This window comes from Topomyia yanbarensis, chromosome 1 (genome assembly GCF_030247195.1).
Source record: "Topomyia yanbarensis strain Yona2022 chromosome 1, ASM3024719v1, whole genome shotgun sequence".
NCBI classification, from domain to species: domain Eukaryota; kingdom Metazoa; phylum Arthropoda; class Insecta; order Diptera; family Culicidae; genus Topomyia; species Topomyia yanbarensis.
In genome coordinates, this window is record NC_080670.1 from 7,365,549 (window position 1) to 7,508,465 (window position 142,917).

General features: G+C 39.7%; 1 protein-coding gene across 1 annotated transcript; it reads left to right on the plus strand.

The window, feature by feature from the left end:
• Positions 1–1,929: 1,929 nt before the first annotated feature.
• On the plus strand, positions 1,930–118,641 carry LOC131676755 (uncharacterized). The gene is made up of 4 exons (XM_058956046.1): positions 1,930–2,980; positions 75,772–75,827; positions 113,352–113,895; positions 113,962–118,641. The coding sequence occupies exons 1-4, from the start codon at positions 2,893–2,895 to the stop codon at positions 114,969–114,971; spliced, it is 1,698 nt and encodes a 565-aa protein (XP_058812029.1). The 5' UTR covers positions 1,930–2,892; the 3' UTR covers positions 114,972–118,641.
• Positions 118,642–142,917: the final 24,276 nt, after the last annotated feature.

A 142,917-nucleotide genomic window follows, 5' to 3' on the forward strand; every position in this document is an offset into this window, starting at 1 on the left:
GGAAGCTCGCGGCAGACAGGCCCAAAGATTGCTGACCAAGGCAGTGATGGTGATTGATGAAAATATTGGTGATCCAAAATGATGTATATCAATTTCGAATATTGTCTACTGAACCAATCGTCCTTGCTTATCAGGTCATCCTATTTGTAGTAGGCGATCCAGTTCAAATACATAACGCGCCAAATAAAACTTTTCATTTGTCAATAAATGCTGTACTACGTGTTGTCAGAGGCAACTCAGCATTGAGTATAGATCAGGCCAATATGAATGTTTTCTCATCGCAATCGATAACTTTCGATGATTGATAAATGAATCAAATAGCATTCGTTGCATTTTTTTTGAGCTTAAAAATGAAAATATTTTGGCATTGATAGTTCTAGCCGAGGGTCTAGTTCCATAAGGCCCGTAACTATAGCTTTAAAATGCCTTCTTGAGCATTAGGGCGCCAAAACTGTCTCAATCACTTCGATTGAATGCGGAAAATATTATGCAGCTCGTGCCTCACTACTGAATGGATAAGAATCGAAGATAGTGCAGCATACTCAGATTGAAAAATGATCACGCGGAATGAATGAATAGAAAGAATGCAAACAAGCGAACCTAGTTACGCTTTTCATCGATTCAAATTTGTTTGCAACTTGAAAATAGGTTACTATGGAAGGTTTTCGTCTGTACACATGTTCGTGCATCGAAACCATGGATTACTATCAGGTTTGATTTGGTGATGAGTGTTAATTTTGATGAAAATAGGCTTCACTACCAAGGCAGTCCTATCGACGCATATTATCTCCCACTTCAAATGAAAAACCTTGGCTAACCTCATTCGCAACTGGAGGAGCCAACTCGGTCACCTCTACAAAATCAAGGCAGACCGGAACGATGGACCGACTGTACGCTATATGATGAGGAGTCCCAAACACCGTAGATGTACAGGGCAGAAAGTAGTCCTCATTGCGGACTTTTCGGAACGGAACAAATATTTAAAAGGGCAAATTATGCTTAAGATGGCAAAAATTTACACTCTGCAATTTCACCATGTTAGACATGGTGTCCTAATTATGCTCGAGACCATTACCGAAGTTGACGCATTTGCGATCAATACCGATTGCGTCAGCAACAAAGCAGCAAACGCCGAAGGAGGCTGATACACAATAATAACCCGTAATAACAAGAAACACACGAGAACATCCAATTGTGAACACCAAGAAAGAAGTTATGATAACGCGAAAGAGAAGAAAGACTGACAGATCCCCAAATGGCAATAAAAATGAAGCTAATGCTTCAACGCCAATAAAAAAGACGTAGCAACTAACTGCGCCAACAAGACCTTCCGGGCAGGTATGGGTTTTATTTCACTCTGTCGTCATTTGCTGGTTGGAAATTCTCTAGTTGGAGCGACAGAAAGATGTTCAAATCAGGTCAAATTTGACGTGAGATTTTGACATTTAGTTGAAAACGTGTCCAACCATCCAAATCATGTCTCTGTTCAATATTACTAGATAAAATCTAAGCAGTTCAAAACTCCACCCTTTGAATCCACCCCTGGCTCTGATTTCCTGCAAGCTTTCTCTCTGGGAGACCGACGCATCAGCAAGGCCTACTTCGTCTTTACTCAACTCTCAATCGCTGCACTCACACTGAGAAACTCTGCCGTACGTGGCACCCACCAGGCTCACGCGGGTGTACGTACCCCCGCGAGAGCCACGAGCTGAAAGGGCCAATGCAAGCAAGGAGGGGCAAGGTACCCGTCGGAAGGGAATGTCCTAGAATTTCATTCAGCTTTTACTTCGTGCTGCTCGTCGCGACTCTGCTATTTTAGCTGTGGTTAGAGAGAAAACTGGAGAACCCCTGTTCGGCTTCGGAAAAATCGTAATTGCAGCCTGGTCGATCGTCCCGTCGGGTTGGTCCAATGGTACTCGCCGTCGGATCCGTTCATCAGTTCAGTGCGAACGTGTGATCCGAACGAAAGCTCTTTCTCGAAGCTCTCCATTCCTGGTCGCAGCGACAACTATAAAGAATAGTACTTGTGCAAAACATCACAGCCTACTACTTTGAAGTTTACCAGTTACTAGTGCAGATTTCGAACCGTTTGACCACACCGTTTTTGCGGACGGTTGGTTGGTAGTGAATTCGAATTCCCCCGACGCGGGGCGGAAACGAACGGGACCAGTTGGTGGTGAGTGTGTGTACAGCTCCAACCGTCGCCCTGTTCCGCTAACACCGGTTCGGTGTTTGTATCCGGGGGATCCACCCCGGCGCTGTCGTCGATCTCAGTCGAAACAGTGCTGGCAGCCGGATCGGATTGTTCACTCGGGCGAGTCGGATGCGCACTTGCTGATCCTCCGCCGCAGGAAATTTGAAATTGTAAGGAAAGTTGGCCCCGCGAACTGTGTCCGATTGCAGGACGAAGGAATATATAGGGTCCTGCTCAGCAGAAAAGGTGAAAATACTGAATTTTTTATAACGCTTCCTTCGCTGCGACGGGCAGCATAAAGCAGGCAAAGGATTAACCTAGTAAAAGTTAATTTTCCCCGTGTTTTGGCTTTCCGAGAAGAGGAAAGTATAATAAGCGAACGAAGCGGGGTTTCTTTCTCAACTCGGTAGGTGGTGTGAGCTCTGAAAAGGAAAAGGAAAAATAATCGGAGGAAAATAAGTGCTCAGTGATGTGCTGCTACCGGAAACCGATAACCACCGACAGCGAGAGCGGAAAGGCGAAATTGGCGAAGGAAATTGCCTGCTAAAATTGCGCCGATTTGCGTTGTCAGTGAAATCAGTCAGTGAGTTTTCACGAATTGTTCAAGGTGAACGGAGGAAAAATAAGAGAATAAAAAGCGAGTGGTTCAGTGCTAGCGCCTATAACCCACCCGGTAGTGGTTTTTGAACGATTAAAAAATGAGAAACATCAGCGCCGGCGGGCTTTGCCAGCTGATTTTCCTAGCCAATGTGATTGCCGTTGGCTACTCGCAGGTTGCGGTGAAAGGTGAGTTTTTTCGATTAGAGTTAATGTCAGTGAAGATTGGGAAAATAGTAGGCTGGAATTTGTTTTTTTTTGCTGAAATCTTTGTTTTGAAGTTTTTAAATTTATTCATATTTTTCGATCAACTATTTGAAAAAATTGGAGGAAAATGACTAGCTCAAATAATAAAATAGTATGAGTTGTCATTTAACGTTAATAGCAGTTATATTGTGCTCCTATCAGGGAGGCTACACGCCGAAGCCACCGTAATGCGGTTTCGCTGGGGAACGGGCCATTTGGCGTAACAGACGTTTGACCTGATCATTTCTGTCTTCAGCGAATGGTCCTGCAGCCCGCATCCGCCGTATGATCATTCCAGCACCCTGACTTTCGTCTACACCGCTCTAGTGTTTAAGGACAAAGGATCCGAGACAGGGATAACCGCTAAGGATCTGCCGGATACACAAGTTAACATACAAACGCTTGAGTCGTTCGCGATCATCCACGTACACCTACGCCCGTGATCTCGCAAACCTGATAGCATTCCGGTGAGAAAAATGAACGTTTTAGCACTTATATATTAACAAACGCGGTTTCAAGCCTGAACCAATAAATCCCCGTGTTCGCATGTTCCATGAATCGGTCACGTCTTTACCCTTGGTCTTAGAACCATTCAAAAAATAACGCTCATATTCACTAGATAACACGTCCAATGACGACATGACTGCGAACTTTAGTGAAAGGGGGAAACCCAATCTTTTCTAGCATCTGAATCGCTCACTGAATATTAAGTTACAAAAGCCCACACAATCGAATACGAACGCTCGAGCCTTGCGCGATGATACACGCGATCGCGAAGTCCCTAGGCTCGCATATTTGAACCGTACACTCAATATCATGCTCAGGATCACGGGCTGCTGGAATTGGTCTTGAGCAGCGTTTTAGTAGGTGACATTTCGTTTTCGCGGATAACTTTACCGGTAAGTTGTTGATCTGGCAGGTAATCTGCAACTGGGGCCAGAAGACTTCGATTTTCATGGCAACCAACCAGAAATTGGCGCTCATTTTCACGACAAGAAGTTTATCGCACATCTGTATCTTCCATAGTAGGCATATCGTTCATCAAAGAGAAAATTTCATGCCCTGCAACTAACAATAAAGGCTTGGAGACTTTAAAAATGTAGTACTTTGAAATGCGTGTACTTGTTTAATCTTTCTTTCAATCGAATATTTTTCTGAGGATAAAGCAAAGGTAATAAAATTGTATTATGCGAAAACAGCTGAAACAAATTATTCATCGGTATTTCGAAGTAATACAAGCCCTTTTCTGTTGATGTTGGTTAAAGTTTAATCTGTGTTCTAAGTTTATGGATCAAAGCAGCTGTAATCAACTAAGTTTACAAGGTGGGGTAGGACTCTGCTATTATTAAGTCCATACTAATTTCTAATTTCTAATTGCTAATTTCCAATTTCCACTTTCGTTTACAAGTCCATAAATCACATACATACAGACATTTACTTTTTTATAAATATAGATTATTCAAAATTAAAATTTACTATTTTGTCTTTGCTCCTGTTTTCTATTTTCTATTGTCTTTTTCTTGTCTAATTTTTTTCTCCTTTTTCTCTCTTCTCTTTTCTTTTTTTCTCTTTCCTCTTTCGGCTTTACTATAATCTTTTTCTTATTCCCTTTTCTCTTCTTTCTCATTTTTTGACTTTTTCATACTTTTTTCTCTCTTTTTTTATCTTTTTTCGCTTTTCTTGTCTCTTCACTTTTCTTTTCTCTTTGATTTTCTCTTTTCTCTTATTCTCTTATGTCTATTGTCTTTTCTTTTCTCTTCTCGCTTCTCTATTATCTTTTCTCTTTACTCTAACTTTTTCTCTTTTATTGTTTGTTCTCTTTTCTTTTTCTATTTTCCCCTCTTTCCTCCGTTCTCTTTTCTTTTTTTTCTCATCTCTTTTCTCGCTTTTCTATGCTCTTCTTTCTTCTCTTTTCTCCTTTTTATTTTCTGTTTTCGTCTTCTTTTCTTTACTTTTTTTCTGTTTCCCATTTTCCCTTTTTTCTTTTCTGTTATCGCTTATCTCTATTCTTTTCTGTCTTTTCATTTTTTCTCTTTTTTTCACTCTTTTCTCGTTATTTATTTTGCTTTTTTCTTTCTCTTCTTTTCTTTCTTCTGTTTTCTCTTTCTTCTTTAGCTCTTTGCAAATCTTTTTTCTTTTCTCCTTTTCTCCTTTTTTCATTCTTTTCTTTTTTTCTCTTTTTCGCAGTCTTCGCTTGGTGTATCTCTTTCTGTTTTTCTTTTCCCTTTCCCATTTTCTCCTGCCTCTTTTTTCCTTTTCTTCTTTCTCTTTATTCTTTTGTCCGTTGTCTCTTTTCTTTCTCCTTTTTCTCCATTCTCACTTCTCTTTTTTCTCTTCTCTTTACTCTCCATTTTCCTTTCTCTCTTCTTTTTCCTTTTTTGTTCTCTTTCCTCTATTTTGTTCTCCCTTCTCTTCTCTATTTTTATTCACTTCTTTTCTCTCGCTTTTCTTATGTTTTATCTTTTTACTTCTCTTTTCTTTTTTCTCTGCAAAACATGCCTTTTCTTTTCTCTTGTTTTTCGTTTTCTCTTTTTTATCCATTATCTTCTTTCTCTTGTCGGTTTTTTTCTTTTTTCTGTTTTGTTTTCTCTTTTATATTTTTTTCTTTTCTCGCTTTTCGAGTCTCTTTTGTCTCCTTTTTCTCTTTTCTACTTGTCTTCTCTTTTCACTTCTTTTTTCCATTTTCTCTTTTCTCTAATCGCTTATCTCTTCTTTTTCTCTTTTGTATTTACGCTTTTCTTTTGTTATACGTTTCATGATAGTGCTGCATCGAGCCAATTTTCAAAAGCAGTAAGTCCATTTCTATTTGCTAAAATGTTCCATCTCGCGAACAAAGGGACGATTTTTTTTTTTTAGTTTTGAAATCAATCGCGTGGCATATTTCATTTGTATGACCCTTTGCTTTTAAGTTTTACTTTGATATACAATTACCTTATAAGGTGCATTAGGACTTTTGGAACTTGAAAACTTGTTCAATCATTTATTCCAGAATTTATCTCCTATAAAATGCGCAAGTGCTTTCATGAACCACTATTAGATGTTGCAACTCTAGGTTCCATCCATCACAAGGCGTACAAAAACATTTCAAGTTGATACGAAAAGGCCCAATCGAATATTCCAAAAATAAAATGTATTTTTCTCTAGGGCTTTCACACTGCTCCATGGACGAAAAGCCTGTTGCTTGCCCAGCAATATATTTCCCGAGCAGAAATCAATTCCAATCCATTACAAGCTTCACCAGATCTCATGCAACGTTAATCCAGGTTGATTCCCAAGCTGGCTACCATTAGGAACAGCCTTCCATCGGTTGCCAAGGGCACATTCACGGCCTCCACATACTTTTCCTTTCTTTTCCTCCCCGAACCACCCACACACCAACTTACTCGGATTTGAACGGTTTTGCTCCCGATACACCATATACCAAACTAAATAGACGAAGTCAGCCAAAGTAATTTACCGATTCTTCCAAAGCCTTCCCACCGCGTCTTACGGCGAACGAAACTTTAAGTCGATCTGGTGGGAAACATTACAGCCAACAACCTTGGTCGGAGCCACTATAAATAAGTAATTAATCTCATAGGTTATCCTTCTTCAACGTTGTTCATGAGTGCTTCTTCCAGAGTTCCGGATAATAACGCGATTTGTTCGTTCTTGTCTTCCCCCGTAGTATTATAACGACGATGCCGAGCTTAGCTCGGGATTAATAGTCATTTTCCACACCCCGTCCGTAGTGGCATCTAAACTGATGGGCAATCCGTGGCGACCAGCTGGCACTGATGGGCATTCTCGTTTATCAAATTTTGCAGGAGCTAAACAGTTGGTTCCATTGTCTCTTGGAGGTGGTCGCGATTTTCAGAGTTATGTCAACGATGGTAAAGTAGGCAGAGGTGCTTACTTCTGGTTCCTTTATGAGGGGTGGAAATGGTCTGGTTTGTGCTGCTTAATTTCAGATAACTCACGTTCGGGTTGAAATTTGAGAATTAAAATAGATTGGGTTACAGCCCAGACAACAGCTTCTAGATTATGACAAATGTTGATGGCAATAATTGCTGACCATTTCATACCTTAATGCAGTGCGCTGGGTGATATGTGTGTGTGTAGTCAAACTCCTACTGAGAGACAAGCCTCTGCTCTTCCCGAAGAAAAAAAAACAGTATTTACTTGCACTACGGGTTAAAGGAAAGAATTTTTTATATCTATCCACGTCGTTTTCAACGTTGACGACCACATTTACTACACCACCAGAAATTATTTTCAACAAGTTTTCTTCAACCAACTTCTGCATGAAAATTGTTGACGTATTGCACCATCGACGCCTACTCTAATCTATTCGTGCGCAATTTCACTCGTTCTTACAACTTGACTTGGCGGTCGAAAAAAACGATCACCCGTCGAAGGTTGCGACGATCGAACGCACCTCACGAACCAAAATACAAGTGAATTTGATTTAAATCGCAAAAAATAATTATTCCGCTGTTAAAAAAAACTCAGAAATTCACGGTACTTATGTTGCCGGAAAACTTTGACCGTCGCCATATTGCCGAATCAGTTTGAACTGATACGAACCGGCAATGGAATTTCTTCCCTGCGCTGCTGTCGCCGCTGAGGAAAAACTTTGCTGGCCAACTTTTCCTGTCGGCATTAATCAGCCGCTGGTCTGCAGCTGACAGCGCGCGTATTCGTGGAAATTCAGACCCCTGTCTGCGAGCCAAGCAGCAGTCAAAAAGCCGATTCTGTCTCATTGGCATTATTTTCAAACGAAAAGTTGCTACCTACCATGGGAATGGGTAAGGTTTTACATTGCAACATGATAGTACTAATTTGGCATCGTTCCTTTTTCGTTAGGCTCTTTTCTCCGAGAAGCCCATTGATACCGCGAAGTCTATTTGAGACTGGCAGAATTGTCTATTTTTAGGCGCATTGCAGACAGTCTACATCACAAACAAATTCTATGGCTGCCCGTTCGTCTGCCTATCTGTGAGGAAGCTTTTGGGGGGTTGGCCAGGTGAAAGATGAAAAATCGTGTTGTTTATTCTGCTGCTAGGCCAACTAGAATGTAGGGATATAAGTGCGAGACTAGCTGAAAGTTGCTCCTGAGGCTGTGTGCGTGCACGGAAAATGATTCCACAGCATTCGCACTGATCCCCAGAGTGAAGAGAGATACGCAGAACACGGCGCATCGACTGGCAGTGAAATCGATATTCGTTCGGGACATTACAAACAAAAATACTGTCAACGCTGTGGACTTTCTTGATGCGATTCGGAGGGCCCTTTGGGCACGTCGATACAAGTAGGTCAAATAATTATTTTATTGTTGTGGGTATCCTAATTTGAAACCGAAATTCGTGTCATGGTTACAAATTGCGCTGGATGCGATGCAATGGAGACACCTAATGCTCAATACTGGTGAACAAATGACCAAGCGACGCCTGAATTTCGAATAAAAACAAATAAATTTGGAATGATTGAAACAAGATTTCTTTATTTCAATCTTTATTTAATATTTGTTTAAAAAGGAGTATCCAGTTCAGTGAATTTCCCATTTCGGCCAAACAATATGCCCGGTGATAACAGTTTCTTCAAGTAACACCCACTCACACGCACACACGTCAACTTCAAACGAAATTTATTTTCAATCACATCCCATTGTGAAGGTTCTTTTCAATTGAGTACCTACTATAAAAAATTGTAGGCAAATGAATGGATGCCGTCTGAGAAGCTGGCACGGGAAATGCTTTCACCCGTAGGAGATCCTAGTCATCCTTCTGCACGAGTTTCGATTCCAATCATGGATTGTAATGACTTTTCTGACAGTGCTGGTTTGGTTCATGGTCAAATTGAAGATAGAAGATAGAAGATAGAAGATAGAAGATAGAAGATAGAAGATAGAAGATAGAAGATAGAAGATAGAAGATAGAAGATAGAAGATAGAAGATAGAAGATAGAAGATAGAAGATAGAAGATAGAAGATAGAAGATAGAAGATAGAAGATAGAAGATAGAAGATAGAAGATAGAAGATAGAAGATAGAAGATAGAAGATAGAAGATAGAAGATAGAAGATAGAAGATAGAAGATAGAAGATAGAAGATAGAAGATAGAAGATAGAAGATAGAAGATAGAAGATAGAAGATAGAAGATAGAAGATAGAAGATAGAAGATAGAAGATAGAAGATAGAAGATAGAAGATAGAAGATAGAAGATAGAAGATAGAAGATAGAAGATAGAAGATAGAAGATAGAAGATAGAAGATAGAAGATAGAAGATAGAAGATAGAAGATAGAAGATAGAAGATAGAAGATAGAAGATAGAAGATAGAAGATAGAAGATAGAAGATAGAAGATAGAAGATAGAAGATAGAAGATAGAAGATAGAAGATAGAAGATAGAAGATAGAAGATAGAAGATAGAAGATAGAAGATAGAAGATAGAAGATAGAAGATAGAAGATAGAAGATAGAAGATAGAAGATAGAAGATAGAAGATAGAAGATAGAAGATAGAAGATAGAAGATAGAAGATAGAAGATAGAAGATAGAAGATAGAAGATAGAAGATAGAAGATAGAAGATAGAAGATAGAAGATAGAAGATAGAAGATAGAAGATAGAAGATAGAAGATAGAAGATAGAAGATAGAAGATAGAAGATAGAAGATAGAAGATAGAAGATAGAAGATAGAAGATAGAAGATAGAAGATAGAAGATAGAAGATAGAAGATAGAAGATAGAAGATAGAAGATAGAAGATAGAAGATAGAAGATAGAAGATAGAAGATAGAAGATAGAAGATAGAAGATAGAAGATAGAAGATAGAAGATAGAAGATAGAAGATAGAAGATAGAAGATAGAAGATAGAAGATAGAAGATAGAAGATAGAAGATAGAAGATAGAAGATAGAAGATAGAAGATAGAAGATAGAAGATAGAAGATAGAAGATAGAAGATAGAAGATAGAAGATAGAAGATAGAAGATAGAAGATAGAAGATAGAAGATAGAAGATAGAAGATAGAAGATAGAAGATAGAAGATAGAAGATAGAAGATAGAAGATAGAAGATAGAAGATAGAAGATAGAAGATAGAAGATAGAAGATAGAAGATAGAAGATAGAAGATAGAAGATAGAAGATAGAAGATAGAAGATAGAAGATAGAAGATAGAAGATAGAAGATAGAAGATAGAAGATAGAAGATAGAAGATAGAAGATAGAAGATAGAAGATAGAAGATAGAAGATAGAAGATAGAAGATAGAAGATAGAAGATAGAAGATAGAAGATAGAAGATAGAAGATAGAAGATAGAAGATAGAAGATAGAAGATAGAAGATAGAAGATAGAAGATAGAAGATAGAAGATAGAAGATAGAAGATAGAAGATAGAAGATAGAAGATAGAAGATAGAAGATAGAAGATAGAAGATAGAAGATAGAAGATAGAAGATAGAAGATAGAAGATAGAAGATAGAAGATAGAAGATAGAAGATAGAAGATAGAAGATAGAAGATAGAAGATAGAAGATAGAAGATAGAAGATAGAAGATAGAAGATAGAAGATAGAAGATAGAAGATAGAAGATAGAAGATAGAAGATAGAAGATAGAAGATAGAAGATAGAAGATAGAAGATAGAAGATAGAAGATAGAAGATAGAAGATAGAAGATAGAAGATAGAAGATAGAAGATAGAAGATAGAAGATAGAAGATAGAAGATAGAAGATAGAAGATAGAAGATAGAAGATAGAAGATAGAAGATAGAAGATAGAAGATAGAAGATAGAAGATAGAAGATAGAAGATAGAAGATAGAAGATAGAAGATAGAAGATAGAAGATAGAAGATAGAAGATAGAAGATAGAAGATAGAAGATAGAAGATAGAAGATAGAAGATAGAAGATAGAAGATAGAAGATAGAAAATAGAAAATAGAAGATAGAAGATAGAAGATAGAAGATAGAAAATAGAAAATAGAAAATAGAAAATAGAAGATAGAAGATAGAAGAAAATTTCATAATTGGAAGCTTGGAAATTTGGACAATAGGAAAAATGCAAAATTGAAACATTGGAAAATAAGAAAATTGAAAAATTGGAAGATTTTGAAAATTGGACAAATAGAAAATCAGAAAATGGTAAAAAACATTGGAAAATCGGAAAATTGAGTATTTGGCAGATTGGAAAATCGAAAGATGGGAAAATTGGAAAATTGTGAAATAGTAAAATTGTAAAATTGGAAAGAATTAAAAATTGTGAAATCTGGAAAATTGTAAAATTGGATAATTGAAAAACTGAAAATTGGAAAATTGGAAGTTTAGTAAACAGGAAAACTGAAAAATTGGAAAATGGGAAAATTCGAAAATTGAAAAATAGAAATATTAGAAAATTATGATCTCGGAAAATTTGAAACTTAAAAAATTGAAAAATAGGAAATTTGGAAAATTGGAAAATCCGAAAAATGGAAAATTGGAAATTTAAAATTTTGAAAATTGGAAACTGGAAAATTGAAAATTTCGAAAATTGGAAAATTTGAAAATTGAAAAGTTGGAGGATTGGAAAATTGGAACATTGGAAAATTGGAACATTGGAAAATTGGAACATTGGAACATTGGAAAATTGGAACATTGGAAACTTTGAAAATTGGTGAATTGGAAGATTTGAAAATTGAAAAATATGAAAATTGGCAAATTGGAAAATCGGAAAATTGAGAATTTGGGAGATTGCAAAATTGGACAAATGGGAAATTGGAAACAGGAAATTTGAAAAATTGGAAAATTGAAAAATTGGAGACTTGAAAAATCGCAAAATTGGAGGATTGGAAAATTTTGGACAGTTGGAAATTTGGAAAATTGGATGATTGGAAAACTGGGAAATTGGAAGATTGGAAAATTGGAAAATCGAAAATTTGGAAAATTGGAATATTGGAAAATTAAAAAATAGGAAAATACGAAAATTGGAAAATCTAAAAATCGAAAAATTGAAATATTGGAATATTGGAAAATCAAAGAATTGGTAAATTGGAAAATTGAAAAATCGGAAAATTGGAATATTGGAAAATTGCAAAATCAAATAATTGGAAAATTGGGAAATTAGAAAATTGAAAAATAAAAGAATTAAAAAATTGAGAAATAGAAAAATTGAAAAATTGGAGAATCAGAAAATTGATATATTTGAATATTGGAAAATTTGCAAAATTGAGAAATCGGAAAACTGGATAAATGGAAAATTAAATATTTGGAAGATGAGAAAATTGGAATATTGGAAAGTTGGGAAAATGAAAAATTTAGTTGGGAAATTAAAAATATGAAAAATTGGAATATTTGAAGATTGAAAAATTGGAAACTCGAGAGATTGGAAAATTGAAAGCTGGAAAATTGGATATTTGGAAAATTTATAAACTGAAAGTTGAAGAAAAGAAAACAAAAAATAGTAATTGATAAATAGGAAATTGAAAATAGAACGTGGAAAATGGAACATTTATAAATTACTTAACGCAAAAATTGCTGGAAGTTGAGGCCCCCCTTCCCCATGTAACCAATTGTCAAAAAATTGCTTCTAAAGTGTGTCTCAAACATTTGTATCACCAGTGATTCTGTAATTATAGCAGACAATTGCTGATACAATAATTGTTATTTCTACCGAATGCAGCATAAGAAGGAGGATCATAGTAAGGTTATTACGATATATATATATAGTAAAAATCTTTTATTGTTGGCTAACAAGAACAAGAAGCTAACGCGACTGTGCATGGAGAAGAGCTACTTTGAGTAAAGACAATTCCTAGCAAAAAAGAGTGCCGATGCGAATCCCACTGTCACCCTTTTTATGCAAACTCTTCATGGTAAACTTTGAGAGAAAAATTGATGAAAAATATCTGCTGCCAGAACACTGGTCTGAGATCCGTCGATGACATATTCATATCATATTGGCATTCTCTAACCCGTAGAAACTCGATGTAGCTAAACGTATAGAAACAAAAAACATTGCAACGGATATTGGTGTCTTCTATGATTTTTAACCAAACCGCCGAGACAAGCAACAGAAAACAGGAATATTTCCTTTTTACTGTTAAACATATTAGTTCTTAATAACACACCTAGGTTATTCCATATAAAACTACTGTAACTGCTATTGTTTCCTTCTGAATTGAAGTCGGCAAGACGTCAACCAAATACGTATATATTCAGTTTAACATATACCATCTGTTGGAATTAACAGGAAAACTTTTTCTTACTTTTAATTTTTATTTACCTGAAAATTACCCTTTGCATGACGTATAGTAACCAGTTTGAAAAATCCTTCAACCCAGCTAGTTTACTAGCAACCCACGCCACCAACATACTTCTTTATTCGTACCGACCAACCAATATCAGTCCCAGCCATTTTAATGGCCCATTAGAAACGATGCTGCAAAGTGTCGACGACACCTTCCCCCTACCCACACACACACACACTTTCCCTACCAGGGGCATAACTCTCCAACGGTTAACAGCTCGCAGCACCCCGTCCGTTGGCAGGCAGGCAGTTTGTCTGGTGGTTTCTGTCAGACGGAGAAGCCACATCCATCACTTCGCTTGGTTCGGACTACATTCGTCTCGTCTCTGAAGAAGCAATTTGATAAACACCGGACCGTCACCGTGGTAACGATTGTGCGCTACCGTGACTCGGTGAATCGCAGTTGGCCATGCTCCGTTGCTTTGTATCTGTACAGCATGATGATGATGATTGTTGCCATCATCATCAAGGCGATAATGGTAATAATTAGAGTAAAGTACCGGCACTTGTGGGGGAATTTTCCGAAGTCATGGTAGGTTAAATTACGACCGGCTGGTGCTGGCTATGTTTAGAATATCTTACGCCGTGCACTCAAAAGGAAGATTAATTAATAACAAGTCTGTGGCGTCTTGGGATGTTATAATGTATTACGGGAACAGTTAATATGTAGAGAAGCGAGTCGTTGGTCTTATGTGTACCTTGTGTAATTATAGATATTTAAGGGAAAGCTGAAATCCCTTTCTAGAAACTGTTGCGTATTATATTGTGGGTACACTATCACAGTTTTTTCTCAAGCTTATTTTCTGAAACAAACTCTTCCACTTGTTGCAGACCATTTTTTGTGAAGAGAACTGGACCTAAAGTTTCGAAATTTTGCTGTTTATCATGTCTTGTATTGTATTGTACTTATCGAACTGGCCATGGGGAGAATAGTAGGCACTGAGACGTTTCTGTTGGCTGTCAATATCGCACACTGGTTTTTCCCCTTCAAAACATCTGTTCTGAGAAAAATGTATTCGACTGTAAAATTCCCGTTCACCAAAGTTTATCCCAATTTGCGCGAAAATTCACGGAAAAACATTTGTCTTCGGTCAGCCCAATCAGCCTCAATTACTTTTTTCATCGAACTGTCACCGCAACCGGTTCAAATGGAAAATGCAGGCGCTATTGTCCGTTGGTTAATGACTCGCAGCACATTATAGCAACCGTAAAAATAAATGCACCCACAAATAATCCTCCTTCAATTATCAGTACTTAATTTTCATCTGTTCGGGAGATTTATTTATCGATAAATTACGTTCAATTCAGGTTAACGGTGTGCTTCCCCGTATTCAGTGGTTCAATTGAACGTTACAGTCATGTCTGTTCGTCCGTCAATTTGTCAGGGAACAGTGGAGATGGCCGCAATTTGTTCAACTCGTGCATTCGTGAATAAATAAAGGAAGCTGGTCTGGCGATCCCCACTAAATTGTTGCCTAATTTAATCTAGAAAATATGGAACGATCTCACCATTTATGCTCCTTATCGGAATTTTAGAACTATTTTTGATTGTTTTTCTTCGGAAAGTGAAAACTTATTGGACAGCGTTTTCTGTCACATAGGTTAGCTTTTTTGACAGGTTATTGAACAAATTTGATTTAACGAAATACATACAAAAATAATATAGCATTTTTCTAGGTATCTTTAACCTGATGAACCTTGGCTAAATTGGATGAATAGAGACGCGTCGTCTTTTTTGTGGATCCTTTTGTACGGAACAAAGAGCTTTTTTTTGTTCGATTTCAATTGGGATTGAAGCTATCGTAGAAATAATCAAGGGGGAGAGCAACACATCCACGACAGTCAGAATGGGGCCGTACATCGACCTACTTTCCCAACCGCACTGCTCTGCAGTTGCTGACCTAAATGCCAAAATGGCAGCGATTAAATTATATTGGAACCTACCTACCGACCTGCCAATAGCGTTCTGTCAGCAAATCAAATCTAACATGAGTAAAATTAATATGCAAGCAAACGGAGTACTGCAGTCTAATTCATATTTAATTGGTGTGCGGGTTCACTTATGGTAATTTGTACTGCTAGTATTTGCTGCAATATCATTTCGTTGTTTGTTTGCAATTCGATCATGACTGTTACTGTTGATAGACAAATAAATTATTATTGTCCAAGTAATTATAACGTAGCCTAATATCTGCTTTAGACATGCACATAGGGAATATGGGACATTCCGGCCAACGACCCCGTAAGAGAAGAGGTCGTCCTGAACTTCCTGAAGGAAGCATTTGAGCTGACACTTCACAACCACATCAGCGATGGACCCTCTGTCACATCCCCCGGCGCTGGAGAGATCGCTCATGGCCCAATTTCACACAATGACACAACGATCCAGCAAGCAAATTTCGACCGGTAGCCTCTGTTGAACCTGCCAGTCTTTGGCCTCACCACCCCGATTCTGAAGAGGTCACCCATGGCACAAAACCGATCGGCAAAACAAACTCGTCAACAATCCCAACCCAACGCAGGGGCTTATGACAATAACCCAAATTTGCGGTAGTTGGATTTCAAAATGGCGTTAATCATCGGTTTCCGATGCCTACTGACCAACCCCTGTTAAATGATACCCATATTGATGAGGTTTTGACTGTTTTGTGGTATATAATTTCTAAAACTATTAGGATAAACATGGATAATTTCACTTCTCAGGGCAAAACTGGTATATCTTTATAACCCTTTTAACCCACTCTTGGGCTCATCTTCTAATTTGATTGTCTCTCTTGAAAAAAATTACTGTGGACGGAAATTCTTCCACTAACCCGCACTTAACCTATTAGTGGTAATTTTGAAATCATTATAACAATTTCCTAAAATCAAGAAAATTTTGAAAAATCATTCATGCGCACCGAATCGTTTAAAAAACAGACATTAAATTTTTAACTTTAAATGAATGTGATCATTCAAGATCACACGCGAATGTGCGAATGGCCACACTGTTACACAAATCCAATTTATATATGTACATACAAACGTTCGAACCCCTCGCCATGTTACACAAAGGAGAACATGCAATCGCTATTATCCACGCACAATGACACCCAAGATTGCGAAAAGACAAAAAAGGCCTTCGTGAATTAGTGAACGCTACTGAACTTATAATCTGATTAAAGTGGTTTCAAGCGCGTAAAAATAAACACTCATGCTCATGCGATCGTAAACTCGCTACGACCGCACATCTGAGTCGTACACACAATATTACAATCTGAATCACGGTCTATCTGCCAATCGGCCTTAATCAGTGTTTTAGTCGGTGGCATTTCCCGCCTCGTCTGCAATTGTAGTGAGTGATTCTGACGGGAGCCCCTCCGAGACTCTGGCTCTACAGATGTAGTTGGGTAACTCTAAAAAAAAGTTTATACTTGTTTATGCACTAGTTTGTCATTCTTCTGTTTCTTTGCTTTTTTTTCTTCTATTCATTTACTCTTCTAATTATTCTAGGTAATGAACACAGACTTTCTCAAAAATTGTTAAAACCTTTTTATGAAGTTTAAAAAACTTTCTTGAAATCCTCCGAGTATCGTCAAACATATTTTTCTATTATTTTATAATTCTATTCTTCCGGTCCATTTTTCTGTTTTTCCCATCTTCCATTTTTTTCACATTTTTTCATTTTTCCGTTGTTGTGGTGCTTTTGCTTATATATTGATATTCTTCTATGTTTGTAGTTTTCTGCTCGTCTATTTTCCTAGTCTTCTGTTGCCAAATTCTTCTATTATTTGTATTCTTTTGCTCTAATTATTTATTATTTTCTTTGTTTTATATTCTTCTTTTGCTTTTTTTATTTTTTTATTTCTTTATTTGTTTATTATGCTATCCCTCTATTATACTATTTCATTATTTTTCTATACTTCTATTTCTTGGATTTTTAAATTTGTTTTATTCTTCTATTTTATACTTTTTCAATCCTGTTAGTCTTCTATTGTTCTAATTAATGCATATTAATATTTTTGTATTCTCCTGGCACTCTTTGCTTATTTTCTTTTACTTTTTATCTTTTTTTCTTATTCTTCTACTCTCTTCATATACCATTGTGTCAACCTTGTTTATTTTCCTTCCTTTAATTTGCTATTCATCTTTTCCTCATTCTTGTACTTTTTGTATTATATGATTTTACTAATCATCTAATGTTTTTGTTTTCAATGTTTTATTTCGCTTTTCTTCTATTTTTCTATCCCTCTAGTTTGGATTGTTTTGTGTTTTTTTGTTCTTCTATTTTTTCTTGTTTATATTCTTTTCGACTATTTTGTCCTTTGGCTTTTCCTTTAGTCTTATATTCAACTATTCGTCCATAATGGTATTCTTCTCTTTATTTTTTATTCTCCTCTTTTTCTATTCTTCTAAATTTCTATTTCTGTTTTTTTCTATTCTATATTGTGTTTCTATTTTTCATTTTTCTTATTTTATTATTCTATTCTGTCCTTCTATTTAAAGTATTTTTATTTATTCTTCTAATATTCTTTGGTTATATTCTTTTTCTCTAATTTTCTATTCTTGACATTCAATCGTTTTATTCCTGTCTTCTTCTATTTTATATTGGTTTATATATTCATCTATTCTGCTATTCCTCTATTCTCCTTTTGTGGTATGCTTCTAATAGTATATGTTTGTGTTGTTCGATTGTAGTTTTTCTTTAGGATTTTTTTTCTTTTTTCCATTTTTCTAATATCCATTTGTTCTTCTCTTCTGTTGATCTCCTCTGCTCATATTCTTTGAATCTTTTTATTCTTCTGCTGTTTCGTTTTTATATCATTTGATTTGTCTATTTTTCTAATTTTTATTTTTCTATTCCTCTATTTCTATTCCTCTATTTTTTCTATTGATCTATTTCGATTCTTGATTCCTTCTTTTCTTCTTTCATTCTATTATCCAGTTTATAGCCGCACTTTTCTGTAGTTTTGATATCTTTAGTAGAGTTTCCATAGCTTTACTGGATTTTACTTCACTAAAATTTATAAAATTCCTTTTCTGAAGTTCAACAAATTTTCTTAAAAGAAGTTTCCTACAATATTTTCTTCGATTCCTCTATCATTCTATTCCTCTTTTCTGTTTTTCTATTCCTACATATTTTATTTTGATTTTTTTCGCGTTTTTTATTTTCTATTGTTCTAGTGTTTTTGGTTATTTGTATTTTTTCTATTCATTTGTTTTCTTGGTGTTCTATTGACCCAATCTTCTTATCTTCTATTCTTCGCATTTTTATATTGCTTTGATATTCTTTGCCAAAATTCTTCTATTCTTCTTTTACTTTAATTTTATATTATTTTCTCTTATTTTTCTACTATTTTATTCTTGTTTTCTATTTTACTATCTTGTTTTTTATTCTTATATTCTTTTCTTCTATTCCTCTATTCTTTTTTCTTAGTGTTGTTCCCCTATTTTCTTTTTTTTCATATTTCTGTTGCTTTAAATATTGTGAATTAAGACAGTGAAGACCCGTTGTTGTGTCGCTCTCTTGGTGTATTTTAGGCTGACAAAATGGAGATATTGACAAAATCAGGACATACTCTTTTCTTTCATTTCATAAACCGAAGCTGTTAATATATTCTTCTTTAGTCCCGAGACATAGCCTCATAACGCCTTTTGTTTATTTAGAATATTTTTTCTTTAAGGGGGTCTTCCGGTGCAACAATCAAAAAATAAAAATTCCAGATTGTCATTTTTGCGTATTTTACATATTTAATTTAACAAAAATATGGTCAAAAAGGAGTTACTCAAATTTGACTTGGTTCGTCTCCTAGACCTCATAAAAAAGTTCCTTTGAGGACTACACAATTGGGTCAAAAAGCTAAAAAAATCTACGGCAGACAAAATCGGGGGCTAATAAAATCGAATCTTCACTGCATTTTTGTATTCTTCTGGTTTTCTTTACTTATTTCCTTCTATATTTCTTCTACTCTTCTATTCCCTGTTTTTATTCTACTTTTTCATCTTCTATTCTTCCATTATGTTTTCCCTGTTTATTTTAATTCTTCCATTTTACTTACTATCCTACTTGTTCTCATTCCGTCTATTTTTTGTATTACTTTGTTCTACTATATCTTAAATATTTCTGGTCATATTGTTCTATTACTTCTTTCGCTTTTTTTCTTCTTTTCCTTCAATTCGTTCCGTTATATTCTTTTTTACATTTTTTTCATTTTCCTTATCCTTTGTTTTCTTATATTCTTCTATTCATCTGATCTTCTGTATTACCATTCTTTCATTTCATAAAAAAATTTAGTTATCTGTTCTTCTATTCTCCCAAGCTACTATTTTCTGTTTTTTATTGTTCTGATATCTTTTTGTTCATATTCGTCAATTTTTCCATTTTTTATATTTTAATTTCTCTATTCTTTATTTTTTTTATCCATTTTTATTTTCTTATATTGAAATCTTCCATTTATGATCTTCAATTCTTATTTTGTACTAAGTTTGTAAATTATTTCTCTTTTTTCGTCTTTGGTTCCACTATTATTTTCTCTTGTCCCCCTCTAGTTTGTTTTCTGAGCCTTTATATTTTTTTCTTCTTATCCTTTATTTTTCTATTCTTCGTATTTGAATTATTTTCTTCGTTTCTTATACTATATTATCCCTGTTTTCTTCCATTTTGTTATTCTTCTCTTTTTCACTATACTTTTTTCCTTTTAATCTTTTATTCTTCAATATTATTTTCTTAAATTTAATTATTCTTCTGTGCTTGTATCCTTCTATTTATTGGAATTTTTCATTATTCTTCTGATATGCTTTGTTTATATTGCTATGTTCCTCTTTTTCTCTAAATTTCTGTTCTTTTCTATTCTTTTATTTTTCTCTCCTTCTGTTTTTTTAATTTTATTTTTGTTTATATATTTATGTTTTCTACCACTTTTCCATTTATTTTGAAATTTTGCATTTCATATTATTCCAATATGCTTTGTTTTTATTGTTCAATTCTTATTTCTTCTAGATTTTTGTTTTTCGATTAATTTTGTTTTTCATTTTTATATTATTCGTTTTTTTCTATTCTATTTTTTGTACTATCATTCTACTAGTTTTATATTGATTTATTTTATTCTATTTCTGTATCTCTTTGTCTATGCTTCTATTTTTTGGTATTTTTTTAAATCTTCCAATGTTATTTATCTTATTTGTTATTTTTCTATTCCTTTATTCCTTATTCTCTTCTATTAATCTATTTTTATTCTTCTAATATTCATTTTCTGTTTTCCTATTCTTCTACTCTGTTAGTCGATTTAGCCACATCGACCACCTCCGACGGTGCCAATGTTTTCCTACTAATTGCAGAAACGGAAACCAAATCTCCAAATGAAATGTAATAGCTTCAAATCAAATCTCACCGTCCCTCGAACAAAGAATAAACAAACCCTCATCCTAGCACAGGAAAAACAAGTTTAACGGGCATAAAATATTCAAATCCATCCGGGGGAGAAGAGCGCGCCTGTAAACGAATTGCACTAATCTTCCTTTTCTGAAAACTCGTTACCGTACACAATCTAGGCATCGGCCGGAAATGAGAAAGTCTGGATCCTGTAGCCATCGCGCGGCTGCCGGAAATTCTCGCACCCTACGGCGAATTTGATTTCGAAATCATTTCGTAGATTACAGCAACCTTCGTCGCTGGTGGTAGTACGGGGGTGAGGGGGCCACTTCGGTATGGCCAAAAAGCGTACAAGGTAAAACAATCGCCTAGGGCGCCCTTCGGTTGTTACCATGCAAACGTGGAGCTTCCTCTCTCCCCACACACCGCAATGGGACAGAAAACGAAAACAGTGAGGGATATATTGGATCCATTCGTGGGGCGGCTGGACGGAGCGTGGCAGCAGGCGGTGAGATTTCTGTTGGTATTTTTTGTTCGGTTGTTTCCACCGAATCTGCACCATATCAAGTTGCTCCATTTTATTGCCATTTTATTGCATGCCACATACTAATAAACGAAAACTCCTGGTAAAAGTATTTTTCGGAAAATGGAACTCGAGCGTTTTAGTGCCGAACAGGTAAGAGTAAATTCTCTCTCACTCTCTATGTCACCACCCCGTTTATCGCATTCGGTGTGCGCTGGTGGAGCGGGGTTCATATTCCGGAATGAAGCAAAAACTGAAAAACTCCGAGAAAGTTTCTGCAAAAATGGTCAACTTTCAGACATTCCAATTCAAGGTGCACTTTCATATGGTGTGCTTAATGGAAAAACAATGTACTAACTGTGCTGTTGTTTTGATTCAGTCAGCATTTCATTTTCTATACCAATTCGGCTGGGAAAATACGGAAACAAGTAAACTCACCAGGAAGGTGGACCAGATGGTTTGCTTGACCGCAATGGGACCGTTGCGGGTTAAGCCGGCCAAGGACTCTCCATTGTCAAACAAATATATATATATATATTTTTTCAAATAGCCAATTTGATTTTGTGCTATTTTTCAACTGCTCCCAATCCCACTGACAACTTGGTCTATTCAAATATACGGCAAGGACGAACACCCATCATGATTTTCAAATTGAGCATTGGTTTCGGACACGCGATGCTCAAACTTGGTAGGCCATGAAAATTCACTAGAAAACCTTCACCTAGCAACTGGATTGTCCCAACGGGGCGGAAATTTTAAGAAAGTCAGCATCCAAGCAAGCGGGTTTGCTTTCTTGACTGACCGTGGATTGCGGGGTTGCAGCACAGGAAAACAATCGCGTGGAGCAAAACGATTCCATTTATTATTGATGGGTTCTGGTTAGCGATGTCAAAGCGACAGTGTTTGGAGGAGGCCGTGAGCCAAGGTTGCTATCGTTGGGTCGTCGAGGGAGGCGTTGGAGTGCTGCGTGCACATCGTTTCATGGATCATGGATCAATTTTTTAAAGGCAGACAGGAGTTTATGTGCGTGCTCGGTAACTGTTTACCTTCGAGTTACCTGTTCGGAATAGCTTCTAAACATTTGTATAGCAACGAAGATAACGGAAACATCATTTCTGATACATTTGTCACTTGAAACGATGAGAATTGAAATTATGGAAAATTTAGATGGAGCCAAACTGCAACTCTAATGTCAACTCCTAAATTCAAAACTAACTAACGGTAGTGTCAAATCAAAACTGAAAGTGGATATTCTCTTCATCAGCTAACAGTTTAAAAGAGAACTGCTTATGACTTTATTTTCCACCTCATTGCCAAGGTAATCATCCGAAGCCCAAGTCAACCAAGTGCTACACACCAGACCACCATCATCACCACTTTGGGTGACAGTTAATTAAATTTGAAGCAGAGAGCGAAAAATACAAGACTGGTCGAATCATTGCTCCAAGGAGGCCTGAAGGGCGGGAAGGTCGAAACGTAGATTGGATTATCTTTTAATTATTATCCTTTGTTGAACGATGGGTGTGGGTATCTGCTGACGATCACCGGCAGTAGGCTGTGAACACATACAGCAGCTAGGAGCACCAGCAACAACATAGTACGTGACTATCGAAGAAAAACTTTTTTCTGTCCGCTTCTTCGAGTGATATTTTTACACTCTGTCGGTGTCCGAGATTAAACGGGTGAGAGAAGGGAAAAAAGGAGAGGGAAAGTGGAAGTCTCCTGTCGAGCGAGGAAATAGTTGAACATCACGGCTACTTTGGTGCTTAATTTTTAATTAAGCTCGAAAGCGAGCTGACTAAGTTATGACCGTCACGTCCGAGCTATTTCCGAACTGATAGCAATTTCTGGGCAAATAGAAGTGCTCTTGTGAGTTAGTATTAGCTCGGACATTGGAAAGAAAATTTTAGTCGTTGGAACTACACTTGAGTTGAGATTTGTCTGATAATAATTAGTCAGCTGGCGAATATCCAAATTCAAAAGGCTTTTTAACATAGATTTCATCATTCACCTTTATCTTCTAAGAGAGATGTTATCGTTAAAATATTTTTTCCGTGTATTTCCACATGTTTTCTTTCATTTTTGTTTGGTAATAATTTGGAAATAAGAAATGTAATCTTTCTAATAGTGAAAATTGATTTCAAATGGTTTAACACTAAACTGACATCACGACCAGTTCGTTACCAGATGGTACAAACAGCAACTCACCTAAGTTACCTCCTTGTGGCACATCGAAATAAATATTTGAAATGACCATTATAGCGCTTCGGAATTCTGCAATAAAACTGCACGTAAGCTGATAATGGAATTTATGACTGACCCCTTGTTCGCCAAAATAGAGCCTTCCCAATCAGTAAAGTAAATTACCACCCCCACCATCGGTCGAAGAATAGTACAACCATTTTCGAACATGATCTCTATTTGTCACATTTTACGAGGGGCCACTCGTTGTAAGTAGCCCTCTTTTGCGGTTATAAATCAACTGGGAATCCCACGTTCACATACTCACACATACATATCCACTCGCAGAGCAAACGCATCGCGGTCGTCATGAATTATACGAAAATATGAACACTGTCAAATCCCAAAACGAGAACAAATATGACCCAGATTCTCTGAACCAATGTAGTGTTTCAGCCGAGCTGCGGATAGAACAGTTGGGGATGGGTTAATGGCTGTGTGGTGTGAAAAGCAATAAAAATACGTTATTCTGAATGAAATGGCATTGTGTGGCTACTTGAAAGCACACGTGTAGACGAAGCTACAATGGGAATTGGATAGCGAGTTCAAAAACATTATCCGCCCTTGCAGTCTGTGCAGGGAAAGATGAATAACCTCATCGAGTGAGTGCAAATTATCTCTGTATTACATTTGTTGTTTTTAGTTTGTGTTCAGTGAATTGTACCATTTTAATTGGAAAGTTTTCCATTGTCACACACAGACATGAAATTGAGTTTTAATTATGATAAAATGGTCGTCATTTAAATTATCCACCTAGTTTCACCGCGTTACATTTGGCTACCAGTGCATCGCAGGGAAGCACTCTCTGCCGTCTGATTTGCATACTGTTTGTGAACAATTCGTTCAGTTGCTGGATTTCCCTACACGACCATACGAATCATATGAAATCATTAAAATCCACTCGGTGACGCTAACCTAACCAAGCTAGCAGCAGACTGTTTTCCCCTTGTACCAAAACAATAGACTAAATAATTCAAATTTAATCGTTTCTTATTTAATTTGCATACTCCCCCATCCAGTGAGACCACGAATTCCATACGCTCACACATCCTTCGCACATGTTACCAACTTGGAGAAAAGGTTTTTGTTTTATCTAATGAGTGTAATATGTATGAATTGTTCCTCGAAAGCATTCAAATTACTGTTTTTATTATCATTGGTATAACGCTGTTAATAAAAGCCTGTCAAAGTGGCAAGCTTTCTCGTGCACTCATCCCACACACACAGTCATGTGAGCTATGCGTGAAAATGTGAATCGGTGGCAATCGTCGGGACTTGGCATTTTTTGGGCAGATATAAATTTCAGGGAACGGAGCATACGAATGAATTAAAATTTTACCCTGCGAGGCCTAGAAGCCGGAAGGAGACGGTTGCGCATGGAATGAGAAAACGGGAGGGAGGTAGTTCTCTGGTTTTGTTATACGTTTTACGGGGATGCTTGTTGCAACTTTCTGCACCAACGACGAAACTGAACGGGATCCGAATTTGTTCGATATGGGTACAGCTTGATCTGAAATGAATGTGTACATCTGTGTAATTGGACTGAAATAGTGACTGACGTTGCAAAAGAAGTTTCAAACGTCTATTAAATCTTTTCGGTGTAACTCTAAACTTGCAGCCAGTTACATCGATACTTCTTTATTTTATGTTAAATGATTTTTTCTTTTGCTTGCTTTTCACGTTTTTGATGTTTTTCATATTTTTTGTGTTTTCATGTTTTTTAAGTTTATGTTTTTCATGTTTGCGCGTTTTTCATGTTTGTAATGTTTTTCATGTATCTCATGTTGTTTTGTTTTTCATGTTTTTGATGTTTTCGTGTACTTCAGGTTTTTTTGTTTTCTATGTTTTTCGTGGTTTTCAGTTTTTTTATTTCGATTATAGAGGTTTTAACCTTAAGGTCATTTGCCTCTTCAGTATAGAAAAATCTCTTATGACAAAATTTCTAACCCTATGTGCGGGGTCGGGACTCGAACCCAGGTGCGCTGCGTACAAGGAAAGCGATTTACCACTACGCTACGCCTACTACCTCCGTTTTCAGTTTGTTTTGTTTTGTTTTCTTATATTTTTTTTTGTTTTTCATGTTTTTCATAATATGAATGTTTGTCATGTTTTTGTTTTCCATGTTCTTCGTGTTTTTACGTTTTTCGTTTTTAATGTTTTCACGTTTTTTTGTGGTTTAATGTTTTTTTTTATGTTTTCATATTTTTGATGTTTTTTATGTTTTTCATGGTTTTTATGTTTGCATGCTCTTTATGTCTCTCATGTTTTTCATGTCTTTCTCGTTTTTCATGTTTTCCATGTGTTCTACGTTTTTTGTTTCCCTGTTTTTCATCGTATTCATCTCTTTTGTGTTTTTCATGTGTTTTACTGTTTTCACTTTTTTCAAGTTTTTATATGTTTTATCTTTTCATCTTCCATGTTCGTCATATTTTTCATCTCTCATCTTTTACATCCTTTCATGCTTTTCATATTTTTCACCTTTCATGCTATTTATCTTTTTCATCTCTTTGATGTTTTTAAGGTTTTTAATGTTTTTTACGTTTTTCAAGTTTTTTTCGTTTTTCTTGTCTTTCAAATTTTTTGTTTTTCATCTATTATGTTGACATGTTTTTCATCTTTTTCATCTTCTTTATGTTTTTCATATTTTTCATCTTTTTATGTTCTTGAAGCTTTTTATAGTTTTAATGTTTGTCATGTTTTTCATTTTTATGTTGTGACGGCGCCGGTGGTTGAGTGGTAAGCGTTGGTCTGGGTTCAATCCCAGCCGAGATCGCTGAAATTTTTCTGAGGTGATAAAATTTGTGGTCACGCCGTTGGTCCCCGGTCCATGAATGAGTTGAAGCGGCCGATATCTAGTCCAGATAGTGGCGTTACCTCTCTGGTGTCGGTCTTTGGCTTCATAGCGGAAGTAAACTGACCCCTATACTTACTAACACATAAGTTCCTCCCGTGATACTTGTGGAGTTCGCAGTAGTATATAGGGCCTCTAGCAAAAGCAAATGTCGGACTAACATTCCGCGATCTAGGTTCTGGCGTGACCGGTGCCGGTATTGATCAATAAACACTTTAGGATTACCAGGAGTTGCACATTGAAAGATGTTTTGCTACATCCAAGCTTAACCCATTCATGCCCATGTTGTTTGTGGACAAAAACGTTGTTAAACAGCTATAACTTTTGATTGAGGCAAGATTTGCTCGCAAAAACAAGTAATACTATGTTCACACTACGAGTTAAAACGTGTTTTAACGCTATCTTGATGACATTTTTCTTGTTGCTAATTATTATAACATGTTTTAACTCTGTAGTGTGAACGTAGTATAAGGCTAATAAATGTGACTATTGCCTTTCATTTGAGCATTAACAGTTACAAGGATCAGCTTTAGAACTGAAGTTATTTCAAATAGTCTGATTGGATTCCGATCGAGCAGTGCTGCCAGGAACAGTTTACGTTGACAATGAAAAATGAATTTTTCATATATCTTCATATATATTTTTGAAAACTAATAAAACTTATCAATTTAGACTGTCTTTGGCTACGTTTTCCATGCAATTGAACTATTGAACTATTTGTAGGAGAATTGTATTGAGCATAGGAAAGTAAAAATTGAGTAGCTTCTAGCGCTGCAAGGGAAGCACCTATCTTTATGAAAAAAAGACTTTTCGTGTATCTTGATCTCACCGTTTTCAAGGAAAAATAGTTTTGAGACCCTACATTCACTGGAAAAAAGTTGGGCATGAAAGGGTTAATTATCTACTGATTCCCTGTGCAATTTCATCTAGTGCAGGTTGACAACGGAGTGCCAGCCAGCGGGTGGTCGCACAAGCTCAAGCTAAGGCTCATCCTTTTCATATTTTATGTTTGTAATGTTTTTTATGCGTTACATGGGTTTCATGTGTTTTATTTTAAACATGTTATCCACGTTTTTCACATTTTTCATGTGCTTGATGTTTTATTTTTCATTTCATCTTTTTCATGTTTTATGTTTTATGTGTTTATGTTTTATGTTTTATGTTTTATGTTTTATGTTTTATGTTTTATGTTTTATGTTTTATGTTTTATGTTTTATGTTTTATGTTTTATGTTTTATGTTTTATGTTTTATGTTTTATGTTTTATGTTTTATGTTTTATGTTTTATGTTTTATGTTTTATGTTTTATGTTTTATGTTTTATGTTTTATGTTTTATGTTTTATGTTTTATGTTTTATGTTTTATGTTTTATGTTTTATGTTTTATGTTTTATGTTTTATGTTTTATGTTTTATGTTTTATGTTTTATGTTTTATGTTTTATGTTTTATGTTTTATGTTTTATGTTTTATGTTTTATGTTTTATGTTTTATGTTTTATGTTTTATGTTTTATGTTTTATGTTTTATGTTTTATGTTTTATGTTTTATGTTTTATGTTTTATGTTTTATGTTTTATGTTTTATGTTTTATGTTTTATGTTTTATGTTTTATGTTTTATGTTTTATGTTTTATGTTTTATGTTTTATGTTTTATGTTTTATGTTTTATGTTTTATGTTTTATGTTTTATGTTTTATGTTTTATGTTTTATGTTTTATGTTTTATGTTTTATGTTTTATGTTTTATGTTTTATGTTTTATGTTTTATGTTTTATGTTTTATGTTTTATGTTTTATGTTTTATGTTTTATGTTTTATGTTTTATGTTTTATGTTTTATGTTTTATGTTTTATGTTTTATGTTTTATGTTTTATGTTTTATGTTTTATGTTTTATGTTTTATGTTTTATGTTTTATGTTTTATGTTTTATGTTTTATGTTTTATGTTTTATGTTTTATGTTTTATGTTTTATGTTTTATGTTTTATGTTTTATGTTTTATGTTTTATGTTTTATGTTTTATGTTTTATGTTTTATGTTTTATGTTTTATGTTTTATGTTTTATGTTTTATGTTTTATGTTTTATGTTTTGTTCTTTGTTACTTTTTATGATGAAAAATTATGTTAAATAAAATTCTAATCATTTTTATTTACAACTGTATGGATACATTAATTTCTCCAGTTAGTCATATCTTTTGAACAGTTTTCCTGCCCCTAATAAACGGAGGCCGTCATGTTATTACTCTGGTTTAATTGGGTACCATTCTACCATTCTTTCTAATTTGACAGGGTTTGCTTTCGAAACCTTGCCTTCATCATCTTCCACATTTTTTGCGCATTAATCAATTGAGTGGATTCGCTTTTAGCATATTGATCAGTGGAAAAAAGTAACGAAGAAAGAAAAAAAAAACGGTAAGTGTAACAGGTACTTTTTCGCTGACTCTCCTCGGTGAAAAAAAAAATGAACAGACTACACAATCTCGTACAGCACAAGAAGACGAAAACTCGCCTGGGAAGCAACAAATGTTGTGATATCTCGAAGAGGGATCCGTTGTTTGGGTCGAGTGTCGGTCCGGATAGTTGAAAACAAGCTGTACAAAGCGTCGTTAATGATTTCGACGAAAACGCTATTTTCGCCTTTATGGCCATTCGCTTTCCCATGACGGAGAAGCGACGAACTTTCCTTTTTCGATTCGCTTTGTTGTTGTTTTAATTTGTACTGGCTGGGACTGCTATCTACAGGTAAACTTCGATATAACGTACATCTCGGTTTAAAAATTGTACGTTATATCGAATTGTACGTTATATCGAAGCATGCAAAATGTTCAAAGAATTGTTGTTCGTGGTACTTTATTTTGTAGAATGTTGATAACGCGTAACTAATTTTGAAAATCTTACCTACCTAGCAGTGCGAAACAACTTTTCTAATAAGAAAATTATAGTGGATCCATAAAAAAGATGCCATAATCATTTTTTTAGCTTATATGAATTAAATTTTTTGAAAATATTTTTTTTTATTTTGATTTTAGAGGTTTTAACTTTAGGGTCATTCGCCTCTTTGTTGGGTTAGAGAAATCTCTTTAGAAAAATCTCTAACACTATGTGCGGGGTTGGTAATTGAACCCAGGTGAGCTGCGTACAAGGCAATCGAGTTACCAACTACGCTATCTCTACCTCCGAAAATATTCTCTATTCTGACTCCTTTCCTAATTATTAAATCATTAATTATTATTTTGTCTGGGCTTGTAAAGTGTTTTTAATATTCCCACCGTCTGCGCCTCATACAATAAAAGCAATTTATGAACTTTAATCATTAGAATAGAGTATAAAGATCCACTTGTATCCACGATTCAAAAATTTCTGAAGATATATTTCAGTCCGCTAACCGATTTCCTAAATACCCCAAACCGGTCGTGAAGCGTGCACAGTTGTTCGTGTAACTACAAATATGATCTCTCATTCTTTTTGTGGCATAGCATGCCGTGGAAATTAATCGTATTAGTACTTAGGGGAGACCGGGGCTAGTTGGCTGTGTTTTCAGTTTTCATTTTTTACCGTTTTGATGTACCTAGATTTTGCAAAATAGAACACGTGGCATGGAAGGGCAGACTGTTGGCAACATCCCTGAATTTTATTGAAATATTTGATGCATTGTCTCTATTTTTAGAGACAAAAATATGTGACGCGGAAAAACCGCCAACTTACCCCGGCCGCGGAGTAAGTTGGCGGTATGTATGGATACACCATAAAATAAGCAATCAAATAGAGAATCAAACACTTCATGGGTCTTTTTGGAACGTGCTGAATGTCTTTTCAAGAAAACTGTATATTAATCGACATTTGCTATTATATTTCAGTCTCAATATCCCGGAATATTGACATTGACGCGTACACCATATTCAATAGCAAATTTTCGAAATTCTTCAGGTGACTAGCCGAAGTAAATGTTTCCTGCATTGACAAGATACACAAGAAAAAGATTTTCTTACTTTGGAGTGAATTCCAGAAATAAATTTTTTGATGACTATTTTTGCATCGTAAATAGACCGCAAACTTGCCCCGCGAGCAGCACCGCCATCACCCTAAATAACACAAAGTGTTTAAAATTTAGGAAATTTACTAGGTATGCTCGAAAACACAATATCGCCCAGAACTTCCATACAAAATGTTTTGCAACCAAAACACATTGGATAATGGGTTTCACATAACTTGAGGTACATGACGAGAGGCAGTGCTATATGTCTAATAGAAACGGAGAAAAAGGGATTCCGCCAACTTACCCCAACCGCCAACTAGCCTCGGGCTCCCCTGCTGATATTGGGTTATTTATTGAGATAAATGGTTGGTTTTATTAAATCACGATCATACGCAAATGAAATTGAAAAAAAAAATCGCTCTCGTAACCTTCAATGAAGTAGCCAATTCCTAACATGCTCATTAGAAGCCCAATTAGTACGTTTTAAGATTGTGTGTGTGACATACTGAATTCTTAAAATACGGAATACATGCGCAATTGAAGATAAATTTGGACCTGAAAAATAAATTAAAAAATATGTACGTTATATCGAGGAAAAATGTACGTTATATCGAATGACGCTATATCGAGGGTACGTTATATCGAGGGTACGTTGTATCGAAGATTACCTGTATAGATTGTTATAACAATATCCCTTGGTGCGTCCAGTCCTTGAGCAAGGCAGCATCTTCTGCGAACCAAGGAGAGCAAAATGATCCTCTTTGGGTATTAAAAGGGAGAAAATAATTAATCTTTATCAAAGCCCACCCACTCGATGGGGTGTTTTTTTTCTCTATTCGTTACTTGATTCGAACTTTTTTGGACTCTGAAGAACATATCGTAAAACGGTCGTGCCACTGTTGCTTCCAGTTCGGCATGGTGGATGGTGGCTGCCATTTTTGAGAAGAGAAAATGTTGCCATCGACAAGAGGAAGAATGATGAATCTGGACTACAAACTTCTTCATCAGGCTCATCGCCCGAAGTCGGAGGATGGTAGGTTCGAATTGTTAAGGAAGCACAAAGGATGACCGGATTTTCTGAATGGTGATGCTTGAGGTTGCCCAAATTGCGTCCGTCAGTGGTATCGGAGAAAAAAATCTCTGGACTACACAATGTTGCTGATGGGAGGTTTTTTTTATGGACATAAAAAGAACATCGTCATGATTGTTTTCGTGGTTTGCTTGAGCGACTGCCGAAAGCTGTTGTCGCGGATAAAGGAAAGCCATTAGGTACTGATGGGTAATCTTGATTTCGTTGGCTGCGGCTTTCAATTGATGGTAGGTTTGGAGACAATTTCGATTCGGGAGATTACAAACGCAAGCGAACAAGCACGTTTGTTAAGACTTGTTGGGGAGATTTGGTCATAAAATTAAGAAGTGAATTTAACTGAATGAATTAGGTGGATCCTTTCAAATGAAAGGCTACCGAAAAACAACCCTGAATCGATCATGTAGTGGAGGTATACAACTCATATCCTACTGGCTGAAAATTTGTTTATGAAAGCTATTTGTTTTTATTCATACGCATTTTTACCGTCGGAGGTGGAAGGTAATAGCTCTATTGGATTAGAATCAAATATTAAAATTAACACAGATTGCAATTATCATCTCAAACTGAGCCGAGAGTCTTTTTATTATAACCAGTTTAAGGTATTCAGCACTTTAATTCTGCGATTTCGAGTTCCGTTTTCGGCAACATTAACTGTATTTATTAGAAAGTTTCACCAGAATGGCCCTACATAAACATTCAGTGCCTATGCTAAATTCTCGTCAAATAAACAAAATGATTAATCATTTTCTATATTTGAATGACGTGACATGACGTATCCTGTTCGACAACATTGAATTATTATCAAACAACTATCCTAAGTGGAAAACAGGTTGATTTATGCTGAAATATGTTCTCTGGATCAAATTGCCCCTCCTCCCTCAAACGTATCGAACCCGAACCACGATCCGATATGCCAATCATTCCGACGACAAAAGCCCCAGATACGTGCCGGGGTGCGATTATGGTAGCACTTCATCAGCCATTAGCTAATCGCGTTACCGATCTACGTGAGCGATCATTTTTCACTTCGTTGCACAAACGATGACAACGCAGCTACTAGGGTGGCAAGATTCCTGTCACGCACAAACCCCGCGAATTCCGCGTAATACGCACGATTGTCATTTTCCCCGCCCGGTCCTTCTGAGAAGGCTCTCTGGAGGAAGAGACAACAGCAACAAAAAAAACAACCTTGGTGAAAAAGTTTTTCTAACGCCATACGAACCGCGGTTATTGTTTGACGGCATGAGGACGATGTGGTTGAGTTAGCGGAAAAATGCTTTTTTCGAGAAATAGAACACAACATAAAACACATAATGTGTCTCATCTACTGGGCCTGATGGGTGGTAACGGTAATCTGTGTAATCCTATTATTGTACTTTCAGCGAGAATCGGAAGGCAGCAGCATCGCTAAATGGGGGGAAGGTGTAGCAGTCTGTTTGCTTCTCTTCAGTTCTAACTGTTTATACTACACTTTCTTTCTATCGTTGGAATAGCAGCAACGGCAGTAAGTGATTACGAAAAGTTTACTTCATTCTCCAGAAAAGTTACAATTCGACGACGACGAATCGCAAGGGGTTCTGCTTCTGGTAGAAGAGGTGCAAACTTAGTAATGACAGTTATGTTGTATTAAGTTGAAGGAGATTTTCCTGGTATATTCTTCAGTTGGTGCAATACAAATGCGTTTGACATAATCCGAAAGTAATTTGCAAATAGTTCGTACTGAATGAATGATAACTAAGAACACTTGCTAGCAAAGACCGAACAACCAAATAACTTTTCATTAATGCGAGTAGGTAATCGCTAACAGCGAAACCAACAGTAGTACCAGCATCGACTAGACAGAATGCCATTATGGACGTACTAATTTGATTCAAGCGAAACGAATTCCCAGAACGTGCTATAAACCGACGATGGCAATCCCTTTCCTCCAGCTCCAGCATCCCGTTGTATAGTCTATCGGAAATTCTGGAATCCTTACTTGGTAATTCCGACCGCGTACCAAACATTTGGTATCTTCACCCTCTGGACCAACCCATCAACTTTTGACACGCACACTCTCTCTTTACAACAGTAACTGCGACATCATCGTTAGAAAGCGCGTCTAATGGAATTTGATTCCTATTTATTTGTCATGCTAATGGAATGACGTGCTAACGGGGTTTCGTTCCGGTAGTTGGTTTCGAACAGCCACCAAAGTGAAGACCGGTCGAGTTGAGTGTCTAAGAGAGACGGAGGTTCTGATGCTAATCTACCCGACGATGTTCATTATAGTTTTGAATGATTTTGGCAGTAGCTCTCGGACTCTGTCGAAAAATGTTTCCGCTGCAAATGTGTTGAACGATGGTGCAGATTTTTGGATTCCCTAAACGGTGCTAGATTGGTATGCTGTCAATCGGATAAGTCGAACATATTGAATAGGTAAATTTTGGGATTAGGAAATTTTGGACATTTGTTCCTGTGTTGCAAGTGAAAATAAGAATACACAGGATATAACCAACATAATACATAAAACATAAAACCAAAAAAAACATAAAAGCAACATAAAAACAAAGATACGCCAAAACAAAAAAATATACAAGCATAAAAACACATAAACATATAAACATATAAACGTATAAACATATAAACATATAACATATAACATATAAACATATAAACATATAAACATATAAACATATAAGCATATAAACATCTAAACATATAAACATATAAACATATAAACATATAAACATATAAACATATAAACATATAAACATATAAACATATAAACATATAAACATATAAACATATAAACATATAAACATATAAACATATAAACATATAAACATATAAACATATAAACATATAAACATATAAACATATAAACATATAAACATATAAACATATAAACATATAAACATATAAACATATAAACATATAAACATATAAACATATAAACATATAAACATATAAACATATAAACATATAAACATATAAACATATAAACATATAAACATATAAACATATAAACATATAACCATAAAAACATGAAAACAACATAAAAGCTTAAAAACAAAAACATAAAAACAAAACCATAAAAACATTACAACATTAAAACAAAAATATGACACAAGAGCACAAAAACATGAAAACAAAAACATATAAACAGAAACATAAACCTAAACGCAAAAACCAAGTCATAAAACCGTAAAAACATAAAAACATAAAATAACATAAAAACCATGAAATCTTAAAAAAAAAGTCCAGCCGAATAGGCCTGGGATATTGGTTTCCATTCTAAAGTAAGCAAATTACGTTGCTGGAGATAAGATCCTTACAAAAGAGTACCGCGTCTAGGTACCCGCCTAAACGTTGAGGTAAATGGCGTAGTCAGCGATTCCAAACTGACATGGGTGAATCTGCTAGAGCATGGGGTATGCTGTTTCAAAGACCTCCTGCTTCAGTGAGTAAATATTCTGGACTAAAAGGGAATCAAAAACAAAGAACGGGACAAAATCTTTTGTCTATTCAGACTCGGACTTTCACTGGTTCTTCTTTGCCAAATTACATTTAAGAACTTCGTACATGAGGAAATAATGTGTCAGAATGTCCAAATACACAATATCTATAACTTATAGTAAGTTATTGACGTTTCTTTCACGGTAACTTTTGAACGCGTTTCTTGCTACTACAACAAGAGGCGCTATCGCGATGGAAAATACCTGTTCATTAATAAGGCTGGCAATTCTGTAACTTTTAATGAAAACTCTTTGTACGATTTACCAATAAGATTTAAATCAAGACACTGTGAAATAAGAACTTACCTTATCCAGTAGATTGGAAACGTGTGATCTTCACCAGGTGCAAACGTGATGTGGTCAACAAACAATCAACTTTTTCACCAACAATACATACAAGTTTACAAAACAGAGCTTGTGAAATCAGAAACTTTAAATATTCCATGTGATATTATCGCAACGATATAAATTTTTTTAAAGCCTTCGAAACGCACCTTACCATAGCCGGGAATTTAATCTGCTCGTACCAAGTCCAAACCCTCTTCTTGCCTGAGGCCCGTGAGTCGACGAAAGTAAATCTATTTCCAAATCGCAATCAAAAAATGCCAGCAATCCTACCTGTATGCCAGTAGGATCGAATTCCATTGTCAAACACAGCAGGCGAATGCCAGCTACTCACCTGAAAGAGAGGGACGAAAAATAAAGAAAATTTGATTACATTACCTATTATGTGGAATAACGCCGTCGCTCCATGGAAGCCGACTCCAGTTTCATAGAAACGAAGCATGATTGCGAATAATTCTAAATTGAAATATATTGATGAAAAATTACCAACGGGATATCCGTTCAGCCTTTATCGGCTAAAAATAATTCTGCATTCCGTAATACTAAATTTTGTCGCAATCCGATCAAGTGTTTCAACAACCCAGCGACAATTTAACTCCCACAAGCAAATGAACAAAAAAATGGACTACTTTTCCAATTTCCTTTCACCCCTCGGGATACAGGCACCGCGGCGTATTCGAACACATTTCCGAGAAGGAGAAATAAAAAAACACGATGATAGACGAAACACCCCTTCCTAGTTGTTAAGCTACGCCTGCTGCGTTGTATTCGAATTTGAACAAAAATGTTGATATTAACATTCCACTTGTGGAGCACGAGAAAGCTTAATCCTCCAACCCACGAGCGCACATCCACGGTAGTTCCGTTCCTTTTCGACACAGCAGGAAATAAAGCCGGAGGAAAAACAAAATCTGAAAGAAAATAATTTAATATTAAAATTATTCTTTACCGTTGTTCAATCGTCTTTCGATTTCTTTTGACATTAAAAATGTCTTACTCCACTATCTGGGGCTAGGTGTCATTCTAAAATCTAAACTATCTCCCATGTAACGAAACTATGTAAGGTTTGCACGCTTATAACTCCGATATTACTAGATGGATTTTAATCATTCATACACCAACCGATTCAGAAACACCTAACTTAAATATTGGTAATCATTTAATATCTCCCCAATAAAAGTAGACTTTTGGAAATTGGTAAAATTAAAAAGTTCACAAAAAACGGGAAAAATACCATTCGTGAGGCAGATTTCTCAGACACAGCCGTCAAAAGAGGGCAGCTTAGTTGCTCAATGAAACACGAAAAGTCATAAATAGAAGCAACGCATGTCCGTTTAAATCAGTTGTTGCTCTTATCCCACACGAGCAACGTCGTCTCCGGGCGATGCAATAAGCGCTATCGATTTTCGGTAACGTTGGCATTTGCACACACTCGCACCTAAGTGACTAAACCATATACGGTTAGTTTATAAATAGAGGTGACGCGTACCCGTTTGAATCAGTTTTTGTTCTTATGTCGAACGGGTAAGATCATGGCTGGGACGCTGGTCTGGGCACTACAATAAGCGGTAGACGCTATGCATTTTCGGCAGCGGTGGCCGTGTGCGGTATTTGTCGGGTACCAGCATGGTGTCACAGAATGATTTGCAAAGTGGGTGGGCGGGGTGGTTTGGATTTAATTCAATACGGTGTGTGCTGCTTAAGAGTGTTGCGTTTGAAAAAAATATATTTATTTTTATGCATGCGTGTGCGTTGTAACTTGTTAATCCATGTTTACGGCGCTTTGTAGCTGCGTAGGGTAAAGAGCCAATTGGTTTTCATGTTTCATATTTTGGTTATATGTTTTTTATCAGTAAGGCATCTGACAACGTGCTTCTGTAGTTATTGCACTGTTCAGCAGCGTAGTATTTTATATAGGAGAGTACACTCAGGTTTTTTTACGCGGATTTTGAAATTTACGCGGTTTTCATTAACGCGTTTTTTTTTTAAATTTACGCGGTTTTCATTTACACGGCCTGTATCCCCTGCGTGAAAAATCTGAGTGTAATTGCATCGGAAACAATCACATTCCCAGCAGAACTTTTTGTTTTCTAATTTCAAACACTTTTGTTTCGTACTGCAAACAACGGAAAATTTTAAAACAGAACTTACCCTCCCAGTAGCAGTTGAAGCGCGTGTTCTTTTTCGATTCAAATTCAAGCCATGTCTTAAGCGTTACTGGACTTAAAATTGTTTTCCCAGTTTAACCAGTCAGAATATCTGTCCTACCCTATGTATTTAAAACACAGTTCTAATTGCGTTTTAAGGTATACAACAAATACGGTTGGGTATACTAATTTAAATTTTAAAATAAATCTGTTTTAAATTATGAAACAAACCGCTGTACTGAAGATATAATTATGTCAGTCCTATTACCACATAAAACACCTATATAACATAAAACGCTGCAGAATTGGTTTAATAATACAACGTTTACACTACAGAGTTATAACACGTTTTAATAATTAGCAACAAGAAAAATGTCACCAAGATAGCATAAAAACCCGTTTTAACTGGTAGTGCGAACGTTGCATAACAATGTAATTTATCAAATAATTTCATTTTTCCACCACTAATCGATCAAGAAATACTTACACTTAAGATTGTTTACTTAAGTTCATTAGTACATTATTGAAAATTTAAATGGAAAATGAAATTTCATATTTTATGGAGAATCTGTATATTTCCGTTGGCGGGCGTGGGTTTCTTCTTCACAGCTCTCAATATGGAACTTTTCTTTTGAATATATTTTCTGGACAGACCAGCCTATTTTTACTAGATGGATCAGCCAAATAATGCCAATCACCTAGTGAGATACTTGATTAATTAATAGATTACCGTTAAAAGACCTTCAATAAATTATGTTTTAATGGGGAGGGTATATAGCAAATTGTAACATATGAAAACAGGCGAGTGAACAAGAACGTGTGTCGATATGTGTGATAGATAAAAAAGCTATATTTTTAATGTCACCGTGGTCGTGTCCTGTACACAATCCTTTAATTTTTTTTTGAACCCGCCAAACATAGTAGGTAGCAGTAGGCTAGAATCCTTCTTCCGTTCGTGACCAGCACTCGAACAACAATCGCCGCGGGTGGAAGCGGTGGCTTGGCAATACGACGTGACGGGTACAATGCGTGGGTCGGTGTCTGACTGGTTGGCTGGCGGCTGGCAGGCTGCCACTCTTGGTTCTGCTTCTAATTTATGTTTGATGTACTTAATGGCTTATATGATTTTTATTACGTCGCATATTTTCCACCGATTTGCGTTTCACGTCCCGTAGTTTACTTTTTTGGTGCCCACTAGGGGGCGGTACTAATAGTCCCGAAGCTGTTACGGTTGGTTTGGTTTCGTTTGGCGATAACGTGTGGAAAATTGTATCAAGTCCGAAGTCAACGAAGACGTTTTCAAGAGGATTACTAGATTAGCACAGTTGATGCGAAAGTACAAAGTTAGAGCAAGCTAAAAATAAAAGAGTCTAAGTGGCTTCCCTGCGATGACGGTTCGATCCTGTTCCGTAAAAACTGCAGACACACAGAAGTGCGCTCGTGTTCCTTTCGTAATAAATCCGCTGCCGGCAATTGACTTTCAGTTTCAAGTTATATTATACTCCAGCAACTTTCAGGAAAGACAAATGGCTTTTTTCTTGTTTCAACAGTATATCTTCAACTGATTCGATTCGAGAGTGGAAAGTTTCAATTAATCCCGAACTTTTGAAACTATATAAGAAATCGATTCGCCTGCCCTGTGTTTATACGTGTATATGTCTACTTTCAAACCTCCCCAACCATTGGCACATGTACTGAAAATGCAGTTCGCGTGCGGTTTGATTGATATGATACACTGCATACTTCATGGCAATATGAAATCGATTCGCTTGATTGCAGTATTATTATTGGGCGGTTTTCAAACCAACCGCCATGACCTACTATTACTACTACTACTACTACTACTACTACTGCTGCCGTAACTAAACGGCAGCAGTGCTGGCAGCACATCTATCTTGCTGCTTGCTGCAAATGGAAAAAAAATCACCGGAAGCAAATTGAAGGTTCAATTGGATTCGTAAACGGGTACGACACAGCCTCCTTCGATACAGTTCGTTGCCACTGGTTTGTATGGCTAGTCGTTAGCGATGTTCTATCATTTTATGACATTTTGATTCGACTGTTTCCAATTCCGAACAAAATGCTGAAATGTATGTATTTTTGATAATCTATACCAATACTGAAAAGTCACAAGAAAAGAAAATTCTAATGGGTGTATCCCATTAGGTATAAATACGTTAGGCATACGGACGTTAGGAATAAAGACGTTTGGCATAATGGATGTTCGGCATAATGGACAGTTAGCATAAATTATCATGTATTCATGTTCTACTGGCCTGTCTATAAGAGTACCATTTCTATTACTTGAAATATACGTGTTTTGACAGCTCGCCGTTTTCAGTAGCAGTGTGATCACTCGCACTTTGAAAGTGCGGAGTTCAGGTTAGTGGGAAAAGTGCTAAAACGAGTTTGAAAATCGTGGCATACTGTCTAACGCCAGTTGAGTCAGCTTTTAATACGTAAATAATATGATTCTTCTAGGTTCCAAACTGATCAAAATGCAAAGTTTTTTCGTTCCCTCAGAACGAGAGGAATATTTAAATTCCGTTCGCTTAATCTCAAGACCACGCTCGGGCCTATCCCAGGTAAAAAAAATGTCACTCGCCATTTCGATCCATGGTAAAAATGCGGGATGGTCGATATTGGAAAAGCAGGCTCTGATATCATACTCGACATATACACACCGCGCGAATAAAGCCCGGCTTAGCGCAACCCAGTGTGAAAAGTGTGAAAGGTACACAGCGCATAATTCAGTGCCTCCTGTCATGACGGTCGCCCTTCTCTTCCATTCCTAAGTGCGCGGAAGTTTCCCCTACTCATCGAGACATTTGACGTCGCGTGGTTACAAACGATTCCAGCTTTAGCCTCCTACGATTGAAAAGCGTAGGTTGCTCCTCTATTCAGCACATTTTAGGCACGATTTTTCATTCACGGCCGGCGGTGGATGTGCCGTGATGTTTGATTTTCACTTGGATCGCAGCTCTGTTGGGATGGGATGTGACACTCTCACCCCGCGTTCCCCCGATGGGGTGTTTCACACGTACAGATGTTTCCCCTCTTTTACCCGCCATATTCAAACGTACATTAGGCGAGACGAGAATTGTAATCTTTCTTTGTCTCTTCACCGTCAACTGACAATAGCTGGGAAATACGTGGAAAAACGTGATGTAACACTCTCGGCTAGGTTGACGGAGCTAAAACTCGTCGCGATTAGAGGCATTTTTCGAAAATAACGGAAAAACGCGCGTCGCTTTACCTATAGTTTCTCGTTACTAAGTCACTTGAAATCTGCTCATCGTTCAATATACCCTTGAAATAGTGCTGTTTCTCGGTAAAGCGAAAGTAATGGCAATGTGGTATCATGTTGGCCATGAAATCTGACGCGTCACGATTACTGACACTTGGTTACACAGATTTTTCAATGAAAATCTGTTCAATGCAGTCAAACGAATTTACAAGCTGCCGTGATGCCAGTTTTTATGTAATCATTATTGTCATTTGACTCGTTGCTAGTGTTACTATTCTTATTACCACTAATCTATTTTTTTCTGATTTTACTACCTATACGAATCGTGGAATTTTTAATGCCATAAATATTTTTTGTATAAAATTCTGCCAAACCGAAATAAAAAAGTTACCTGTCGATATTTTTATCCGACCGCTTTCCGTGTTACTGTAGGGAAATTATTTCTCGTTTTGCCCCGCTAGCTGGAGTCGGAGGAATGACTGACAGAAATGCTAAAGTTGAAGGTTACCCCTAGTGAGATGGAAGTCAGGAATAAATAATATATTTTAAATTGAAAAATAATGACACCAAACACTATGACACCATTGCTGCTTGACTGTTGGCTGGCGTTTAAAATCATCGTCTTCAGTGTTCAGTGGTTCCACTAGACAGTTCAAATCAGAATTTTACAGCAATTGTCCTGTATGCCACAAAAACAAAAAAGATTGCTATCTTTTTTTAACTTCCAGGTTATTTCATCTGGAGGAAAAATTATTTACTCGGCAGTTTTCTTCGAATTAGAATTATATTTTTGTACAGAAATCAACATAACCCACAGTTTTCTTTTCAAAATCAATCCTATTACTCCTCGCGACTGTTTGGATTACAGCAACGCAACGAAACAAAATCAATGTCGTTGGCGAACACGGCGGAAAAAATACTAGTCATTAAGATGGCATTTTTTCTAACGACGCTGAACCCCTCTGCATAACGACCATTTGCCATTTAGCTGTCAGTGTCATTCTAATCCAGCACGAGACCTGTCAATGGCAATTTTCAGAAGGATTCAAACCGATTTTCTATTCTTGAGTGTTTTTGACAGGCCTCGTGCTCGATTGGAATTACACTGACAGATCAATGGTAAACAAACGATAGAGATGCCGAGTTTTTATCCAGACAGATTCAGCGATTTTAATTTTTTCCAGCCTACTACTTGGCTAGGCGAAAATTTGTAGGTAGTCAACAACTTGTTTAAGGGGGTGGATATGGTGTCGTTCGACAAGCATAATAGTTCAACTGTCAGTACTCAAGTTATCAGGTTCGTTACTAGAGTCGAGAAAGGCAATAATAGGTCGTTGCAATATTCATTTTTGACATTTATTAACCGCACGAGACTCTTACTAAGAACGATTAAGGAAATAAGCTATCCACATACTTTTGCGTTGTACGCAAACATTTGATGATTGTAATGTGCTCATCGCAGCAGGCTGTGCGTTTGATTGCCCGTTTTGTTTGTTTACATTTTTGTACGGTTCAAATTCTTCGCTCTCAAAGTGTCGTGCATTGAAAATTATGTTAAAATCAAGTCTTTGGACACATGGCTAAGCAAAAAGTATGTAACAAGGGTGTAAATCCACCATAAACAAGTTTAGGAAACACTATTATTCATGTGGACTGCCTGGAAGAGACAGGAAGACTTTAACTTTTACCCCTAAAGTGGACCAGAACAGACCTATAACAGGACGGAAATGGTCCAACAAAGAGACGAACAACCGGCCTGGAGCTTGTATCCGCGAGTTTTGCAGCGATCGGATGCATTAATTCAATATTTAAGAGTAGAAATAAGGTCGAAAAGTGCTGGTATGGCAAGCAATATGTTCCTGTGGTTTAGTGTCTACCATGGTGTTGATTTATTAATAAAACAGTTAACTGAAAATGTGCTGCAGTTCGAAAAACGCTTGAAGCCTTCCTAAAGAAGAAGATGAAACAATTGTCCGGAAGTGTTGGAATTAAAAATACGAAAAATCATGAAGCAATAATATTACTTCCACTATTTTCACAGTGTTTAAGATTAATTTAATGCAGTAAAGAATCAAAGATTTGCTTTCTTATATTTGTTGAAATAAAAATCTAGGGATAACATGTTTTCGATGCCTTAAGCTTATTTACTATACAACATATAATGTTATTAACTGATGTCATGTTTTTGTAATAATTTTAAACATGCAACATGATTGTGCCCTCTCGCAGGTTGATGGGATTGACGGTATTGTAAACATCATCAAGCCACAATAGATTCAATAGAGTTATCTAAATATAAGGACCTTCGCTCTTTTTAGTTTTTATTTGCACCAAGTTCTACTCCTAGAGGTTAATTAGTTCTCATGTTAATAATACACCAAACATTATGACTACTGAGGATTTGATTTATATAAGAAGCCCGCTTCAAGATGTTGATTACAATACGCCTCGATAGTGGTGTGTCGAGGAGGCCGGGAGGGCTGATATGAGCCTTTTATCTGTTCTATACCTTTCCTCTATTTACCAGCTCATAACCAACAATCAACCAGTAACAAATAGATAATTGAGAAAGGATGTGCTATGTGTGGTGATTGGCTATTCAAGTATTAGTAGTGTTTGAAGTACTAATGTATGTCTCATGTGATGATCATAACTTCAGCTGTATCTTGTACCTATCTAATCTATTACGTCTCTCATATATTGTCTTTTATTTCTTCTTTTCGAGTCCTATACTGCCATTCTACACCCGTCTTCAGCTGGGTCAACAAAGATGGTGATAGTGAACGTCTTAACACTCACACATTCTCAAACGCGGTCTCAGCGGGAACCTACAAAAATGCCATCGTGCACGCGATTACGACTCGGTCACGTCCGAAAGTCTATCCTTGATCCTAGAAGCCTAGGTCCATGCCTTCAGCTGGACCAATTAAGAAAATACACCCATACCTATTAGACAACACGTCTCATGGCGACATGACCGGGAACCCTATCGATATAAACGATCCCACTCTCTGCCAGAATTCTAACCGCGCACTCAAAATTTAATATCAGACTCACGGTTCGCGAGACCATTCAAGAACACACGTTACAAAATCACGTCAGCGCACAAACGTTAGAGCCCCTCGCGATTTTCCAAGCAACCTACGAACTCGCAAACATGATTACACCCCGGTGATAAGGTGAAAATCTCAGCACTCATAAACTTACCAACACGATCTCAAGCGTCAACCTACAAACTCCCGCGCCATCATGAATCGGGATCGTCCGGAAGTCTCTATCCTTGGTACAAACAATCTAGGTCCTTGTTAATTAATAAAAAAAATAATAAAATTGAAAAATAACTCCCATATCCACTAGACAAAACGTTCCATGGCGACATGACCGGAAACTCTAGTGATATGGGGTAACTCTCTCTCTGTCAGAATGTGATCCGTACACCGAAAACTAAAGATCAGAATGACGGTCCGCGAATATATGAAGCGCCGCAGGGTTTCAAAATCGAATTTATACACGCGAAGTCACATACACGCGAGCACACGCGACAAACACGTCAACATACGAACGCTTAAGCCCTTCGCGATCATCTACGCACACCTATGCCCGAGATCGCGTAAACTAGATAACACTCCGGCAATTGTGTGAATGTTTTAGTACTTACGACGTTACAAACGCGGTCTCAAACGCGAACCCGCAAACGCGCGCGATCATGAATCGGTCACGTCCGGAAATCTTTAGCCTTCATTCTAGCAATTTAGGTCCATACATTCAGTTGGACCAATAAAAAAAAAATATAGCTCATATCCACTAGACCACGCGTTCTACGGCGACATGAATGGGAATTCTAATGATATGTAAGAACCCACTTTCTTCTGGAATCTGCACCGTACACCAAAAATCAAAAATTAAGTATCAGATTCACGGTCCGCGCGCGATCATTCTAGAACACACGCGAATATGCGAAAGGCACACGGTTATAAAATAGAATTTATACACGCGAAGTTCATACACGTTAGCACACGCGACATACAAACGCGCACGCGACATACAAACGCACACGCGATCGAGCACGTTAACGTACAAATGCTCGAGCCCTTCGCGATGATACACGCGATCGCGAGTCCCTACGCCCGCACATACCTGAACCGTACAATGAATATCACATTCAGAATCACGGCCCGCTACAATTGGCCTAATGCAGTGTTTTTTTGGGCGACATTGCCTGTCTCGTCTGCAAATTGTAGTATGTGATTCTGACGGGGAGCCCTTCCGAGAACCTAGCTCTACAGCTCCAGTAGGACAACTCTCGAAAAAAAAAAATTTAAACATGCAACATGATTGTAGTGAATTTTGAAACCACATCTGTGAAAGTATATTTGTTAAGAAAGTCGGAATAGTTTATGGGTTTGTATTTGAGGATGACGATTAGAAGAGCTTCTTCAGATGGGCCTTCTTTTTCAAAAATTTTATTAACAGTTCAGATGAAATATGTATAAAATAGAAACAAAATAATCAATCTGCATCGCCGCGAAATGGAAACTAGGAATTTTAAATCGGAAAATTATTTGAAAGAATGTTAAAAATGCACGGTAACAGAAATTCCATAAAATATTTCTGATATTCAATGGCAAGGTTGTTGGAGCCAAAAATAAATTTCAAGTTCAAAACAGTCCACACAATTATTGATTATATTACCTAATCATTTTTTTCTTCTTCTCTATCTTTCAGGTGAGTAGCTTATATTGTGCCTTCTGTGTTTGACAATGGAATTCGATTCGGCTAGGGCATAGGTAGGTTCGCTGGCATTTTTTGATTATGATTTGGAAATAGATTTACTTTCGTCGATTCGCGAGGCCTCCGGTGAGAACCACGGGGGTTGCCTCGTGGTGTGGTTTTGGCTTGGTACGAACAGATTAAATTCCCGGCCATGGCAGGGCGCATTCCGCAGGCTTTAAAAATTTGTATCATTGCGATAATATCACATGGCATATTGTAGGTGTCCGACCACTCGAGCTCTCTGCGTTGAAAGCTGGTATGTATAGATGGTGAAATGATGCATTATATTTGGACTACGCATTTTAAATCGATTGTAATTTATGTAATTTATTATTAAACAAACAAGAACATGCATCTTTTCTGACAATTGCACACAGTTCTGTTCTAAATCTTCTTGATACATTGTATATCTAGTTTCCAGTTCCATTTTTTCACTACTCCAGCGCCGCTAGTTGTAGCGGCAAGAAGATAAAGACAGTGGAAGAGTTGTTTATTTGTTGGTGAAAATTTCATACATTTCAAACTTATTCGAGAAACAGTAAGGTTGGATCGTGCAAGATAAAACAAGCGACCGTACAAGTGGAATATGTGTCCGGAAACTACAAGCGAAGATCATCAGAGCCGTTAAAAAATCTCGGATGTCCGGGCATGATTTTGCGAAATGGTTTACTGTGGTGCACGGTGCACGCCACCCGACATCCGAAACAAATCTTGATTGCCAATAACTACACGAGTAAGCTGTACGAGCAAGTGCTAACCCAGTATAATGGATGTAGATTACGAAACGTAGATTTAAATGGATTTTAGATCCAACCTGGGTCAATATTTTTGTTTTACTGGACCCTGCTCGGGGTAAGCTAAAAGTATGTTGATTAGTTGGCAAGGCAACTGCTGGTGTAGAACGAAAACCAAGATTGTCCAGATTTTCGTCCTATGGAAGTTTTGGCAATTGAAGTAGTCTTGGAAGTTGGACAATCAACAGAGGAGTAAACATGAACTCTGGCGTTTTATGGAGACGGGTGTCAAGCCGAAACATAAGCAGGGTCGAACTCAGAGATTGAAAAGACACCGGATAACATTCAGGATAACGCGGGAAACGTGGTTAGCTTAACCTCAAATTGGGGCTACTAAAGCGAATCTACCATAAGCGATTTTCAGAAGGTGATGATATAGCGGAACTTTTCTTCGCAATGGAGAAAATATTTACTCGGTTAGCAAACGCCGGACAGCGTATCATGGAAAATAGAATGGTCCTGAGAAGCTTTCCGAGTGTGTACGAAACGGTGATCACCGCATTAGAAAGCAGATCGGGCGATGACTTGAAGCTGGAATTGCTATAGCGATAGTGGGACACGATTGATTGAGGTGCCGTCAGCTGAAGGTTCCGATCAGGACTGATGATTTCGGCGATGACGAATTGATGTTGGTTGAGGACGAGCGACTGAAGCCAGTCCACCACAGCGACATGGTGAGGGCACAGGCGTCACAATGCACAATTGCGACTTGGCGATTGGTAATCCCAAGCAAGATAGAAGAAGCTATAAGAACAAGAAGGAGGAGAGCGGTATTGTGTGCGATACAAAGCGAGGCTGTTTGGGATTTTGATGGTATCATACTCCTGCTTCAGGCTCTGGCGGAGTTTTGAGGTAATTCTCGCCAGGATTTAGACGGAATCTTACTGATGGAATCCTTTTCAGGTATTTTTGAGCTGAATAGTATTCCGTTGAGGATTTTATGGAATCCTCAGCATTCTGTTGGAATCATGATCCCGATAAATTCGTGTTCGGATCTCTAACGATGAATTAGTCATTTTTGTTGACTAAAAATTCTCAAATTCTCATGATTGCCTTTAAAAATTCTAGTAGAAGTCTGCTCAGAATTCTGATGGAAGCCTTCCCAGGAGTCTGATAGAATTCAGCTCAGGATTCTGGCGGAATCTGGCAAAGGAGTCCGGCGAATTCCCGCTCTGGTATACGATGGTGTCTTCTCATTACCGTAATCGCATTCATTTTTCCGACGAAGTACATAGATTCAGTTTTTTACGTTATCCTGAAAAGAAATTCGTTGAAATGCTTTTCAAAAATTCTGATGGAATTCACGGAATTAGGCCAAAATACTGAGCAAAATTCTTTCAGTCTACCAAGTAAGCGAAATGTTTAAAGTTTCATCTGTTTCACAGATAGTCGGCCATTTCTTTATTATATTTCGGCCTCAATGTGGCTGGAATAGCAGAACATCAACTTCAAATTCCATTTTTCTTCACTAACCTGTAAGTTGGGTAAAACCACATTTGCGCGTAAAGGGCATAAAACCTGCAACTAAGTTAGTTTTATAATATGCGTTTGAACTTCGTCTCTTCAGAATCCGACACTAACTTAGTAACTGGACAAGGCTAGCGCCGGATTCCAAACAGCCATGTCGAATACCAAAACGTTGGGGTCATTACCGGTTTTTCGTTCGTTCGTGATTCCGGTTCCGCTTTCTGTTGCCCCACACCTCGTGTTGGTCACTGAAGTTCCCTGTGATGATGAACTTCACCTGCTGCGAAGCATGATGTCCTGCAAGAACGTCAATCCGGTGCTAGCTTAGTCCTGCCACTAAGTTAGTGTCGGATTCTGACGAGACGAAGTCAAACCGCAAATTCCATAACTAATTCAAATTTGTGGTCAGATAACTTTGCTTAGAATGACGTTCATCTAGATTTTCTTCAATCCCAGCCGAACTAGTCTAATTTCAAACGTCAAACACTATAAAGCACCATGGTTACGTCTGTGAGGTTACTGTTAGGGGAGTAGTCATTAAATCTCGACAACCGTGCCATTATTTAGACGTCATATTCAAAAGTGTTTGACGTGTTCCGACACTTGTACAACAGCACCTGTCCAGTTTGAAGTCAGATGTTCCTCAGACACGACACAAATAAATTACTTACCAAATCTCTTGCCTATCGTCGTCGTCGTCACCGTCGTCATCATCATCGCCATTACCTTGTTGCGTCATTTCCGTTGCGTGTCGTGTATCCCAACCTCGCGCAGTTTCCTTCGTTGGGTAAAATACAAAATATCGCGTGAAAATTGACCTGACTACGTCCAAACACCCACCGTCAGCGTTTGTTTTAATGACAGCTAGTACGGTCGCCCCACAACCGGTTCGAATCAGAGCGTTTCGCTACACAGCAACACTAAGAAAAGGTTAAAGTTCACTTTAGTCATGAAATTCGACATTTGATGTTGTATAGCTAGTACCCCAACGATGTCCAAGGGGACAAAAGAAATCGATGTCATCGAGAAGGACGGCTGTGGACACCAGAAGGAACAAACCATTCATGCTCGGTTACAAAATTGCCTCCATGCTCAACATGCTCATAAAAATTTAATGTTTTTTGGTAAGGTTTCCATTAGGAATCCCGCTAGGGTGCAGGCTTGGCAGGCGAAGTAGGCGGTGGAAAAAATAATCGTCTTTTTGCCCGTACGGGAGTGGTTTCTTTTTGTAAGTAAAATCACCTTCAGCCATGATTAAACTTGTTTGACCTTTCCTGTGGTAGTAAAGGAAGGAGAAGTTGGTGAAATTTCAGGGTTGCTATGTTTTAATCAATGATCGCTTGAATAAAGTTTGGTTTGCGGAGCGTGTACGCAGGTTGAAAATCTTACAATATTCGGGTCAAAATCAATACCCCACTCCATCTTACCTCGTTTGCAAGGAATACTCTCCGCCGAGAGACACTTTCTGCCCCGTAAGTGCCGCACAATCATTGTCACGCAATAAATTCCCCAGGTGTTGACCAACTGAGTTCTAGTTGACGCCGCCCAACAGACGAACGCACATCCGCACTAAATAATTCACTCAAGTATTACTTGACCGGTGTGAAAAAACCTATGGCTGCTCTCTTCCTATTCGGAATCCGCCTGGAAGCCGTCGGCGCAATCACTTCACCAGTCTCTTGTGACTCCCGTCGCTGCTGCCGGTATACTGTATAGCCTCTTCAGCAGTCCTTCATAACGACTTCCTAATAAAATCACTATTTCTTTTACGACGCGCATGTAGTTGCGACCCAGCCTCAAGCATCCGGTGCGAAAACCACCGCCTACTATCTACTGTCTCATCTGGGAAACTGCTTCAAGACGAAGACGACGGCACACGTTCTACGCAGTACGAGCACAGCAGGGATTCTTGCGACATCGTCAACGCCTACGTGATTCGTCCGGGATGGTGCAATAATCGTAAAAAAAGCTGAGCTGAACAGAGTTTTCCGTTTTAGTGAGGGTTGGGACGGTCGAGGGTTAGGAATAAAGCATCACTTTTCTCGACTCGGTCGGTTGGTTGGATGGTTGCAAGCGTTTTGTGTATGTATTTTCTCTGGATGCTTTTCTGCATCGTTGTTTTTTAATCCGCCTTGGAGAAAAAGTGCAGAAGCATGAAAAATACTAAACGTGATGCGAAAGGATTGGATAGCAGCGTATTCGGAAAGAATCATTATGGGGCGAAGGGAAGCTCGATGAATTTTGCTATATTTTTTCAAGCGAAAATTCCGTAAACTGTTCGGTTGGGTTCGACTTGCACTGCAACTACTTATATACCGCAAAAGAAGAAATATGTTGCTTGGTAACAGTAAGCACTGATCAGCGCCTCCTTAGTTTAAACATTTTTGTTCGTTCCTGTAAATTACTCAATCCGGTGGTCGGGATGTTAGGATATTTCTGCGCTGACCATATTGTAAAAGCACTTTACCGCCTCAAAATCATATCCATTTATATCAATTATCCGTGAAATCTCAAACCAGCACGGTTAAAATTTCAATTAAACGAAGCTGTCACCTTGGTGACGGCAACTGCTGTGGTTTCAGCACTTAAATCTCTTCCCCAATCCACGCCGTGTTCACTTCGTCGGTTGACGGAACAGGGCGGTGCGCGCGTTGACAGGAACCCATCGATTCCGTAATGAGCGTTAAATCATCGCTTATAAAAGCACCTGTCGTGAATATTTATTAATTTTAATTGAATTATATTCTAATGAGTGAAAATCCTGCTACTTTTAATCATATCCTGCGGACATTGTTGTTCGAAACTGTGCGTAGATTCATGATCGAATTGAAAATATAAATTGAAACCAACAGAATACCCAGGTATTTTGTAAGATTAGTTTTTATAAAAAATTCTTAAATCCTAAAAATTCGCTGAAAATATTTGAAACAACAACCCCACACGCTAAAACCTCACAACGATTATAACCAAGGGGCGTGACACTTCCAATAAATTATAAAATATTATAAATTTATAATGTTTTCGTAGAATTATAGCGACATTATAATTTTATACACTTTATAAGCAAATATTGCATTGAGGAATTTTCGAACTTGTTTTCGAACTTATTCTTAGTGTGCGCTGGATTTGCTATTTTTTATTGTTTACATCTGACGTCGAAATCAAATCGTTTTTCACAATTAAATGCCGTAGGTCGGCTTAGATCCCAAGTGCGGTCGTTCTCGTTATTGTGGCCATCAATATTCATTCTATCGGCAGTAAAGCGAAGCATAACAAAAAAAAGTTATGCACAAATTGGAGCTTTTGAGGCCGTTGTTTCCGATCACTGAGCCAAGGCAGGGGCGGGAGCTACCGAATTAGGGTAAGTATTGATACCTAGATGCTTGTAAGTAGCAAACTAATTATTTTAAACTGTTGTACGAGCTAGATCTAACAGTCGAGGTAAAGATGCCATTGCCACAGAAATGTACGATGCTAGAACAATCAAACTTTTTCCCATGGCTAAAGAGACCATCAAATTTGTATACTGACAAGGTAATATATGCGGGTTTCGTGGAATTTCTTTTGGATAACTCAATTTTTTGCTCTAGGGATTCGGAAATTCAGCAACTTCTATAGCCAAAACTGGCATGTCATTGACGGGATGCAGGAGTTAAAAATACACCGAAGATCTTCAAGTTATCTGCCTGTCGCCCAGAACTGGATTTATTATACCGATATGCGGAGAGATCACCAAGTTGCAAGGAAAGGAAATCGCCGAATAAAACGGAAGCAAAGTCAAATAGCCAGACAATACTGATAACAGTGCTTTGTGAAAGTAAGCATTGTCTCATAAGAATTGTGTGATAGTGAGACTTAAGTTTCTTAATTTTAGCTCGTTCATCGTCATCGGAAGATCGAGAAACTCGAAAATATACCTTCAGCTCACATCTCGATCGGGTTCGTCCTAATTGTATAATAACATAAATTGTATAACTGAAATCATTAAGATAAAATAGTGTTTGAAAGAGTGAAAAGTTTTATTTATTGGTTAATCGTTGCCTCTTTTTATTAACCCTTAAAGGCGCAAATCAATTTTTTTAGAATTTTGTGAAAATCGTCTAACAGCTATATCACGTTAATATAATAATTTTTAGACGATTTTCAGGATGTTGTTTTAAAACAACATTGCGCATTTAAGGGTTAATACAGAGCACATCGTAATGCCCTGGAGCAGTCTAAAAATTTATTTGGATTAAAAACGTCCGGTTTATGAGCGATCACGTTTTCATCAATGTCTCGGTCCGTGTATTTGAAGATTTTTTGTGTAAACCTTAAACACTCCTTTTGCAGCACATGCTGCACCGAACTTCAAGTGATAACGGAGAAACTGTGTTCACGTTGTCGACTGGCAATATCGGAGGAAACCTCCAAATTGTTTTTTTCGGTCCGCGCAGTGGCGATAGCTGCTGGTCTCAATTTAGTAAATTGCCGAGACAGGCATTTACAGGTATTCCCCGCTCATTGAATCGCAATCGAGGTCCGATTTTTTCAAACGGTCTATTTGGTTGACGAGGGTAAATTTATAGAATTTCATCTGAAAAGGCGCATCGTTTGTGCACATGCATTCGTAATCACTTAGGGCATGTTCAGGAGTGTTTTATTTTGTATAGGAGTTTCAAAGTAGAATTGGAACTGAAACATTCACATCCCCAGCAGAGCGTTTTATTTTATAATTTCGAACAGTTTTGTTTTAAAATTTAAAACTGTTATACGATGTCGTTCTATTCGTTGCTGATTTTAAAACACGTTTAGAACTGTGTTTTAAATACATGCAAAGCTTTCAGCACAGACACTTAGACCCGATAGACTGGGGAAAAATAAATTTGAATGCAGTAACGCTGAAGGCATGGCGAGGCTTGAATTTTAAACTGAATAGAACATCCGCTAAAACTCCTGCTGGGGAAAGCGAGTTCTAGTTTTAAAATTTTCAGTTTTATTTTATGGAACTGTCAAAATTATGAATCTTAAACTGAAACACTCCTGAACATGCTCTTATGTCGTTTTCGCTTGAAGCAGAAACTAACTCAGTTTCGGACCTAACTGCTGTCAAACCGTTTGTTTGAAGCCAGTTTCCAACCTAGGTTATGCGCCACTGAACTGAAAACCGGGTTGGGTTCCAACCTGAAATATATTTCGGGTTCGCTCACACCACCGCTGTTTGGCGAGAACCCAACTCAGTTTCATTAAAAACGTTCGTTTGAAGCAACTAACCTGGGTTAGTTTCTAGGTTCTCAATCGAAAACGACATTAGACGCCGAAGTGGAGAATCTAGGAATGGGCGATGTCGATGCGATTTTTTCAAAATCGATTTTTTCAGCTTGAAAAATCGATTTTTTGTATCCGATCTTTTCGATTCGATGTTTGACAACATCGATTTTATTTATTCAATAAAATAGATTTGGTGAAATGGCGACCTCTTTTTAGTTTTTACTCGAGGCAAAAATCGAGCGCGAGGTCAGAAATCTGTACTAGTCCGTGGATTATAACAGAAAACTGTGGAAATCTGTGCATTAAAAGAGAAATCTAGAAATCTGCGTAGTTTTAAAAATCTGTGCAGAACATTGAAAATCTGTGAAACAGACTAATCTGTGTACCTGGCATCCCTGACCAGCTTAGACGGGAATATTTCTTGAGCGTTTTTTCAAAACGTCATATCTGCAATGAGTTACTTTCTCTTCTGTTAATAATTCGGTCACTTTAACATTTATCACTCAGCTCTTTGCATAATATGCTAGTTAAAACCACCGTCTTTCGATCTGTACTGTAAAATAAGTGAAAAGTGTTATAGTGACGCCGTAAAAATCGAAAGAGAAAGTAAACAAAGAGAGTAACTCATTACAGATATGACGTTTTGAAAAAACGCTCAAGATTTATCATTAGTATTACATTGTGCGAACTTGTGATCAATTTTCGTTGTATGCTCATCTAAAAGTATTCAAAGTAAGTTATCCAAACGGACGAGTATTAAAGATAGCGATTTTTGATCGGTGGAACAAAACGAATCTTTTTCCAATGATTCCAGGCAATTTTCGATTTTGGATAGCAGATATCATCATTCTCGTCATAAGACTCAAGGAAAAAATGGTTGGAAAACATCCGATTTCTTATCAAAGTTTCCGATCGGCACAAGTGGTGGTTTCTTTTGTGGAACTTGATTGACAGTTTGTCCTCCACTGGCATCTATCCCTGATCCAGGTAGTATAATTTTGCGCTCTGGGAAGACCCGTCGGGATTGGACCTAAAAATAAACATCTATCAATAACGGTACCGAAAGCATGGACGAGATACTAACAGGAACTGATTATGTGGAACTCTGTGCTACTGGAACAACTGCCACCGGCACAGAAGTGTTACAATTCGACATAGATTTTTCATTAGGGCTTAAATCGCAAATGTAAACAAACTGCGTTTTCGGTATTACGACATTATGCAACAAAAATACTACAAGATTGAGGTGAAAATTAGTTAAAATGGTTTTTAGTTCGATGTATAATTAAAGAAAACAAAACGGCGAAACATGCATTTTCTTCGAGATTTCGACTTAGGCCCTTCTTCTCATATGGAATATAAAGGCCAAACTTACATTTTTAGACAGAAGCGGGCGTACGGTTATTATTCACAAATAAAAGAATAAACGGCGGTTCTGTTATATAAATGATAAGCAATATCTACTATGATCATGTCTACTCGATAGTTGTTGCACATAAACATTCGAATATTTCGATATTTTCATGAAATTTGAAGAAAAGACTCACGCGCCCTTTCTTTTACATTGGGTTTCTATGCGCCCATTTGCTGAGCCCTATTAAAAAGTATACTGTCAAGCTCGCCCATTTACCCAGCCCTACCCAGCAAGACAGAGTCAGTTTAGCCCATTTACCGCGCCCTTCTGAAAATGATGTACACGGTTTAGCCCTTCCGCAAATGGTGGTTGCTGAAGGGCGAAATCACGACTGGGATGCAAATTGGGCGTAAGCATTTTTTTAGTTTCTACCCACTAAAAGCACATAGGAATAAATTCTTTGTTATATTGTCATAAGGTTTAACGAAAAATGCTTCCGGAAAAACACGGTCATAAAGTAATTTATACCTACAATAAAAACTACATTTAGAAAACCTTCGCCGAATATTGAAACTGATTTTTCTCCATTTGAGTACATTGCGACTTAGGCCCTAATGAAAGATCGGTGTCGAATTATTGTTTCCGTGTTCTTCCGGTTAGAACAGTACTCTTTCTTGCGCACTTTGTTCACAAATATTGAGTGACGATGGATCACTATATCGCCCATTATGGTGTTCCCCATTTCCTGCAAGTTGTTGAGATCCGTCAGGAATACAATTTTGTATAATGCACATTTCCTGCTGCAGACAGAATCTCAGCTCCAGGGTGAATGCGTTTGATCTGCGACCGTTTAAGTTTTATTTTTATCATGCGTGCTTCAAAATCCTTTGAGGGAAATCGGTATGTTGGAACGTCTCGGACAGCCACTAAAGTAGCAAAAAGGCGTTTGGCTGTTTTTATGTCTACAAATAACTCACCGCGGTGCAACGGCACAACGTCGTAGTGATCTGAATTACCGTTAATTCATATACAATAAGACGTACTGGTATCTCTGGTTTTAACGGTGTATTGCTGCTGATCTTGGAAATACTTTTCCTGAAGGAGCAACACAATCTGCCAGCATGTTGTTGATTTGCGGGTTCTAAACTGTAATTGCTTTTGATGTTGTGCTGCTGTTGAATCAGTTGAATATTGAGACTGGTTATTCGATACAGAATGTTGGATCGAGATCAGTGAACAAAATAATACTTTGTAGCATCTTGATTTGAACAATATAAGTAACGGTAGTTGGTTTATGAGCCTAGAGCAGTTGTTGCTTAACTCCAGTTGGTTGTTTGCGTAGGTATAACGGTTGTACACGAAATTATAAATTTTTGGACGTGGATTTTCTTCCCGGTCGATGAAGTGGTGAGGACATACGGCTGCAGAGTTGGCATCTTTTCGTTCAGCTGTTGCACGGCGAAAATTTTTTACCACTCGTTTGATTAGCTATACTTGGTAATCTTTTAATTACTTCCGTCCCGCGGGAGAAACGGATTCTCGGCAAAAAAAAATGTAAAAATATTTGAGTACTTACCGTTTCTCTTTGAAGCAACACCATTTTTTCATTGTTTTTAATCACACTCGTAGCTAAGGCAACTATGGTAACGGTTGTTCGAATTTTTTTCGAACTTTCAACGCTTCGAATACAGTTATAACTTTTATAGGCAATTATAAATTAATATAAGGGGATATAAATAATATAAAACGAGATGAAATATTTTTATAAAAGAGTGTCACGCCCTTGATTATAACCATATAACGATTAGCACCATTAGTGTTAAACCGGTACATCATCGTATCGAAATTTAATATTCCTTGTTAACCCCCCACCCGTCTACCCTCGGCTCCGGGCGGCTAATATTGAAAGTTGCCGTTTCGTACACCACCAGCAGCCGCACCGCCAGCCTTAAATTTAATCTAGTGATCTCTAACCAAGTGCCGAAGCTAATCAAATTATAAAGTACAGGCTTCTCATGGTGATACGCTTTCTAGAGATTTCCCTCACCCCACCTCCTCCAGTTGCTCGTAGATATCAAGCCAGGGCACGTCATCCGGGTGAAAATTGACTTGAGAATTCACCTCCACCAGCAGCAGCGCAGCGCGCAACCATAATGATGCTCAACGAAGTAGGCCAAATGAAAATTGACAGTTCTCGATGCTTCGTTGGATGATAATTGAAAGACGTTTTTCATTAGCAAATTGCAATTAGCTCGGTGAGGAGCGCGGGGAAGCAATGCCGGTAGGATTTTGATGAAATTGATGGGAAAAGTACGAGCGTTTGTAGAATGTCGATTTCTCCTACATAAGATAGCTGGCTCTGGTAGGTAAAAGCTGAAAGCGGTGCTTTTTGTTCATAGAATTTTCGCTAATAAACTCATTAATCGCTAAAAAAGTAGAACTAAAGCATGTTGATTATTTAATTATGTTCAATTTAGCTCTGGAGATAATTCACGAAGAGTTTGAAAATTAGTGAATAAATATTTGGAAGAATTTGGAACATTCGGAGCTTCGTGTAGAAGCGGTGAAATATCCCATAATATAGTCCCACCCCCACGCAAGGAATTCATCTTGACCCGTTTATATGCGTAGCTTCGATTAATAAGTTTCATTGCTGGAATGAATAAAAGAAATAGAGAGAACCACAACCACTTTAGTTAGGTGATTGTATGGTAATGTGTGGAACATTGATTTGTACCCTGAGAGAAAAAAATGTTCCGAGTTTCATTTTGGAGTTGCACGTTTTATCTCAACACACGAAGGATGGTGTCTTCAGCAATGCTGTTCGAGGGTCTTAAACCACTTGAAGGTGACAGTTTCGAAAACTGCGGTTTAGATTAAAACGTTTTTAAAGTTACCGATATATTGAAATCTTGTTCCAGCAAATACGCGAGAGGAACGCATGGCTGTTTTAAACAAAAGAAGTTCAGCGTGATGAACAACTCAATATTTGCCGCATCTTCGGATCGCTTGCGAAACAAGGATTTTATCTTCATCCTAAGTTCGGGGCCCCGAAAGTCTCTGGCCCTGGAATCCAGAAACGGACTTTGTGGCAGTTTCATTGCCGGCCCAATCGGCATCGTCGCCCTTCTGCAGAATCCAAGTGCCTTTCAGATACAGCAGAGTGATTCCAACACAGGGAGTTTTCCGAGAATCTACCTCAACTATCTCCAGTTTAACCACCCGCAAAAACTAGATAGCCAATCTAAAATTAAATTGCCAAGCCGACAACATTTTCCAAAAAGTCATCAACCCGTTGGACAAGCCGCCCCACCACAGTCACCTGCGACCAACCGCCAGCCAAACGATAAAATATGCCCAAAATCCACCAGCAACCGGAAGCGTTCAGTACACTTCATTACAACATTATCTCTCGAATCAAGCTCCCAGGTTGACAACGATGTCCGTCCACCCCCGCTTTCAAAACGTGTCTATCGTTTTGTTTGATTAATGGAACACTCAGATCGTTATCCCTTCGAAACACAGCTCCCGATCTCGCAGTAGGCTGACCTGTCAATTAAATGATGGCAGCTCGTAAATGAGAAAGGGATTCGCCTCGGAGTTGCTTAAGTAGTAGGCGTTTGGAAAATGTACCCCATCCCGGGTAAGAATATTCAAAAAGGATCCAGCTGAGTAGGAAAAATTGGCGTTCGTTTGATAAGTGACAGGTAGGTGGTATTTAGGCGTGATGGCACGGTTTGAGGGAAATTTGAGCTCTAGCTCATAACGACCGCCGCCGGGGTTTCAACCCAGTCCTTTTTTCTCTGTGTGTGTATATTTGAAAAGGCTAATACAAATTTCGAATCACGTTCCAAGTTTTTCATATCTTTAAACTGTGGTCGGCGAGGGTAAAGCCGGGAAGTACAAGCAGAAAGGATAATGATGGATTTCTGTTGCATCCTGTGTGGGTGTGGGTGTGTTTGAAAAGGTCTTATATTTCTTACTCCTTCGGCCATAGTTTGCTTGGATATGTGGACATAGTAAACCTCATGCGGGATCATCGCAAGCGGGATGGCGGGGAAAGCTTCATTTTTTGCCTATCGACGGAAGATTGGGGTTCCATCGTGATTTGTGCTTCTTGGCTGGTGCTGGAGTGGAAAACTTTTCCAGTGAAAGAAAATTTGTTGACTTTCGGTGGTGCTCCCCGTGCTGGCTCGGCGAGCGTGACTCGAGAAATGTGCTGAAATGGAGATATGATACGGTAGCTGTTACGTCCTTTCGTCCGACCGCCGCCCACGTGGTCGCTTCCTATGTAGGTCCAGGTTTTACTGTTGGGTAAATCCGGACGCGGGCGTTATTGTAGGATTCTGTAAAAAGAAAAATGGTAAATGGAGAAAATCAATTCAAGGAATGAAAAATGTCTCCTTCCTGAGCACGGAAGGATACGGCATGAAAGAAGTCGTTCGTTAAGAGATTTTGAAACGGCTTTCGACGACCTTTTTTCGGTGGTGGTTTTTTTTTAAACTACAGCGAATTTTGGGAGGTAAGGACTCGTGTACCAACTTGTTGTCAGCTATGAATTTATTCCATTAGGTGGTTTGAATTGGGGATTATTCAATTTTGAAGGACTAGCGTGATTGCGGCTAAGGACGAAATTTGCCGTTGGTTGATTGAGTTAAATTGGGTAATGAGATATATGGTGCAATCAAAAATGTTTACTCGACCACTGATTTCTTCTTCGTTAATTCATTGAAGAGTTGAAGAGGAAACTTTTTTTTTGGAAAAAAAAACCATTCAAGGGAGCGAAATTAAAACGTCAACAAAACGTTACAAAAATCGATGGATAAGTATAGATTTAAATTAGAAAAATCATGATCTACTATTGGTACCGAAAAGGCGGTTCCCAAAGTTCACCTTCTTTTCGACAACGCTGTGACCTACTTTAGGTGGAGTCACTGCTTCAAGTCCTTTCAAACGCATTTCGGCACAAAAACATCCAAGCGGCAGCTCTTTACCCCAACAAGCCAGCCGATAAGCCATAAAATCAAAATGGGTATCAGGACGCGATTGATCTCGTTAGCATAGAAACGCTCAAGTCCCTTGCGATTATACGCGTGATCGTGAAGTCCTTATGCCTGCACATATCTGAGCCGTAACGGGTGTTCAATAAAAAAATGAGAATGATTTCAATACCTTTCTGTAATCAAAGTAAAGAGCGTATTTTTTTCTCTCAAAGAGAATTGCTCTCTTGACCAGTGGTGCAAATTTTCATTTTCAAGCGCCAACTTTCAGCTCAATCAAACCCAATCATGTTTCAAATTCAAAGCCTCCCTTAATCATTCATTTTCAAGTTGGCGGGATTTTCATAACCAAACCGTACGTCTTCATTTCAAATTGATGCTTTTTCATTCACCTACCAAAGTTGTCATCTGCTCTGTGGGGGCCAGTTTAGGTTAAATGTTGACATATTTTGCGTTTTCAAGCTTTCGCGAACAGTAAGAAGTATGTTCAGAGTAGTTTTGCTTGAAAAACCTAGTCAAAACCCCAGTAGAGAGATATTCACAGGGTCAATGAAATTGAAAATGAATGGAAAATGAATGAGCAGCTTGGCTGTTTGAATGCATGATGCAAACGAACAACTGCGAATTGAGCATAGTAGGGCATGATTTGAGATTTGTTCCTCCTTCAAGTTCAAAACAACCTTGTGAAAATTTGCAGCTCTGCTCTGGACTCCCTAAAAATGGGTGGCATGTTTCTTTTCGCTCGGATGCTGTCAGTTCAATCGAAGATGGCGTCGAAACAGCAAGCACTCCGCGATCGTGTTGTATGGTTTTACGAAACCACGATGGCCATCGTAGAAAAAAAAGTTTATCGTAGACCACTTTCGAGACGAAAACGTGCCCGTGAGTACAGATCCTGGCATCCCAGAGCGTGGAGCGGAAGGCCGGTAGCGGCCGTCCGGCGTAGATAATGACGAAGAAGAAGAAGAAGAAGGAAGTGTTGAAAAAGCTACTCGACAACAAGGACGGAACGAGTTTGCATGACGCAGGCTGAAAATATTACTGCTCCCATACCTTGATTCACCGAACCCTCAAGATGGAGGACATCATCTGTCGGAAGAAGACTCGGTCCCCCGAGTACAGGTGGATGACGAAGAGCTACCGGGGGATGTCGTTCGTGTTGGACGACAAAAGTTACTTTCCGCTCTCGAAGACTCACATTCCAGGAAATGACAGCTACTATTCCAGCGACAAGTCGGCCGTATAAGTTTAAGAGAATTCAAAGCCGTGGTTCCAGCCGAGCAGTCTGGCTATCAATCAACAAATGTAACAGGAGGAGTGTCTTGAGAAAATTCTTCTGCCGTTCTTAAAGAAGCATCATGCGGATGGGAAGTACGTCTTCTGGCCGGACAGACGCTGGAGGATCCTGAACAGAAAAAGATACCGTACGTGCCGATAGAAAGGAACCCGACCAACTTGCCCCAGTCGGCACTGGGGCAAGTTGATCGGGTTCCACTCATTGAGGATTTTTTCGGCTCCCTCAGTACCCTAGTGTACAAAAACAATTGGCGGGCCAAGGATACGACGCAGTTGACCACCAGGATCCGGAATTGTATCCGGACGATAGACGTCGGTGCCGTCCAGCGCTCTTGTAAGAGCATCGCGACTAAGTTGCGTCGTACGGCTGACCAGGGCCCCTTCTCCAATATTCATTGACGTTTTTTTGAAGAATGAACTTATGTTTTTAAGAAAAAATACTGAATTCGTTTGTCGTTTTGTTATATAGACTGAAAAAATTCTCATTTTTATTGAACACCCGTTACAATCAATATCACAGTGAGAATCACGGCCCGCTGCAATTGGTCATAAGCAATGTTTTAGTGGGTGACATTTTCTGTCTCGTCTGCTATTATGGTGAGTGATTCTAACGAGACCCTAGCTCTACAGTTCTAGTTGGACAACTTAAAAAAAATCATTCGAGAATGGTGCGAAAATAGCGAAATTTACCAGCCTATCTCAGACAGAGCCATCAACGATAAGCACCAATCGAATATCTAGGTCCACTGAATATTTGATTATCAGAAGGAGGAATTACATGGAAACTGACAGGAAATAAAATGCACAAAAGAAACTAAAAAAAGATTTCTTAAAAAAACGGTCCCAATGTATGTACCACATATTCGTCAGAGAACCAAAACTATGTATTCAAATGGATACCTGTGTGAAAATTAAGACCAGTTCACTACCAGTTCCATAATTTTGCAATACTGTGCTAGAGAAGGAAGTTTCAGATGACGATAGATTGTTCAGGAAGGAAACATTCGATAAAAAAAATTGTTGGTGTGGCAAGCGATCTGTACATGTGGCATGCCAGGTTCAGCGTTCTTCGCAGGAACGAATGCATCCCAAAAAAACGGAACCATTCAGCGCTTCCTTTTTGATATTCCGCTTAAAGGGTATTCTACATATTCTTTAATATATTTTTCTTCTTAAATAAATCTGAATAGAAGTATTGTCAGTTACCTCAGTATTCTGCGCACGGTCGGTTGGATCGGCCTTCTCTTTAGGTGTGGTTTTAAACCAGGTTTCTCCGTAGGAAGGAATATTGCATGTTCCGTACTATTTTTAATTTGTTCGCTCTTACGAAAAATTCGTTGCCCCGGGTTAGAAAAAAGTTTTCTGTACTAGTTAGACCTCAAAGAAAATCGCCTTGATACAGACATTTCATTTTATTGCCCAATCATTTACTTGTTTTGACGGACATGGTTAAAAACTAATTTTAATATATAAGCAATACTTCACATAGTTGGCTATATGGAGTCGCATTAATGCAACAAACGATTCCATTTTATTCCAGAGCCATTTTATTCATGTTCGTAATGTAGATTCTTTTATAAACAAAATCCCCATTCTCGTAACACACGTGGAGAAGCAAAGAATTTCTCGGTCTCTGGCAGCATAATGTATCCGTCTAACGCCCCTTCATTCCGCAAAAGATCTATCTTTGGACGTGACAGGCGTCCGTATTGAGCAGCATAAAGAAGTCAGTTCAGATTCCATACCCTGTTATCGCAAAGCTTGTTGTTCAAAAAAAATATTTTGCCTTCTCAATTTGTTCTGGTCAATGGGGAAGTAGCGGTACACGGGTGCTGTTCTACGCTTTTACTTATGCTAATAACTCGTTTAGTATTCTGGATAGAATGTCATCCAAACCGAAATTGTTATTATGTATTTCCAGGAATTCTTATGAAGGTAAAATTAGTAACTATTAGGTAATTCATATCAAGTTTATATCAGTTAATAATGAAAAAAAATGCAATCTTTTCAAGGTACCACAGGGATGTAATCTAGGGCTTTTTTTCTTTTCACTATTCTTGAACTATCTGTTATGTGCTTTTGTACAAATTTGCGCTCCTCACGGTAGGAATGAAACACAAAGCTACTAGCAGTGTGAAATCATGAACTTTCCTTTCAACAAATCTATCCGAGAGTGAAACTTGATAAGTCAATCCGTAACGAGGCTGCTTCAAGAGATGATTTTCCTGACCCTAATAACGTCATATTTTCTCTGTTCACAAAGCTGTGAATCAGCCGATTGATAGTTCAAACAGTATTCCATATTGTCTATTGCCAGACTGAATAATAAAATCTTCGGCATACAAGCTGCCAAGAATTCCTCATCTTGAATGTTCGACGAAACGAAAACAGCTGATCAAACAGCATCAGAATGCATCTAGCTTCTAGCATAAAATGAAGGAAGAATCTATTCAGCGAAGCAACAAAAACAGCAGGGAAAAACAGATGGAATGTGATCCTTCCTTTCATTCTCAATATGTCAAGCTCGGCTCATTTACCCGCGGACGAGCGGTCTCATATCCGTCAGAGCTTTACCAAAAGCATGGATAGGATAATATTAGGGGAAATTATCATATGTATGAATAGAGCTTATTCATTCTCGAAATCATCATACTGTTGAAACATGTGCTCTAACAGAAGTCATCACAGATAAGTGGACATAAATTATTTCCTTTTTTATTTTATCAAAAAAAATCTCATTTCATGGCAGTTGGCTGCCGAGAGATGCGACTAGTTTCAATCTAATACAAGACGGCGGGACGTCAAGAGTCTAAGAATGACAGGTTAAAAATCTGTGCTTCCCTTGCTCGAAAACTGATTCTCTTGTGTGTTTGTGCGTGTGTGTGTGTGTGTGTGTATTTCTGAACTAAGGAAACCAGAATTCCGAACGAACAAAATTATTTTCGAATGGGGCCTTGGCCGAAGAGAACGCACGTGTGTGCTGACCTGTTTTGCATACATCCCAGGCGCAAGCTAGGTTAGTTAACGCTTCGCCAACCAAGAAAGCAAAAGACGTGAAACGATTTCAACCAACCCGCACATATTTGGACACTGGGCTGTAGAAGGGTGTGTCAGTGTGGTTGTGGGGAAGGATCCGAAGGAATGCACTCTAATATGAATAAAATGTGTGATTTTCTATGTTTTTTTTTCGGTGGCGGAGGTGATGGTGGCTACCGGTCATCTGCGCCGTGCTTGCTTGGACATACGGGCGAAAGAGGTCACTGCATGATCTCTTTCATCTTTGTCCACAAAAAGGCGTCCGGGATCTGGATCAGCTATATAGTAATAATGTTTTCCTTTGATGGTTGCAGGCAAACAAGTTTCACTCAAGATGTCGGTTGGCGTGATGGTTTGCCTTGGATCAAAGCGGGACTGGAGTTTTTTTTGATAGGCTGCTTGTTTTTTTTTCAATGATGGAACCGAAGCTCAACTCAGATTATCTGTAAAAACAACTTCGACATTTTTTGCTGATGTGATTAACAAGATGGAGAAATGCTATATTAATCTTGTTCCAGCCTACTATGATTATTCAAACCCTCGTATTTAACAACTAGTTGAAGGGTATTAAGGGGCCATTTAAAAAACAACATTATCAGTTGCAGTGCTTATTTATAATTTTCAAATAAAGATTTAAAAAGGAAAGTTGATAGTGTCCATAATTCGAAACAGCTACAAATGCCACTCAAGATGATCCTATTTCAGCTGCTCTTGCTCAAAACCATCCCCGTAATCCGCTGGAATGCAATTCAGTGGGGTGAACAGCATACCTTTATTCGGTATTAGAATGTGCCAATTTTGTCGCTCCTTCAGTCAAACCACGGCAGCTTGTGTGTAAAGCCAACGGCGATCGCCCACTCTTGTGTGTTAGCATGTTTTTTTACGTTTCTACATTGGACCAACAGTCGACCGTCGGAGCAGGAAATTTCAAATGACAAAACTTGATCCTCACCGGACAGACTTGGGTACCTGAGACCGCAAATCCCCCTTAAGCACCCAAGAGTGTATACCGTTCGTTCGTTCCCACCGCTTGTTCCACTCGACAAGTCGTCGATGGTGGCCCTGACCGAGCAGGGGTGGAAAAGTTGTTTGCTTTTAATTTTTCGCACGTCCTCGGGAGGACTTTGTGACAGTTTCTACGGACTGCGCTGCGACTGGGAGCAGTGAGGCTTGGCGCGTTCATGCCGGAAGGTCGACCTCGGAAGCAGGAAATTAGTTTGTTAATTAGTAAATTTTTTTCTACTACAATGGGTCCATTGCGAGCGCCTGGGGTAATGAAATAACAAACGAGGAGTGGACGTTCAGGAAATTGAAATCCACAGTAGGCCATGGGGTTTGGAATTGACAATATTGATGACGGCGGGTGGTGTGGTGTTGGCCTATGCTGGCTACGAAGGAATTCGAATTGAAATTGGATTTTAATTGCCTACTGTGTTTTCTGTGTGATTGCACTTTGGTCTGAAGATAGAACAGGCTTCGCCTTGATTCGAGTCGAGCTTCACATTTCTATCAGAATGAATGTATGATTAAATATAGACATGTCCATTTTCCGCATGCTAGCAGAGTTGCCATATACACAGATTTATCTGTATTGTACAGATTTTTAGGCCTAGATACAGATCTGATGCAGAATACAGCTTTATCTACATTTGATTGAAATTACGATTTAAAACATTTTTGTATGACCCTACACACTTAGAAATATTTACATCTCGCAAGATGCACATAAAAGGAGCGTCACAATTCACTTGACTTTACATTCAAGAACATGTAAAAAAGCGGTTTGTTCACAATTCTCTATCTCCATTCAACCGAGTTCTACATCAAAAGAGACACAATATTTTATTTCACATGTCAAAACATGTAAAATTCTATTATTAGACAGCAAAATACGTCGCAATGTTGTTTAAGTCAAATGTAATTTTCATTTTTTCTAAGTATGCACCTACAGCCGTTTCTACTAACAATGTTCATTCTTTCAATAAATTATTCTGCAATAAATTCCCAAAACGGAAATTTAGATTAAACCATTTAGCGTATTAAGGGAACAAATCCATCTGGTTAGTCCTCAAATTAGGGACAAGATGGGTCAGAACTTCAGGTCATTTTCGGCTCCAATTTAGGGTTATGCAGGCACAGTGATAAGAATGAAAACGATTAGGTAGTAGCACTCTGATGCGAGTCAGCACCACAAAACCAGTACAGGAGACTTCTAAAAAAAGAAAAAAAGGAGAGGGGCTAAATCCCTATATTTATTGATTTTAGGAGGAGATAGATGAGATAAGTCGGGACTTTCATAAATAGCTATAAAGTCCGCTTTCTCATTGCCCGTAACGAAGCAATGAAAAGGGACCAAAACCAAGCTAATCTGGAAAGATTTGTCACATAAAGCACTGGTCAAATCCCGTTTTCCCCCAAAAAATACGAGGAGTGCGTTCCATGATTCATCGAGTGAATAGCGTCAATGGAACTGAAACAATGAAGGTCTGCGGGTAAGGTGTCAATGACTCCTAGGGTATACTGAATAGCAACCAGTTCTGTAGCATAAACCGAAGCATGATCGCTGGGTTTGTAGAAAGCGGTGAGCTTTTGATTGAAAATTTGTCTTAGCGTGAAAGATTTGTCCAGACATGCATCGATATCATTTACGTAAAAATTGTATAGAAGATAACTTAGATATGAGCCCTGGGATAGACCCATGTAGCGGAATCTCAACGTGGACGAATTGCCATGCGAGAACTACATGTGCTTTTAAAAAAAAAAAGAAAAAAATCAGCCGAAAATTATATTTAAATTATACTTCAAAGTTATTGGAAGACGAATGGAAGAATTTTGATATAGGCAGAATCAAATGCCCCCCTAATGTCCAAGAAAACTGATGCCATTTGCTGTTGACGGGCATAAGCCATTAATTTGAAGTTCTGTTGACAACAACGCAGGGCAGTCAATAGTTCCTTTGCGGAAGCCATTTACTTCGACCCAATTGTCGAGACGGAATAGGATCATTTTCTGGAACAGCTCCCGGATACAGGACAGACCGCACTATAATCGGTCGATATGAGTTGTGGTCGGAGCGGTTTTTTCTGTTTTTTGGATGGCGATGACACTCACTTGTCTTCAATCGTGTGGGACAACAATGTTACCCTCAAGGAGCTTATTGAATAAATTCAATAAGCGTATTTTTTTCAAAATATAGTAGATTCTTCAATAAGTTTGTTTTGATTCTGTTTGGCCTCGGGCTTTTTGTTTTATGATAAGAGATCAAATCAAAACTTAACCATCGAAAAAGGTGTTTCGTTAGCGATAAGAGAGAGGGGGCATCCGGCTTTTTGACGAAATCGAATAGCCAACGGCCTGAATATTCACCACTCTCGTTAGTACTGTTTCGCTTTCGCATATGCCTTAAAGAGTGCTCATCGATGTTTCTCTCGTTAACCCGTCAACGATCCGGCGCCAGTAGCTTTGTTTCTTGGAATTCTTCAAATTCTTCATTCGTTTTTCTCCGCTTATAAGTCTGGGCACTCTTTATCCCATCAAGGATTGGGAGGTTTTTGGATGTCCTTGTCGGGTACTGGTTTAGTTTAGGTTTAGCAGTCAATTGCTTCAAAAATGTTTTTACTGTAGGTAGAAAAGCCGTTTAATAAGATCAGCTATATTGAAAGTTTTAATTATCCAGACCCCAATGTCTGAGAGTTTGATAATTCCAGTGCCGCGATCATTCTCGAACGAACACTTGGGGTTTTTGGTGTCCCGGGAAGTGCTGGAAACTCCTCTGATCTTAATCCTCCGAGACCAGGAGCTACTTACTTCGGATTGGGTGGCTGTGTGGAAGAGATGGGAGGGTACGGGAATTTTTACCCGATATCCGACCCGAACTCGTACCCGTAGGTACGGGTCGGTTCAGATTTTTCTCGGAATATTTCAGAATTACCCATATAAATGTTTTTAAGTGTTTGAATTCCACTTTCCGTAAATATCAGAATCAGAAATCAGAAATTTTCCATTTGCACATCGAAAACTTCGTCCCATAGGTGAACGTGTATCGAATTAACTGGAAGTTAATCATTTGCAAAATTCAGTTGCGAAAAATTTTTCTGTACTGTGAAACGACATACAAACATATATAATTTCTGGTGAAATTTCTCGGATTTTCTTGAAGTATTTTTATTGCAAATTCCCTTTATTAAGTTCTAATTCTGTCCAGAAACATCTTTGAACTGAAAAGAGACATATGTGTTACTATTTGACCATTCAACTTCACGACGTCCATAATGAAAACCAAGTGCATTGGGAAGACTGACTTTTATCGAACTTTTTGAGGAGATTAATCATCATAAATACTAGATTTTCTATGGCTTTTTTGGCAAAAATGTTTGCTGTTGTTGAAAAAATATTATACTGTTTAATTAAAGAGGAATGATTTCGTGTTCATATAAACATGGGTTTGAATATCTACCTGTCCGGCACACCCTAAATGACAGGCCGTCTACCAAGAATTTCGAATTTCCATATGTACACCAACAAATGTAAACAAATCAAAAAATCTCATAACCTAAACATCGATGTTCGCTTTCTGCAAGATGTAAACAAACAGTTCCATCTTCCACCACCCTCTCCATCATCGCTTTCTGAGTAGCGTATTCTGCGCTATTTGTCGGCAGCAGGTGAATTATGACCTATGTAAGCTCTAACATTAACTGCACGTTACACCTATCTAACCTTCAAAATTCACCTATCTAACCTTCAAAAATTGTGAACAATCAAGGGCCAGCGGTGAGGAGTTTATGTTGTCCTAGCATTATACTCTAAAATGAGTGTAATCAAAATTTGGTGTTTTCCACCCAGTGCTAAGTGTTACCCCGAAATTAAATTAATCAAAAATATGCCGAAAAATTGTACTATATACAATTCGGATTTTTTTTCGTATCTGGTTACGGGTCGGGTCTGGTTTTTTTAATTCGGATTCGGCTATGCTTACCAATAGAGGTGTGCGCCGCCGCACCATACCGCCGATTCCAGGTCAAAATTGTCGGTGCGCTGACCATTTTCTACCTGATATCGGCGGCGTGGCTTACTAATACAATATTCAGGTTCGGCTCGGGTCCGGTCCATACTCTAATTGTTTGTATAACCCGTGGCACAGACGGACAGGTACACAAACCTTGTACAAGAGGATGTCGTTCGGTAGAGCGGTTCCAGCGAAGCTCACCCGATAAGAGCTTGAATGGGAGTATGTTTTCGAACCGTCTCCTACGATTAATAGTGAATTCAAACGTTTCAATCTCATCGTTGACGACACCTTCAATTTCTACCCTTACGGCTGGACTATATACATCATAATCGCGCGTAAAGTGCTCACAGCAAGCAATACCTTGTCCGTGTGGGCCTTTGAAATTTCGATCACAACCGAGAACCGTTCTGTCAGGTCTTGGGTTGGACCAGTTGAGAGTTCTGGGTAGCGCTTTACGCGGGGAAAGTCTTACAAGTCGAACTCCGTGTCGACCTCCCTTTGACCATTCGGAGAAGGAACCATCGAAAATGTCAAAATGTCACGGAGTCAGCGCCAGCCCAGACGGTAGAAAACAATAAATATTCCAAGAACGATAAAACCACTTATCTTTAAGCTGTTCTTTAACGACGCTCCCATTCAGCTTCTATAGCTGGCTCTTGTTTAATCATCACTGCGCGAACAAAAGACTGAGGAATGTGATCGTGAGAAAAACCAGAAAGCAACACCTCTGTAAACTTAGGGGGACCACATGTCCTGGTTTTCGAGGACAAGTCTTTGTATGTCGGGGAAAATACTTGATTTGTTCTGGTTTTTCTCCTCTAAGTCTAAAATTTTTCTATTTATTGACTGTTCACTTTATTCACTCTGGTGCCGATCAGAAACATAACTGCAACGTATATTGTAGGTGACATATAAGATTTAGAAAAAAATCTGGCAGCGGTAAAATTTTTAAAAATTGGCAGGCAGATTCATCACAGCGATTCTCATTCGTTTGATTTTTTCCTTTTTTGACGTAAAATTTCAAAGATGGAAGACAGTTAGAAAAAATACAAGTAGACAATCGGATTGAGTTTATAATAATGTAAGAAGTATGAATTTGTTATTTCTAGTTCGTAACTAGTCATGTTTTCATTATAACATTTTAAAACAGAAAATTGTAGAAACGACTCGAGCCGGTACCAGTTGCGGGCCAAACTTTGGGTACTATCAATCTCGATGAGATCAGAGCATCTACATGACTTAAATCGTCTTTGAATCTGGGACCTGGCGGATTCCTTTCGACGCTTCTTTACATCTTTCAAACATCTCTTGGCAGTGGCATTTTTCCATCTGGAAATTTGCGAACATGTTTCTAGCCCATCGGAAGAAAACGAGCGAGATATCAAAAAGTATCGCAGAATAACTTCACTGCCTCGAGCTGATGATTATAGTTAGTCTCTGTTCAACGCATGAAGGACGTTGAACAGAGACTACCCTTCCGCGTCTAACATCCTATACCAACAATCACTATAATTCTTTTTTCGGCGATTGTTTTTGTAGTTGTTTCGATCCTAACTCAAAGATCAAGAGTCAATGGTTGTTATTGGAGATCGCCAGAGACCCATATTTACTTCTACGCCAGGAAAGCTACATGGGACCGCTGATGTTTTTGCTTTACTTCAATGGCGTGTATTTAGTACTGAAGACTCCTCATCGCTTTCTCAATCTCGAAATATTTCGTCTCATCCGCTCAATTGAGGGTTGTAGATTTCTTCAGCAACACCTTGAAACCAGTGATGCCACAAGTACAGATTTATCTAGAAAGGTACAGATTTTTTAAGCATTTTTGTTACAGATTCTCTACGAGGTACAGATTATGGATTTTTGTAAGAAAATACAGATTGGTACAGATTTTTTACATGAGCTGGAGCTGTCACAGATATTAGGATGTGAGAAATCGGTTTGCAGCAAATCAAATAGAGCAAACGAAAAAATAAACAATGCGCGCAGATCTGCTCGGCCTTTAGTCAGACTCCCTCCTCCATATATCACAACATGTCACATCTTGTCGTACCCGTTTATGAACGGTTCCTTGTTGTTTTGGTACAGAATTCGGCACAGATTTTTTATATAAGAGTACAGATGGGAAAGATTTTCCAACTCCCGGTGCAGATTTAATTGTGGCAACACTGCTTGCAACCATCATTGCGGTGTAGCAAGAACCGTGTGTATGTGTTTGTTAATTCGAAGAAGTTCCCGGTGATCTAATTTTCATGAAAGCCATTCTGGGCTTTGCCTGCCAGATTCCCCGGGAATGTTTCGATTATCAAAAACCTGGGAAGGATTTCGCCAGGCATGTTCAAGAGATAACGAGGGGTCATGTCCTAGAATTTTACTTTCCTGATAATCCTAATCACACACCCACAGAGATAAAAGCACACCCGAACTGTTTGAGAGTTAGGGTACGAATTAAAAAAAAATACAGATTCTTTTATTTTGACGACTGTCAGCAAAATTATCTGGCAGCCCTGCTGGTTAGTAAAATCCTTCACAGATACATCTTAGCATCTCTGTGATCGTGGGTCTAACAATAAATAAAGCTGTTACTCGTGTATTTTCAGTAACGATTACGTCATCAAATTGCCGAATGCGTTCTGTCTCTGTTCACCTCTATTTACAATTTCAACGTTTGCTAGGACCATCCATTTCAAAATTCGCCCAGTCTACTTGAATTCTCCCGGGAAACCGATTGCTATGAGATTTGCGCAGAAATTCAGCTGAATCAAATAAAAGACACTCTAAAATTAACCGAATCATTTCTGCTCCAGTGTCACGCGCCCAACCAAAGAAACACCCACGAAAAAAAACAACGACTAACACGAGGTCCAACGAAACGGGCGAAAAACTTTTCTCGTTAAGGTTCAAGTTACCTTTTTTAAGCATGTGTTAGAATTGAACGCTTGGTAGTGTGCGTAGAAAAATGTGTGTTCAGCTTTGCCACCGGATTATCCATTTAAACCTTTTTAAAACTCTAAAAGAAGAATATCAGTCGATTTATTAGATCATCACGATTCAATTCATGCAAAATACCTGCTGGAAAAACCATCGGCTTAGCTAAATGGTGCTTTTGAAAAAGTGGCTGTGGTTTTTTCATTGCGCAGTTGTGTTGCGTACCCCAGCTCGGTGTGGTAGTGTGATAAAAAATCACAGCCACTTTTTCAAAAGCACCATCCAGCTAAGCCGATGGTTTTTCCAGCAGGTATTTTGCATGAATTGAATCGTGATGATCTAATAAATCAACTGATATTCTTCTTTTAGAGTTTTGAAAAGGTTTAAATGGATAATCTGGTGGCAAAGCTGAACACAATTTTTCTTACGCATACTACCAAGCCTTGAGGTAACTTGAGCCTTAAAGTTAACGTGAAAAGCTTTCTCCCGGGGGTCAACAAAAGCGCCACTGTACTCACGTTGCTCGCCCGGCGTTGTGTTGTGATCCCATTAAAAACCATGTCGCCACCGCAAGCAAACAGGTTGGTAGGTAGTAGGATTCAGATTACACCGAAGCGGACGGGTTAACTGCTGTGGCCAGCCGGGTGGTCGGAAAAGTCGGGGTAGGAAGTGGAAGGAGCGCAGCAAAAAACCATTGTCAACCATGGACCAGGGGGCAAATGGGTTGAGGGGGAGGGGGGAGGTGTATCACGAACCTTTTTCATCCTTTTCCGTTGATGGTAGAACAACGAATTGACACTTTTTTCCGCTAATATGTTTGGACTGAGTGTGGAAAAGCTTTTTTTTCTTCGACAAAACAGCAAGCTGTCAGCAAGGATATACGAAATTTAAATTTCTAATAGAATTCGTTCTGATGTCGAACACATGTGGTCGGATGAATCGAAACGAATGAGGTTATCTGTTTGACTAATGTGATCTGTTGCCATTTCAGAGTTTTTGGATTTCTCTTTGTTTTGATATAAATTTGGAATGTTTTACAGCTGAAAATCCCTAATGGTATTGAATTTATATTCAAAAGCAGAGCCTGCTGCGCTTCCTTACACAAGGAACTATTATGCCGAATTCGTTTTGTAAATCAAAGTCGCTCTCGGTTCGCTCAAAACTGTCATTTTTATGGATTTTGTAAAGATTAGAGCGAACGTAGAGCGACTCGAATCTGAAGCCGAAAGTAGCATTAGTTTATGAAGAGATGCGGCGAAAAACGCTTTAGGCTTGAAAAGTGCTGATAAATGTTTTGATATAGGCGCAATTAGGAATGTTTACAGCTAAAAATTGCCAATGGTTTTAAATTCATATTAAAAAGCAGAGCCTGCTGCGTTTCCTTATCCACGGAACTATTAGTTTCCGAAGGCCTCGTTTCGAATCATGAACGCCTCGGTTTGTTTTGAGAAGCCATGAGCGCTCAGATCCTGATGGATTGTTTTCTCCATTAAATTCTCTTCTCAAAAGCGCATTCATTTTCCGCTTATTATAATAAATGAATTTCCGTCTGATTAAATTTTGATAGCCTTTCGAACATGTTTCAATTTCCTCAACGTGTGGAAGTTCTGCTCCGCAACTCACATCGAACAAAGCGAGCGAGAAAAAAAAAACTCCCGCCCCAAAGAACTCAACGGAAGGCAATATTTCACACCATCGGTGTAGCACGTCATGCGTTGTGTTCGCTTACCCACACGATCTACCATTTTTAACCTCCCCCACATCCCCGATGTCGTACCGCGTTCAGCGATGGAGCAAGAGCAGTAGCAGACTCAACTTTTCCATCATAAATATCTTCCATCGCCGACTTTACCCACGATTCGTTGTTCTTCAACTTTTCAGTATCTTTTCCGTGCAACCAGAGAAAAACTTACGAACTTGGATCAATTCTTTTTATTTTCATCAGTAAGCGGTGTTATTAAAGTACAGAGCACAGTACAACGGCGTTACGTTGCTTCCCTGTGGATTGCTTCGAAGCTGCGAGTCGATTTAAAGGTTCAGTCGTGTATAGTTTGATGGGAGATTTCCAATTGTACCATGATAAGTCAGACGATTGATCTTTGTTTTTTTCGTTTTATAGAGACAGATTAAATGTCATATCTAGTAACAATTGAGGTTTTATGGCACTCTTGAAGCCCTTCTTAAAACTATAGCGTGTTATAACACTAGAAATGCTACTTGGGATTCTGCGCTTCGCCGGGAATTGTCTTTAGAACGAAATTGGAGTTGAATTACACAAACTACTTTTAGACCTAACCTTCTTTAATTGTTTGAAGAAGACAGTTATACATAATAGTTAATCAATGGGTGAATCGCTGAATAGTGGTCGCAGTGGCAAAGTTGCCCCTAGCAAAAAAAACAAAAGAGTCGCTTAAATGATACCTCAGATCAAATAGCGCCACGAAAAAAAATACAGTAGAAAACACCCAGAAACTGACGAAGCCTCATTGTCTCATCATGGATGATGAGACTTACGTCAAGGCGGACTTCCGGCTGCTTTCGGGGCTACTGTTGTTCACCACCCAGCACGAGTTTGATATTCCGGAGGAAGTACGGAAGCAGAAACTTTCAAAGTTTGTTAATAAATACATGATTTGGCAAGCGATCTGCTCATGTGACAAACGGAAAAATTTAAGTACGTGACATAGGCGATTTCGCTCTATCAATTTAACTATGCAACAATGCTCTCACCTTTCCTTTATCATCTTGCATTTGACAAGCGTGGGGCATTTCTGCCAGGACGAAGATGAAGAAAAATTATTTGCCTTTGTTGCTATGATTATTTCACCGAACTTTGTTGACTCAATGTTCCATACATTGTAGTAACGAGGGAAATGGTTGTTTATTACTGTGAATCGCATACTGTTATCGTGTTATCGTAGCTGATATAGTATGTATGGTACATTGTTCTAAGCGACTCATCCCTTGCCTATTTAACATTCGTCGTTAGTCAGTTAATTTCACAACTTTCCAACAAACTGTCAATCAAGCGTACTGGATCTCTTCCAATCTGTAACAACTGGTCCTTAATTGAAGTGAACACGACCCTCAGAACGATTGTCCCAGCTGTAATTAAATTAAGTTCTTCAACCCAAATCATTACGCTTAAGTAGAGAAAACTGTTTACGGACTTCTCATAATCATCATCATCCTCATCCTCATCAAGCGGCACAAAACAGCAGGGACGAGCGTTCATGAAGATAACACTTTCCTCTTGGTTAGTGATATACCTCTCATTTCTTCCGATCTTCTCCCTTCAACCCCACCCACGCACTGTTCGACATATCGCTCCCGGGAGGCAATTTGTCGCTGTCTTGTCTGTCAGCCTCACAGTAGCTCCAATCCCGGAAACCCACTCAAGAAATGAACCAGCTCGTGCTAGTTTTCCGGGCAATTCTAACTTACTCTACTCTTCTTCCTTCATTATGTGAAAAGATGACAAACTGCGTCTGTTTATTCTGCAAGATGGAATGTGAGAAGTATTCTATCATCAGAACATACTATTTTCCTTGCTGGTAGCCGGTATAACGCCGTCGCCGCCACCATCACCGTTACCGTCAACCACTCACGTCAACGAAAACCGCAAGATCTATTCACATTCCGTCCTGTGGATTGGATAGAACGGTATCCTTTTTCACACCCGTTAGTTGCGGAAAGACAACCGGAATCTTCTCAACCAACCGAGCCGGTGCAGCGGTTTAGCACTTCACTTCGGTGTGAAACTGTACTGGTGACAGCAAATCTCTAGCGGGTTGCTTTAGTCGTGAAATCTAGTAGGCTAAGACATTTTTGGCGGACAAATGATAAGTGTCATTGCTATCAAGCTGAAACGAAAGTCTTATACACGCAGAAAAAAGAATTGTTAGTTTCCAATCAAATTATGGATTGAATTCAAGGAAAAATTATTCAACAATGACAATTTTTTGTTGAATTCAATGAAATGTTTGTTTGGTAATACATTATTGTATAGTTACAAAAATTGTTTTATTAGAATTAAAACAAGATTGTTTAAACTATGACAAATGTTTTGGAGCAGTATATTTTTAAATGATTCATCCAATTTCATTATAGATGCCTTATTCAAAGTATTCACGCTACCGAACGTGCGCTCTAGCTTGACATTCCATCCTAAAATGTATAACCTTTGTCACCGGAAGTGAACTCGGTACTTCCTCACACCTTCCCAGCACTCAGCGCGAGTCGGCTTGCATGGTTGCGAAATACTAATATTTTTTTCTTCCTTTCTTCCTTTACCCACCTGTCACTGTTCCCCTTCTACAGATGCCGACGACACCGTGAACGCCGGATCCATGGAAAAGAAACAACACGTCAACAAGGTAAGTGAAAGCGAGAGATACGCTGGATGGCATAAAATTATGTCGAAATACCTCTCTTGTCACAGCGACGAGGAGGAAAACGATCATCACGCTTTACAGATTTGTGAAAGTGTATACAAGAAAATCTCATTTCATTGCTATTCGGCTTCCCCCCCCCCTCCCTTTCCATCAGGATATCCTGCGTACATTTACAGTGTCAGACGCAATAATAGGAACCGAGAATTTTCTATTGACGTCACCAACTTCCAAGTGACTGCTAACTGCCAAAATTTTCTTCAAAGGGGGAATTTCGGATGAACCGTTACTCGCGAAAGCTGATTCGTTGACATTTTCCGTCAAAGTGGATTTTGACCTTTTGGTTTTTATGCCCTAATATTAGACCTAGTTGAGAAGTTATTATTAAGACAGTGCCATCTAGCGGCGGAAACGATTAACTGGGTATAATTTACTCTGATGGGTCGCGGAAAACCTCCCCGCAGCTTTTGAGGAGTGCGGTGGAAGGTTTGCGTTTGTTTCCATCGTGTTGCTTCCGGGGGTAGAGTATACTTTGTAGGACCATGGGCAACCCCTCCAACGCCGTGGCGGTGGGGCCGATGGCCCGGGGGTTGTTGGATGGCTCGGTGGCCCGCGGGAGATTTCCCCACAGTACCGGGGAGCGTCCTCGTTGATACGTTACCTAGGGGGTTTGTGTGGGTCTTTTTGGGCCATGGGCAACCTCTCCGACACTGCGGTGGTGTGGCAGAAGACCCAAGGCCTGAATAGGTCCATTAAGTTGCCGCTGAAAAGGTCTGCGTTTCTGAACAAATGTAGTATCCTCGAAGTGTAGCGGAGGGCCTACGTTGGTGTCCAACGAGTAGCCTCCGGGGTTGGGATATAGTTTGTAGTGTCAAGGGAAACCTCTCCAACACCGTGGCGGTGTGGCCGAGGGCCCGGGGGTTGTTGGATTGTCCGGTGGGCCGCGAAAGACTTCCCCACAGCTCAAGGGAGGGACCGCGTTCGTTTGTTGTCTCCTGGGTTCGTGTGGGCCATAGGCAACCTCTCCGAGACCACGGCGGTGTGGCTGGCTCAGGGGTGATGGATCAGCGGAGGGTTTACGTTGGTGTCCATCGAGTTGCCTTCGGGGTTAGGGTATACTTTGTAGGGTCAAGAGCAACCTCTCTAACAACGTGGAGATGTAAAAGAGGACCCGGGGGTAGTTGAATGGTCCGGTGGGCTGCGAAAGATATCCCCACCGCTCAGGGGAAGGACTGCGTTCGTTTGTTGTCTCGGGGGTTCGTGCTAGTCTTGTTGGGCCCTGGGTAACCACTCCGACACCGCAGCTGTGTGGCCTACCAGGGGTGATGGATCCTGTTGAGTAGATCGCTGTCGCTGAAAAGGACTGCGTCTTTGAAGAAGTTTAGTATAATTTGGCATGTTTGACAGGTGCGTGAGGTTGTGCCTCCTCCGGAGATCCCCGTACTCTCGGCAGTTGGAGAGTACGTGTTTGACCGTTCGTCGGATCCTGCATGTGGGACAGACTAGAGGGTGGACGCTGGAAATTGTGGGAGAATTTGGTATATCCGCAGTCGGGAGCGCACCTTCTGCTCTTAACAGTCATCGTGGTCCACCCACTTTCCCGGGAGTCACTTGATTTTGTTCAGGTAGCCTAGGGATGATTGCCGTGCGTAGTCCTGAACGACGCAGCGACCGGCGTCGACGTTATTCTGTGTGTTGCAGTGTCCGGGGATCCGACCGAGAGTCGTGAGGGGGTCGTCTTGCAGAACGATGGCATGTATGAAAGGGTGCCGAGACTGGCCAACTTCCAGCTTTGACAGAGAAGACATAGCATTGGGCGGATAGACGAAGAGAGAGGCCATCTCCGGCACTGCTTACTCCGATACCGACCTCGTTGTCTCTTTTGGAGCTTCCTTGTACATCACATGGGCGTGATTCGGGTAGCGGCGCTCGACGAGCTGGGGAGGGTGGAGAATATCGATTCCATACTAATGAGGAAGAGGTGAACGTTACGGACTCGCTGCCACCGGCACCGATCCGAAATTGGCGGTGTCTGTGGAAGCGCTGTATGTAGATGCCGAGGTTTCCTATGATTCCCCAGCGGTCAAGCTGTCGTAGCAAGCCCTCCGGCTGATCTTGCCTTTCCGGAAAGCGTGTTGACGGCCGTCCAGCAGCTGGCGTTACTCAAGGGTCGCGGTTGTCTGTTGACCATACGTTCGAAGGTATTTCTGATGCAAGCGAGAAGGCTGATGGGTCGAAAGTCCTTTGCCGTTCGAGTCCCCAGAATCTTTGTGGGGGGCGGTTGTAGCATTGAAGATGTTTTTTTTGCGAATTCGGGAAGCGGGTACCCCTGTTTGTCGATCCCCCAACAGTTGCGGTCCCTGGTTGAGTGACCACCGTTGCAGTTGACGCAGAGGCTCGTCCGTTAACAAGAGTTTTCTTTGGAGACTTCGTGCTCCTTGGTGCAGTTCGGGCAAACCTCCTTCTGGTTGCATTTCTTACTGCCGTGCTCAAACCGGCCGCAACGGAAGCACTGCATTGGGTTGGGTTAGATAGGAACCGTTGAACGACAAAACTAGCAGCGAGGTGTTCGTCGAGATGCCACTTACAATCTTGGTGATCTTGAAAGCTTCGGCCATTCCTTGGTCTTAGCGTCCAGTCAATATGGTGTCAGTGTCCATGTTTTTGGGGTCCAGGACGTGGGTGATGTCGGCGGTTTTGTTGAGAGACGAGTGCCTTCGACCTAGAGTTCGTTTGTTAACTACTGGGTCGCAGTACGTATTGCGTGCCCTTGGCTTCTATGGACGCCTTTACGTAATTAGTGGGCTCGGCCCCGATAGCGTTTTTAGGGATAGATGGATGGTGAAGGGCTAGGTACTGGTCATTAGTGTGGTGTATTTGACCGCATGTAGGACCAGTGTCTGCTGGTCAATTTCACCACCGGAATTAAGGAAAGCTGGTAACGTATGACTGAGTGTTGTAGTTTTGCTATAAAACTCACTCGGCGGTGGGTCTTCCGAGTGGTATATTCGAAGGAGGTTTGCGGTCTGCTTACTCAATCGCAATAATGAGGTCGACGGGGATAAATGCCATTTTTTTCAGATTCGCCAATTTTTCACTCAGTGATGCCGTATTTTTTCACTTTTTCGATTCGAATTTGACCAATAACGACGCCGGTCACGACCAATGCTGTTCTACCGGGGAAGGAAAAGAATGTTAGTCCGACACTCGCCGTTGATAGAGATCGAGATTACCTCTAAATGTTTCTCGGCATCGATCACCAATTTCAGTTTCCTTGGTCCAGCACTCCATTCAGATGTCTATTGAAATATTTCCGTCACCTTTCGGTCACCTCACGATTTTCCGTCCGAATACTCCCATCTATATCCCAACGTATTCCTGATCGTGGCATGTGGCCTCCGCAAGAAGCGCTAGCTGCAGCTGTTCAAACCCTCCTCTAATTCTCTCCCGGAAGAATTGGGTTTTGTTGCCTCTGCTTCAGTCTGTATCGTTCCACAGTCTGACGGCTAGCTTGACGCAGCAAAAGCACATTCTTCTCTTCTAATACCAGCTGACATTCCTCGTCGAACACATCGTTCTGTCGGCTTCGTTCCATATAACCCAAGAAGTTCTCCGCTACGCTGTTGATATTTGTTCTACGGTATTCTAACAGTCTTCGTGAGCGGCTTCGTCGATCTCGCCCCCTTCCGGCGGAGTAGTTCCAAACGATTAGGCGTAGTGTCAGAAGCGATTGCGGCGACGTCAGGTTGCTGTGTTGGAAGAAGGGGTCGTTCGGCCATGTTTACGGAGGCGGCAATATCGATACGTCGAAGGCCCTTTTTGGTTGGTCAGCTGGTGTACGATGAAAATTCCAATCAGCGCTTTGTATTCCTCCTCAGACGAAGTCCGTCTAATGACGGGTTACCAAATACTCCATGATTCTGCAAAGACGACGATATTCTGATATTCTACTCAACGGGATGCGGAAAGCTTTCGTGGATCCTGAGGGGTCGGACGGAGGGTCAGGGATGTTACGCTGTTTTTGTACGGTTCGATTGGGTTCTTCTGTCCTTGAAAGACTTCTCTATCATTGGAGGTGTGGCAGAGGACCCAGGGATGTTTGTTCTGTTAGTTTTTGCAGACAGTTTTGAGGTGTTTCCCGTATCTCCATTGTGTGTTGCAGAGGGTCAACGGTATTCTGTATTCCCTAGAACGTATCTTCGTTGGCTGCTACGGTAGCAGTTTTTGTCGTTCAGCTATAGAGGTGAGCTGGGCCCTTTTATTGGAACCTACCTCGGTGACGAATTATCGTCGGATTCGCTTGCTCCCCGCAAGGAATCTCGGAGGCACCACCGCGTTCGTCCCAGGTGGAGCGGTAGTTCTACCTGCTTCTCTCACCTTGGCTGTTAGCTGTAGAGGAGAGGAAGGCTGGTTCGGCTTATCCTCTACTGCGAGCGAGCGGATGCTAAGGATCTTTGATGATTAACCAGGGAAGCGGAGACTCATTTTGCACTTGATTGGCCCACTTCTTTTTACTGTCGCACGCGCGCATTTCACCTCACTGGTTAGTCGTGGCAGCGAACTATCCCGAACAAAAGACAATGTACAGACGTCAGTTCTAAATCGTGGTCCGTCACTTTCTACCGATTTCACGAAGGCCGCCCTCCACACTCGACGTAAACAAACCGCCGTTGCACGCTGAGTAGCGAGCTCATTTTTCACTTTTCAGGAGTACGCCTACTACGATTGCTTTACAAATAAGAGACCAAAATTGGTTAAGATCGTTGAGAAATATTGTTTGTTTTATTGATGTTGGGAATTTATTTCTGCTATTAGATAAGGCTGGTCATTATTTCAAACCAATATATAAACCCTTTGATGGCCAAGCGCTTTCAAACGGTTTCATATGAAAATGTACGGAAAAGGTAATTATAGATTCTCAAAACTGAACTGAATAGGGCTAATCAGATTTGTAAACAAACTTTTGTTTTGCTGATTTCTCAGAATGCATTCAAAATTGATTCTACCAAGGGTGTGTATCTTTCATGAAATTCAACTCGGCAGCGGAATAATGAGCAAAATAAGTTTGTTTACAAAAATCTCATTAGCCATTTTGAAAAATTAATATTGAATTATTATAATTCCCGAAGTGTTACAGCCTGCTGCATCCCCTCTCGCCACATAGAACAAGAAGCCCTTCCGCATCCCGTTCCGATGTTCCATTGGAAAATAGAACCAATCAATTTTCTGACAAGGTTAAATGCTGCGCGTGGGTTAAGGATAAGGACGCCATAGAATCGACATTTGAAAGTATTCACGGATTAAATACAAAGTTTATGCGTGGGTGAAAGCCTCGAAGGGCCGTGGAAGGGTAAATTTAAATGCGGCCCTTTCCATCGCATCTCCCACGCTTTCGCGGAAACTCGATATAATTGGAACCTTTGCACTGACTGACCAGTAACGCCCACCAGACCGGGCGTCCCACTCGTACGGAGGATGCCGTGGACTAAAGGACTGGCCTCGTGTAATAACATTGTTTGAATCAATTCGGAACAAAGCCAATAGTGCAACAACAATTCCGCGTGTGCAAGCAGTTCTGAGAACCTGCCTCAGAATTGGGGTTCTGACCTTCTGTTTGGATTGGAAATCAGTTCGTCCTTTGCATTCACGTGGGTGGTTTCAGGGATTGCAAAATTTTATAAGCTCAAAATAATTATAAAGATAAGGAACATAAGTTTCTTTAGTAAAATCATTTGATCAAACCTCATTTATGGGTTAGATTTACGAAAATTTCGTATTTTCAAATACATTTCGGAACTTCATTGGATACTTTTAATTCAAACTACTACCGCACCATTCAAAAATTTTCAATCAAAGTAGCCCAATTTCTGTTTACGCTACTCACCACCACGCTCGTAATTGAAAACATCACAGCCAATCCAGACAGGCGATAAGTTTAACAGTTTACTGAAACCTTTTTCACAAAAATAAATAAAATCCCAACCGACTCAGTTTAATTAGGATTATAAACATTCGAACAACTCCAACGGTTCCTGGCCACAATCTGAACGGTCAATATTTAATCTAAACTCGCATCAGTCGGAAAAAGCCCATATTGGAAAACTTTTTCTCGCAACCCCCTGGAAAGCAAATACCCACACACACCTATCGGGGCAAAAGCATACACATAATCACATGGTAAGCCAAGGGGGAGCAAAAAACAAGCAGCAAACAAAAAACCGAACAAGCACTAGTATGCTTTTGCCCCGTCGGTCAACGTTGGAACACCTGTCGGGATGGTAACATTTCATCGGGATTTTCACCTGTTTGCCTAACCACTAGAGCCAGATCAGAGAGAGAGAGAGAGAGTCGAAAGAAAGTGTCTAGGGTCGACTAGCCAAAACCGAGCGAACGAAACGATAACATCCTATAAAGCCATGTCAGAATTTGATCTGTAGGATGGGAAACAGTAAACTAAGCCGGTGGACAGTGCTGCCGATTTTACTGAGTTGGTTCGTACCGCAATTTTGTTGGATTTCTTCAAGGTGGACAGTTTTTTGGGATACATTATCTATTAAGGATAAGGATCATTTGTCGTAGCTCAGAATTGTTTTTTTTTTCAAGATTGTTCTAGAATATCTTCCAAAAAGGACTATATGTTTTTATGACATGTTTATTTAACTGGAAAAATTATAGATCTACATCAAAGTGGCTTATTTTTCACCCTTCTAGTACATTATCCTTTTAGATTTTCGGTCAATTAGAAAAAAACACCTTTAGGTGGATTAATCATTGAAAACAACATCAAAAAGGACTTGTCCCGTTCATACATTCTCTTGAAGATATCACTCACCTAAACTTAGCTTAGCAAAAATTAAAACAGTGATGAAAAAATATTATATATTATAACAATTATTTTTCTAGAGTCTTGTCTGAAAACATTTTGGACAAATTTTCTCTTGACCAGCATAAGCGCTTCCAGTAAATTGTGGAAACATGTCGCTCTTGGAAAGCGATATTGTAATGATCTCAGTGCTAATTTGGGTACCGGTTTGGATACCTGATCTAGCTTGGCCTTGGGTGCTAGTTACTGACGAAACACAAAAATCCAACTTAAAAAATAGCAAAACTTCCAGTAGCCCGATCGCTGCCTCGCAGCACTGACCGTTCGTAATTGTATTTTTTTTTGTTTGAAAAGTTCCTTTACGCCAATTTACCGATTATGCTGATTTTTTTCAGTTGTTCCCTATTATATCAGATAGCTCGTTCCTAAAAATATTTTAATTTGAGTAACCGTTGCAATTTTTACCGATAGGAAAACTCCATGACCTTTTTCGGCAATGACTATAAATCTGGCCAGAATTGCACGGAGTAATCGTGGTGCTTATGGTAACTAACCGAGTTTTTCCAGACATTCGTACACTATAACTTCGTGGTTGACGGTCCCGGTTTGCAATGAACTAGTCGCCTTTTAGGCCACAGGAACAGACAGCCTGCCAAACCCGATATTTCTTAGCGCACTTCGACAATTCCATATGCTTGAAATGTTCATAGTTTAGTGCATTTCGACACTCCTAGCTTGTTTGCGACATCTCCGATAGAGAGGTTGAAGTTGCGCTACTTCGATTCGGCTTTCGATTTTCCTCAGATCCATGGTTTGTGCTTTTATTTCGTTAATAAACGGTTATTTGGCCAACTTTTAACCGTAGCACCCTTTAGTGACTGTATCATTCTCAATTTTCCATTGTGCCGCCCTGTATTAAGTGCAGAATGCTTCGCCGAAGCACATGTTACTGATTGTTTTCGTTCACGAAGGAAGAAATGGGGTATTTCAAACGCATTCTCGCCACTGGATCATGTACAATTTATATTAGTACGTAAAACAAAAGTTTTTCTGGCGGTTACTCCGTTGAATTCTATCAGTACAACATTTCGTGTATGGTGCAGTTGAACATTTTATCTTTCAATAGGCGCTGCACTTCAGATATGATTGGGTCAGGAATCAGAATATATTGGCTCAAATGGCACGTTCCCCGGATATAGTCGGGGATTTGTGCCTTGCCGTGTGTTTTCATCATTTCCTGAGCGGAAGGAAAGGACAAGGAGGTGTGGGGAAGTAGAATTGGAAGGGTGGGAAAAATAACAGCACAAAACAAAAATAAACAACAGGTAAGTTAAACTCACAAGTAGTTCAACTTGCCTGCGAATAAGCCTAAAGCTCTTTACCACATTGGATAAGAAACTTTAGTATGTCTCTGAGTTTCAGTCGACCAAACATGGTTTCGTCTATATAAGGACGGCTGAAGACTCGAAATCGCAATTGCGCTACCGCTGGACAGTTGCATATCAGATGATATGAGGTTCCGTAGTCGGATTCACAAAGATCACATGAAAAAGACTCAGCGCGCTGAATAGTTGCCATGTGATAATTGAGTTTGCAGTGGTCGGTTAAAGCCCTGGTCAGCATGCCGCAGTGGAGCTTCGAAAAATGTAAGAGATTTTTCGAAACCACTGGGCATGGTTGTTTTAGAAACGCCTTTGTTTGGCGACACGTTTGTAGATTTCTCCAATAATTTCGGTGCTCGGACGAAGCCCAGGACCGTATTTTTTCCCTTATCCAACTTGTCGAAATTGGCAGCGCGGGCTCAGGACCAACGAAGTCAATCGCTGAACCTGCCCTGGCCAATTCGTCAGCCCATTCATTTACAGTAATACCGCAATGTCCGGGCACCCAGACAAGGTAGATAGTGTTGACAATGCTTAGTTCTTCGATTTGGGTTCGGCACGCGATCACTAGCTTGGACCGGGATTTGTCTGAGCTAAGGGCCTTGATTGCAGCCTGACTATCGGAGCAGAAGTTTATAACTCTGCCGGACAAACTCAGTTGAAGGGCCGATTGCACCCCGCACATAATCGCAAAGATTTCTGCTTGGAATACAGTACAGTATCTACCTAGTGAGTGAGATTGTTCCAATCTCATTTCACGACAGTAGACACCAGCACCGGCACGTCCCTCCATCAGAGAACCGTCAGTGTAACAAACCACTTGCGTTTGTTGTTGTCTTTCCATAAAGCCAGACAACCACTCCTCTCGAGAGGGAATCTTCACATGGAATGTCTTGTAAGGAAAACTACAAGTGAGTGTAATATCGCTGGGAGCAAGAATATCTTCACCCCATGTAACCATTTGTGACCACAATCGTGTATGACTGGTAGCAAGATCAACATGATTACTGTTCCAAAGCCCAGTAACCTGCAGTCTGTATGCACATGATAGTGCTTCTTGTTTTAAGTGTATGTGTAATGGTTTGATATTTAGAAGTGCCTCAAGAGCAGCAGTCGGAGTCGTGGTGAAAGCACCAGTCAACGCCATGAGCGCCATTCTTTGCAGATGGTTTAGCTTTGACTGGACTGTCACCACCTCTCCCCTCTGCCACCACACAAGGCATCCGTATGACAGTATTGGACGTACAATTGTCGTGTAAATCCAATAGATGTATTTAGGTTTGAGACCCCAGGTCTTTCCAAAAGTTCATCTGCACTGCCCGAAGGCCATGCACGCTTTCTTGACTCTGAACTCAATGTGAGCAGACCAATTCAGTTTGGAATCCAATATGACTCCAACGTATTTGACTTGATCTGCACACAGTAGCTCAGAATCAAAGAACTGCAAGGGACGAACCCCGGTTGTTATTCGCTTCTTCGTGAAAAGAACCATTGAAGTTTTGCTTGGGTTAACTGATAGTTTAACTTGTCGACACCACTGTTCGACAGCTCTTAATGCCTGTTGCATTAAGTCAAAGATTGTTCCGATGCAAAATCCAGTAATTAGTATTTGGTAATCGTCAGCAAACCCGTAGGTTGGAAATCCAAGCTCATTGAGTTTCTTCAACAAGCCGTCAGCTACTAAGTTCCATAACAAAGGTGACAGAACGCCGCCCTGAGGACAACCGCAAATACTCAACTTCCGTATCTCAGCCTGTCGCAGTGACGAGCAAAGTATGCGGTTACTAAGCATTGCGTTTATCCAACCTGAGATACATGCAGGTATCCCATGACCGCGCGTCGCTTCCAGAATAGACTGGAAGGACACATTGTCAAAAGCACCCTCAATATCTAGGAATACACCCAAGCTAGATTGCTTGAGCGAGAAGGCTTTCTGAATGTTGTAAACAACATCGTGAAGCAGAGTTATCGTGGATTTCCCACACTGATATGCATGTTGCATTTTGTGCAGTGGATATTCAACTAAACTAACGTTCCTGATGTGATGATCGATTATTCGTTCCAAAGCTTTCAGAAGAAAAGAACTTAAGCTGATGGGCCTAAAACTCTTGGCTTCTTCATAGCTTGAGCGCCCCCCTTTGGGAATAAATCTAACAGTTATTTCTCGCCATGCTTTCGGGATATACCCGGTAGCAAGACTGGAAAGCAAAATCTTTTTCAAGACATGTTTAAGAATATCAAATCCCTTTTGCAGTAGCACGGGACGTATTCCATCTTTTCCGGGTGATTTGTATGGAGCAAAGCTGTCAACTGCCCACTTGACCGATTCAGTGGAAACCAATGTGCGTGCTAACGCCCACGAGTCCGAATCACCAGAATGAGATCTGTGAACATTGTTCAACTCCGGATCGATACAACCTGGAAAGTGTGTGTCGAAGAGACAATTAAGAACATCTTTTTCGTCCGTCACATAAACAACATCTCTGGTTTTCAAGGAGTTTATCTGAAAATCATTCGATTTGGAGAGAATTTTATTTAATCTGCTAGCCTCGTTCAGACTAGAGACATTAGTGCATAGGCTTTGCCAGCCAGCCCGTTCTGCAGATCTAAGACATTTCTTATATGCACTACGAGCTGACCTGAAAGCCCTGGAGTCATCACGCTGACGCCGGTTCCAGGCTCTTCTCATAACTTTCTTCATTCTTTCAAGCTTAGCCCTCCACCAAGGGGTTCCCCTAGTCGATTTTACAGTACGAAGTGGACAAGCTTCTTCGTAGGATGCTAATATGAATGAGTTTGTCGTATCCACGACGTCATCTAAGTCGTCTAGTTGACTAATTGTTGGAAAATATCCATGAAATTTAGTCGCTAAGTTTTCCAAAAAGATGTCCCAGTTTGTAGACTTAGGATTACGATATGTCACCACGGTTCAGTTTCATTTGGAACCTGCCAATTTCCCAGTTCATGCAAAATTCTATCAGAGCAAAGTGTTATGTCTAACACCTCCTCCCTTCCAGACCTCGCAAAAGTTGGTCGGTTTCCCACATTCAGAATATGGAGATTTGTACTACTTATGTACTCCATCAGTTCAGAGCCTCTCAGATTGATGTCTGAGCTGTCCCAAATGATGTGATGAGCATTCGCATCACTGCCGATAATGAGCGGAAGCCCATTTCTGCTACAATATGATACAACGCTTTTGAAATCATCAGAAGGAGATGATTCGTTATGCGGTAGGTATGCTGAACAATATATATATTTTTTGTCTACGTTTCCGACAGTCAATGTAACTGTGACAACACAGATATCGCGAGTTGTGAGCTCCGATATGAGACACGCGTCAATAGCCTTATTTGCAAGAATGCAAGCACGAGGCATTTCACGTGGGTTACTCATGCCTGTCTTGTTGTAAGCAATGAAGGCTGTGTTAAGTAACTTTCCAAAATAGAAGTTTCCTTTACGGTTCTTGAACCAATGCTATGGAAGCTTTACCTTCCTGCATGAGTCGAGATAAATTTCGATCATTAATCGGTTACGTTCGCAAGTCCTTACTCTTGACCCTAGCAGCCTAGATCAATGCATTCAGTTGAACCAATACAGAAATGACGCTCATATTCACTAGACAACAGGTTCCATTGTGACACGACCGTGATATGGAAAAACTCACTTTCTGCTAGCACCTGAATCGTTTACGGAAAATTAAATATCAGATTCACGGTCTGTGCGCGATCATTCCAGAGCACAAGCGAACATGCGAAAGGACACACGGTTATAAAAAAGAATTTATACATGCGAAGCTACAACACGTCAACATGCAAACGCTCGAGTCCTTCGCGATGATACTCGCGATCGTCCCTACGCCCGCACATATCTGAACCGTACAATGAATATCACATTCAGAATCACGGCCCACTGTAATTGACCTGAAGCAGTGTTTTATTGTCAAACGAGTAACATCATGGTTATAACGTCCGGCCAACGGTACAATAAACGGTACAACACCGTTAACCATGTTCAAATTGGCACTCGTTTCTTTGCTGTGTACACAGCTTATCACGCGCGCGTTTTGAAAAGATCGAGTATAGTAACTCTATGGTTGGGGTGGTAATTCCCATTTCAAAATGATTTTGGCGTTTTTTAGGTACCTAGGGTAATGAACCTATTAGCACACACGTTTCACATTTCGGTTATACGTGATTCGTTTTTATCACTATAAGGCATCTGAGAACATGCTTGTGTAGGTATTTCTAAAGCACGGGTGGACTCAACTGGGTTTGTGGTTACTTAAAGACGGGGATTAGTTGGAGGTTTTGACGGGTGAGGAGATTGAGCTATGTTAGTGCACTTTTTTTTTTATCACAGGCAAGCATTAGTTTTTTATACCGATCAAATTAGCGTGGTTTTTTATACCGGAGTTTCAAAGTGTAGTTGGACCGGAAACGATCACATCCTCAGCAGAGCGAATTTGCATTCCTGTTTCGTTTGTTTTGACTGCGAAAATCTGGAATTACCGGTGGAGGCATCTTGGCCCCACCCTAATTTTTGATATTTTTGTCACGTGTAGTGTGATTTGTGTTCATGATTTCAGTATCTTAGTCACGATTTTCGTAACTTCTGTTCACGTTATCGTGATATTTTATTCTAGAGCTTACTTTTGAATTTGATGATAGGAGTAATGTCACTCATGTTCATGGTATCAGCAGTTTAATCATGGTATTCGTAATTTCTCTTCGCCTTATAGCGATCTGTAATTTTTTGGTTACAATCGGTTTGTTTAATCGGAGTAACGTGACAATATGAACTGAATCAAAAAAGTTTGAGCGATTTGCTGTATCTTGTTCTGTGAAGTATATCACGAACACGATTTGTGGTGCTAAGCGCGGTTTTTGTTCTCTGTCCAGGAGAGAATACTTCAAGCTTTGTGAAATAATAGTTCACGCAAAAATGTCATTATCTTGTTGCATGAAATTAAAAATAAATAATTAAATTAAATTTATCTTCTAAATATCATCAACACGCAAACACGTAAATCATGTACTGGGAACCATGGACCAGTTCACGAATACATAAATGATATTTGATGATTTCGTGAATTATTTGACAAGTACGGATATTGGATCGTGACAAATATATTAGGGAATTAATTCACGAGGATTGAATGGGTTCATGAACAGAATTCCGAGTTTCGTGAAATAGTTAAAAAAATATCCAGAATGTTTTGAATTTGTGAACTAATGTTCCTAAATCTATGAATAACATCATCAGTCAGCGTTATGCGGGCCTTACTACAGACACTTTATACACAGACTAGCGAAGTGTCAAAAATTGCAGCCAAACGGACTGTCAAAAAGTGCAGCCAAACGAGCATGAGGGTTTTGAGAGGGGAAGTGCAAGAAGAAGCCCATGCAAAGCTTATGGGAGCTTCCGCGATGCCAGTTTACATCCATGGTTGCTAGTTTTACTGTTTTTCTCTCCGCTAGTCTGTTATATAAAGTGTCTGTAGGTCTTACTAATTTCCAGAATTCATTGCTCTTTATTCACGATTTTGAGAACAATTTTTTTTTTCGTGCAAGTAGTGGTTAACACGTTACTTACAGTAACGGGTGTTCCATAAAAATGAGATTTTTTTCAGTCATGTAGTTAGATGCGAAGACGCCTTGTCCGACCAGAAGACGTACTTCCCATCCCCATGATGCTCCTTTAAGAACGGCAGAAGAATTTTCTCAAGACACTCCTCCTGGTACACTTGTTGATTGAGGGCCAGACCGCTCGGCTTGAACCACGGCTTTGAAATCCCTTTGTCCGATATGGCGATGTACAGCTTAACTTTTTTTTAAATTCATGCTTAAACTTATATTGAACTTCGGAAGGTGTGGCCGACGTGTCGCTGGAATAGCAGCTGTCATTTCCTGGAATGTGGGTCTTCGAAAGAGAAAAATAACTTTCGTCGTTCAGCACGAACGACATCCCACGGTAGTTCTTCGTCATCCACCAGCACTGCGATTTCACAATCGCTATCTGCTCGTCCGTGTACTCGGAGGACCGAGTCTTCTTCCGATAGATGATGTCTTCCATCTTGAGGGTTCGGTGAATCAAGGTATGGGAGTAGTGATATTTTCGCTTGGCGTCACGCAAACTCGTTCCGTCCTTGTTGTCGGGCAGATTTTTCAACGCTTCCTTCTTCTTCCGCTCTACGCTCAGGGATGCCAGGATTCGGTAAACTATACTCACGGGCACGTTTTCGTCTCGAAAGTGGTCTACCGTAAACTTTTTCCACGATGACCATGCGTTTCGTAAAACCATACAACACGCTCGCGGATTGCTTGCCGTTTCGACGCCGTCTTCGATTGAACTGACAGCACTCGAGCGAAGAGAAACATGTTATCTATTTCTAGGGAGTCCAGATAGGAGAATTGCAGAGAAAAAAAATACGCTTTTTTCTTTAATTACAGAAAGGTATTGAAATCAGTCTCATATTTTATTGAAAACTCGTTACTGCAAGGATTTCGAACGCTTGGTCCAATGCGATACGTAATTCCGCAATTCTGTCGAAACGACTTCAAACAGTTTCAAATCGAGATGCGGTATGACACCCCCTGTTCCATCAAAAACGTCTATTGGAAGTAACTAACCGGGTTCCGTTCCAGACATCTTAAGCTAAAACGACACTAAACAAACTTCTGAAGCCACATCCGGAAGAAATCAAACAAATACCGAACGTATCCATTGCTTCGTTGGTTTCCACTTTCTACTGGAACAAACAATCAACCATATTACCTATTTGCTTCGACATGCAAAATCCAACAGAGAAAGAGAGAGAGAGAGAGTGGGACTTTCGCACCACTAAACAAATTAAAACAGCTTATCGCTGCTTCTGGATTGTAAGTTTGTGTAGAACTTCTTCGTGGCTTCCGGTACGAGGTTTACCTCCCTTTTCACTGTTTTGTCATCAGGTTGCTGGGTAGCGCGCATGGCGCCGCCTACGCATCTTTCCTCTGTCGAAGCATTCGAGCAATTTCTAGCTGTTTCGCTGAATGCTATAACCGAATAATGGGTATGCGGAAAAAGACGGTGGCAAGCCGCAAAAATCATACTTGGCTACACAATTTGCTTTCACTGTGGCCTACTATTAGCGTTTCGGTGCCTGTGTGGGCGAGTTAGCGTAGTTGAACGAACGAGTGCTTTGTTTTTCGTTCCATTCTGCGTGGGTTGCTTGAGGATTTGCGGATTAATGGATCCGGTTTTTACATCCCTTAAAATAGGTTTCCTACACTGCTGGTAAATGGAAACGTCATTACTATTAGGTAAAGTTGCGATGCGTAATGGACTGCGGTTGATCGATCCGTTACATCACGAGGAACGTGTCATTGGACTCGAAACATTTTGCGGTTGACAGTACATCCGATTCAGTGCAGCTGTTGAAGTTGTCATTCATCCTGGCAGGCCGTGTCTCGCCACACGTTAACCAAAAACCCGGAGGGGAAGAAGAGTTTATGAATGAACGAAACTACTCCACTTTCATGGCATGCTTGCACTAGCAAGCAGTGCACCGTTGAAAGTGACGTCGTGTGGGCGTTTGGCCATCAGGCCATGCGAAACCCTGCCAGGCGCCAAGCGTATTCAAATCCCGCCTCGGTTGCTTGGAAGGGTGGTTTCTCCAACCCCGCCAGAAGGAACGTGATGCTTTGGCATACGGCGACCACCAAATGATGTGGTAGCCTGGTTGGCGGCGCCGGCGCTGGTGCGCGGTTGGTCGAAAGGTGCACTGGGAATGGTTTGGAAAATCGTTTCTGTCACGAATGAACGGATCCACCGAGATTTTTCGCGTGCCACTTCCGCCGTACTAGTGTAGAAGAGTAGGCTGGATGTGACTGTGGGCGTTCGATTTCAGGGACGGTTAGCAGCGTTGATTTGGTATGAAATGAGGTTGAGATGGTTTGGGCAAAACCACATGTGTTCGGTTGCAGCTTCGAAATGGCTTGATTGCGTGTTGCTAGAACAGGTGTCTGGTTATTGCGTTTCGTGACATAAGTGCTCATACGTTGCGCTAAGTGAACCGAAAAAAACTACGAATGGAATTTTGCTTTTGTTATACAGTAATAACGGCAATTACTATTCATCCAAATCGTAGAATCAAGTACAATTGTATTGGACATGGGATTAAATAAAACCAGAACGCTCCCACAAAGCACGGCCGGAAACAATGAACTGAAAGACACAATTCAGACGATGAAACTCTATCCATTCAACGCCCACCCTTGGCCAGCGCTGCAAATATATAACCCCTCAAACCCACACAGTCGGACATTTGCTAAACGAAACCAACCGCAAGGAATCGATTCCTTACGCTATCAGTAATCTCCGTCCCATTCAATCGTACCCGCCATTCAACGTTAGTAAACAACGGAAATGGGTTCGTTAGAAGTTTCATCGCTGGAATCTGGGTTTGTAAAGGGGCTTCCATTAGGGGTTCTTTTTTAACAAACCCCTTCACAGGTTACTTGGATTTTGCTGATTTTCATTAATCCGCTTCTTAAAATATCATTTCCCAAACACATTGTCTCATCTTCATTACAGAACCCCCTTTATCTCTGACCGCACACAGCAACCACAGAATGAATGGACAGTCTAGTCGTCCGTGAACCCTCATTCCCGTAGGAGGTTTCATTCCACCACACGACGATTATGAAACCGGTCGATCAGGATATGGCTCATGGCACCTCGCAAAGCTCACAATCCTGTCATCATCCGTCGAAACCGACACGCACACATCCCCAAGACCTCCCTCACCATCGCCATTGCCTGCTCCTACTTCTTTGATTTCTCCCCTGCCGTTCCCCATATGGGTTCCGTTAGTTCCGTGCTTGTCGTTTACCAGCGCTTTATTACTTGATTAGAGTCGCCAGTTTTTTGCGCTCGCCGTCTTTTTTTTTGTGTTTCTTCTTCATCACAACATGGACAGGTCATCAATTCGCCATGCCATCGTCATCCTCATCAGCGGCAGTGGCGTCGTCAGGTTTCTTAAGAGAGGGGGACTTGACTATTGATCACTTAATTGAGTCTAACTGAAGACGTTTGATTGAAAACTGTTGGATATTTCAGAGCATCAAAGAAAAGATGTGGTAAAAGGGTGTCCCACACTAAATTGCATAACAGAAAAAAACGCTGTAGAAAATTACCAAACTTTCAGACCATAAAATACAAACCATTAGTAAGTTTTTGGAATAATTATTTCATTCAACTTCAATACCATAACCGTACGCTGGCACCTTTCGCTTAACTCCACTTATTAGGTACTGTACAACATCTGGATGCAGCTTTTTCTGAACGAAAACTTGCTTTTTCTTTATGTCTTCCTCAGATTTGACATCTTTGGGATACTTCTGTAGTGCCTACTTCATAATTGCCTCAGTTCTGATGCGTTGGGGGGGGGGGGGGTTGAAAATGACCCCGTTGGCTTCGTAGAACTCCAGGACAACATTTGAATAGTGACACGAAGCTAGATCCGGCCAGAAGATCGTAGGGCCCTCACGTTTCTTCAACAGAGGAAGCAGGCGCTTCTGTAGACACTCCTTGAGGTAGATCTACCCCCTCACAGTTTCGGTAATCACGAAGGGTGCACTCCGATATCGATTAACTCTAATCGACAGATATTTGAATTTTGCTCTTTGCGGTTTGAGCCGTTTGTGTGGATCGTCTCCTGCGAGAGTTGCAACATTGCTGTCGGCGCTTGTTGATCGCTCTCGCAAGGGACTGAATGGGTTGGGTATTGGTATTTTGGTGTCGCTATCACTGCAGAGACGTGGTGTATGGTGTTGCCGTTGTTGCTCGTTGGTCGTCTCGAGATGTACCACGTGTTACGAACCCCCAACTCAATCGATCTTGATTATACGAGTATGAGGCTGATATTTGGGTAGTAAGCAACGGACTACCATTCCAAAGAACTACATATACAACTCTTAAGCCAGAAACGTCATACCGCCATACCTATTCTTAAAATAGGCACATACACCTCGGCAATGAGATATTTTTTTGATGACCTCAAATTAAGCCAATAAGTATTGTTTTGTCAACAGTTGTTACGGCATTTAATTAGCAAGGGACTGGAAGGTGAAGTATATTTTTCAATATTTAGAGCCATAGTACCCAAGGGAGAGCAAGGAGTTGAAGGGAGAAAGTTTAGAAAAGCGTGGAAGGATCATATATGCAAGCTTAGAGTTCACCGGTGGCTTAACTTTTTGTTTGCTACCGTAGGAGTCAGGGTCTTTTGGCATTAGAAATGCGAATCACCTGAGTCTACGGCATGCCCGGACAAGCGTAAAGTAACTTGTTACTTCATGCTGTCGGAACCGACAAAAAGTTAAGTCACGGTAAACTTCCACACTAAGCATTTCCGACGTTGAAACTCATTGAATGAGCCAGTTTTGTTTGTTCCCTCACCAATTGCCTGCCTGAGTGATTTTATTTTATCGACTATTGTGACTGTCTCAGCGTCTGTGATATATGGTCACATGTGTTGCTGATTTGCACGGTGTCGGCAGCTTTCACCCAAAACTGCGACGATGGATCCCCATCACGGTAAATTCTATTTTTACCATTTTTTTGTTAACGACCTATTGAGTCAATTTGGTCAAAAAAGTATTGTCAAAAAAGTGTTTTCCCCAAAGAAAAAAAAACGATGTACCATTTTACGCTTAAGAGCACAAAACCTAACTTAAAGCAGTTAAATTTTGTTGTTTCGTGTTCCTCTCATTAGAAACTGACACCAACTTGCTGCCAGTTAGACAATATATCCAAACTAACACTAAACTGGCATCAATTTGGTATTAATTTGGATGTATAGTCTAACTCGCAGCAAGTCGGTGTCAGTTACTGACGAGTGGAACACGAAACAAATCCAACTTCCTTGCACCAGTTACTGGAGGTCCACCAAAACTAATATTTTTTCCGGATGGATATTGGAATTTCAAGTACTTTATCGCCACAGACTGAAAACAATGTTTTGATAGCATACCAAAAAAGTGGTGGTCCCCAACAAACCAGGGTAATTTCAAAGAGGTTCTTGGTACGAGAAAGGTTGAGATCCATCTATCCATCTATGAAGTTCCGTTCCATTTTTTTTAAATATAGGATACATTTAAGCTTTCAATATTGGGGCCCCATTTCAAAATATCGGCTGTGGCAGCCGCCTCAGCTTTTGAACGTTAATAACTTCCATTTTACGTAACAGAACCATTTTGTGGGTCAGGCCATTTTGTTGAAAATCTGTTCAGCAATGTATCAAAATTTAGAGTATATAATAACGAAAAAACTGTATTTTGAAAAATCTCTCGAAAACTACTGGGAAATGGTGAAAATTTTCAGCACATCTTGGTCAGAGCTGTGAATATGGTGCACCAACCGAACGCTTAAATGATGAATAGTTTTAAATATAGGTCCCGCTACAGATTTGTTTCTATTGTCAGTCGTATTTGGCTGGTTGGGGCGAACGAAGGGCTGAACAATACCAAGCAGAAAATATTTGTGAGCTGTACACGGCTGCTGGATGAATCAGTTTGGGTTCGTGCGTGCTACTAGCAGAGGCCACCATTTTCATTTCCGATGGGTGGAAGGAAGCCTACACACATGAAAAAAACTGATTCTAAACCTTCTGACCGAAGCTCGTTCGTTATTGGTTCCCGCTCATTTCATGCACCGAACCGTAAATTTTGAACAGAAAGAATTGCGATTTCAGAAGGTTTCAGCAAGTCCAGCAAATTTGTCTGATGTCCGAAGACGCATACCAAGGCAAACGAAAAGCTCCCACTGATCATGGTCCAAATTCACCTCTACTGCATGGTGTTTTAATAGTGTTTGGAATGGGTTCAATCCATGAAAACACCATCACCATGGTCCAGACGATCCCATTTAAAAACCATATTCGGATGTATTTATGGGTTTTGAGACCATTTCATGGAGTTTTGATGGTTGTAAAATTTGGCGTGGACCATGTTCATGATATTGTTATGGGGTTGCATGGTGTTTAAACCCATGAGGATTTGCTCGGGATGCCAACACTGGGAGAGAAGGTGATTATTAGGAATAATCTTCGCGGATTAATTTGTGCAGTTCTGTGCTAGTAACCAGGACAAATGGGAACAAAAATCATCCACCCGAAGAATATTTTCTTTGGCAAACAATTTAGCCATTATTATCGCTATCAAACCACTCAAAAGAACAATTTGAAAATCTTTCGCCAACTATTATTTTTATTTTCAACGGATGAAAAGATGCATGCATATGAAAAAATACCGATTTTAAAACACCTAACCGAAATTCGTTCGTGATTGGTTTCCGCTAATTTCATTCACCGAGCCGCAAATCTTGAAGAGTTTTTGTTCGAAGCTCCTCCTCTTTGACGATGGAAGTAAACTGATTTCATTCGTAGGCCAGCCCATTTGGCATCGGAAGTAAACTGAACCAAGTACAAAACCGGGGGTTGTATGCGAGTACGGCACCATTCGTGTGTTACCTTCGTACTGGCTGCACCACACATACGCTCGCTATGTCTGTATTCGGGTAAAGGAGGAAAGGTGAAGGGAAAATCATAATCCCGCTCGTTTCGGGTAGAGATGGTCGGGTTCGGGTTTTTGGACCCGAAACCCGGACCCGACCCGAACCCGACGGGTTTCGGGTCGGGTTCGGGTTCTGTAAATTTAAGCTTCTCGGGTTCGGGTCGGGTTCCGGGTTTTCAAATTTGAAATTCTCGGGTTCGGGCCGGGTCCGGGTTTAAGAAATTTTGGACTTTCGGGCTCGGGTCGGGTTCGGGTTTTTCAAATTAGGAATTATCGGGGTCGGGTCGGGTTCGGGTTTTGAACAAAACAACCCATCCATTTCATGACACTGTTTGCGTCTATACACAAAACGCAGTCTTTTTTGTAGTAGTGAATTATACTTCGTAATACGAATGGATGACACATATAACCCTATTAAATGTTAGCACCTCGTATTTTCTGGTGCTCAAATATTGTATTTTTTCATTCATTCTCTGCTGCCTGAATTATTTAATTTTTTAAACGAACATTCATGAAAGATCATTCAACAATACGTGTTTCACATCTAAAATCTCTTTGCGTATTATTTTTCATGATAATTAGTAATAAACCAAGTCAACAGGAATTTATCGGAAAGTATCGGTTCAACTTTCTATAATGGAATATAAATTTTGACAAGTACTTTAAAACCGATACTTAGGCCGCGGCGACCTTTTCTCTACGTAAACGGTTTTGTGGGGTACATTCGTACCCCAGAACGAAAATCGCTCTAGTATGTCTAATTTTTATTAAAATTATAATTAAATTGGATAGTTTTATTCTAAAATCATTCGTAAAGTAACCTGTTTAAAAATATTCGTGTTTTGGCTATTTAATTAGGTAATATTTCATTTTGTATAGAACAAGTCTTTAAAATATGTCAAAATTTTCTTTTTTTCTTCATATTGCTATAACTCCGGTAGTTTCAAATCGATTTTGACCATTTATACGACGTTGTAAAGCTTATTAAATTTCCTTTTGAACAATTTTTTTTTCAAAAACCGATCAAAAGTATATTTATTCCGATGCTTTTTTAAAACCAAACGCCAATACAAACGATAAAAATACAGCAATATGCAGTAACAGAGATGAAACAGGAAGGCGTCGAAGGAATAGGTAGAGCCGGTGCATTGTACGTCCATATAAAAAAGTATGTTCCAGAGCCTGGGCTGCAGAAGATAACGATTCGAATGATGCATCTTTCATAGTATATATTCACGAATGTGTTTTGACTCTTTCATCCGCAAAAGCAAAAATTACGATACCGATCCAAACGTATTTTCTAGTTGCTTTGCTATAGTGCTTTGTTATACCAAATAACAGATACTATTATTCAGCAGAGTTGCTACTTATACAATTTTACACAAGTTTCTCGCTTACTATGTATCGATATTTTGCTTTTAAAAAAAAATATTTTTTTGAATTATGTACACATGACAAAACACTAACGCTAACGGTTTTTTGGGGTACATTTGTACCCCAAACAAACTTTAAGCAAGCACCGTTAAATTGGTCAAATGAAACAAATAGGTTGTACCTGCCTTCACGGAAGTTTAATAATCAAATTGGTTTATGATAAAGATTTCTTGCAATTCTTGCAATAAACTGTAACGGAAAAATAAGGATTTGGACTCATAAATTTGGTGGTACTTTGGTGTCATTATGGCGGCTCAAATTTAAAAAGGGCACATTATTTTTTTAAAAGCAGATAGTTTAGGCCAAATTTATGTTCTAGAAACTGTCTTTGTTCCATCAGACCTAAACCTAGCTTTACTTCCGTCAGGTTTCGTTGTTCATGACACTCATATGGTGAAGGGATAATAGCACCATTATCAAATCAGTGGTACATATATGCACTTTCTGTCAGATTGTTCCCGGACTGAGCTGTTGCATGATCCGGATTCCTTCATGAAAATACATGAATTTCCACGAACTTAACGAAATGATCGCAAAATTTTTGTGTGTTCTGTTCAAGCCATTAACGGATTTTTAAGTTTGGAGTCGTTCCGAGAGCTCCATTGGAGATGTCGGAGCATCTCTATTGGCGCGCATACCGTATAATCTGAAGCATAAAATAACGTCAGAAAATGATTGATACCCTTCGATACAGGTTTGACCGTTCCAACCAGTAACGTGGGTGACGTCATGTAAACTGTCGAATACGAATTGCCAATTGCCATAGCTTAATTTAATACATGTAATAAACTATACGAAACTGCCTTGCACGAATGGTTTCTGATAGAAAATCAGAAATTTTGGTTAATTACGACGGGTAAGGTTGTTGGAAACTGTGACCATTAAGCTTTCTGTTTCCCCATGAGTTGGCCGCCGATTTAACTTAATTTCCGGTTAAGATATCAATGATTTATCAAGTTTCTCAGCACGTTACAAATTTGACGTTCAATAATAGTAAATATAAATGCGGATTCTACTCGGTAGTGATTTGTTTTTCCAAATGCAGATATAACTCAATGCGTATGGTGCTACTTCAGATTCGAGTGATTCTACTATTTTTAGATGAGTCAAGGGTCCAGATCGGGTGCCTAGAATTAAAAATCTTCGAGATCTTTGATTGATTCTCCGTATTAGCAAGTTGGATTCGGATCGGGCTTCTCAAATTTTAAATTTTCGGGTTCGGGTCGGGTTCGGGTTTTCAAATTTTAAAATTCTCGGGTCGGGTCGGGTTCGGGTTTTACAAAATTTTCATTCTCGGGTACGGGTCGTGTTCGGGTTTTTAAGTTTTAAAATGTTCGGGCTCGGGTCGGGTTCGGGTTTTTCAAATTTTATAATTTCGGGCTCGGGTCGGGTTCGGGTTTTTAAATTTTCATGCGCTCGGGTTCGGGTCGGGTTCGGGTTCGAAAAAATTGAAACCCGACCATCTCTAGTTTCGGGCCGTTCTCCAGATTCCTGTCGGCCGAATGCAGCATCTGTGGAGAAAGGGCTACTGCGCCGTTGGCCGTCTTTGTTGGCAGGTGAAACGATACCGAGAAAAAAACCGAACCTGCCTTTTTAGGGCGATTATCGTATTCGCATGAAGAGTTTTAATTTGATATTCCATTTTTTTTTCTGAGAGACAATAGGTCCGTTAAAGACAGATCCGACGAACCAGCTTGATATCTTTCGACATGATGGTAACTAACTTGGCGGGGATGGGGCACTATTTCGTATCCTCAAACAAACAGACCAGGTAGTCATTACTGGTTGCTAACTGCTTTCGGGGAGCTTTTCATCCAGTGGACAGTGGATCAGACTGTCTGGTACAGTCCATGACACGAAAATTTGTGCTCTGCTACTGCCTGTCTGGTAGTACAACGACAGTCGAAAGAATGATGAGAAAAACCAACCGACCGTTGTATAGTCGCACGAATACACACTACTATAGCTCTCTTGCTCGTTTTTGTACAATGTGCCTTTTTATTCTTTTCTGCTACTAATACTAGCATACCAAAACGAATATGCATCTTTCCCCTCATTATTCATTTAGTGGGCAGTGTTGCCAAACGCATTTTCAGCTCTTCATCGGAAACATTCCAACAATATTTTTAAAGAATATTGCAGATTGGAAAAGAAGGCAGATACCCCGTTAGCATAAAATAAATTCTTTGCTAGCGATTTGTTGAGCTTCATACACACCATTCGGCCTAATCCCAATTTCTATAACGAGACACGAAAGCCTTTTCAGTACTCTACAACTTCCCAGAACATCAGAGTGCGCTATCTCTTACCATTGCACATATTGGCGTATTACCTTAGTTTTGCTCACTGGCGCCACTATTCGGCCAAATTTTATATTTTTCAAATGAGAAATGAAAAATGAAATGAAAGTTTTTAGTGCTCTTCAAATTCGTAGAACATCAAACTGCTCTATCTCTTTCCGTCCGACAAATAGGAGTATTCCCATTAAATCACTTGGCTCAGTACCGCCATCATGCGGTGTAATTTTCAAGTGAAAACTGAAAGTTCATTTTCGCCACTACAACTTTGTAGAACATCATTGCTTTCTATCTCTCGTCGCTTCAGAGATGCATGAGCCTTTCCTAAATTAGCCCTACCCTTCAGTAGCGACTGGCTCAAAGGGCACATTCCCCATGTTGATCGGAGATTTGTGCCTTTAAGCCTTTTTTTTTTTTTTTTTTTTTTTTTTTAATAGCCCGCCTCTTACCCCCACACCAAAAAGCTCACAAACGGAGCCCCCTGGTAGTGGACACATCAGTTCTCAGCGTACAAAAAAAAAGGTCAGCACAACAAAACAAAGTTACGAATCGCGGAAACGCTGAGAACAAAAAAAAACAATACGAGACCGACAAAACACAAAATTTGACAAGAAGCTACGGCGAGTACCCAGCGGAAAAGAATCCTTTTAAGGGTCCCATCGTAGCTTTGCAGGAAGCTCATAATAATTTAAATTTATTTATTACTTATTGCTATAAAAATGCATTTATCAATTGTTTTTATTTAAAAAATGTTAATCAATTATAGCTAAAGGAATAAGCTCGATTGGTGGTGAACGAAGTTTATATTAAAAATTCTCCTATTTTATTTTTTAAAATTAGTTTCAATTTTGCTTGGAAACGAGTGCGACATGTTATTTGCTTTAAATCCGTAGGAAGCTGGTTGAATAGCTTAGGTCCGATGAAAGAAATGCGTCTTTGACCAAGGTTCGTGGATACTCTGGAGTATAATAAATGATTGGCTTGTCTGGTGCTGTGAGCTCGAATTCCTGTCGTAAATTCTAGATTATTATGAGCAATAGTATTATGCAAAGCATTGTGGATGTACATTATTGTTTGGTAGTTAGTCAACCCAAGCAAAGGTAAAATGTTATGGGCATTATTATTGTATAACAAAATAGTAGGGTACATAAATGGTTTTTTATAAATAATTTTAAGACATCTGTTTTGAAGCGTTTGTAGCTTTTTCAGATTCGAAATACTGGCACGGCCCCACACAGATACAAGGTAGTTCAGCAATGAGTGGATGTGCGCATAATAAAATTTTAGAAGTACATGCTGGGGAACAAAAGAGCATACTTTACGCATAGCCCCACATAACGATGCAACTTTTCTCTCTATAGATGTTATATGCTCAATCCAGGAGAGTGTGGGGTCTAAGTGAAGTCCTAAATATTTGAAGCAGTTAGTTTCTTGAATTACAGACTGTCCCATTCTTGGGTCTGGATGCACGCCTATAGCTCTTCTAGATGAACGAAACAGCATATATTTAGTTTTTGATAGGTTCAAGGAAAGAAGGTTTTCGTTGAAATACGTCGTTAGTGTTTTTAAATCCGATTCCATGTCGCGTACAATATCCAGGCAGTTGTTGTTCGGGTAGAACAACGCGGTGTCATCCGCGAATAGACGAGGAGTCCCTTTTAACCCGAGTCTACCTAGGTCATTGATATACAATAAAAATAACAGTGGCCCAATATTACTGCCTTGGGGCACTCCTATTTCTATTGGTCTATAAGAGCTACACGAGTCTCCAATAGATACGAATTGGTTCCTATGCGACAGATAGCTACGAATAATATGATTTGCTAATCCCCTGATACCATAGCATTCTAACTTCTTAAGCAGGATTGAGTGATCCAGAGTATCGAATGCTTTTTTTAGGTCCAGAAAAAGGGCACCAACAATTCTTTTGCTATCAATTTGACTAATGATGGAGTCAATTAGTTCGGTCATTGCAATTAAAGTGCTGCAGCCCTGTCCGAACCCATACTGGTAGTTGTAAATTATGTTGTGTTTGTTCAAAAACTCGAGTAGTCGAGTGATGAGCAATTTCTCAAGAATTTTATTGAAAACGCACAATGTTGAAATTGGTCTATAGTTGGAAGGTTGGTTTGGATCACCAGCTTTGAAAATTGGAATTACTCGGGCTATTTTTAAACAGTCTGGGTACCTGCCGGTTTGGATTATTAAATTAAAAGCTTTGGTTAGGATATTTGCAAAAGTGGTACAGTTATTCTTAAGAACACTAGCGGGGATCTTATCAGGACCACAACTGTTATTTTTTTCGAGGCCTTTAATCAAAAGGATCACTTCGTTTATGGTTGCAGGACGCAAGAAGATTGTTTCTTGGACGCGTTGTATATTTGTAATAGGATTTGAGTTGGGACTCGTGGGAATATTGTCAGACAATTTTTTGCCAATACTAGAGAAATATTCGTTGAAAACATTACATACTTCTTTAGTCTCAGTGACTCTGATATCATTGGAAATTAGGCTGATGGGAACATCCGACTTTGAACGACCAAAAATGGTATTAATATTTTTCCAAAGTTTTGAATGAGTTGTGTTGGATAGAAGGTTTTCAAAGTAGGCCTTTTTGCACCGCTTTTTCATTACATTAACTTTTTTAGTTATGTGTTGCAGAAGAGCTTTGAGGTTTTCATCATTGGGGTTATTTTTTACTCGTTTCAGATAATTACTTTTGATTTTAATCAGTGTCCACAAATCGAAATTGATCCAGGGGCAAAAAACGCCTTTACATTTAAAAGTTTTGGAGACCGTTCTAGTGTTTTCCGCTAGTAAAGAATTGTAGGTTATGATGATATTTGTAAGACATACATCTACATCATCAATCAACTCGATGTTTTCTATGAAATTTTGGAAGTCGTTATTGAGTTTTTCATGATTGATTATTGATTTCGTCAAATTAACGGGTTCTCTTTTTACTGCAAGTTTATATGAAGATATAATTTGAACGTGATCACTAACTATGGTGTAAACCGTGTCGTTTCGTAAAAGCTTCGGGGAGGGGTTAGAGTTAGCCGATTTCGTCCAAATTTTGACAATGTCATTTTTGCATCATTTGAAACGAGGTTGATTAGAAACTTCAAAAATGGACGTTTATTGTCTCTCATTCACAATACGAGTTAAAACGTGGTTTAACGCTATCTTGATAAAACATTTTTTGTTGCTAATTATAATAACGTGTTTTAGGAGAAGTGCAGTTAGAATGGATGTTCTATTAGTCATCAGAATCACAAGTGTGTAGTGAAAGAGTTTAAGTGGAATCCCAATGCTTCGATTAGGAATGTGACCAAAAGGTTGAATCTGTCCAAATCCGTCGTTCAGAGAGCAAAGGACCGAGAGGAGCTGCATACGCACAAAATACAAAAGGCTCCAAATCTTGACGAACGGAAAAATACGCTGGGAAAGTCACGGACCCGGAAACTGTGCACCCAGATGCTGACGAGGCCTCATTGTTTCATCATGAATGATGAAACTTGCGCGATGGCGGACTTCCGGGAGCTTCCGGGGCTACTGTTCTTCCCCGCCCAGCACAAGTTTGATGTTTCGGAGGAAGTAAGGAAGCAGAAGCTTTCAAAGTTTGTTGAAAAATACATGATTTAACAAGCGATCTGCTCAAGTAGCAAACGGAGTGCGTCGTTCGTAACTACCGGGACTGTAAACGGGGATATCTACCTCAAGAAGTGTCTACAGAAGCGTCTGCTTCCTCTGTTGAAGAAACGCGAAGGCTCTACCATCTTCTGTTCGGATATCGCCCAAATTTTGACAGTGTCATTTTTTCATGATTTGGAACGAGGCTGGTGGTGTGGATTGCGAGTTTTTTCATGTAAATCATTGTCACTCTAATGTTCATAATACAGAGTTAAAACGCGTTATGATAATTAACAACAAGAAAAACATCATCAAGCGTTAAAATTCCTATAAATTTGTATGTGACTTCATAATCATCATTAACTTCAACCCTCTAGCGACGCCACCGTTGCAGTACCCGTCCAATATATCGCTTCAAGCGATACACACCGCCTGCTGGGATGTATATGATTGACACGTCTTCGGTTTCCTCCATTCTGCCTCCATTCTCAGCGCCTTGTCATAGCATCCTGTTCATTATGTCCCTATTGCCGGCATTTCCTTTGAAATTCATATTTACCCGTTGATTGATTCGCCATGTTTTTTGTCGTTGCTTTCGCTCTCTCTCTCTCTCTCTCTCTCTCTCTCTCTCTCTCTCTCTCTCTCTCTCTTCTCTTCTCACTCTCACCCAACAACTGTTTTGATTGGCGCAAACTGAATTTTCCGAGAAACGACAAGGCAAACAGTCAATCGTGAGCGACAAAAATTTTCCGGAATCAATCTTACCGCCTGCCCGGGGTGGGTCGGAGCGGGGTGGGTGCTGGCCTTCCAGGCTTCGGGTGTACCAATAAATCAATTATCTACCGCTTTGTTTCGATTATCAAGCACTGGAGAGCGAAATCAATTAACAGGATCAATTACGTGTTGGTCCCAGCGGTTCATGGGAAAAATAATTTATATTTTAGCCATTATGCTTTCAAAACATTGGAACCGCACACTACACGGTGCGGAGGATGTCAATTAACCATCATCAATTTATATTTGTTGTGGCACTTCTCCGGTCGTGGTCTGTATGCGATAATGACCACGAGGCTCTGAGAGTTCCTGTAAATTGGGTCATTAAGCTATATATAGTTTTCCGTTCCATTCGATAAATTTTAGGTCCAATATACATAATATAACATGATTTCAAAAAAAAATTCGTTGTAATACGTAAAAACGATTTTTTTGTTTTTTAAAATAAATCTAATGTAAACTTGGCAACCATACATAGGAAAACAGCGGTTGTTTACATCTGGCCTATCAGGACAACACCCAAAATGAAAAAAAACTATATGCAATGTATGGTGTTTATGTCAAATAAAAATAACCCTGTGGAAAAACCGAGAAAACTTGACTTATTTTTTTCTGACAGGGCATCATTTGTCGTGAAATTCGATATGTCAAACCCTTCCTATAGTGTCAAATCCAGACTGTCAACATATTTCTTTATTTTAAATTTTAATATTATTTTCACGTTTCCTGAGTTGGAAAAAAATATTGTTGCAATCACGAAAATCAGCTTTATCGATGTAAGTAATAAAAAACGACTTTTTTTTCTCATTTAATGACCCAATTACACCCCCGAAAGCGCTGGGTTAAGTAAACTGACCTCCGCTGGTTTAAAGGAAGACTTTTTCTTAATGAACTGTACCGGGGAGTGGCAGGAGGACAGTAATTATGCAAATTTTATTGGTCCACTAATCAGATTAGCGAGAATTTCATCAGAAAAAGTCGCCGCTTGCTGTGCTCCGCGTGGCTCTCAATGCTTTCTCGTGACACCATTTTGAAGGCTGCGGTTTGTTTACATTAGAGCGTCGCGTTCGTTCGGTAATTTTGGGTAGGACTGTCTCGAAAGAGGTGCTCGAGCGAGATAATACGCAGTAATGGACCATAAACTGGCTAATTGAGACAATGGGGTTTGGTGTCGCGGATGACATTTTTATCTCCAAGCAAATTATTTCTTAGAAATTTAGCTGATATACGCCGGAAAAACAATAGAACCTCACAAACGATTTTTTATTTTTCATTTAAGATTGCCAACGAGGCTTTATGCTTATTGTTGGGTTATGTGTGGAATCTATTCACGACAAGCGTATATAACGTAATATTGTTATTAGGTTTTCCACGATGACGGCTTCGTACTTGCTGATGGAACCAGGTAAACCGACTTCTCTTTTCAAAGGGAAGGTACACACAACGAAACTCATTCAACCCCAAACCAATGTTCGTTTTCTGCTTCGCGTTTGAATCGCATCATTTAAGGAAATGGCTTTAAATGTTCTTTTCAAATTCTTAACTTTCAACATCTTTGAAAGTCTACTACGACAGAAGAGATCGACTTTTAAACCTTTTGTGCCCTTTACGAAAGCTCACGCGTCCCGACCAGGGGGCTGTCGCTCCTGTCATCCGCTATGAAGACATACAAACTTTAACAGTAGTCTACATATGATGGGCCTAGCCGCTTCTAGGCCCAAGTCGCCCGTGCAATAGCATTGGGTTTCGATTTTAACAAAGGCAGATGGCTGGACACCCGATTTAACCCTGACCACGTGGGGGTGGAAAGTTTTCTCTGGTTGCTATCATCATCGTCGTAATCATCATCATCCACATCATCCTCGAGCAGCGCGACCCAAATGAAGAGATTTTGCCAACTTGCCGCGTATATGAACTTTTTCGGTAGACGAGAAATCAATTTGGAAGGGTAAACAAACTGTTGATTTAGGCTGACCTTTCGGTTCTCTCGTGGCCTTGTTCGCCTAACGCAACCACTTTGGGTAGGGCAGAAGGTTGGATCCAACTTTCGAAATCTACGGTTCCGATAGCAATCAATCACGTTGCTCGGGGAGATTTTATATCCGGTCGAAAAGTGGACATTAGACTGGCATGAAAAAATTCTCGAAAAACTCAATTAAGCCCCGCATAGCACAGTGGGGCGAACCCGGACTTGAGTCCAAATGTTAAGGTTACGCAGTATTTTTCTCGTGTTCGCTGAGCTAACGATCAAAAGTTGGTCAAATTCAACTTCACCCATTTTGTGATGACTTACCTCTCATAATAGGAGCCTATTTTTGAAATCTCGGATGAAAAATCGTGTGTAGGTTTGACACTTAAATGACGCAAAGTTTTAAATATATGACCGCTACAGATTTCTTCCTATTATCATTCATATGGTGCTGTTTGGAGCGAACGGAGCGTCTCCGCAAAAGGGCTGTACAATGCCGGGAAGGAAATATTTATGATCTGTACACGGCTGGTGGGTGAAGCAGTTTGTGTCGTTACTTACTACTTGGTAATAAATTTCATTTCCGAAGGATGCAATGTAGCATACCCAACGTAAAACCGAATTTTAAAACACCCGACCGCAGCTTGTTCGTGATTGGCTCCCGCTAATTCCATACACCAAGCCGCAAATCTTGAACAGAAAAAATAGTGAGTTTTGTCAGTTCCTACTAGTCAACCTGGCTTGAGATTCCATTTCAACATAAGGTGAGAAGGTGATTATTAGGATTCGGCCGGCTGCGTGGACTTCCTGTGATAATCAGTTTGTGTAGCTTCTTGCTAGTAACGGGTGCCAATTGGAACAAAAATCTCTTACCCGGAGAATACTTTCTTCGGAAAACAGATCAGCCCTTATCAGCGCTATCAAACCATCAACCAAGAATCAAATTTGAAAATGTTTTCCTTTGCCAAGTATTATTTTTATTTTCAATAGATGGGAAGTAGCATACACACACGAAGAAACCGATTTTAAATCATCTGACTGACTTTCATGTAACGAGCCACAAATCTTGAATATTTTTCGTTTGTAGCTTCACTTTTTTGACGATGGAAGTAAACTGTTTTTGTTCGATGGCCGTACCCCTTGGGCTTCGAACGTAAACTGAAGCGAGTACAGTACGGGGTGGGTCGTATGCGAATGCGGCATCATTCGTGCCGGCTATAACACACGTTCGCTTGCTATTTTTGTAAGCGGTAAAAGAGGAAATATTAAGGGAAAGCCAATATTCCGCTCCAGTTTCCTGTCGCTCGATTCCATCGTTTGCTGAGAAAGGGTTACTACACCGACTACCGAGCGTGTCGGTGTCGGACACTCGTCTACCTGACAGCAGTGATTTAATAGCTTATCTCGGAATATTGGAGCTGGTAGGAAACGCTGCCCATGATAACAAGAAAATCAGGTTCATCCGTCATCTGTAGCTGGTCATTCGAAATGACGATAACCTGAAGCAATTGCTCTCCGGCGTGCGCATAACCCAAGGTGGAACGTTGCCGAACGTCCAGGCATTGTAAGGGTTACAGCTTAAAAAAACATTTTTAGCGATGTTTTTTTAGAAATTTAGGTGAAGCGAATTGAAAAAAACTTTTGTACATTATACTGTATCATTTCAATAATATTCTGTAATGTTTCTACGGGAAGATATCGACAAGCGACTTGGTGACGAAGCTTTTTATAGAGCGTCTCTGACAGACACGATTTGCGGTGTCATTCAAAAACTACTCCACTGATTTATTTCAAACTTTGTAGACACATTTTATTTATAAAATACCTAACCCCCTCGTTGAGATTTCAAGATAATTTTTCAATTAAGGGATTTTTTACTCATAAAATGGCTTAATTTTGATCAAAAATAGCATTTTTTTTCAAATGAAAATCTGCCCCCTTGCGCGCCCCTCATTTTAAAGATGAATGTGTGCATCATGCCTACTGTTCGATTTGGACATTTGCTCTTCAGTTATAAAAATGACATCAAAGTAAGAGAAGCAACGGAACAAATTTTTGCTCACGCATCGCGAAAATCCGAATTACTCTCACACCAAATTTGCGAAATTGTTTAACTGCCAGATCAACTGTCACCAACGTAATAAAAGTGTTCGCAAAACATTTGTCGACAGCCAGGCGACAGACAGGAAATCGAAAGCCGGAGGCCGCAAAAGCGACGAAAAGAGTTTCTATCTGTTTCAAGCGAAATCCTAACCTCTTCGTTCAAAGCGTCACACGCAAGCTGGGAGTGTCGTCTACAACCGTTCTTGGAGCTAAAAAACGAGATTAGAAGAGAAAAATATCTCGTATGGCAGGCCATCTGTTCCTGTGGCTTGAAGAGCGACATTTACATCGCAACCGGGACCATCAACTAGAAAATATGTGAACAGGAGGGCCTGGAAAAACGTCTGTCGTCTTTCTTCAAGCAACACAATTGTTACGTTCAGTTTTGGCCGGATTAGGCATCTTGCCATTACGAAAAAGAAAGGTCAGAGTGGTGCGCCACGACCAACGCCCAGGTACCAATATGCCAGAGCTCCACCGAACAGAAAAGTATTTGGCAATCGTCAAGCGGAACTTCAAGACGACATGAGAGACAGTTGTCAGCAGTTTAGGGCGTGCTGGCGTTTTGCGGCGAGAAAATTTGATTCCAATGCCACATTTTGACATGACAGATAGTATTACAGTTATTTCTTCGGTATTTATTCAAGTCTGTAATAATCGGATTTTGATATAGTTTCTGGAAACGAAAAATTTATTTGAATTGATTATGCGACAGCATTTAGCACTCCAAATACCACCTAATATCAGCACGAAACGCTACAAATTAATTGAATTTTAAAAACAAGCTAGCCTGTTGAGAGCTCCAGACGTCGTAATTATAATTGTCACTGTAATTGTCATTGTCATTGTCTTTGTCTTTGTCATTGTCATTGTCATTGTCGTCGTTGTCGTTGTCGTTGTCGTTGTCGTTGTCGTTGTCGTTGTCGTTGTCGTTGTCGTTGTCGTTGTCGTTGTCGTTGTCGTTGTCGTTGTCGTTGTCGTTGTCGTTGTCGTTGTCGTTGTCGTTGTCGTTGTCGTTGTCGTTGTCGTTGTCGTTGTCGTTGTCGTTGTCGTTGTCGTTGTCGTTGTCGTTGTCGTTGTCGTTGTCGTTGTCGTTGTCGTTGTCATTGTCATTGTCATTGCCATTGTCATTGTAGTGGTAGTTGTAGTGGTAGTTTTAGTTGTAATTGTGATTATAATTGTAGTTGTAATCGTGATTGTAATTGTAATTTTATTGTTATATTATTTCATTATGTAATTGATTGTAATTGTAATTTTATTAGAAATCGACCCAGGGATGGGCCGAGGGGGGTTATTTTTTTCTTGTCACTCTAATGCGCATGATAAAATTATAGCCGAGAACACTGGTGCAGAGAACTTGAGTTTGATCTCCATCGTTGCAAAGAGCGGTATCGGTTCCTGTCTAAGAGAAGTTTCACATGATCGTTGTGATGTTCGAGATCCTTGATTTTCAAGTGGCAAATTCGATCTGCTTTCATCCAGCGAAGACAACGGTCACGAATATCAAACAAGAGAAATATACCGTTGAATATTAACCGCTATTCTAGTTTCTGTCCTATATGAGTCAAGTAGCGCTATTTTCGTTCCAAAAGGGGGGATTGTATCGATCAAGATGACCTTCAGTGATAGTGAGGAGCCTTCTTTGCGGCGTGTTTGCGCCGCCGTGGTCGATTATCGTGGTTCCAATGTTCGAACAGTCATACGAGAAGTGGAGCGCTTGCTGAAAGATAAAATGTCTTTCAAGCATATTGATGTTATTTCTATTCAGTTTCACCATGTACGTTATGTTGTACTGATAGGATTTAAAAGTGATCTCTTATCCGAACATGTTAGCTCTGTTACTATGTTGAGTATGACAATGTTTGACTCAAGATTTCCGTGTAGTATGAAGATAACACAAACGAGGTACGACTACATGATCTGTCTCCGCATACACTCGATAGCACTGGCGAATATTCCATGCCGCATAACGGAGAAGTTCTTTCCATTAGAGACGATAAATAGAGAAACTTTTTCCTAGGCATTAACAAACGGTGTTCGAGTGCTTAGAAAGCGGCTGAGGCACCCTATGCCTTCCTTCGTGACCCTGCGATCTGGCTCTACCAGTACTCAGACCACACTGTGTGTTTAAGATAATCAGTCTCCTACTTGTCGTTACTGGCGGTGGTCAGCTATTTTCGTTCGCGTCCCTTATGACTTATTTTTATTCATCAGCAGTGTTTTTTAATACAAATAATTAAGCAGTCTTCATTTCGTTAAATTGCATATATTTTGCCGCATGTAATTTTAAATGTTATTTGACTTGATGGCATTGCAAGACAACACATATCCGCTGGTTGCTGCCAATCGAGCTGACATTTCTTTAGACTGAGCAAATTAATTTCTTTGTTCAGTGTTTATTTGACCAACTAGGAAACTAATTCACTGGGTATTAATTGCGCGTAGGGAATACGCATGGTCTTGTCTGAGTGCGTGATGACTTTTGAATTAAGTGTGAGCGTTAAGAATTGACAATTCGTAAGAAGAATTCAAAACCACTTACCAATACAGGTTATATCAGCATATTGATTGTAATGTTAACCATTTTGCCTCATGATCATAAAAATATTATAGCTTGATTATTGACGCAAAAGGTCACAAGTTTCTTTTCGTTCTTATTGTTTTCAATCTAGTAATTAGCATAAAAATCGTGCGCATGTCAGCAGTTGTATATCCATCATATAAAGTTAGTCGTTTTAGATATGGCGGTAGGGTTTATTTTATACCGTTTAAAATGCGCCTCAGATAGCATAACAACGCGCGCAAATATCTATAACATAAGCAAAAGGTGTTCAATAGAAACTCCTTCGCGCAGTGAGCGGTGTGATGACACAGACAAATTACATCTTGGTTCAGTCAGACTGGCAGTTTAGAGCATCACACAGCATGTCGATAAAATTAATTGTCTCGTAAGCCACCACATAAACGCAATTCGTGACTAAAAAGGCATTGAATGTTTCCAACGGGCTAAGAAAATCGAATTTCCGACGCCTTGTTAGCCACGTATAAAATATGGGAATGGCTTAAACGATAAAATAGTAGTGCCAGCTATGACACCATGAAAAAACCAGGAGTCCATTATCAAACTAGCCTGAACTATATTTCTCTCTAATGAGGGTATTGGAATAAACCATTTTTTGTATGAACTCAAGTAAGTCGGAGAATTTCCATCTAAACTTCGTGTCATCAGTACCTGGCATTGATTTTTGCGCCAGATGAACGATTAATTCAAAAGGGAAACCCTATTTGTGTTCACAACAAAACTACTGGTCACTAGCGGCTTCTCGCAAGTACAGATATGTATTTGCGGGATGCCGTTTGTGACTAGTGGTTTAGGTATAAATGTAGATCATTTTTGGATTTAGTGACAATATGGCTCCAAGACAATGTCAGATACTGATGAGACAAAGTCGAAACGTAAATAATGACGCTACAGTAAAACTTCGAGTGAAGTTTAATAATCAAAAACAAGTACCTAACAGTAACGTCCAACAAAAACATTTTAACTAATGTTTTCTCAAATTTCTATTGTAAAATTAAATTATTCTATGGAACCTTTTCCCGAATCATTCACTGATTTCAGTACTATACATACAAATCAAGGAAGTACAAGAGACACAGTTCCTATCTTGTGATATTCCAAGAGATCTCGATTCGCATTAGCACCCCCTTCCGCCTACCAACATTAACATTTAGCAGGAATTTCCCCAGTACTATCGCTTGAAGTTGAATGCAAAGGGATTTAATTAAAAACGACAGCTTTCTAGCCACCCCGTGAGAGCAAACCAAGCGGGGGAAGCTTCGAACGTAACCGAAGAAATTAAACTGGAATGACATTTACTAATGACTTGACTTTTCTCCCCAACCATTTCATCGTATCCACCCACAACAGCAGTAGCAGCAGCAGCTGAACCGGAACCGAAAAAGTGGTTTGGGAAAAATTTTACAGCGGAAGTTCTTAGACCGGTTTCCGGAGTGGGTGGTGCACCATCGCGCAGGGAGGGTACGTTTGCTTTTGATTAATTAGTTCGAGTAGACGATAAACAAACCCCGTTTACTGGTATGTTCGGGAAGGGTTCCCAGCTTCGAAAGTGGCTCTTAGTATGGTTCTAATTTAATTGATGATTTACAGTTGGCAGCTTGTAACGGTTAAACGTTGCGAGGGAAATGTGATGGTAGTTTCTTTCAAATGCATTTCAATTTCTTTAAGTTCGAGATGGCAATTATTATGGTTTCCTATTTTGCACGCCACATTCCTGAAACGATAGAAAAGAGGTGTTAAAGCAATGATCTCGTTGACCTTATCAGAGAAATTAGGAAGCTATCAAAAATAATGGAAACGCCAAATCAAGAGCCAACCTAATTTGGCTCCCGCTGTGAAAGCCGAGGAAAATAATTATAACTCGATTTTCATTATCCGCCACGACCGCATTCATCATGAACACCCAGCACTTATATCTATTCCAATGTTCCTTTCTTTTTTTGTTCCGATCCATTTCAGCAACTATCGAAGCATCGACATCGGCGTGAAAATGGTGCCGATTACGGTGGTGGAGGAACAGCGGGTGGCCGACAGGAAACCATTACCGATGCCGATGATGGCGAATTGGAAAATTTCATTGCACTAGCACCGGACGAAGCGGATATTTATAACTTTTCCAACAATCTCATCAACGCGGTAGATAATGTCGGTTTGCCGGCTGGTGGAGACGATGCAAACGACGGAGGCGAACTGATGGAGAATGCAAATGAAGCGAATCCTTTTAATGAATTTCTTAATCCTCGTCAGCACGAAGAGAAACAGCGGCAGGTGGAGGATTCGTGGGGTTTGGATATGGATGAGCAGCTTCCACGGCCGGAACGGGAACGGGAGGAGCAACCGGAGGACAACGATGTGGGAAAGAGCAAATATCTTAAACCACTGAATCGAAGCCAGCAGACGAGCCCTCTTCTAGCCAGCAGTATTGATTTCCTGAACTCCATTGATGGTGGTTATCTACTGTCGAACGGGATTATCGATGAGAAGGGCAGACAACTGGAGGATGGTAAGTTGTGCTGTGCTTCCGTTCGGATGATGGATGTCACAGTTGATACGTTCGTTTATTTCGCAGATAACAGCTTGTCAACGTTGAAGCCGGAAGCCGGGGAGGCGGAAGAGGTAAGCGACGATGACATATTCGAGCAGATGCAGAAAAAGGCCAAATCGTACCGTTTGAAGTTGTACAAGAAGCACAAAAATTTCAAACATAGTCATCATCACAGAGGCGGATACTATCATCCCGTGTATCAGCATCACCACCATCAGTACTATCGACAGAAAATGTTGGAACGGGAGCGGGATCGTTGGAAGCAACTTCACGAGCAGCAGTTGAAGGCTGATTATCAGGGGAAAATTCGATACTTTGATAGTTCCAATAAACTGGAATCGAAGGATGATATAAGGGCACATCTTGATGGATATACTAGCCGTGAGCAGTGGCCTCACTTTGATAAGGTTATAAATTCGTTGAATAAAGAACAACAACAGGATAATGTTCCGCCGTATATTAAGAAGTATAACCGTAGAAACAAACAGTTGATTGATCTGTTGGAGGGTACAATTGCTCCGCTTTCGGATTACAGCCAACGACATCACGAGAGAAAGTACCATCGCAGAAAAAATCCGAACTGGATGGAGGAGGATCTGTTTGAACAGCAGCGTCCCAATCAGAACAATCTCGGTTTGCAACGGAACTATATCCAGGAAACGATTCAATCATCTACGGCACACTCAAACTCCCTTCCAGGGGAAGCAATCCACATCATCTACGATAAGAAGCAAAACGACAACAATCATGAGTATGGTCACCCCGCAACCGGTATCGATCCTAACCACCCGTACAAACTATCATCCCGGGCCGGTCAATTTGTGTATCACCGGGTAGCGTCTCCGCAGCTTGTCGGCGGTGGCTACGGACGTCTCAAACGTCAGCGGCTTCCATTCGTGGCGATCACCGATCGCCGTCTAGGATCACCGCCAAAGCGTCGGACAAACGGTAGTAGCAACAGTAATGCAGCCATCGCCAGTAGCAGTGACAATTCCGGTAGTAACAATCTACTGAATCACCAACCGATGCCTTAAGCAAAAACAAACGTCGCAGTCTCTACCATCGGAGGCACTCAATTTTAGTCCGACGAGAAAAAAAATGAAAGAAAAACCGGAACATTACCACTTTCTGCGATTATGGAGCCCTAGTTGGGGATCTATTTCGCGTATAAGGCAGCTGCTCTTTCTAGAATAGACTCTAAATAAACAAAAACATTCCTTTCGTTTCTTTCCAAGGATTCGCACTTTTCGGGCGATAATCAAAAACTAAAAATCCGTGTAAACTCACCGTTTGTGCGTACTGTCACTTGCCCGGAAATAAAGTCACTAAAACTGTTCAACAAGCAAAAAACAATCGAAACCATTTGACAATAACCACTTGAGGGTAGCTCGATTCAACACTAAAAAAAGAGAAACAAAAGTAACGCCGTTTGAGAATAAAAGAGTATCTATTTGACAGCACAGTGACGCCAACAACCGCCTCCCACTGGATGGGGGTAACCTGCTATAAAAATAAACACATCCTAGTAAGCAGTGCAGTGCAGCGGCTCGCTCGCACACAATGCAAGCTGATCGGAAAATGAAGCTGCTCTCGAGGTAAGCTAAAAACTGCAATACAAAAGAGACGGCTAACGATCGCATGGTGTATCGTTGTCGTTTATTGTTAAGGAAATGGAGGAGAAGGTTAACAAGGAAAAAATGCTGTCTTCTCGTCTCGTCTCGTCGCGTTTGCTTGAAATGCGATTCAATCGAGTCGAGTGCAGTATTGGACTGCATCCGGTCTATATCTCGATACATATACAACAAGTGACGCTCGAGGGGTTAACAGATTTTGATGATTGTGTGTGTGTGTGAGTAAGTGTCCGGAAGCGGAAACAATCATTTCAGCTGGTTGACAGTTCAGAAGCTGGGTAATAACAGGCAGATAATGGAAAGTGAAACACCACCACAATCAGTAGTGACAGCGGTCGCACAAAGAGGTGCTGGATCGATGATTAACTTGCGGAACGATTATTATTGGTCGAAAGATCATACTTGATAATCAGAGGAAAGAAAAACAACGGTGCATCTATTCGTTATCGTTTGGTAATGACACCGATGATACATGGCCGGATATAAGATAAACACGATGACAATATATATTTATTATAAACTAAATTAATAAAGAAATTTACGTAGTAAACAAAGTCACACACTAACACTTGAACAGAAAGGATAAAAACAAACTCTATTATATTTACTAACATATCAGAATGAATCTTTGATAAAAGAAACTCCAGAATCAAAATGGCGCCCATCGCCCGAAAAAAGCCCCGTTTTGCTTTCCCCAACTGTTATGTACGGAAATATTAGCAAATACACCTGCCAAGCTCGGGCAGAACGTTTTGTATGTATAAACAATAGACAAGCCATCGACCGATGCACGCGTTAGAGTCAATTTGCACCTAGCAAGCGAAGTCAATATCACATGTTCACATTAAACCACCGACACTCCGATATTCCCGTTCCTTTCCTCAAACTCACATACACACACGTGTACACGCATCTCCAGCGAAAATAGCCGTGCAGAACGACGCCTACTCTGACTGCCATTTGGATTCTGATCAATTTTGACGTTTGCGTTAAGATTTTTCGGTTCCGTTAGACGATTTTTAAGTGTGATTCTTTCAAACACGTGAAAAAGAAAAAACTAAGGATAACGAAATCCGGAGGCGGATAAAATATGAAAACATGACAATAAGCAAAAGGAACCACAATTTTTTCTAGCATTTTATAGAAAGCTTCCCGGAGATGGAATCCGAACAGTGTTGATGCCAATTTTCTTATCGGACAGCAACGCTTGATTGTTGCTGTGGAACGGTGTCGTAATATCATAACAAAAAAATAACTATATATGGAAAGGTAGAAACAAAAACAAATAAGCAATAGACTTTGACAATACCTTTCGGAGGGAAAGTTCCACAGTGGAAAACAGTTTTAAAACAAGACCCTCGAAAACATAATGCCATCACCATAGCGCAAGTTAGTAATAAACAGCGGTGATCGGAACGTTTAACATAACATTCGTGATACTCTTTAAAAAGCACGTGAAAAAAATAAAAAAATATTCAGAATTAAGTTCCTTTCTGTTCGAGTTGAGTTTATCGAATTACAAATGGTGGTTCAATGTAAATGTATCCGACAAACACTACCCAAAAACCGATCGATACACACTGACGAGAGGAAAGTTATAGTCAATTTTCTGTGGAAAATTCAACCGAAACCAACAATTGCACCGCTTTCAGAATGAAAATCCACATCCATTCAAGCAAATCACGTATAAACACGAAATGTTCAACCAAGGAAAATGCACTTTTAGGATAATGGTAAGCTATGTTAGTTTATAGAATGCAAAATAAAAAAAAACAATAGCTATTTTACTACTAAATTAAGGAACTGTACTTCTACTGTAGACTAACAACCGCCTACTGGGGGCTACCTTCTCATATACATATAAGAGGAACACATACATACAAGCATACACACAACCCAACACAGTTCCACACGAAAATGAACATATTACGACAAAGTAAGCTAAATATGTACTTAGATATGTCACTTATTAAAACCGCAGTAACCAAGGTGCTGCGGGCACTGAACCCGAAATTTAAGGCATCTATTCGTAAACGGTATTAAAAAGAAAACCAATGTAAGCTATCCAAACTACGAATCAACAACAAGAACCGCGGCACATCTTCCCCCCAGAAATAGGGCAAGACATTTTTACACTTTTACTCCTGCCCAGTTTCCGGGGCCAGAGCCCATCAAAACCGGAAAAAAACGTTAGTATATACAGTCAGCACCTGTCACACTACCAACACAGTAGCGCTTTTCAAAATGTTTTAGAATAGAAAATACCTGCCTACAGTGTGTTTAGCCTAATTTTGATTGTTTACGTACTGCTATCTACTTGACCGACGTCGAAAAAGTTGTTTGGTCTTTGACTCAGAACCGGTTCGATTCTAACCCTAATTGCTGTCAGTTAGAGCTGGTAAGATCAATTTGACGCATTCAAACGAATCTATTGACTACATCTTCTGCTTTCTAATCACACTCTAATGAGAGAACTGTAGCTAGAGAACCCGATTCAGTTTCTACACAAACACAAAACCGCACACAACCGACTAGATTTGTTTACATTCCATAGCAACAGACAGCAGTCATATGCGTCCGTCGTGCCATCAACTGGCAAATTGTTCGAAAAAAAAGAAACCCGTATTTCAATCACAGTAACCTTGATTGCACTGTCAGCATTCTGTCTTTGAACGTGCCGGGTGTGACAGCTACTGTCAAAGCGCGTATTTGGATTTACACTTACTGGGATTATGTCGCAAGCGATATAACACACACACGCGCGCGCGCAAACTGACATTTCATTTTGTGGCTACTATAGGTAAGAGAAGGAAAATTATAAACATCCGGCGACCGTACCCGGGGACTCGTTTGTCCGAGTATCGCGGAGAGATGTGTAGTGAATGAAACAATAATTACATTTAATTGTATGATTCTGACAGCAAAACATCAACAGAGAAAACTAAAACAAAAAGTTTGAGATAAATATGGAAACATAAACAAACTGAAAAGAATCAGCTAGAGAGCAGACAGCAAAAAAACAAGTGTATGAATTGTTATATTTTTCAAATAAAATAATATGAAATAAACTCAAGCGTTTGTTTCGATTTCGCTTGATTTTGTTTTTTTTTTGTTTCTTTGTTTTCAGTTACACCAGCGAGTTGGTAAGTCTTAAATCGTTTTCATTTGTTTATTAGGGGTTCCAACTGATCGCAGCGGTATTTTTTCCACTGGCATTGCGTTTTTCCTGCACTTTTTTCTTTGGTCTTTTCAACGCTCTTAATAAAAAAAACTTACTGAGTTTTCCGTCGAAATTTCGACAGAATACCCCTTATTCAAACCATCAAAAATATCCCTTCGATTTTTTCCATTTCCATTTATTTTTTGTTGAATTGATAGGATTTTCGCTAAACGAAGTTTACGCACATAGTTATTGCGGAGGATTTTGTATGGCTGCGAGCTCCCGGAGCTTTTTGTTTCTTCTTCGATGCGCATTATCTCTGGGATTTTACCGTGTAAGTAGGGGTTTCCCCATATCTTATACTCTATACTACAATTTTTCCAAAAGCAGTACTCAAATAGAGTGACAGTTTTGAATAAAACATTTCTGTATTATTCGGAGGATTTTCCTCATTTACAGTTTTATAAAGGTTTTACAATAATGAAACGGATCATTCGTACGGTGACTCTCGGACCGATAAGGCGTTCTTCCAAGTCCGTGCAGTCTAACACTATAAAGTATAGCGAAAAGTTTCATAAAACGCTTTCTCTTTTTTGTGTGCGTGCGTGAGTAACCGTTATCCGGTCAGTAGAACAGCAGTGTTTCTTTTATTGTTAGCCGCCTAGATACCGTTATACATGTTAAGTACCGCTATTATATTACATTTCCCACTCTTGTCCTTTTTACCAAAAATGACTTCCACTGACAATAGTTCGCCTTAAGGTTAGATGGATGTCGGCATAAAACTCTCCGGCTGAAACTATATCCTTGCTCCTCAACCGGGGGCCTTGGTGATGTTTGAATCTATTGGAGATTTCTCGAGTTCTTACGGGACAATACTCGGCTTTGACAAGAAATAACAAAAAATCGCCTTGATAAGCGTGGGCGGTGGTAAATAGGGATATAGAGTATATGTACCAGCTTGGGTGGGTCGAAATAGATGGAGTTGGCTGTGAGTTCTAAGATCAGCATCTAAAAAGCGCACTGGGGAGTACACAAGCCCCACCTCTTCTTTTCATTTTATGACTACGTCTATGTTATTCAACAATTTATTCTGAGCATTTCATTCAAAGGTTCGATGGCTATATTCTGATTTATTTAAGTTTTAAATGTCGATGTCGGTTGTGCACTGGCAGTGTTAGAAAAAATAATAAATTTCTGGATTTGGATTGAGCCATAAGTTTGAAAATCGTTATAAATCGTTATTTTTTAAAAACTCGTAGCTAGTTACCGTCTTCGACAAAGTTTTTCACCAAGGTTTGAACTATAGTTTTATAAAGCTGGCTTTTCATTTTGAGTGAAATAGCGATCTTTATTAACGAAAATGCAAAATTAATAATTTCCCGATATAAAATCCCATACAAACTTTGAACGGACAAGGCACAAATCTCCGATCAATATGGAGAACGTGTCATTCGAGCCAGTCGCTACTGATTCCTGACAAAGGACCAGGCCTGACTTACAGGATCAACAATTCTTGAGTTGCAGGATCTCGGATCTTAGGCTTCTAAGAGTAAGATTTAATTCAACGAGTATGGATCTTTAAGTCCAGAATCCATGATCCTTTAGTTTCAGCATTAAGAATCTTCTGAATTTCAGGATCAAGGAAAAAGGAATTCTTTGAGTTGCAGGATCAAGTATCCTAAAGTTCCAGAATCTATGATCCATGGGGATTAGAATCAATGGTCCTTGAGTTCCTGAATGGTAAAACTCTACGATCATAGAACTCAAATATGCTTGAACCTAGATCTCAAAGATACTTCGATCCCAGATTCTGATCCTCAAGGACCATAGATCTCTGATCCGTGAACTCGAGGATGAATAAGTTCCAGGATCAGGGATCTGTGATTCTTGAGTTCTAGGATTAAGGATCAAGAGTGATTGAGCTTAATGATCAAGGATTCTTGAGTTTCAGGGTCAAAAATCCTTAGGGTCCAGGATCAGTGATCCTTGAGTACCAAGATCAATAACAAAAGGTCCTTGAGTTACATGACCATGAATCATTATGTTTCAGAATCAAGCATAATTGAATCTGGAACTCAAATATTCTTGTCTAGGAACTCTAAATTCTTTGGTTCTGAAACTCAAAGATTATTATCCCTGATCATGGAACACTGGAGATCAAGGACAAAGTTCCCTGAGCTACAGAATAAAGGATCTTTAAGTTGCAGGATCAAGGATTAAAGTTTCCTGAGTTCCAGCATCAACGAACACGGAACCTAGAGTTAAATGATCAAGGATACTCTAGTTCAACCTTGATTCTGATCTTTGACCTTTGAGTTTGGAACTTAACCCTTTCATAATCACATTTATAAGTTTTACTTATTTTTGATGTATAACAAATGAATGCTTTGGTTAGTGAATGAAATTGTACAGTGAAGACCCGATTGTATCAGCCTTAGATTTTATCTACCGACTACGTCTAATTTCCAGAGGTTAGGAATATGTCGTGAAACTTCAATACAGTTTGTAGAACTATGCTATGTACAATGCTAACAGAGTTTCTGACAAGCGTTGATGAAGTAGGTCTAGCAGTAGCAGTTTTTGACAGGCGTCATTTCAACACACTACAGTCGTGATTCGCTGGTTGGACATTTTTTAACTGGACCGCCTTTTAGTTGGACCTCCGCTAGTTGGACCATTGTCCAACTAAAAAGCATCTGAACGTCAAATTCTCATGTCAAATTTACTTTGACAATCAATCTGACAATATTTAGAGATGTGAATAGATGCATTTACACCGCCAACATCTCCTTTGGAGAGTTTTTGACATTTGTCAGTCGGTCCAACTAGCGTATCAAATTCGTTAGTTGGACAAGGCTGTGGCCCAACCAGCGAATCACGACTGTAGATGAAAATGTTTTTGATGAGTTTCGTTAAACTCAAATTGGCAGGTGATTCGCTTCATCAAACTTTGCTAAATTTGATAAAGCTCCCATCCAGAAGATCACAAAACGGTTACCGAATACCCTCGAGCAAGTGGCCAATTTACCAGCTCAGCTCGGCAATGGTAGGAAACAGGAGCAACAAAAAAGAACATGTGGGAATGCAAATTTCTTTTTCTATGCAACTATGAATCGCGTGCAAAAATGTAGCCAACATGTGCCAGGCAGTCGCGCTCTGCACCAAGCTGCGGCCACTTTTTCCATCAACGTACCTCATCAAAAGCAATCCTGGAGTTAACTTAATGCATAAATGAGAATGTCGACAATAGAGACGTTGAATATCAGCGAGTATGCGATAAAACGAACGAGAGCAAAAAAAGCTGCTACATTGAGCGTGGGTTGCGCCTGAAAGATAGGCACTCCGAGGTGCATACCGGTTGACATTTCTGCTTCGGTGTCTAGGATGCCAGGGCGGTTTTTTTGGTGTGTATTATGTTAATTTTATTCCTTTTGTACGGTGCTTGGTATTCTTCTTCGAGCGGAGATCCTTTTCAGCGTGCCAGGAAGGAAACCTGACTTGATTGAATCCACAGGCACAGTTTTGAAGTGATTTATGTATTGCCATTCACGGTCTAGCGGGAGAAAGGAAGAGAAAAAACCGAGGAAAGCAATAAATGGTTTCTTGTTTTGTAACTGTACTTGCCAAGCGGGTGGTGAATATCGATTAGTCGTTCGATGTTACGAAAAAACGGTGTTCTGTTTTGACTAAAAATGTTTTTGCAACCGGAACCAAAAAAAAATTAAAAATTGATTAGAAAGAATGGTTGCAAATTTGCATACAGTCTCCATATAAGCCATTATGGTTAAAATCAACTGCTGGCATATGTAGGGAGCACATGCACAGCACACACATATCCACACACGCACACTTACGTGGCACCAGATGCAACAATGCGCATGAAATATGTTCCGCTCGAAAACGGACCGTTCAAACACATTGGCCACAATGGCAGCAGAACAAGTTGGTCCGAAAACTATGCATGAAACATTCTCGTTGGCGTTTCAATCGCTGGAAAAATACGCGCACACACATACAGTCATAGTAGGCTAGAATAAACAATGGAACATTTAGTCGGTACCGCCGGAAACAGTGGAACAAGTATGCAAATTACCATCATATGAACAAAAACTTTGTTGAATAGTTTTCGAGTTGTCTTTATCAAAGCGAGAGCGTGTGTATGTGTGCGTGTGTTTGGGTAAACTAATCTCATTGAAGTTACAATAGTGCAGTTCTGGAATGGCAACTGTGGTTCCACTTGATCTACTTTGCTGCAATATTTCGTTTAAATTAACCTATTCTAGTTTGGATACCTTCTTAATTGGGTCAGGGAGAAAAAAATTCTCATTGCATTATATGTATGACCCTTTTGCTAGGTTAACTTGTTCAAAGTTTCGAAGAAAATCAATTAAAAGTTGTTTCAAAGTCATAAGTGTTATATAGACGCCGAGCTTTTCCGATGTGAGTAATAAAATAAATTTTCTTCGTTAGTCAGAATCATTGTCTTCGAAAAATTTCGAGCAAAGTTCGAACATGATTCATCTGTCATCCAATAAAAAAAAAGAAACTGACTGGGTAATACCGAGGTAAGTGATGATAAAAAACTAAACATTTTCCCCCTATACTCAGTCCTGTGGTCCATGTTTCGTGTGCATATAGACTGTTAGAGTAATTAATTAAAGTCAACGACAGATGCAACGAATTTAAAACCACTTTCCGTCCCAGCTCGGGAGCCCAGCCAAGTATTTTAGCCATGGCAGAATTCTGGCAGCCCAATAGCAACAGACGATTTTCTCACTAGAATTTACGGCAAACTCCACTAAGGTTGACGATATTTTGTACTTTCGCTGTTTCGGTGGAGACCGAGGGGCACTTCTGGCACCCAGTAGCCTACATCTATGCAAAGCCATAGCAGCTGTTTGATATACCTTTCGGCAGAGTACAGAAAGCGCACACACGAGATTCGAAGTAAATGTTTATATGTATGAATAGAGAATTTATAACGCAAATTAAATATTTCCCTCGAAAGCAATAAGCGGAAGAATGCGTGGGGGCGGCACAAAAATAAAATAAATAACCCAGTTAAATTATTCACATGGTTCGGAAATAAATTGCTCCGTACCACCGTAGCTGGGCCGGTTTGCAGCAAGGCACGTACACCAGAAAAATTAAGCAGCCGGGAGAATAGGTTCTACAAACTTAAATTTGGGTATTTATTCAGCCTTATTCTGCATTACAACGGATCGCTTTTTCGAACGAATGTGCTTTGCATTCTCAATAACGACAGCAATACCAAACGGGAGCCTGCTTTGATCGAACCGCATTCACTCGAAAATGTGATCCGACGCATTACAGAATAAGAGCGAACAACGAAAGTTTCGACTAGCCCTTGATCACATAAGGTATTTTAGAATTTTTAGGATGCACAAAAAATTGGTTGTCTTTGTGCGTAAAATATAGCAATGCTTTGAGATTTTCGTCGTGGTTAAATCGAAACTATCTTCAAACCCAATTCTAGTTAGTTTTTCCTTTCAGTGTAGATTGCTATTTTCCAGTAGCACCGCCATTTTTTCCGCTTGACTGCGTCGATAAAAATAAAACCGTCAGCAATAAACAATGGCATCTGTTGGCGTTAACCGATGATTATTCATGACTCAGGGCAGTAGAAGATTTACCATTGGAAGGGATCAGCTCATGGAGCCTTTGTTTGCATGTTGATGGGGCCACGATTTCCGTTGCTGACGAATTTGAATAATGTGCAAAACTGAGTGCTCCCCTTCAGCGTGAATACAGTGATACTGCTTTTATTTGACAGATCAAAAGAGATTACACTAGTTTACAAGAAAAATGAAGCTTCAAGAAAAAGTATTTTTATACTAATTTTGGGTCGCTGAATACGAAAACAATATTCATTTTTTTGTTCAAAGAAGCGATTTTGTGATTTCCTCAAAAAACTCGTTTTTGAGCACTTTTTGTAGTTTTTAGTCAATATTTCGTGTCAAAATCATCCAATTAATATAGTCAATATGCAGATTGAAAGGTGCCGAGATGCCCTTTCCAAAAACATATAATGTGTCGATCATATGTAAAATTTTAGTGCTACAAGCGACCAAAGTTTTAAAAAAGCGCATTTTTGACCATTTTTAAAAGTTACTCATTTTTAATTGATTTTTTTACAGAAAAACAATTTTTTTTTCGGACCTTTTAGAATCTAAGATGACAGATAATATGTTCACGTTAATTTTAAGCCTAATATCACTAACGTCGGATGAAAAATGTTGATGCTATGGCACATTGAGCGAAATGGAAATTTTATGATTTTAGCAGTCCCTGCCCTGGGTGTAGCACTGGTTTATAAGCCAGTCATCAAATATTCGAGTCCCTATCGGGACGCAATGGGATCGTAGCACTAGCCACGTAATGTTCTGTGAACTGAGAATCGGCTGCGAAGCCTGTTGAAGCAGAAAGCGAAAATTCCTTTAATTTGTTAAATATGTACTCACCACAGACAAAACAAAACTTTTCTAACGAATATATCCACTTTTAAAAAGAGCACTTAGTTGTACAATGAAATATCCAAAACCATTCAAATGCCGCAGGATGGATGGATGCAAGCTCGAGAAGACAGTACCCAACACAAACAATAACTATCAAGTATAGAAGATTATTTCAGCCGAAAGTATGATTGTGCAAAAAATAAAAAGTTACAATTTACACTCAGTGCTTCATACCATCTACATTTTTCATCAGATTTTTGTGACCATTGGCTTAAAATTTATACCAAAAGCTTATTTATCTCATTAGATTTTAAAAGAATTTTCTTCTATCCTTGATTTATTATAAAAATTAACTAGAAATATGCATGTTTTTAAAAAAAAAGGTCGAACATTAGACTTTTTTTTACTTTGGTCGATTGTAATCATAATAAATGTACAATTGAGCTACACAAATATTTTCGGAAAGGGCATACCAATACCTTTCGAACCGTTTTAATCGGATCCTATTTGAACGAGATATTGACAAATTAATTAAAATAGTGCCCAAAAACACCTTTTTCAAAGAAATCTTGAAAATGCTTCTTTAAATGAAAGTGAACTTTGTTTTCGTATTCAGCAATCCAAAATTAACTTTTTAATTAATTAAAATTGTTAAAATCTGTCACATTAGATTCTGAAAATATGAAAAATCATTTTTCTGTAATAAAAAACAAAGCAAAACCAAAAAAATGAGGAAGCAAAAGAAAAGCGTGTTGTTTTTTTATACTCGAACTTCTTTGAAAGAGAAATTGAGTATTATTTTCGTGTTCAGCGACCTAAAATTAATCTAGAAAACACTTTTTCTCGTAACTTCATTTTTCTTGTAAACTAGTGTAATCTTATTTAAGACCAAAAGAGATATGTGAAAAGCAGAACAATTTTCACTCGGTGCTTGATAACATCACCAGTTTTTATCGGATTTTCGTAGTCTTAGACTTAAAATTCACATGAGAAGTTTTTCTGTCACATAAGATTTCAAAAGATTTTTTTTGCCGAACTATTTTTTTATGAAACATGAACTAAAAATGAGTAATTTTACCAAACATTACTTTTTTGACTTTGGTTGTTCTTAACCCTAAATTGTTGATATTTAATCCAAACATGTTATACATTTTTGGAATGTGTACATCAATACCTTTCGAATGGTGAGTCGACTGTGTTAATCGGAAGATTTGTTCCTGAGATATTGACTAATAACTGCAAAAAGTGCTCAAAAACACGTTTTTCACAAAATCTTAAAAACGGTTCTTTGAAAAAGAAAATGAATATGATTTTCGTGTTCAGCGACCCAAAATTGACTTAGAAAACACCTTTTTTCTTAACTTCCTGTAATCACCACAAAACTTGTAAACTAGTGTTATAGCTAATGATGAAATTATGTAGGTTTGTGCGCAGCTAAAAATAAGCAAAAAGGACAGATTTCGAATGTGAGACAATGGGTAATCCTTCGGAAACGGCACTTTTCGGTTTCCATGGATGCGATGGTGTAAACAGAACTTTGCATGCAAAATACTAAAAAGCGTAAACGGATAAATGTTTCACTAGTAAAAGTTGCAAAAACGCGTTTCCTCACTTCTTTGGTTCTTGTTTGCCCAGATGACCGTTTTGACGGGGCGGGCTAGGTGCTCCTACCGGAATTTCGGATTTCAGTACACAAACAAAAAAGGTAAACAAATATAAACTATACCGTCGAACTGTTGCTGCTACTGGCGGATTTGATCCGGTCGGAACAACCAGCGAGCTTTACTGGTTTTGCAAGACGAAGGACGGGGTGAAACGTCTTCCTCTTCCGGGCCGGTATTACGACGGATAGGTATATAGGAGTCCCTTATCGTGGTTCATGATTTTCTGCTCCATCACGCGATGCCCGCGGGCCCATATTATTGGCTCGAATTAAAACTCGTCGAAATGTCAATTGACGATATGTTCATCCGGAGTGTTCATTTGTGTTTACATTTTGCTAGCGTTGCCAATTTTATTTTGTGTCCATCACCCAATGTGGCTACGTCACATCGCTTTTGCGTTTGCTGTCCGACTTCGCTACCGCTCAGTCGGACTTAAACTAGGAATAGCCCCTATGTTTGAGTAAGCCGGGCAAATGAGTGAATCACAGGTTCGCTTGCTTCCGACGGCGGGTCGGCTAAGCCGCATCGAAATGGTACCCCTTAAACATTCTAACTAGAATAGCTTGAGTCACCGGAGCCGGAATACGAATTAGAACCAGCCAGCATTCCGGCTGAGTTTGGAAAGTTTAGAAAAATTAAATCTGGAAATTAAAATTTTCTGGCAACGCTCCAGCACTATGCTATATTTCACCCTAAGGAGGAAAATTTGGTAAAAACCAAAATTTCTCACTAGGGTGAAAATTTGTTGGTAAACGCTCCAGCACCCCGTTGAATTCTAACGATTTCACCACCTGGGAGCCAGTTTGACGATATGAAATGAACTTTGTTTACTTTCGACATGTTTTGATTCGAGCCAGCAACATACAGCCGCATAGTCAGCACACTTAGGGACCATTCATAAATTACGTAACGCCTTTAGGGGTAGAGGGGGTACGAGAAATTATGACATGTTATGACATACGGGGGAGGGGGAGTAGGCTAGATCGTTACGTAACATGTTTCTACTGAACAAAATTTTTTTTTCGCGGAATTTGAGAAGGAGGGGATAGAGAAATTTGTGACAATTTGTTACATGGGGGGAGGGGGAGTCAATTTTGGGCAATTTTCGCGTTATGTAATTTATGAATGGTCCCTTATTACAGCCAGAGAAGAGGGGTGTTACGTATACACAAATGTGAAACTAAATTTACTACACCTATCTGCACGAACAAAACCGTTCAGAAACACAAAAATAAAGAAAGCTTATTAGCACGATTTGAATGGTACAATGGTGAGCATGTATGCATTATAATGTTGCCAAAACAAATACACTCTGCGGAGAAAGTAACCAAAAATAGGTATATTTCCAACCAGTGCTAAATTGTTACCATGACGGGTTACAAAGTAGGCTTCGAATAATGGAAAGAAAACAAATAATGGAATTTATTCACAACATAATTTTTAATAGGTGCATTAACATGACACTTGTTGTCTAGTGTGCATACAGGTCAAATAAATCGATAAAGATGTGCTATATGATGTACCAAATGTTTCCGCCAGTAACTGCTCGGAGACACTAACGCTTTGCACTTAAGAGTACCTGAAGAGCAAAAAGCCTCGGTCGAAGAAGGCATCGAAGCTTCCGTTTCGAAGTACAGTACGCGCACTCTAGAGCAGAAACAGAAGGTTTTGCAAAAGAAACAAAGGCGTCTTGAGCAGGAGCTCGAAGAGGAGATGTTTCTGAAAGAGGAAAAAACCAAAATTTCGGGAGGGGTTCAAAATTACGATTTTAAAATGAACATTGTACAATACGTAATACGTAAAAACCTCTTTTAATGGAAATCAGTCTTGGTGGTCAAATTTGGTTTGAAAATATTTTGAGTTTGAAACTAATATAAAATTCAAACTAATTTAAAATCTCAACAAGTTGAAAATTGTCGGGAGAGGTTCAGACGATGCGTATGAAGTCCCAACAGAACACATTTGAGAAGGCGATGGCTGCTCTAGATGTAAAGTTGAAAGAACTGAAAGTTGAGAACCGCTAGAAGTTTCCAACTTTGGAGTGAAACCGAGAATTAGCTGAATCCTTCGAAGCAAACAGCAAACTTTTCTGCGAAACTCCGAATCTTACGAAGGAGAATGTTAAGCAGCTGGAGAAAGGGGGTTCAGAAAACGACACTGCTTTGGAAAACGACAAAAATTACGGCGACCAATAAGACGAAGACGATCAGCCTAGCTCGGAAATTTGGAGATTCCATCGACGAAAAGGATCGTGCGTAATCGGAAACGATTTGAGCAGGCAGTCGATGAAAGTCAATATGGGCTGCTGCAACATAGGACCGGAAATGGCATTACCAAAAAGCTTCCCTACTTCTTCGAAAAGCCAGAAGAGTGGCCACTGTTTCCGATCAAGTCTCAAACGAAGCCAGCGGCCACACCAATGTCTAGATTCATGTGCGACTCTAGGAAAGCCTTAGGGGATTGGCCCAAGAGTGGTTGTGCGAATAAGTAATTCTTTCTTAGACAGTTTCGAGGGTCATCATCAAGCTGTATGGACGTGCTGAGCAATTGCTACAGAGTTATCTAGAGAAAGTCTGCAAACTGGAGTTGCGGAGAGCTGATGAGTTCGCCAGCTTCATACCTTTCGGGAACGCTGTGCAGGAGCTGTGCGAGCACTTGGAAGCAGAAAATCTCAAGTAGCACCTCGTAAATCCGCTGCTTACTTTGGATCCCGTGGACAAGCTTTCTGACGTCGAGAAGTGAAACCGAGGATGGCTGAGCGAGACAGAGTCAAATCCAATTTTTGAACACCCCTAGACAGTCCCAATCGAGATCGTTTGATATGTCTCGGTTGTCGCATGTAAATTTCTACCTGTTTCGCAATCTCTCCTGTTGGAAAGTTCTCTGAAGCAAAAAGGTTTTCCGAACTCGATCAGCTGACCGTAGGTAGTAGATACCAGGTTTGATCAGTCTTATTAAATAATCGTCCAGTAAAGACGTGTTTTCCGCCAATAAAACAGTTTTGAATCCGGGACAAGTGCAGTGTTTGATAGTGTCAAGTGTCCGAAAATCTAGTCTTCCGCGAAAACAGAGGACATTCACGGATTTTTTTGGCCGAAATACTTGTGGACGCTTGCGAAGCAAATGTGAACGTGGAGCAAAAGTCCTCGACGAGGTCATCAGGTGACGGTCAATCCGAGAGAGACCACGCAAAATGGAGAGGAGTGATGTACTACCATAATAAAGAAGAGAAGGCAGGTGTCACAGCGTACGTTGAACGGACGAGTTTGAGACTGTGTAAGGTTTGTCAGCGAGCAGACCATCGCCTGCGGAATTGTGCAAAGGTCAGATATCTGCAAAGTCCCTCCGGAAGTCGCGCTTATGGCCCACTGAACGAGCAGCCGCTGGTGTCCTAAGACGATTTCGCTAGATTTTCAAAGCAGCGTGCACTCAGTGCACTAGCGCGACTGCCGGAGGGTTATGCAGGCCGTCTTAAAGTAGTGAACCATTGGGCCCCTTTTTAAAATATTGTGTCCCTAAGAAACTGACAATCAAGTGGACAAGTTCGGAATTACGGACCAGGTGCTGCTGCAAGTATCGTCGGAAATGATACGCGCAAGGGGCAACTGCAGAGGAGTTGACCGGTACAGATCCTGATAAAGTGTGGCACAATGACAGCACCGTGACAAATTCGAGCAAAGCCGGGAATTGTAGCCTGGTATGGGACGCCGCAAGGAATTTCACTTAACGCGCAGCTGCCAACGGGATCTGACCTGCTGATCTCGCTGCTGCATGTAATTGGAGGATTCTGGAAAAGACGGATTACGTTCAATAAAATATCGTTTCTGTATTAATCAGAAGAGGATAGGCCAAGCAAAAAGATACCGTTTAAGGAACCAACCGAAGAGGCAAAAGGAGTAGAAAGGTTTAACGATCTGAACGACAGCTTGGCTACTGCTCAGTGGGTGGCGCTGGTGAGTGTGGCTGCAAACGTGGTTCGCTTCATCGCGAAACATTTGCTACAACAAATGGGATAGCCGATAGCGACATGGAAGACCACGGAGTATCAACATCGATTGTTCAAGGTGAAGTATTTGGCGGTCGGTAAGTCGCTCCAGATCGATGGCGTCAAATTAATGCTCAATAGCAATCAATACCATTTTTTTTTTGAGTTACTGAAACCAAACTCTAGCAGAGCTTCCCAATTGGACCTGTTCGCATCCCTGCCTACGTCCTGCGGAGGTGTAAAAATCTACGTAAGTAATAGGGGTTTTCATTGATAAATTGCACCGGTGTTGCATTTTCTAGCAGAAGAGCAGGCCACTAGACGCGTTTCATTCCCACTTCTGCTAGAAAGTGCAAAACCAGTGCAATCCACTACCCCGGTGTTTCTCAATGAAAAACGACATAAGAGTATCAAAGCGTATCGATCCTGCAATCGCCATCAACCAACGCTTAGTTTTTAGCCATTCAGTCTAGTCTAGTCTAGTCTACACATACACAGCCAATACATGTAGGGATCCTGGAAAATTGCAGACGTTCGTCCACAATTTTTCTTGTCATTATTATTGTTTGTGGCACATATTGAATATGACACATGCATTAAAGCGGCCAGGCCAACTCTGCAGCGTACAAAATAAAGATGATTCATCAAATTATTCATTCAATGACTAATTTAATCAACGGATAATTTTGAACCATGAATAAGGAAGAAACGTGGACAACCGTACACAACCGCTGCAATTTGATGGGGGTTAGATAAATCGTTGGGAGTGACTTTGCTAAGAGGGTTAATGTCACTCCTTTGGTCCTAGGTTCCTGGGATGGGACAGAAGTATTTAGCCCTGCCCTGGCTAATGAGCCCGGGGTTATAGTGCCCTTACTCGCTTTCAACGCTTAGTTTTTAGTCATTCAAGCAAAAATTGGAGAACTAGACACATGCATCGTTATTTCATACAACCCAGCTAGCCGCTAAACACCTTTCGCACAGCAGTACGAAAAGCTCCTACTAAATTTACTGGCACATCATTTCGACCGGATCTTCCTAATTGGTGATTACATCAACAGCAATTTTCACTCACGTCTTCCAAGACGGCCCTGAACCGAGCATACTAAACGAATCTCATCACTAATTTGCCTACCCATTTTTTCTGCAAATGTGATCAACATGTATTTACTCCGTGATTGATCACAAAGTTTCCGCAACAGACAAGTTTACGTTCTCATTCTAAATAAATTACAAATTACGGAAATTTCCAAGAAAAAGTGAACATAACAAATTCACTTTTATGGAAAAAGCACGCCTCCTACGATTCTCCATAAATTTACCAAACTAACAATTCGATCGGAAGCTCCAGGGTTGCCGACTCGCTGGGATCATAATAAATTGCCGCATTCTTGGTTTTCACACAGCAACATTTCGCTGCGGTAGACCTTCCTATTTAGTCGCTTGTAAAGCCCTCGTGTGGCAGCGAATTGGAGCGGAACACAGCAAGGTCGTAAACATGAACGAGGGCTCGTCGAACCTGGACCCTTCCCCGCCTATGCTCGAACGTGAGCGGATTTCCTGGTGCTTTATTACACACATCATAATGTCCTGTTTTAATGGTGAAATTATAGGCCCGTGTTGTTTGTTGCTCACGGACGGAAGCTGCGTGGGATTAACTAATCATGATGATGATGAGACGGGAGAGGCGGGTTTTGCGTGGAAAAGCGGTTAGTTATTGTTGTGTTTCGTTTCGATAATGGGATGAGAAGGTAAATTTAGCATTAGCCTCTGGTGGAATATTTACAGGTGCGATTTACGCGCTGTCAAATAATTTCGAAGTGAGGTTTTCGGTGAAAGGTTTTTTTTGAAACGTTTTGCATAGTTTAGGCTAGAAAGAGAACTGCGGAGACTCCATTTTGGATCGATTGGATTCGCGTTTAGCTGTCAAAAAACGAATCCAATCGAACATTGCCTATCCTTATAACATTGGACGTGTTGCCATACAATGCCGGGGCATACGTTGCCAAAAATGCTGTTTTTCTCTCCGCAGTTCTCTTACTAGAGTTTTTCTAGTTTAGGCTGTTTCCATCCACCGGAGTCAGTTATGTGGGATAGCCGTTCGTCACTAATCGATGTGACAGTAAAAGAACTGCAATTCTCGACCAACATATGATTACGGCGTAAAAGCCAAGTGTTAAAATTCACTTTGAGTGGAAATTTCGGACAAACCGTTACTCGCCAATCACAGATGATCTTTCATGAACTGCTGTGAACTTTGTGCAACCAGTAACGGTTTGTCCGGAATCTATTTTCAGAGAGAATTTTGACAGTTGGCTTTTACGCCGTAATCGTATGTTGGTTGAAAATTGTAAACTTGCAATCGTAATTCGATTGCTTCCCTAAGGTTTGACTGAGTGTGACACGACGATCTCAAAAGTCGTGATTTCGGAAACTTTGCTTGACTGCATAGATGGTGTGGGAATGCGAGTAACGAGAGTCTACATCCTACTACTTCGAACGAGCAGGGAGTCGGGTTTATACGGATGACATTTGAAGCGCAACAAAAGCGTAATTACGACAGCTGCTGGTGGCGCTATGTTAAGGTCGTTATTGGCGACTTAAACACGCAAATCGAACCGGACAGTCTGCATTTCGTTAGGAACGACAACAGGCAACTTCGAGGAATAGCGATACTTCTTCCATAAAAAAAGTATCCACTAGGCTTTTTGGAGACCACCCAAGCGACAGATAATAAAAATAGCATGTGACAACAGGGGATGTGGATGAGGAAAGAAGGAAACAGAACTCACTCCATCTAAATGAGATAAATGAAATAGGAAGAACCTGCATCTTGTGTAATGTAGAAGGTTTACGAGCAAACGAGTTGGTAACAGTTTTTAATCATGAGAGATTCCTTCAATCTTACTTCACTTTCTTATATGCCCATACATCTCTCTTATAAATCCAAGGGCCTCTGCTTCACAAATATCTAACAGGCCTTATTAAATTCTCTTAGGTTATTATTTCGTTTGGCGTATTCTGGTAATGCGCTAAACAAATCGTAACCTTCCTAAAATAAGGAGTTATGCGTAAAACATTCCTTAGTGTTCAGCAACCTCAGATTGCCGGCTTGTCTGGATTCAAACCGGTGCGCATCACATTCCGCACACAACAGTGCTACACAGGCACTGCGGCACCATTCCATTTATTATTCTGAACACAATCAAACATAAAATTTTGCGGAGTTAGTCTATCACATCGTAGCAACAGTCGCATTCGCGCAGTAATCGAAAAGAGGAGCTATAATGATCTTGTAAATAGTTATCTTCGAGTCAAATGTGAGAAACATTAGTTCTACAAAGAACGCCAAACTTTCTGGCAGCTTTCCGGATTGTATAGTTCACGTGCTCACTAAAACTCAGTTTTTCGTTCAATGTGACCACAAGATTTGTTTCTGCATTATCCCAAATTTTTCTCATGTTAATGTAGAGGATAAACAAAAGTGGTCCTAGTGCACTACCCTGTGGTACACTAAGTTTAATTTCAACTTGCGATGATGTAGAGCGATTGTACCTAGTAATTTACCTACTCAAGAGCATTTTCTCCTACACCATACTTCTCCAATACACAAATCAGTTTACAGCGAGCATTTGCTTCAAACACTCGTTTTACATCAACAAATACTGCCAGCACAATTTTTCCATTCTCAATATTTATCGGTATGGAAATTTTCTGTTTCTGTTAGCTGCTCTAGTAGCGATTAGCTAAGGGAGAGAGCTTAACTCCTTTGTTAGAATCTCCCTAGCGACGTTGGTGACGATTCACCGGACTCCCTTACAACGGAACTCGGAGGACACCACAGCGTTCTTCCAAGGCAGACTCGTTGTCTTAGCTGCTTCCCTTGCCTTAGAGCACAGCAAGACTTATTCGGTTTCTACTGCAAGAGGGTCTCGTGCTTCGGATCCGGGGATGCGAAAAAACCCCTTTGAGCTTAGCTTTCCTTAGCTGCGATCCGGTACTAGAATTCTTACGAGCGCCCAAACCATGGGCCAGCGTATTTGACAGACATTCATCCGTGACGCACTTCATACAATTTTTGTTAAAGCGGTAAACTCCCAAAATTGTATATCGAGGATGTGTTCTCTGTACCTGACTTGGAACCTAGCTAAACCCTGACATTTATATAGATGGGTGGCGATGTATTCTGTGGGACTGATAAGGGGTAAAAAAATCCAGAAGCCCTTCGACGGGCTCCCCCGCTAACTGTATACACGGTCGATATTCACAGTTGGATGTTCTTGTTTATTTCTCATTATTACGGATCGCTACTTAGCACCCGACTTTTCGACATTCGATTCTTTGTTTCTGATGCTGGTTGCTGGTTTGGAGCAACTAGACGCAATTGTTGTTGAGTATTTGTTACTGCATGGTCCGCAGTTAGCAATCGTTTGGGGTATAGCGCAGGATATGTGCTGGTTTTGATTGTAGTTGATGAAGTTTCCTTGGCACTTCCTGCACTAGGTTTTACTTGATGGAGCACCTGATTACAGTGTGAGCGCGCAGGTGTCTACCCTGGGTGCGTAGCCTTGTAACCGTTGGTTCCATTGCTTAGGTTTTTGTTGTAAATATTATTTGTTTGTTTGTAGAACTTTTACGTTTCTTGTACTAATTTACACAACAACAGTAAGCAGGGTAGTGAAAGGGTGCGTACCGCTGCAAACTGTCAGCTTGTCTCGGTGGGTAGCTGAACCACCCAGCCTGGAGACGCGCGATGCTGGAGTTTTAAAAATGGTTTTGGGATAAAAATTGGAGGGAAATGCATCTCAAAATTATTATAAAAGGGCCAGCAGTTTCAAACTCTGGTCTCATTTCTATCAGGCGTCCGTGTGCTGAAGTATATTTTATCCGGTGAAGTTAAGTGTATACCCCCCCCTTTGGGGCGGGAAGATAGTTTTAAATAAAGTGTTGCGATCGTTCAGGTAATTTCGTATATTACCACGTCCAAGTGATCATATTCTTTAGCAACCTTGTGTTGTAAATATCTTCACCAGGACCTCTTAGTGCCTCTTAGTGCCTCTTAGCGCCGCATCAAATCGTTCAACACACGGTTCGGCACGCGAATCCGGGAGGATTCCGCGCCTAATCGTAAAGGACCGTCGTTCGTCATCCGGCGCTGCGCGCCTCCGCTTCATACCCTCGGGCAAAGGCCCTAATCGCAAAGGAGGGTCCCCTCTCGGTGGTGGCCATTGCGGTTAGCCGCGGTCACGCCGATGCTCGCCAAGGAGGGAAGACGCCTGCCTGCATCCAAGCCAGCAACGCCCGCTGGTCCGTCCACCCGCTGCACCTGGATCACCATCGTACCGGTACCGGGGCCTTCATCCGGCCAGTTTCGCCGACGTCCGCGAGGGGATCTCGCCCGTCGGCATCGTCAGCGTCGCGACGCACATCAACAGCAGCAGTAAAAGTACGGTACGTTGAGTGATAGCAGTAGTGCACACGCCACATTAAAGTAAAAATTGTAAATTACACCCCACACCCACACACTACAAATACACCTGAATAAAAAGTTCAAGAAAAGTGAATGTTCTTAGATCTTTGTTCTTGATCCGCGTAGCCCTTGATTACCCGGTAGCTAGCCGACCCTGCGATACCAGCAATAGAGTCGGTTCTGCCGTAGAGCCTTGTAAAATCGTTAAGTCACAGCCTGTACGGTTTGGCTACATGTAACACCACAGAACGATTTGATTTGAGAATTCTGTTTTACCGGCTGCATTTCCACCACACGAATACCATTGGTAACACCTGGAAAGAAGCACCTCCAAGTATCCTAGTGTTATTTATTTCTTCGTATTTCGCCATGTGATGCTTAATAAAGCTTAATCATTTGCACACAGTTCCAGATCGTGTAGACGTATATGCTTGAATTAAAGGTGAATGACCCATCGAGGTTAAAGCTTCAATAAACAATACAATTGTGCTTAAATGTTCTAGTGATTTCAATTTCAAATTAACGGAAAATATGTGAACTAGAAAAGGCTAGCTTACCCAAACACGAATACTGAAGCAAAATGCAAGTGGAAAGGGAGATATTTGCGCAGACTTACCGCCCAATGGACGTGGCTTGCTCGACGTCTATTCCAAGACACAGGGATACTCTCGCTTGATCAGAACCCACATCTGCACCTTCCTTATTCCGGGACCCTCGCATTGTACAATTTTCCGTCTAGTGCTTCTTTGTGCTACTGCGAGAGTTCCTTCATGTACGCACAAATGAACAGCGTGACAGCACTACACCGGGAACAGATTATCTTTCTGGGATTCCTTCACGGGAAGACCACAACCATGAACTCTGGAATCAGTTTCGAACTCTTTTTCACCGCTTTCCACCGACGGAAAAGTACTTGTGGCGAGCGAGACTGCGCACCGACCTTTGGATTGCGTACACGAACTTTACTTGTCGAATCGGTACCGGACTGGGAATCCGACCTTTGCACTGCGTACGCGAACTCTTCTTGGTGACTCCCAAAAACTTCTGCAACATGCGATTTTTCTGTCCTTGGCCGCACTCGCCACACGTCCGCACCTAGGATAGGATCCGCCAGCTGGCTTCTTCTTATATTTTGCTAATCCCTGCTGAAAACGACATACCCCCACTCGACCAATGTTGCCAAAATATTTGTTTTGTTACAGTCGTGTCCAAAACTTAAATTGTTCTGATTAAAATATTCTATATTATGTATCAATTTCACGCTCCGGGAAAAATCAATGATTTAGTCTTTATATCCGCATTTAAATGATCATTACGGGTCTTCCATCGGAATACAGCAAAGCAAAATAATATATATTTCTCGACAAACATATGATTACGGCCTAAAAGCCAACTGTCAAAATCCACTTTGAATGGAAATACTAGACAAACCGTTACTAGTCGAACACAGTTCACAACAGTTTATGAAAGATAAAACTTTTCTCTTTCATTTACTACCAACATCTGTGATTGGCGTGTAACGGTTTGTCCGGAATTTCCATTCAAAGTGGATTTTGACAGTTGGCTTTTAGGCCGTAATCATATGTTTGTCGAGATTTGTTGTTGGCCATTACGAAAAATATTTCCATGCTCTTAATTTTTGTAAGTTGCTTTCTGAGTCGAGCAACCTCATTCACAAGATCAATCTTCTCTGTTCGCATTTGGTTTAAATATTCTAAAACTACTTTTTTGCAAGGCTTAATTTTTGTTTAGTTTGTATAGGTGTTTAGGTTTGTTCCAGTACTTCATGTGATTTTTTCGGAGAAAACAGCAGTAGAAAATAACACGCTCCTATTTCCACCGATGATTGATGCAGTTAAAAACTGTAAAATTCAACTGTATCGATAATACTAAAAGAAGAACAACAAGCGATTTCCAGGATAACTCTCACGATTTGCCCCAAAGTATTGCGAATCTTTTCTTAAATCCACATTGCGACTTTTCAGCCATGCGCCACAGGGCCGTGCGTTGAATTACGCGCCCATCTAGTTTGCATCAGTTCGAGTGAGAAAACATTTTGACGTTTGTTTTTGTTTCGACCGCACTCGTGTGTATCCCATATAGCAACAACTCGACGAAATGCTATATTATCTCGCGATAGACAATACTCCCAATTTACTCGGCGCTGGAACAAAGACAATTTTTACATGAAGTTGAAATAATTTTCATACTTAGGCTAAATAGTCAGTTACTCGGTTAGACTTCGAAAAGAGAGATAATATGTTTGAATTCGTCTGCCAGAAAATGCCTTTCACTTCATAATTACAGACGGACGTTATGGAAAGAAAGCGGAATCTCAAGAAAACCAAAAAAAACAAAACGGTAAACAAACGTTGTTTTACGTTTTATATCACAATACGACAACACTTCCAAGCAGCCCTTTAGTACTTTTAGTTTCCAAGCCGAACGTTTGCCAATGTCACTTTCGTCCAATCACGAGCTGGTTCAGAATTGGTTCAAAAACAGTAGACAGAGCTGGCGGATCCTATCCTAGGTCCGCACTCACTCGACTGTAACTTTTTCTGAAGCATGCGGTTTTTTGTTTGACAGCTCCAGTGCTGCCGTCGTCCTGCGACTGACAACCCATCGCTACACACTCCCGTCTAACACCTCATTATTGCACTTATGAATACCCTTCACCCACGTTAAACATAACAAATAAATTGCAGATACTCATTTTTCCAACCTCAAAAAATTTAACGAATGTGCGCTTATGGGCAGTTAATTGCAAATCAAAGTTTAGAACAACTGATAAATGTATTTTTCAACATTTCCAGTTGGCGTTGGAAGTACCAACCAACAACGGTACAGAATTTTACACCAGATTTTTAACCCTGGGGTAAATTCTCCACTTTCAAAATAAACAATTCTACCTCTGAACTTGACCAAAATTACACTTCACAGAACCCGGTTCCCATCAATAGTTCACGAAAGTACCTGTAATGCGCTTGAACTTCATAACAAATTCCCACGTGGTTAACCTGCCAACAAAGAACAACATTAAAAATAATCTCTGCCCTAGTTTTGAAGCTTGTACTACCCCAAATTGACTGTTTGCTCAAACTACTCTGTCGCTGACAAACACAGTCCCAGAGTTCGTCAAAGTGGGTGCCGCTGAAAATTCTCGCCGTGCACGAACACGGATTTTACGCTGGTAGTCGAAAAACATTACCAACCAGTTGACATTCCCTTTGATCGCCGTGAAAAAAGGTTGCAGCACAAAAACGCAGCTCTCCACATTTAATGACTCCATGTTGCGAGCGACAACGACGAGTCGTGGCTTGCTTTGCTGATGCTTTCCACTTTGTATTTGCATGTGACATTTGCAAGCACTCAATGTGACTGTTCCCGTTCTGCATGAATGCACTGGAACGTTTTTTTTTTGTTATCGTTTTATCCTGGAAGGTTTAAAACAATGTTGCGGTTCGCGAATTTACAAAACTGTCGTTCTAAAATGGGTTGAAAACCACATTTACTTCCTGTGTGCTATGTTTACACCTCTCACGAACTGCATACAACAAAAAAAAATCATATAAGCTGACCACAAGGTAAGAGTACACCAGTATCGCCACTTGAGCACGACTCGACCGAAGATGCCTTTTGGAGCTGGCATTATTCTGCTACCTGTACCCTTGCTGTCTACCTACCCCAACAACGATGCGGATATTATTTTGCATTCTAATGGGATCATCCCACCGGGAGCAGTCACTCCAACTAGGCAGCTATGTATAACAGTATCAGCCGGTACCAGGGCTCGGTTCGAAGGAATGAGAATTTTCCACTGCGTCTAGGGACATGTTCTTGCTCCATTGTAGTGTCGAGTGGTGCACTTCAGGAGGCCAGCGCCGCGGTGGCATTGAGTGGACCAGGTCAAGTGGGTGTTATGCGCTGTATGCTGTTTGCGATTATTACTTGATCTGGAAAATTTGATATTTTACCGAGAAGGTAAGTGATTACATTGGTTTTCTTTCAAATTCGATTCCATTTTTTCTTTCGACGTTAGTAGCCATGGGACTCCTTAAAGTGCAATGTAATGGAGTCCCTTAGTTGCTCAACTCTATGTTGAACTTTAACCCTCCAGGATGAATGCTGGTTAAATACAATGAAACTGCAAAGATAACGTACCCTCTCTGAGTGGTTTCAGGCGAACAGCAAAACATATAATAGCATTGTTTCAGTATTACACTGAATAGTTGAAATCCTGATGGTAATTTCGATTCGAACAGATAACCAACACCTTTGTGTGCACCCTACTTGAGTCAGAGCCTTCTTTGATCAGATCATAGTTTGTGTCGGTACCATTAGCACTTGTGCTTCGGTTAACCACTTTTTCTAATTTCGGTCCGGTCAAAGAACGAGGTCAGTTTTCTCAACAAAATTCAACGACGAAGCCACAAACATCAGTGATGGGATCACAGAGAGGGGGTTAGAGTCAGGACATCGACAACGGACAGGCGAGTTGTAAAAGTTAATTTTCTTCCAATCTTCAACCCGTAAACTACCGCAAACCAAGCGTTGCCTGTACTGGTGGCTGCTGCCAGATACCACAGTAGATGAGACCTGACTGGGACAATTTCTTCATCAGTCGGTACAGGGTAAGTTGTTACAGCAACATTAAGTGGCTTTTGGGGTGCCCTGAATACACGTCCTGATTTAATAAATATCCAACTAGATTGGGTTGGAATTGAACGTGAGCGGAAGACTTGGTGTGCAAAGTTGACCGAACTAATATTGCTTCAAATAGTTTTCCATGTTAGCTCAAGTTTGTCCGGTGAAGAGGTTGCTCTTGTAGGTTGTGATAATGGGAAGTAGCTGTATCCTGTTGCAACATGCGGGATTTTCGATCAATCGCACTGGCACTAAAGGGTGGACCGATAATTATTGAGACACTTTAAATTGGTTTGGTAAATTGACCTTAGCTACGGAAAGGAACAATAGTTCAGTAATTGTATTTACTTCAGCTTACGTGAGTCGGTTGAATTTTAGGATGAGTTTCAGTAAAAATGTTTGACATTCTCGATTATTATTGCGTTCATGGCATGACCATACTTTGTCACCATTAATCTTTGATACAGAACTCCTATCCCTTACCTTCCCTCGGTGCAAACCGCCTACCCTACGTTATTCCGTTTTTACTTGAACTCCCCTACCGCGGTCAGTTCATTCAATTCAATAGGTTGGCGGATTGGAACCTGATTCAGCTTCGTTTACAGTGGGAGCGACATTAGAGAAGATTGTCCAGAATCTGTGGTCGTATGCCGACAGGGATGGGGATTAAATGACGCGCGCGTAAAACTGGTACTGTATCCGTCACACAAAGTAAATCTTTCAAAACAGGCAATGGTTATTTTGGGCAGCTCAAAATCATTTTATAATTTTCTTTATAAGTGACGTCGTATAACGGAATGCTCTGAATCATCTGGTATAAGAACATTCAATAGGGGAAAGTGAGGCAATATCGCCATGTGGGGCGAGTTGAGCACCCTCGTTTTCCAAGAATCTATGAACAATTTTCAATTTTTTGTTGGCACGAATACTCCGTCAATCGCCATTAAATGATGTAACACTTCAATTGTGACAAAAAAAAACTTATCTCACTAAAAATACAAAAATCTGACGGGATGTCAAAGAACTGAAAATGTTATAAGATTCAAGCTATATAAAATAAGCATTCGCATGATGTATGTGTGCGGTAATTCAAAAATGCTTACATCTCCGGAATATTTAACGTCTTTCTAACTATTCAAAACACAAAAATAATTCAACAAGACTTTATAGTTTCCACAAAAAATCTGCGAAAATAGCTCTACAGCATGAGGCAAAATGAGCACCACGCAAATCCCATATGAGATTATGCATAAAATTCCAAAAAGTTATCCCTATGTAAACGTTTTATACCTGAAGCTACTACGACCGATGAATAATAATATTTGCTCGAGAAAATTACTCGCAAAGATTTTATTTAAACAAAATGGAAATTTGTATCTAATAGTTCCAAAAATGCTGTTTAAAAACTATAGGATGAATTTCATTGGCGGCTAAATGTCACTAAATCAATGGAAAATATAATTCTTATTAAGTGAAATAAATTTTAAATTTGGTAATAAAATATAATCTTTTGCGACATGATCATATTCCCCCTTAAGATTGCTTATATTGCCCCACAAGGTTTTTGTCAAGTCAAAAAACCATTACAAACAATTATTTTCAAAGATTTTGAATTTTCTTCAGCACGCTTAATAACTGCATGTGATGAATATGTTGCATTCTACCAATAGAGGGAAATTTGGGATTACACCCAGGTTTTTTTACGCGGGGGATAAAAAACCGCGTTAAAAAGCCACGTAAAAAAATGCGTAAAAAACCGCGTTAATTGGAAAATCCGCGTAAAAAACGCGTTAATTCGAAAATCCGCGTAAAAAAAACTCAGCAAAAGACTTAGAATATTTTTGTAAGTTTCTTTTTCTTTGGATTTCGCAATTAATGCGGTTTTTGCAAAAATATTCTAAGTCCTTTTGAATGTAAAAGACTTAGACTTTTTTCTGAAAAATA

Bases quoted from the DNA above. Each gene is read 5' to 3' on its own strand.
- LOC131676755 (XM_058956046.1), top strand. From the start codon at position 2,893: ATGAGAAACATCAGCGCCGGCGGGCTTTGCCAGCTGATTTTCCTAGCC. The intron at 2,981-75,771 runs GTGAGTTTTTTC...CCCCTTCTACAG, and splicing joins CTCGCAGGTTGCGGTGAAAG to ATGCCGACGACACCGTGAAC. The intron at 75,828-113,351 runs GTAAGTGAAAGC...GATCCATTTCAG, and splicing joins AGAAACAACACGTCAACAAG to CAACTATCGAAGCATCGACA.